General features: G+C 36.1%; 2 protein-coding genes across 3 annotated transcripts; one reads left to right on the forward strand and one right to left on the reverse strand.

Moving 5' to 3' along the window:
• Window positions 1-3,721: 3,721 nt before the first annotated feature.
• Window positions 3,722-95,137, reverse strand: LOC121423581 (phospholipid-transporting ATPase ABCA1-like). Of its 2 annotated transcripts, XM_041618944.1 has the most exons (53): window positions 95,023-95,137; window positions 90,090-90,318; window positions 78,873-78,966; window positions 75,044-75,185; window positions 73,147-73,328; window positions 68,175-68,299; window positions 57,072-57,266; window positions 55,487-55,517; window positions 54,374-54,498; window positions 51,116-51,313; window positions 50,652-50,714; window positions 49,332-49,617; window positions 48,372-48,538; window positions 47,604-47,681; window positions 46,730-47,002; window positions 45,337-45,430; window positions 42,287-42,404; window positions 40,429-40,605; window positions 39,404-39,626; window positions 38,794-39,015; window positions 38,273-38,480; window positions 37,566-37,688; window positions 35,709-35,889; window positions 35,065-35,196; window positions 34,121-34,260; window positions 33,606-33,743; window positions 32,641-32,846; window positions 32,004-32,082; window positions 31,387-31,604; window positions 30,415-30,613; window positions 29,816-29,968; window positions 29,002-29,124; window positions 28,026-28,139; window positions 25,262-25,416; window positions 24,588-24,814; window positions 23,767-24,024; window positions 23,112-23,241; window positions 22,447-22,524; window positions 21,659-21,828; window positions 18,148-18,325; window positions 17,144-17,259; window positions 16,590-16,740; window positions 15,788-15,914; window positions 14,956-15,082; window positions 14,144-14,264; window positions 13,448-13,516; window positions 12,596-12,844; window positions 12,309-12,443; window positions 11,856-11,959; window positions 10,757-10,849; window positions 9,876-10,119; window positions 9,373-9,490; window positions 3,722-8,638 (listed from the first exon to the last, which is right to left on the reverse strand). In XM_041618944.1, exons 2-53 carry the CDS (start codon window positions 90,153-90,155, stop codon window positions 8,265-8,267), a joined length of 8,097 nt encoding a protein of 2,698 aa, XP_041474878.1. In that variant the 5' UTR covers window positions 90,156-90,318; window positions 95,023-95,137; the 3' UTR covers window positions 3,722-8,264. The 2 variants fall into 2 exon arrangements, with proteins under 2 accessions (XP_041474878.1, XP_041474879.1); XM_041618945.1 differs by lacking the exon at window positions 28,026-28,139.
• A 4,658-nt stretch (window positions 95,138-99,795) lies between these two features.
• On the forward strand, window positions 99,796-101,110 carry LOC121424522. Its single transcript, XM_041620236.1, has one exon. It carries the CDS (start codon window positions 99,829-99,831, stop codon window positions 100,654-100,656), a length of 828 nt encoding a protein of 275 aa, XP_041476170.1. The 5' UTR covers window positions 99,796-99,828; the 3' UTR covers window positions 100,657-101,110.
• Window positions 101,111-112,132: the final 11,022 nt, after the last annotated feature.

A 112,132-nucleotide genomic window follows, 5' to 3' on the forward strand; every position in this document is an offset into this window, starting at 1 on the left:
ACACATGATCGTAAAGGGGAATAATCATACTTTCCAATGATACCACTTTTACATATGATGATGGCACACTAAGAAATTTATTTGCACTCAAACTTGAGTTGCAGAACTTTTTTTGAGGGGTTTATTTAAAGTAAAACAGGGCCTGACACAATCATTTACACACTTCCTTGAGGCTAGTTAAATTTTATGTCGGGGAAAGTGAAAAAATTAAAATGAAGAAACTCACCCATATATGCAAGTACAATGTTAATAAATTGAAACTCTTTTGGCTGTTTAAATGCCTAATTCATAATCTTTTTTGAAAACTGCAGAATCACTTGTAACAATATTCCAACACTCTGAAAGGCCAAGCTTAAGATTACTAAAGAGGGAATTATTATTACATGTATGTTTAATGTTTGAACTTTCTTGGAGCAAGTCAATTCTTCTTTTGGGCAAGTAAAAAAAAAAACTTAAATGTCTAAAGCATAAATTACAGAAATGTTAGTGGGAAAACCCTGTGTAAAACAACCGGAGGGGGGGGGGCACTTACATTGACGAGTGGATACCATGCGCGACCAAAAAAAACACGTAAAAAGGATGTCCTTTTCACGATTGGGCACGTTACGTACGTAACGTGATAAGGGTGTCAAAAACACAAAAATAATGAAAAAAGGGTATCTATTTCGCTAGGAAAATTACGTGTTTAGGGTCGAATTTGCGGGGATGATAAAACAAAATTAAGATGTTTTATAAAGAATGTCCTTTTTTGCCCCAACACTTCGTGTTTAGAGTCCGATTTGCGCGAGGTGTAGAAGGTGGGGTCTTAATAAACCAAATAAGGTAAAGCCGACGACCGAAGGACCCGTAACAATAAAACATTCCTGTACTTGTTTAGGGGTTCATTTCAGGGAATATTTGCCAAGAGTATCGTTTTGTTTTCAATACTTGTTAAGGGTAGGTTTTTACACGCCAATACTTGTTAAGGGGTGCATTTTCAGAATATGGAAATTACGTGTTTAGGGTGCTTTTCGAGACCCCATGGTCGCGCATGGTATCCACTCGTGAATGGAAGTGGCCCCCCCCCGGGGAAGAGAAAGAATAGGAAGAAGACGGAAAAGGAACAAACAGAAAGTATATGATTAAAGAATCTCAATTGAGGAATGACAGAGAGGAAAATTGAATAAAATAAGGTATGGGAAAAATGACAAATAACAAAACCTGCAGGTATCACACTAGCATTATTTATCAGGTCATATGCATACATATCACTTCCATTAAGACTGGGCAACAAAGCTCCTCGTTCAATTTCTTCCCTTGAAAATATTGACATTATTGATAATGCTTTCTTTCTTTCTGTCTCTTTCTTTCCTTCATTCCCTCCTTCCCTTCTTCTTCTCCTCCCCCTCCTCTCTCTCATATGATTCATCATAACATTGGAATTCTTTACCCCTCAGTCATCAACTTCTTAAACTTCGGTTTCCTACAGTAGGCCTGTAATGTAGATGAATCTATCAACCCTATGATCCCTCTCTGTCCTACCTATCTGCCCATTTCTCTTCCCTTCCCCACCTCCCTCCTGTGCTTCCTCTCTCCATCTTTTTCTTTTGTCTCCCTTTCTACCAATCATCTTCCTTTTCAACCTGTATCTCGTTCTCCTCTGCCCACTGATCCATTCTCCTTCAAAACAAATCTCCATTCCCCCTCCACCCACATCAAACGATGTGTAATTACATTCCTCCATACATTTAACACTTTGCAAACCACAGTAGCTCAATAGAGGTATAAGGTATAAGGATAAAGCTAAATTATATTCAATAATAAATAACAAATTAGAAGAAAATTCATTCTTCAGTTTGACAAGGCAACATCTGTTGTTTTTAATTATGCTCACATTTTACGTATCCATTCACCATGAACAGCAATGAAAGATAAAGATAACTGCACAGATCCACGATGGCATAAATGGTAAGATTTACAAAAAGTACACTTTAGGTATGAAGAGAATACACAAACGATGAGTCATAGCATTCACTTTGCTTTAGAAACGTTGAAAAGGAATCAATCCAAGCAATAAATGAAGACCAACATACATATTTCCTACATGGCACACGATACATTGTCACCCAAGCTAAAATCTCAAATTCACTCCAGATGTGAGGGGCATGACATCTACTAACTAAATATATTACGCAACAGTGCTAGAAACGAAAGTGTTAAGATTTGTGCCTACGCATACTGATATGGAAGCTTAAATGCGTACATAGAAAGTTCAGTTCACCATAATGTATATATTTTTTTACTAAAACTCCTCAGATAGAGGTTGTAATGTTGCAATATATAAAGTAATTATAATGATAACAGTTTGGTATTTTGTAAGTTGTGTAATGAGCTATATTACAGCATTACACTGTGTATAAAACACAAAACATTTCCTTGTAAAAGGTAATTTGATATACTTCACTACACCATTATGGTATAATATCTGCCAAAAAGAAAGTACATAATACAACCATCTTAATACAATTCCTATTCTAAAGACACTGTTAGAAGATGTACACACTGTAGAGCAGATGTTAAAGGCCTGGTCCCACTGGCCGACGGACACAAAACTTATTCATAACGGATACAGCGGACAAGCAAAATTCCGGGGTGGCTCCATCCGTTTTCATCCACTCCATACAATGGGACAAAATGGGCGAACAATGAAATCACAGTGGACGGATGCTTGACGGAGATAGATCGTATGAAACACGTATTCAAATTGTACACAACGAATACATAACGTTTTCCAAAGGATGGCTAGATTCTTTCCGTTTTTACATCCTCTCTGCATCCGTGCAGTGGGACCGGGCCTTTATTATAATGTTGAATAAGAAGCCCAGATAATACTGACTATCTATGACTCTCAATTTTCGAAGACTCAAATTCAAATCTGATATAACACAGTGAACTCACTTTTCACAAGATTGTGCAATACCTTTATAAATCGTCGCATGCACCACGAACCGTCCTCTCTGCGTACTTCGATGCAAAAGTTACTTTGGCAGAAAACGCATTTAAAGAAAAGTTTTTTTTTAAACCAGCAATAAGTGCACCTACAAGGAGAGCAAATTATTTACCAGTGTCTTCGTTAAAAAGTTCAGGTTCCAAAGTTTCATCCCTTATCTTTATATTTTCTTGAAGTTAATTATTTACGCCACAGTGGGCAACTGAACAGAGAGGACGGTTCGTGGAATAGATACAGTGCGCTTAACATTCGCATCGAAGTGCGCAGAGAGGACAGTTCGTGGTGCGTGCGACGAAATGAGTATTGGAAAGCTTGATTGAACTTGATCAAGTTTCAGAATACAGTATGCTTATGTATCACTTTCTGGATTCAGCAGTAGTTAACCATGAAAGCAGTTTACCTCAAAAACTTTTCAATAATTTGGCGTGATCAACTGCACATGATCGTACATTATAAGCGATATGAATCTATAATTATGACACTACTCTGCAAACAGGCGAAAACCTCCATCACTTTAACATAATCCATAAAAATCCATACTATAATAAGCGTGAATGGCTTATGTGCGATATAATAACATTCTGCGTTGCCTGCAGGCCATAAGGCCAACCATTCTGTAAATAATATTTTTGTCATGAAGTTTTTGATCTACATGTACTTGTATGATGGTATAACATGAACACACAAAGAAAATCCTTGAAAATCACAACACTGCTAAGCCTTTTAACATCAGAAAGTATTACATGTTTATGTAATGTTATCATGCACTTAATTTATCTCTAATATATTACAAAGATTTATACATCTATGGCAATTTAGATATTAGAATCAAAGATAATTCTCGAGCAAGTACTTTATATATATCCATGAAAAAAATCATAATGTTCCTTTTTACTTCAATTATGAAAAGTGTACCTGAGATAATTTCCACTCCCACTTCAAAGTATATTGGATAAACATAATTGAGTCATTTAAAGGCATTACTAGTAATTAAACATCATAAATTTCCATGGTAAAGTTACACATTTCTTATAGTCATCCCCACTGTTTATAATTCCATTCTCTGTCCAGCAGACTTTTCTACTATTTTAGATAATTTATCAAAAATATCACTATTTTAGATCTAATATTATACACATGATATACATTGAACTAGATTTTCACTCCGAGGAAAAACCCACACTGATCACTACTTTAAACAAAACACATTAGCCATGAAAATTGCACAGAAGCTGCTCTCGATCCATGTCACGCAATGTTCATTGAGATAAATAAATATTTAAATAACACATAAAAACTTCAAAAAACATAACAATGAAAAAACAACACATGTTTGTGAAATATGTGTGTCAGATTCCATAACTAAATTACAAAAAAAAATCAATGGAATTTATCATTATAACTTATGATGACACAGGTCAATCTTTGACCAGAGTATGGAAAGCTAGCCAACTTTGCTTGCCATACACAGTACTACACCATATTGATGAAGCATTGGAAACAAATAAAAGTTTCCTATTTGAAAACAAATTAAAGTTGCCAATTTGTCTTTGCACATGTGGCAGCTGCTTGTGATGCAATCGCAACACTTAAAATTACACAGCGCTTGCTCAAATACGAGAATATATGCAACAGTTAAAAATGGCATATATCTACCGGACTATAACTTCTCACAGCAATCAAGGTACACAAGATTTGATAATCATACATAATAATAATATTCAATCTATCAATAAATACAAGAGCTCACCTAAAGAGTACTGATACAATACTAGCTTAAGTAATAGATGTTAATTAAATACCACTGTGAATGGTCACACAGAATAAGACACACAAATAATCATTTAATTACCTGATCTCCTGATACTACTATTCATTTTGAAACATATTTTCAAACATTTTCTGCTCTGGGGCCAGTTTCACAAATAATACCAACCAAAGTAACTTTGCTGTTGTAACAACTACCATGGAAACGGGGCTCAGCAGCCAATCACCATCAAAGTTTCCATAGAAGTTGCCGTAGCAGAGATTCCATATTAGTTGTAGCTCTTTGTGAAATGGGGCCTCTAAAGTGGCGATCAAAGATGAGCTCCTAGTAAATGGTTTTGTATCAAAATCATATTTTTCATCCTTATGAACATGGCATTGTTCTATGAGATATTACCATATTCGTGCCAATATCTTCATATACAAGTTGTTGGCTATTATTTATATGATATGCTGTTTATATCATTGCAATATGAAAGTTGGTATTAAAAAGCAAGCTCTGTAGCAGAAGGCTAATATTGTGACATACAATGAAGACATATAGTTCCACTAATTGTGCAAACAAATTTTGTTATTTTCTTATAACATCGATATGTGAAATATTACCATTAGAAAGAGCAGTATATAATGTCAAAGGCATGATATCATATTGCCATGAAAAACAGAATTAACATAAAAGAAATAAAATGATTCAAGGAAATCTAACAATCGTTAATTTCGCTCAAGAGAAAGGAAAACCATGACGAGAAAACCATGCCATTGGTTCAGATCAAAACCTCTTAGTTCCATCATACATTAGATGACATTTAATGCTATACATGATTTCAGATTGGTTATATACAGAGTAAAAGCATCTATATACAATGTCAAATCAGCATTTTGTAAAAACAAAGAAGTTAAAATAAATTGGTCAGAAACCAGTAACTCAACTACATGTAGGTGACGTTCATGAAAGAGTTTAAAAAATACAACAGCAAATACATGTAGGTTTTATTTCCCATAGAATACTATATAGCATTATTGAGAAATAATGACAATTGTTCCTTCTGCAAGGATGTTATTCTGCTTCCAATTCTACATACTCTACATGTAACAGTTTGCACTTAAAACATAAGTGCGTTTGCCCACTTTCAAAAGGATTAGTTTGTTGAAAAATGAAAATTTACTGATTTCTAATTGATAAATCCACCACTACAAGTTTTTAAAATGAACTTCCTCATCAAGCATCCGGCAAACTAAATGATTAATGATTAAAACTTGCATGAATTCGCTATACCATAATCAACAATCTACTAGTTAACAAATGCCAATGGACTGTGACGATAACACTACTGTATTAAAGTAATTAGAATACTATTGTAACTTAGCATTAATTAATGAATTAAAATCAATTGCAATTTCCTGAGACAATGAATGATTCAAGTCAAGGATTGGTCAAAATGATAAACCAAGAGGATAACTTCAGGGGCCTGTCTTACAAAGACTTGTGATTGATCCAATCAATCGCAACTATGGAAAGCCAGCAAAGTCAACATATAAAATGCATGTTTGCTCAAAAGATTTCTCTACATATGAATGTATATCCATAAATTCATTGATTTCTTGACAATTTGGTGTGTTCTCCTTTGTTTACAAAGGACATTTTGCAAATTTCCTGTAGAAAAAATTATGACACTGATGGATTTTCATAGTTACGATTGATTGGATCAATCATAACTCTATGTAAGACTGGGCCCAGGCCAGCAAACTTAGCCACATTTATGGAATGCTTGAAGAATCTACAGAGGTATGAAATCTTTATCGATAAATGCCACAGCCACATATTTGCATATGACCTGTGGAATAGCCAGATCACAATGACAGACGGCCACATCCAATACAGAGCAATGAGTGTTCTCACTACATGTATGTACTCAACACACTGACAATCGCATGTACATGTAGGACTGTGCTACATTTAGCAAGTATTAGAAATAGAAACTGTGACAAGTAAACACAAATTGAAATAACGATCTTTAGGCGTTTTTGTTCAAACTCATTTACCTCTTCTTGCTTGTGCTGTTACTCGCATAATTACAAATGTTATGCTGTAGCATGCACTCTCATTGCAGCAGCAACAAGAACGGTAAAGAATCCTGTTTGCTTTGATGTGACAGTAGCTCACCAGCTGGCCACTTGAAAAGATATCAATACGTAAAAGCATCTTCCTTTGAGCTTTATATTGTAGTGTATATGTTGTGTATATTGCAGAATATTTCTCTCTAACGCAGCATTCATCGTTATGTTAAAATTTACATATACATATATGCAAAGATGTGACTGTGGCGTAGTATTTGGAGAAAAAATGTCAATTCGCTTGAGGCTTCAAGTACATGTAGGTTATAACAGTTGCTAAAACAAGACACTTTATAAAACAGGGGTTTGTAATTCATTACACTCCTAATTTCTGTGACAATGCTTTGTACTTTTCTATAAAGGATCATAAATTGAACAGGATATCTTACCTGTACTATTGAAAATGAAACAAGGGTGTTCATTCTGGAATGGGAAATAATAAATCAATTTGGTCCAGAAAACTAATTTACATCCTCCACTGATTATGAGCTATGGAAATGGATAAATAATATCCTACCAAGAAATTGTTATGAATTGCACAGATATTTCCTCTGCATGCAGCAGTTCCAGGCTCTCATGAAGGCAGCATACAGCAATGTTAGCTCTGACTTCTTATTCCACCTGTAAGAATCTAAATCGAATCATACATACATCTAATCATAAATGAATACAGCTGAATATTGTCATCAGAATGCAGAAAGAAGTATACAGTAAATGATGTTAACGCTGGCTTCAAGGGACAATACAAAAACCATTGGTTAAATTTCAAAGGTTTGGTGATCAACATACATTTCACCCAGTACTTCATTTGTCACATTATCTATGCTATATTCCTCTGCTGCACATACAAACATAGAATGATTTAGATAGGATATAATAATGTTGTGGATTTGCGCATTACGATTAAGTATTTTCAGGAAAAAGAATGTTTGTAGTAAAGACGGTAAAATAGCAGTCCTACATGTAGGTCCTGTAACACAAAAGTTAGCGATTGATCGTATACTCAATTTCCACGATGATTGTACATTGTAGTCAATGGAATCAATCGTAGAAAAATGTTCTACGATTATTGCTAAGCTTTGGGTTATGTGCCCCTAGTGATATAAAAATAAAAAGTACAAGGTTCCTAAAGAAGAATGATGTATATAAAAATCATATAACTGGCTACATGTCTCATTTCTGTGTACCGGAAGTAGAAAGCATAAACCATTTTCAAAGCAGAAAGTCAATATTGCATCATCTCTGTGACGCAGTTGAATAAAATCAAATTCTTTCTGAAAGGGCACACTCAGTGCCATGAAAGTCAACATGAATTCAATAGTAGTACAGGGTCACACACTGTCGAGTGTTCAGAATGTCAAGGCGAGAAAGCTTTAAATAAAGTCAATATATTTCAACACTGAGATGATAGATCAATTTCGTCCATCTGGAGACCGCCCTCTGGAGTCACACCGGGGTCAGTGGACGTGAACCTGACGACCGGTTCCGTTGGTGGGCCATTGCCGTCGTAAATGGGATTGCTGTAGCCCGCGTATTGCGTCATGATCTTATTAGTGTTCTGCGGATGTGCCGTTGCTATGGGCGACGAGGCAGCCATAGGCTGAGGGGGCGGGGCAGCGAAGAGGGAATTGACCGTAACCTTATCGAGCTGGCCACTACGTTGTCTTTGATGTCTCATATTAGTGTTCTTTGGCTGTAGAGGGACATCGTTGCTGTTGATACTGGTCAGTTCGTGGGGTGTAGGAATGTAACGGGCCGATGCTCCGTCTATTTATTAAAAAAAGAATTGAAATTAAATGAAATCACTGCTTGCTCTGATATGGCTTTGCATCATTTTATGTACAAAGTTAATGGGAAATGAGGTGCTAGAAAAGATATTGCAAAAGCCAGAGCCAGAAAAGCAGAACAATCAAATTTGTGAGAAAAATGAATAGTGAAAAAAAAAAATTGTCAAGGTTACGGACAAATTTGATATTTGAGCCCCCACACCCCAATCCCTCTTTATGTTAATCTGCAAACAGAGTTTCAAAATTGAGATAAAAAGACACCAGGAATATGAAATCTTTTGTTTATCCCAAATTTAGTGCATGCATTATGTCTAGCAGAATAATAATGTGAGAAAATTAATAAGTTAATCAAGGCAGTAAAAGCTTTTCCTCTTTGGTGAAATCAATCATTTGGGCAATTCCAAGAAGTATGTTCGCCCAACCCCCACACGAGAGGCCTTCCGGAAATGGATTTTCTCTGTTTTCAAGTTAATATGAAAGGCTGGATTGCTATCAAATCATCGTAAGTTGATAAGTTCAGCAAGAATGGAGAAGAATATCAATTAAATTTCACTTTATTAGTCTTTGACATAATTATACTATTTAATAGAAACACTTCCTCCAATGATTTTTACATAAGAAGTTAACATACATGTAAGAATGGTACACAGGTCTGACGTGCAAAAGTTTTTTTTATGGAATAAAGATATAGCTTTGCAAAAGAAAGTTTCTTACCTGTAGAGAGGGCGACTCTGTTGTTGGCCTGGACGTTATTAGCCGACGGTGGGAACAGAGTCAACTCAACAGTAGTCTCATCTCCAGTCCTCTGTTGACTGGCAAAGTTAATGAATACCTGTAACAAAAGGAAAAATTCAATATTTTTTGTTGTTGTCTGTAGTGACACTGGAAACAACCTACACACATTGGAGCATTGTGGCCAAGTGGATTTAGTCTCCGGACTAAACCAGAGGGTGCTGGGTTCAAATAGTAGCCATGACCCAATTTCCTTTGGCAAGAAATTGAACCATATTGTGCTGCAAGATACAAATTATTTTTAAGCACTGGATACATGAACAAAATATTCGTTAACAAATTTAATCTAACAATAGGACAGCAGAGAAAGCTGGTTATACAAATTTAAGATCAAATATATGTAACAAGAAAGCTACAGCAGCCCACATAGGTGTGGGCTGCTGCGATTGGGCCTAAAATACAAAGTACAAATAACATAAACTAACCTGATCTAGCGTGGTCTGGCTGACCGAGTAGTCTTCAATATTAAACCTCGATCTCTTATCCTCAAGGTATTGGAAGACTTTGGAGAGGATGGTGTCTGCGGACGACAGCTGGAACTCTAGCATGTTGAAGTGCTGCTCTCGTAGGGAAGCGCTCGGAAACTCCACATCCATGAAGTCAACGAGGGCAGCAGTCTGCGGGACGTCACCTCCAAGCCGTATAGTCAGGGTGTAACCATCACCAAATCTTGGTAAAGAGAGAAGGGAAATGATTGACTTCAAAATGATTCCAGTGGCTGAGTAGCCTGAATTTCATCTTTGATGCATATTAATCAAGTATGAATCCCCTTTGGTGACACCGTTTTTCTTTCTAACTTGAGTTACTAACTTTTTCCCTTGACTTATAACTATAAGGCGAGGTAACACATTATTCAGACAAGGTAATGACTTATAAGATGAGGGAATGAGGTAATAGTAACTCGGGGGACGAGTTAGAAAAAAATGTCATGTCATCTTTATAGGGGCTATGTAATTAAAGGAGTCTCATTTACAATTTCAATATGCTTTATTGTCTTTGTATGCTTTCATTTCCGTATGTATAAAATGTTTAAATATAAAATATACATAAATAATCCAAAAAATAAACAGTAATACAAAACCATGTGCAGTAAATTTTTTTCTTAAAATATATAATAACTGAACACAGGAGACTGCCATTTTATAGACACACTGAAGAGCATTATCAGAAATATCCTTATCAAGCCTCCTCAATATTCAAAATTTTGAATTCAATATCATTTGATCATTGACCATAAAAGAATTACTGATTGAGTAATTAACCCAATAACCACTAACAGCATAATGTGGAAGAACTCAGTACTCACTTATTTTTGAGATGTTGTGTGCTCCCCAGGCATTTGAATTTGCCATTGACCATAATGGCTAGCCGGGTACATAGGGCTTCACATTCCTCCATACTGCAAATAACAGAAATTCAATTATTATCATTATCTTTAGAATTTCTTAATAGAAACATACATGTTTCAAAGTACAAAATGGTCCATATCATTCGAAAATCCAGAAAAACAGGCTGGTTTCAACTCTTTTCAATCTCTTGCCCCCCCCGTCTTTGGAACAAACTCCATCCATCTCTCCAAAACCTCTCTTCTCTTAACCCTAAAAAGACTGGGGGGGGGGGGGCTGATTCAGCCCCCCCTTAACATTTTTAGCAATAAATCCGCTGCACGAAATTTTTTGACCGCGTCGCTCACTGACTTTTTACTTTCAAGTCTCGCGCAACTTTTGAGACCAAAATTGTGATCCCCGGGTACGCGGTTCCAAAATTACGCAACATTTCGTAAGTGCATGCAGACCCAAAATTACTCAAAAACATGAATCGTACAAATCAGTCCTACAATCAATCGTTTAGGTCTGTATTACTAGGCCCAGGAAGGATTCATTCCTTGAAATGCTTGCTAACTGTAAAATGCTATGAAGCAAAGCCACTAGGCCAGGGTAGTAATATCCAAGTCCTTTGAAAGCCAATAGAGACATTATATAATAATAATAATTAGCATTTATGTAGTGCTTTATCAATCTACAACTGCTCAAAGCACTTCACAATTATCATTATCTGGTCACTGGATTCATAGCATTTCAAGCAGCCTGTTAGGCGCACACTTGCTAAGCAAACCACAATGACGGTTGTTTCCTAATGGTCCCCAATTAGCACCTGGGTCAGAATGGCAAAGTGTGGATTGACGCCTTGCTTAATGACGCTAGGCCATGGTGGGATTCGAAAACGCGACCCTCTGATTACAAGACGAGAGTCAGAACCGCTACACAACGGCGCTTCCACATATCGTAATGAGCTAGATACACCAAGAACGGTGCATTATCATTAATACCTGTGTGAAGTAAGGACCACTATCTTATATCATAATGAGCTCGATACAATCAAGAACGGTGTATCATTGTTTATACCTGTGTGAAGTAAGGACCACTGATCTTCCTTCCTTGACGATGCTTGTGATACAGTTCCAGAGGAATCTCCTTGACTTGGGGTCCATCCCTGTGGTTGGCTCATCCTGAAACAGAGATAAAAACGGTCAATAAAAATCAGATTTAGAAAAGGAATTTAGCAGGAATGGAAAGGGGTATACTGCATATTTGCAGTACCTTCTTGATACCAAGAAAAAGGATTTGTTAGATGTGTTGTGGTGACCAATGGGTAGCTGAGCCTGTCGGCCGAATATAAGGTAGCAAAAATTTATCTGAGGTGTAATGACTTCAAATTAAAAATACAATTTACACTCTAGTAATCTTATCCAGGCATCTGAAGAAAATATACATATACACTAAAGTATGCAATTCCTTTGGAAAAGATCCTGAACACAGCCTGCAATAGGGTATTCCAAACACTGTAACTTGACTTACCAAGAATACAACTGGTGGGTTCCCAATGAGGGCGATAGCAGTAGAGAGCTTTCTCTTGTTGCCTCCGCTGTACGTCCCTGCCGACCGATCTCTGTACTCTGTCAGACCAAGCTTGCGGATACCCCAATCAGCAACCTAGGGGTTTCAGGATAAAAGATTGTGAACAGAACTGAGGATTCAGCATGTTTATAGCATAGTTAATAAAATAGTTATAGAATTCATGGATTTGTGAGAACTAGATCTACATGTATACCAAAACTTTGGGAAACAGGACTGTCTCAACCTACCTTTGGTATCTCTTCCTCAACGACTCCCCTCACCCTGGCGTAGAACTCCAGATGCTCTTGGCCAGTCAGCAGGTCATCCAGAGCATCAAACTGAGGACAATAGCCCATGGACCTGTTCACATCCTGCATAGAATCCAGGATACTGAAGGTATTGATGTGAGCGGTCCCGCTGGTCACACTGGTGTCCCCTGTAAGCATCTTGAAAGTGGTGGTCTTGCCAGCTCCGTTTACGCCAAGCAGACCAAAGCACTGCAAAACCAATGACATAGAGTTTCAGTTTACAGGTTTTTAAAAATGATGATGGTGATGGTGGTGATGATGATATGATGATGATGGTGATGATGATGATAATGATGATAATAGATAGTTTACAATAATACATATTTCAATGGGGGAAATTTCCACAGCAAACCAAATTTGTGGTCTTTAAAGAAAGGGGGTCCTCCTATACAGGTTGACACTAAAGCAGGTTCGATTGATGGTTTAGTGACTAACGCCGATATGTTAGGCATTTTTTAGATGTCACCCATGGCAGTGATGCAAGAACGTTCTCATTAGAAAAAGGTTTGGAGCGATGAGGTTTTGTGTGTGAACAATGGTCTGACCCTCTAAATTTTTATCTGCTCAGAACATCCCGAGCCTTTGATCTGAGTGGCATATATTGAAAATAGTGTTGTGTATATTAATAACTTATGCCTTGAGGTGCATGCAGTAGAGAAGTAATGCACAGATATATTTGACATTGGACATTGAAGATCTAAAAATAATGTGACATTTTTACATTATCAACAACCAGCAATTGAAATATACATTTTAGAACATCATCATGCAGGAAATTAAAACAAAACCTACCTCTCCTTTTGGAATGCCTACACACATCTTATCAACTGCTGTCATAGGGCCTCTGTTAGTCCTGTAAACCTATACAAGTAGAACGGATTGTGATTAAGAGAGAAAAGAGAAAAAAAGAGAGATAGAGATATTAGATACAATATCTTGATAAAGTTGAATCCAACCATATATCTCCTAGAGCTAAAGCTGTTTTAAAACTTTTTATTATTCTAGCTACTGTACATGTATACCACATAATTTGCCATTTTTCACTGGCATTTTTGTAAAAAAAAATAAATGAAATGAAACTGTATAAAAAATACTGAAAATTAAATGGTGATTTTTTTTTAACCTGGTTGCTAAGAAAGCATGTTTGTTTGTAAAACAAGCAACCAGATGACCAAAGGCTCAAGTTCCTCTTTGAGGGACCTAGTTGTGGGGATAACTGCCTTTTCAAAGGGTACTAACAAGCACATCAAGTGGAAAACAAACATAAGTCACCAGATTGTGAAACCACCACTCTACCGACTGAGCTGCGGCTGGTCAGACAATTTCTAAGGCAAACAATTTTATTTCATTCCTTTAATGTGCAGATTTGCAAACAAAGTGATATACAGTAAATACGAGCTGTGATTGGCTAAATTGGTACCATGTGACCTCCTTTCAAAAAGATATATTGTACATATACATTGCGCTTACAAGTGGAAGGAATCTTACTTTGGTAAGGTTTTCAATGCGGATGACATCGTTCATGGCCCTTCCAGTCAGTACCCTCTGCCTCTCTCTTTGAACATCGTCATCTTCTTGCTCAGACAAGCTGGGTGGAGGATTAACTTGCCTGGCATAGAAACAAATAAATGTTTAATGGTTAGATATATTGCATTAGAAGCATCAGACCAGATTTAATTGTAAAATCACGGTATAATCGAAAAGATTTAGGAGCGATTGCCACATTTGTTTAATTATTGCATTATTATTGCAATCATAATGTTTTCTAGAATGGTGCATTCAACCTATAGGCCCAAGTTCACAAATATGAACACTATCTCCAACAGATGAATCTATGTTGCTATTCAATTTCCCCATTATAAATATGCTTTTCCAGGGTCATGTTTCACAAAACCTTGATATCAATAACAAATGCTGACTTTGAATACAAAATTAACACTCGGCCAATGAAATGACATAATTTCAGTAGCCTTTAACAACTACATGTACATGTATCAGCTTCTTACTAGAAAGAAGTTTTGTGAAACAGGGATTAATAGTTCACCTGGGTGTAATGAAGAATCTACAATGTACATGTATATTCAATGAGGAGAATGAAAATAAGGAAAACAAAGCCCTCAATAAAGAGAGCAAAGAGACTCTTCACAATTAAACCCACTTCAGTATCAATAACAAATGATGACTTTGAATGAAAATCCACTTTCTCAGCCAATCTAATGACACAATTCAGGTAGCTTATAATGGCATTTAACAACTTCTTATAAGAAACAAGTTTTGTGAAACAGGGATTAATAATTTACCTGGGTGTAATGAAGAATCTATATTCAATGAGGAGAGTCAGGATGAAGAAAACGAAGCCCTCAATAAAGAGAGCAAAGAGACTCTTTCCAAGTTGATCCCACTGGAATGGATCGGGAGCTGTGTAATCTACACAATAAAAGGGGAAAAAAGACTTGTCAAGACTTATGAAACAATCAATTTGATATCAAACTTCATATTACATCTCATTATTGTCACATAAATACACTGTGTGTAATGCGAATTTTTAAAAATTGAAAATGAGGACAATCCAGAAAGGAAAGTATGTGCATCCAACTCCCTACATGTGGGCTCTTCCCAAAATGTTTTGTTTCCGTTTTCTTGTTCATAGGAAAATTTTTAATGGCCTTGAATTATCATGGATTTAGCACTATGCAAAATAAAGAAAGAATTGAGGAAAATGAAATACTACAAGTTGTTTGTTTCATGGCATTGCCCCACTTTATATATTGTTCTTTCAATTCAGATAATCAATATTTGTAATATACCATTGTGCAGCTGACAGAAGGGCGTTAACACCCTGGAAAGGAGTTTTTTAGTAAATCGTCTCACAGCAAGTGATTGTACCGTTTTACGTCATTATTCGTCATTGTAGGCAATTATACCACATGAAAGAGCTATCAAAACTCTATCATACAGCATTGAACAACCCCCCCCCAATTTTTTTTGTAGAAAATCGAGCTAAAGCCCTTCTGCCGGCCGTGCGACGATATATGCTCTTTTGATTTATAGAATACAGAAATAAAATAAATTAAAAACTCAGTGTATTGTTTTATCCTGTCCATCCCATCCCCTAATCTCCTTATTATTTACCTGTGTATTCACTGAGAACCTGAGCCTTCAGTTCATTGGACGCCATGTCCATCAGGCCACGCCCAAGACAGTACGGAGGGAAGAGCAGGAATACCCTTTTCAGAACCTCATTAACATTATGTAGATACTGAAATTAACCAATAGGAAAAATAAAGTAAAACAACTGAGATTATAGAAAAAGAATATACAAATACAGGCAAACCTATCGTTATTACCCCATTAAACACCATTACAATGATGTACAGAACAAGATCTAACATACCTCTTCGCATTAATATTTTAGATACAGACCTCAAATGAAAAGGTCTTTAAATAATAAGTAATAAACACTTAATAATACAATAGTACATAGGAATTTTACAATTACCAGGAAAAAAGAACTGAGCTGTACACAGATTATCTCTTTCAAAGTTTAATTTGCATAAATACACTTATCAAAAAGCTGAGAGCAACACAATCATTCACAAGATGAAAATGATACATCCATGCAGAAAAGTAAGAATGGCACAGATCCTACAAAAAATATTGGTACACTGTATGAATAATTTTTTTTGTAGAAAAGATAAGTGTTCAAAGTATTAAGAGCATGAATCATGGATTCAGAAAATCAAATAAAGAATAATTAATAACACAATAATAGACAGAGCCAAGGTGTATAACTATCCTTGGTTTTGATTAGCTGATAAGCCCATGTATCAGACTGTTTCTACATGTATGGTAACTGTCAGATGACAACTTTCATGAAACAGTCGTCTGAGTGAGCAAACAAATACCAAGAAGTAAAAAGATCTTGTACACTTACCTGATCGTCTGTGCCAAGGTAATCTAAAATGTACGTGGAAGTCACAGTGGTGATGCCTACTAACATGTTACCACATGCCATGGAAAGATATGCAGTACTGGGTACCTTGAATACAAATGCTGCAGGGTATGTCATGGGAGTGATGGCCCATCTGGATAAAGACAATTAAACTCAAGTTAATTATAACAATAACATGTAACATTATCATATTGCTTCATAGAATGTTTCCAAGTGCTGCATACCATTACAGAGGCTTTGATACAGCTATCCAAATTGGGCGCTCTAGGATTCAAGGAATTCTTCCAACCGGGTACCCATTTACTAAACCTGGGTGGAGACAGGCAAATATAGAAACACACACCATCTTGCATATTCTATCTACAAGAATACCTATTATTTTCAATATTTTGTAAAACATATCATCTTGGAGACTTCACACCATTATGACAGTCATGTGGGGCCATCAAATGATTACTTAAAGAGTTTCCTTATGGTTCAATAAATACATTCTATACAGCAAAAAAAAGGGAACAAACAACAAGAGAGCACCTTACCCATAAAGCAACAAGAGAAGTATGATGGTTGGTAAGCTATCACCGCCGGTGAAAGCCGTCATCCTGAATGCAAGGAAGATGACAATGGTCAGGATGGCTGGTATCATGTAGTTAACCTGGATACAGGGATGACAAGATTTGAAAGAGGAAGATAAGTTTCGAAGAAGTACGTGTACACATTGATCAGTTTCAAAGAGGTAAACAAGTTAGAAAGAGGGGTACACATTAAAGGTATCATTAGTATTTTCTCATAAAGGAAATTTCTTTTCTTCAGACATACATATTGATCAGTTTCAAAGGTAAAAAAGTTTGAAAGAGGGGTACACAATAGAGGTATCATTAGTATTTTCTCATAAAGGAAATTTCTTTTCTTCAGACATAAATAAAACATTACAAAATTACTCTGATCTCTTTCTTAAATATGAATACAGGATGAATAAGGGAAGAGTCAGAATAGTTCAAATAAATCACGAAATGTTGTGACAAAAGATGTACATTTATTTGGAGGGAAAGAAAATATTAATGGGAGAAAGGGACAGAGGTAGATTGTAAAAGAGATACAAGAATATACTGTAGGAGGACGTACTTAAAGTCAAAGACATAGATTAAAAGAAGAGGGCACATAGATTTGAACCTAACAGATATTGAGAACCGTAAGAACAAAGACATTGTATTTACAAGGTCTGTCTTCTCATACATACCAAGAGTAAGGTTATATATAACTTCACATGTAAAAACAATTATAATTATTTGCCCAGTTTTTGTGTTTTTTCCACAAAAGCCTTATTCAGCAAGGCACTATCAACCCAATTTGAGGGCAGTTTGTAGTCTAAAGATTACATATTTCTACACAATTCAATCCATTTTAGGCATTTTGGGCCAAAAGGGAAAAGTACAGTAAACATGACAGTGATCATACTATAAATACAAAGAATAGTAATAATGAATGTATTTTGACTAATGTGACGCAGAAATAATGACAAAATGTTATTAAAAACACTTACCATATCCCAGCAGAGATTGCTGACCCAGTAGATGGTGGGATTGATGCCGCTCACCATCTGAAGGTGTTTGGCCTTGGAAGTGCGCTCACTGATCAAGAATACAACAAAGCTGGCTGGAACAAAGGCTAGAGCAAACATGACAAACATGGCCACTGCCAAGTTGACTGATGATTTGGACCTGGATATTTGGATATAAAGAGAGGAGAATGTTGGTTGACACATGGGCCTTGTTGTATAAATCTTCAACTTTGCCATGAAAACATTGATTTTGATTGGCTGAAGATACCTTATAATGGTAGTTTCCATCCATAGCAGTTTTGCAAGTTCTAGATCGTGTCATATTTGTATGGTTTCCATTTATTCATAATCATGGTAATACTATTGATACTTCCATATTTCAAAGTCTGTTTATTCAAGTAAAACAACATTTGTACAATGTATTACAGGATGTCACCATCAAATTGACTAGCTTCAGCTTGTGAAGTTCTATTCTGACAAGTAGTTAGAAGGACGATTCAATGCTTTCGTTGTTTTTCTTTTTCTATGTTTTTCCTGTCATTCTTGTGTCATGTGCAACACAGTACTATTTTACATTACAATTGTGAAGTACTTTTAATCGAGTCAAGTTAAGTCATGGTTCTCGATACCCTTCTGATATTTCTTAAGGATCACCACCAATCAAGAAAATACACAGTAAAGCTCTAGGCCTGTACTCTGAAGTCGAGTTTAACTTAAACTCAGGTTTAAAGTTGTGGTGTAAGTATGGGAAGCCAAAAGTATAGAATTTTTTATTAAGTTGTGTGTTTCCTATGTTTACTGTGCTTTTTCTTGATTCATCGATGGTAAAGACAATCATCTAGTTATACTTCCTAGACAATTATGAATGATTAGAGAGTCAAATGAGCTGAAATATGACATCTCTACCGTTAGTACTTTATTGGCTGGCCATAATTAAACCACATTACGCAAATCCTGTGTTTAAAAAATACCCCACCAGCTTATAACACAGGAACTCCATTGCCTTGCGTGTTGTGTCAATGGGAGCTCAGGTGGGGTATTTGAAACCCCAATTTCAGATTTTTGGGAGAGCTTCATTTCTCTCGTTTAAACTGGGGTGGGGTTCATCTGACAGCTGATAATGCCTTGCGTGTTAGTCAATGGGAGCTCAAGTGGGGTATTGACACCCCACTTTCAGTTTTGGGGAAAGTTTCATTTCTCTCGTTTAAACTGGGGTGGGGTCGATTTAGTGACTGCAGCTGCTGATAAGAGCTGATAAAACACTGCATGCCACTGCATCAGGCTGATGAACAGCATGGAGTGGGATTGCAGCTGTCCTTGTTACGCAATAGTGTAAACAAACTCTTCAGAGCTTCCTGGCTGACAGTAATCTTGAAAGAATAAATTTGTATTCTATTTGTTTTAGGACATTAGCATGTCTAAAAACGATTCGTAATTTAGATGGAGATCAAACTGAAATTTTGAACGATGCAAAATGACCCACAATTGCCGAAATAACAATAAGTTTTTAAAAAATCACCCCCAGTTTAACTCCCTCTCTCTCTCTCTCTCTTGCTCTCTCTCTCTGCCAGGCCTTATGAAGGTCACTTCTCCTTGGGGGAAGGTGGATTATCTGGGAGAGTGCGTGGTTGTTTACTTAAGGATAACCATTCCTTGTTGATATCGGGGGATGGGCAGTCAGACTGCAGGTCCCAATAAAGTGGCTTCTTTCATCCAAGTGATATTCATGACTTGAGATGTTTTGCATATTTAATGAGCTTGATGCGAACCAAAACACCTCTTTTCATTCGGTCATTGCTGCTCTAATTGTGCATCGAATTTCATGAATTTGGTACCATTGTAAAGAAGAAGAATCATTCTTTCAGGTCATGTGTTTAGATTTATTCAAAGATTTTGTAATATAGGTTAAATTTTTGATCTAAAATATGCTACAAAATAAATATTTTCACCTGACAAAAGCTGCTTTTTTCACACTTTATTTATGTTTGAGCCTAAATGATTTTTATATCATGATAAAGCTGAATATGTATGCTTTGAAATGATATAGGTTTCAAAATAAGAATTGGTTTAATCGGGTCAAGATCACACTTTTCATTTGCCAAGTACAAAAAGCAGTTTGAAAACAAGAATACTGCACTCTGATTGGTCAAAGAGACCACCCAGTGGCAAATTCCAACGGTTCCAGTGCCTGGGTTCGTGGGAAGGCCACACTTCCCATGTGGTAATCTCCTCAAATACCCCGCGTCTGTTGTTCTGTGAACCTTATCCAGCCAATCAGGACTCTGGATTTCATGCAAGTACAAAATTTCAGAAATCTCGTCTTGTACCTTGGTGGGAAAAGTGTGATCTTGACCCGATTAAAAGGTGCCGCATATCAAGAGTGGCATTGTGAGAAAGTACAGAAGTTCAGCTTTATGGTGATATAGATATCATTGAGGCTCAAAATAAAAAGTTTTGCACAATTTGCAAAAGAAAACAGAGGAAGAAAATTCAGTTTTGAGGCACATTTTCAGGCCAGAAATTTACTTATTTAACAAAATATTGTATACAAAATAAATGACCAATATGCAAGAGTAACTTTTACTCTTTCCGATGGTGCAATAATATTTCATTTAACTTGAGGTTAAAACAGGTAAATTCTTAGAGAAAAAAAATCTCATGAATCACGAGATTTTGCCAAGGGGAGGATTCAGCCACGAGATGATTTGGATGAATCTGGCCTTTTTGCTCATTAGCACAGGGACCTGCGGTCTGACTGATGGGGGGGGAGTGAAAGTAGCTTGGAATTTGAAATTGGGGTGTCAGATAAGATCCTTTTTTAAACACAAATTTTCGTAATGACAACTTTAAACCCGAGTTTAAGTTAAACCCGAATTCAGAATACGGCCCTACAGTTTGTGAACACTACCAGAAAATGAGCATATTCAGTGTTCAGTTCTGCCATGTTTTAGATACTTTATTGTGAAGTCAGGTACGTGTAGTAAAAATATAACATTCAATAAATTTTGTTAATCTGGGCTCGCTTAACATTGTAGCGCCGTTCTCTACATTCAACACTCGACATGAAGGGGGGCATTTTGTGGTTGGGTTCACTAACTTGGAGCGTTGTGGCCCAGTGGATTAGTCTCCGGACTTTGAAACAGGGGGTTGTGGGTTCGAATCCCAGCCATGGCGTAATTTCCTTCAGCAAGAAATTAATCCACATTGTGCTGCACTCAACCCAGGTGAGGTGAATGGGTACCTGGCAGGAATTTATTCCTTGAAATGCGTGTGCGCTGTAATCATAGTAATTACGGTAGCCAAGCTACAGCTGGGGTAATAATATCCAAGTCCTTTGGAAGCGCATAGAGACATTATTCATAGTTGTGATATGCGCTATACAAGAACTGTTTATTATTATTATTATTATTAACTTCTGAGCACAACTGTACTTTTATTTTCATATAAAAAAGAATGTTGTCAAAATGTTAAGTAACCGTAATGGTAGAAATACCTGATCTCTTCATCTATCTGGCTGCTGGTGAAATTGATAGGATGGTTAGTAACCGTCATCCCGTGGTATAGGCTGCTGTTAGCTGAATCGACGTGGGCTCGTAGGAGTAGGTTATTCATCACGTTCATGAAGATAGGCAGAGCATGCCATCCATTGTTATCCCACCAAACCTAGAAATTGGAAAATAAACAAGTGAATGTTTGGAGAGCGATAATATATTATAATAATAATAATAATTGGCATTTATATAGCGCTTTATCGATCTATGACTGCACAAAGCGCTTCAAAATTATTATAACCCGGTCACTGGATTCATAGCATTTCAAGCAGCCTGTAAGGCACAGACTTGCTAAACCAACCACAATGACGGTCGTTTCCTTCTGGTACCCAATTAGCACCTGGGTGAGAGTGGCAAAGAGAGGATTGACGCCTTGCCAAAGGACGCTAGGCCATGGTGGCCTTTTTATTTAAATGGCTTTGCCATATTTAGGATTCTATTCTTGTCTTCATATTATTTGGACAAGAATGGAAGAATTCTTTGCCTTTAATCAGATTAATACACGTGGATGGTTGTGTTACTTGACTGCCAAGATATCAAATTCAATAATTTATATATTGTGCTATTCCCTAGATGATTAAACATGCTTACAACAAGAAAAATTATACAAACATTTAAATTGACAACTAACAATCCTAAATATCTGGATTAGAAGAAAAATAATGTTTGAAATCCCTTTAAAAATGATGAAACAGCAATATACATGTAGATATATAGGTGATGATCTTACCTTGACATTTGAAGGAGTAGTAAGAGAAGAGAGGACCTCATAAATTTCCCTGATGGTATCCCCTGAAGGCAAGAACTCCTGAAAATAATACAAACAATGAAACTGAATGAAATTACAACCTGCGAAGTGCGAAGGATAGATTCCTTTTGGAAATACCCTACTTTAAAAACCAAGGCTACTCTTGGAGACTGTGCATTTAGCTACGCAGCTCCGAAATTATGGAACCAACATCCCCTTAGCGTTAGAATGACCCAGTCTGTTCCTTCTTTCAAAGCATTATTGAAGATGCATCTGTTTAAGGAAGCTTTTAAGTAATAATAAGATCATCATTTTTAGTTAGTATAAGCAGTAGGAGTAACCAAAGCGCAGTAGAGTATATTTATATAGTGGCTGCGCTATACAAATCTATCATTTATATATATTATATTATAAATTGATCGAGTACTATATCTGTATATTTTTGGCAGATAAAATACAATCTTATTCAAACAGACAATGATCTAAATGGCAGTGCATCATCACTCCATAGGGGAGAGTTTCAAGGACTTGTCGGGCATTTTATCCAACACGTCTTGTTTTATCTTATAGTTTCTATGGTAGCAATGCTTCTCGGCAAATAAAAATCAAGAAAGTTGTCAGATCCGACAAATTGTCAAACAACTCACCCTGTTTGGACTGCCCTCGCCTGGTCTAGAAGAAACATTTCCTCTCATCCATTCTCCGATCAACTGACGGCTCTGATTGATGGATAGGAGCGCATCCTCATTGTCCTCGATAAAACTCATCCCTCCAAACCTAGAAATATAACAATAATAACAAAAAAAAATGACGACACTGAAATAACAATAATAATATACATCATCCCAAAATTCTTGTCCTCAATGAAACTCACCCCACCAAATTTAGAAATACACAGATCATTTAGACATCATCTATAGACTCTTCTGCATTAGGTGTGAGACACCCACATTAGGTTCTACGGCTCATTCCCCAAAATTTCACTTTCACTCCCACTAACCAATCCCCATAAACAGTACCCACAGATAAACATATACATGTATATTTCAATTTTGGGAAAAATATAATGGAACACATATCGGACTTCCTTCATGGGTCCCTAAAATCCTGAATGTGTTGTTGCATGTAATGAGTGCTTAAAATTCATTGTTAACAATAAATAATAAGTTTATAAAAATTAAATATTAACCGTAAAATTGCATTTTTTTGGAATTTGTCCGAATGTGCACTCAAGGTCACGCTAAAACCCGACCGACAACCCTTTTCTTGAAGGCCCACTAAATCGAGAATAAAATAACTCACCTATTCAGAATGAAATCTTCCATGGTCTTGACCAGATAGTGGCTGACATTCACACTGGTCATGTTCTGGAGGAAGTCGGTGGAAGCTTCCATTCTGGTCGGCGGGGGTGGTCCCTCGGCTCCTACATCACATGACTGGAAACCTCTATCACAGTCACAGGTCAGATTCCTCGACTCATAGTCATCATACAGGTAGTCTGGGAAGGCTGGCTTGTGGGGCTTCCCCCATTCTGTGGCTCTGTGAGGCTCACAGGGATAGCTTTGAAGACAAAAATTGAAATTAATTTGAAATTATTGAAATACAAAACATGACACTACAAAGAACATTGTGCAAATTTCCTGTAGAAAACAAAAATATGATATTGATGGATTTCCATAGAATTGAGGTTGATTTGATAATAATAATAATAATAAGTATTTCTAATGCGCACTTTCTAATGGATCATTACACACTACATATTAAATAAACAATTGTAACTCTTTAAGACGGGGCCCACATCAGATTTGATACATGGATTCCAACGAGAACCCTAACAGCCATATGAGTCAATCTATATTACATGTAACTGATAAATGCTACTTGGAAAATGACTACATTTACTTAAAAATTATCGTGGAAAATGTCCCACAATTGAACATTTCTTCTTCCCTGTATTTCCAAAAATCTCTTCAAGACTTCATATTTAAGAATGGAAAAGAATTAATCCCAAGCAATCCTTTAACCTTACTTCCCTGTTCTTGTAATCCCCTTCATATTTCACTGTAGAAAATCATGGGGTGGTGCCCCTCCCCCCTGGTCTAAATGAAACTCTGTAAACTCACCCAATATCTGAGTTCGGCATGCACCTCACTCCGATCCCCGGTCCATCGACCAAGGCTTCTTCTATCCTGGCAGAGACTGGGTTATTGGAATTATCCTGGCTGTAGAAGACGTAATTGTTGGAGCCGTAGAGCCAGGGAACAAGACGGAGGGCTGATGGTTGCTGGATGGGAGGGATCAAGGTCGCAAACAACATGGAGAAGCAGACAAAGACAACTGGAAGAATGACCTGAATGAAGAGAGAAAGAAGATACATGCAGGTGGGTGTTGGTTTGAAAAAATCCATATCAAATCTTGAAGTGTCTAGATTTGTTACATGCAAAACATCACGACAAAAAAACTTGGATTCAGAAACTTCTGTCGAAGGATGTAGCTGGGAATTTCAGTGGTGATGATACAGGATGGTACTTGTAGTGATTTAATATTTCTATTTATATCTGTATTTGTGGTTGTTCATAATATATACATGTATAAAATATTTCTATAAATCCACATTGGTGTTACAGCTTGCTTCAATAATCACAATATTAACTCGCGACACTAATAAGAGATAGATCATATCCATCTACATACATTACAGAGTTCTCTCCAAATAGTTACTAAAGAAAACCAGCATCTATCTGAAGGCTTAATTGATATACGCCCTTCTGATTCTAAGCAAATAGAGAAAAAATACCTGAGCAATGAAACCCTTCTTGCTGCGTCGGGCATGGTGAAATCGCTTGAAAAAGAGGGCTGAAAACTGTCGCTGGACCAGCTTTAGTCCTGTCACCCTCTTGTCGCTAAGGTCCAGGACTTCATGAGCATGGACTGGTGGTGCTAGAACCGTAGCTGCAAAATGAAATATTCCATACACAAATAGTTACAGATGATGTAACAGGTGCAAGTTTCAAGACATATTCTTGATGGCATGGCTATATGCATCAACTACTGAAGGATTTCATGGGATATGTATTGGCATTGCAACATCATTTTCATATATATTCATGCATTATTTCTACAAATATATACAGCTGATACAGACAGATCAATTTAGATTTATTTTTCCTATGCACTTATGATAAATGTTACAGGAGACTGCTGTTTTGTCTCTCTTCTAAGATCGGTTTCAAACAAATAACGATACTTTTAATATTCTCAAGTAGAATTTGTAGAATTAGCAATTTGTAAAATACATGGTGTATCCAGCAAATTATCGATAAAATCAAGCAAAGGGGAAAGCACTAACATTTTATTTTGTAATATTCACAAATATTTCTACCAATAATTTTTTTTTAAATGTTCATTCAACAATTATAATAAAAAACAATGCTTTTCTTTCTAAAAATGGAAATGCAAGGCCTTGCATATTACAATTTAAAAATTTGATAGTAGATTCAGAACATCTAGTTGAAATGAATTAATGTTGGTTATCAACAAGCAAACAATGATCATACATATATGTACATGTATATTGAAAAAAAAATAAAAGAATGACACATATACAGTAATGCACAAACAAAAGACAGAATATGGTTTTGTTGCTAGGTTGCGCAAAGCAAGATTAAGGAGACAAGTAAGAGGGTAAATGCCTGGATTAAATGAAGATAAGCAGAAACAACAAACATCAATAAAATAAAACAAATAATGCACATGAATCAAATTAATTTCATTCACATGGTGGGAAGAAGCAAGTCATAAGTGCACTGAAAGTATCAGTATGCAATAGTGCTAAAGCATGGACATCATACTGCATGGTGTAGAGTTTTACATGTAGCATTAAAAAGCAACTTAAAAAAAAATTAAGTATAACAACAAACTCAGCAAACATTATCTTGTACATGTAGCTTCATCCCCACCAAATACTGACAATTTACAATATACAATGAATATCTGATATAATTCAACCCAAAGAAGTTTAAAAGTGATTTTGTTTTGGGAAAGCAAAAATAAAAGAGCCATTGATTTTAATAACATTGATAATAGTCTAATTTTTTTATAAGAAGATGAATTGATTTAATTACAGCCAAAATATACTCTAATTGGAAATCTCTTTGAGTGCTGATGATATACATGTATGCAGAGGTATCATGATCCAGTGGATATGTCTCAGGCCTATAGATGTCAAGGTCCCACCTCGGCACTAAAGTCCCTTGGAAAAGTATAATCTAAACTTGCCACACTTGATGCAGGTGAGGTAAATGGGTACCCAGCAGAAATTAATTCCTTGATATGCTAAAGTATCTCATTGGCAGCTATATGCTAAAGTTGGGGAAATTTAATATGCAGCACTTAGAAATCTTGGCATACAGCACTAAATACTTGTTGCATATTATTATCATTATTTCATAAATTGAACATGATCTGCACAAGTGGACACTGTCCAATAACACAATATTTTCATTAATTAATTTGTCTACTGGCTGGCACAACTTAGTCTAAGTTTTAACTTGTATCTAGCTTCATGTAACCTTTTTTGAATATTATATTTTTGCTGGAAAAGCAGTGCTAGTTAGGGTTAGAAGAAATCAGTTGTTTGTTATGCCTAGTGGTATGAGTCAGGATATATACCTGTAGCAAGAAATGGGTCCTTATAAATATTGCAATTGCTTAAAATTCAACAACCATTTATGAACAATTACATCTTTTCTGAAAAGATATACAGAATATGAATGCATTTTCTCTTTATTCCACGGACTTATATCAAACCAAGACTACATGTAGTACTATGTAGTCTAAGTAAATTCATTGTTGCAGTTATATACTGTAATTTATCAACGACATCGCATCTCATTCATCACATGTACATACATGTACAGCATGCCAGTTAGTTACAGTTTTTTTCCAATAAATAACAACTGTTTTTTCTTTATTAAAACACATTTTCTGTATAGGCCCAAATTCATTAATGGGTTTTTGAAACCAAGGTTTATGCAAATTTATGCACCTCATTCAGGTTTCTTTCTATTTTTAGCATTCATCAGCCCAGTATTGAATCAATAAATCCACCACTTATTCAAATACATAAAAACTTTGACTCGATCCACAGCAGCTAAAATGAATTTAATGCCCTGTGATAGAAGCATAAATGTAATATTGCATCCTTTCCCATTATTATGTGCTAAACTAAGCATCTTAAGTTAAAAAATTAAATTTGCATAAAACCTAATTACAAGCCACAGGTTGAAAACCATCTACGGGAATTTGGGCCTGAAGGACATACATTTACATACTTAGTCAGGGGTCTGTTGCAGAAAGAGTTGCGTTTAAACGCAAGTAAAAAAATCAATCGCAAGTCCAAAATGCGCGCTGTTGATTGGTTGAAAATCAAGATGCGCATGATTTTTAGAGTTGCGTTTAATTGCAACTCTTTCTGCAACGGGCCCCAGGTTAGTCAGCATGCAATGTTGATAAGTTTGTGCAGATACAGTATCTTGTTGGGATACTCCATCCCTGCCTACCCTCTTGTTGACTGAAGCTCACTTGCCGGGCATGACCTTTGCCCTTTGTTTGACCTTTCACACTTGACTTGCTTGAGCTATCTGGGGTCTGAGAGCTGTTCACACTTGCTTGTACTACAGCAAACAAAATCAAGTTCAGCATTTAAAAATAATGGATAGCTACCACTTCACAAGAAAATTTTGCCTTCACCATAATAGCATTGTTTCATTTTTTAGTGTTCAGGCAAGAATATATTCACATGTACCAGTATCCACTGAATGATATCCCTCCCCTTCCCTCATAGAATGGCACATACAAACAAAGACAAGAAGGTAAATATTCTTAAAAATAAGAGCATGGCTTCCACAAATCAAAATTCAAAGATAACACAACTATCCAGCTTGATAAGAAAACAGAAAATACATATACAATGTACCTAATTCGTATCAAAATATAAGAAACATACAAGCATAGATGTGAAGCATTATAGTTGCATTCAAACGTAAACTTGTCATAAATTCCAGTGTGTTTTGAAATAGCGAAATAGGTTGTAGTCCGACTGCGCGAAACAGAGAACGCAAGAACAGTTCATGCAATGAAACAAAAATATGTCCAAAATTCAAGTGTTTTGAAATAGCGAAAGAGGCTGTAGTCCGACTGCACGAAACAGAAAACGCAAGAAGAGTTTAGTGGAAAATTATACGTAAATTTGAAAATGTTTCACTCGCATAGAAATGCATAAAAAAATCTTGGACCTATGCTTCACTTCAGGATCCTGTTGCTTCATTGGCTTACTTTGTCATAGCTGGCTTTGTCAACCATGCTGCTTTTTAGAGAACTGACAGTTACTGTATTCAATATTGATAACAAAGTTAAAATCAATGCTACATAGGTTCTGTGCAACAGAGCCCTGGATCTGCATCAAATACATGTAACATAGCAAATAACGACCATTTGCGACTTGATCAAAATAAAGCAAACACAATTCAGACCTACCATCGATTTGACTGAAGCTGACCTGACGAGCGTGGCCTTTGTTCCTGCTGTGACCTTTGACCCTTGGGGGTACACTGCTGGCCACGGCTCCCTGAGGCTCTGAGTCAATGGCATCGGTCGGCGCTGTAGTGAGCAATGTTGTGATTGCAACAAAAAATGAAATAACCACAATGAACAGATGATATGAAATATTTTTTGAACAAGAAATGGAATGACACCACTGTACAAGTATGTCCAATTCATAAACCTGACTTTATGAACATGTGGTCTTTATAGACAGGTTCTTGAATACATGTTTCGTATTCAGGTGGTCACAATATTTGACCCGCAGATAATCATTTCTCTGGTCACAGAATTCAACCAGTCTTGAGTATCTCCACCAGCCACAGAGTGAAAAAAAAATGAATTTCATACTCAGTTGAAAATGATTGATGAATGCTTCGAACACATACAGTACGAAGACACATACATGTTTAATACTGAATTACATGAATGTTGCGCATGTACCTTAATTTGATCTGTATGATTTCAAGATGAAATGTTATTGGACCTGAATTCTGTAGCATGTCCCATAACATAGACAAAATTATTACTGACTTTATTAGTCTTCAATATCTGTTTGAGTTTGCATAGTTTCATTTTCTTTCAAGCTGAAAACATGCAGAAAAATTGATGCTTGAATGTTTTGAACATATTTGAGTATGAAGATACAGACATGCTTACTTCGAAATTCCATGAATGCTGTAACTTGATTTGATTGCACGGTTTCATGGTGAAACATATAATGTACAACATTGGCTATTGACTTTATTACCTTTTTGAGTTTGCATGGTTTCACGCTGGAATGGCGTCATGGGAGTTGAATTCTGATCATCCTCTCCAGCATCCCCACCGTCTTGAGTAACGTCCCGGACTGGCTCCGTCTGGGCAGGGTGAGCCATGGCCTCCTGGTGGACAGCATCAGTAACTAGATATATGAAAGAATAGTAGATATTGGATGGAATATGCGACTATGAATTAATAGGTATGTTGCTACATATGCCAAATAATATGGATGGTTGAAGATATTTGAAAATTATGATGGTATAAACCGATCATATGATAATATGAATGATTGTTATCATGATTATCTATTATGATCAAAATAAACAATTGCATTTTTTTAATACAGATCTTCATAATAATAATTTTGACCATGTATTTTATCTTCATCATCATCATCGTCATAATAATCATTCTTGTCCTTATGATCAACAATTCACCATACTCATCATCAAAATTATCAAAACCACCACCATCACCATCATCATCATCATCATCTTCATCATCATCATCATCACCATCATTAAAAATTTCCTCCTCTTTCTCCTCCTCCTCCTGACCATCACGACCGAACCCACACCATCAACTCACCATCATTAGCCAGCAGCCCTTGGTTCTCATCAGTGATGCTAAGATTGATAGAAGATGCCGATGGCATTCTATAATGCCTCCTCCTGATGCTACCCCTCCCCATGAATGGGCGTGGCAACCTGCCTCCATCTGTTGCTATGTCGGTACAGCCTGGCTCCATGTCTACCATCTCATTCTCTTCTGTCACGGCCAAGAACACCTAATCGGAAGATTACAAGAAGCCCTCTTTATATTACTTCAAATAAATAACAATGTACACTACAATGGGTTTACATGTATAGGCGCTTCGTCTACAAGCAGTTGGTGTACAGTATGACACGACACTTGCTCCTCCCACATTTGCACCGGTCTTAACACCTTAGTGGGCATAGGGTTAGAATTAGGATTGTAATAGAGGTTTCTATTCAGAATAATATAAAGGATTTCAGGTTTATTTAGTTTTGAAGGTTGGGTCTTGGGTCTATGTTTGTCCTATCTTGCAGATCTTCCATTAGAGCAATTGTCACCGGAGCAAATGTCATGGAACCTCTCAAATAGTCTAATATCACATGGGCTTATTCTATTTGGCCTGCTATCAATTGGTCTAAATACTGTTTGGTCTAGCTACACTTGATCTAATGCCCTCTTGGTCTAGTCCTCATCAAGTCTAATGCCCAGCTGGTCTAACTTCAAATTCACATACTTATTCTTTAAGAGCTTCCAATCAATTTCAACATATTGTAAGGTCTGAAAATTAATTGTAAGTCTTGCTTGCCATAGATACACGTATTGTGGATTGATTTGCTACGATGTGATGCACATTTAACTTTGCGAACAATTGCAAAGGAAGTTTCTTGCTTGACGTAAGTAAAATATATAATTCAGTCATTATGAACCATTACAAAATTGGAATTTATAGAATCTATATTACATGCCCTATCTTTCATAGATTAAACTGATCAAACCACTGTTTGAACTCTCTTAGAAACCAACCTCTTCTAATGACGTATCAGAGAGGCCGTAGCTGCTGATGTACAGTTTATCCATGTTCATCTCTAGTTCTCTGAATAACTTTGAGAGCATCTGATTGCGTGCCGATGAGAGAGGGAGCTGGAAGGAGATCTCGGTCCCGATGTTCTCAGCCACCGTTGCCTTGGGAACAAACTTCTTGATGAAGGCTGTGATGACGGCCACGCTGCAATACCCAAGATCTGGTAATCAAGAAAATAGATATTGAAGCACATACATGTATTGCAACTCAAAAATTGTAACTAAGGGGTGACTATTTATCAATAAAGTTAAAGGATTCCCAATGTCCCCGGTATGATGAAAACAAAAATAAATTAACATCTGGCATTAAGGACAATGTTATTGCAGCATTAGCAATAAACCTGAATGATAAATGTAATTTAAAAATAGATTTACATCAAGAGGGCATGTACATGTAGTCAACTAAATCATGAAACCGCATGCAACTACCTATGATTTGAATTTCCCCAGACCCTAGACATAATAACTTATTCCATCAAAGGAATACATGCATTGATAGGCTCCTGACTTTTTATTATATTTCTTCTTTTTTTTAAATTTCTAATATTTGAATTCCTTACCTGGTACATCTCCAGCTTCGCTTGCTTTCTCAGCATGGATCACATCACCATCGGTCTTATCATCAGGGTTTAGATTAAGCTGCATGGAACAATATATACCAATAAATTACTCATCTAGAATTACATGTAGAAATGAATATTTCAGAAGCTGTATTACAAATGGTTTCAATTCAAACTATTCAAACTAATTTCAAGTATAACACAGCACGGATATCGAAATTTACTAGGTAACTTTCATATAAATACATTATTATTTATAATTCAAGTTTTGGGGTTCATTTTAAAAAAGTCTAATGTTCGATGATTTATTAGGTGGGGGAGATAGACAAGTAGGATGAGGATAAAGAAGGGCAATTCCTTAAAGTAGGTACGTCCGACCCCCTATATGTGGGACTTTCATGAAATTATCGGTCTATAATTTCTTGTTTTTTTGATAGTCTGTAATGCTCTCAAATGACCATGACTTGGTCAGTCTATGATGTGAAGTAAAACTTGAGAAAAATGGGGGTCGGACGTACAAAAAAGTTGATTATTTTATGAGATTGCCCAGAAGAGAAGAAGGATGGGAAGAAAGAGGAGGAGGCAGAGCAAGAGGAAGAGGTGGGAAATGGGAGAGAGGGTAACATAGAAAACCTACCGGTGCAACATCATCATCCGCATTCCTATTGAGCCCATATTCTCCAGTCTTCTTTGTCAGCACCAGGTAATACCCAGAGCCAAAATGACTCTTGAGAAACAGAGACGTTCCGCAACATCTCAGTTTGCCCTTAGCAATGATAGCGATGCGATCTCCCAAGATGTCGGCCTCGTCCATGTGATGCGTGGACATGATGATTGTTCGGCCTGAGAGGATAAAAGTTAATAAAATTAATAATTTCATGACAACAGTTTGTATATTTATTGATACACTTTTCACGCTTTGCTTCAATGCAATGACCATACAGATCATTTTAAACTTATGCAGTATGCCCAAGTCACAAAATAAAATGACCACTATACATACATGTACATGTATCCACTCACACTACATGTAATTGTAAAGAATGAACAAATTGTGCATTGAATATATTGTCCTCTTCAAATAAAAACAAATTAACCAAAATATAATCATTATCCTAAATGAAGGTAAACTAATTATTGCTAATCCTTCTATATTTCCTAACCTTAAAAAGTCAAGACCCTATGAGTAGGCTCTTATTTTCTTTATCATCAACATCGTCACTGGTATAAATATTATCTTTGAATTCTGAGTATGTTAATTTATTCAGTAAAAGTTTTAATTTGTTGAACCAAATATTCAGAATACTGGAGGTAGAGGAAGGATAGTAATTTGAAAGCTAAATTCACTGTACTATTAGTGAACAGTGTCTCCCAGGTAGTGGCATAATACTGCAATGCAATAATGATGACAACTGAGTAATACAAGCGGCCCGTTGCATAAAACTTTTTACCTGAGAAAACTCAGGTGGTTTTTACCAGAGTTTTTGCCCTGTGTTAAAGTCAATGGCAGAACTTAGACTAACCTTAATTTTCAGTTTTTACCAGAGTTTTCTCAGGTAAAAAGTTTTATCCGACAGGCCCAAGATATGTCCTTTTTCCTACCTGTCTTGTATTTGCTGAGAAGGTCCCAGATCTCTCTCCTAGCGTAAGGATCTACTCCAGCAGTAGGTTCATCTAAGATGACAGTCTTAGAGCCAGCCATGAAGGCAATGGCTATGGACAGCTTTCTCTTCATGCCACCTACATGTATAATGGAGAAAGACCATTAATGATATCGATGCACTTATAAAACACAATGCACTGCTGGCTAATACAAATGAAGGTTTACACTCTTTATAAAAAAAAATGTTATTCCACAAACTGAAATTATTTCAGATGCAGAGATTATCCAGAGTTGCTAATCTTATTTGTGAGAAATCCTTTTTTTCTCTTTAACCCCTTTTCAAGCCTAAAATCATGTTTTTTCTTTGAAATTCTGAAAAAACATACCCCAATATTTTACAAGTTTAAAAAATCCTATTAGGTGCCATTTTCCCCTGAAACATCCTACTACATGTAATTTGCAGCATCTAGATTATCATTTTCAAAATATTGCAAAGTATTGCAATCCAAAGTACCTGAAAGATTGGCAGAGTATTCATCTCTCTTATGAGGCAGGTTCAAGTCCTGTAACATCTGTTCCATCTCTATGGCAACATCATTAGGAGTAGCACCCTTGAGACGGGCGTAGAACCAAAGATGTTCCGCAACAGTCAACCTTGGGTTCAAACATATGGTATACATTTAATTAGTGTTCAAATTCAATTCAATTCAAAATTTATTTCAATCAATCAATCATAAAAATACAGGTGTATACAAATCAGATAAAAACATGGGATGGGGAGCCCCTGGAAGGTTTCATTTAAAAAAATTGTGGGTGGAGCACCACCATGATACAATTAAATACAAATTAATATAAGATATACATAAAGAGTGAACAACAAATAAAATTGAAAAACAATTAAAAGAGAGAGAGAAATAAGAAGCACTGGGCTTTCAAATCATTAGTCAAGCATGAAATTAAAAGTATAATCAACTTACGAAAAAGATCTAATATTCGAGAATAAAATCAAACACTAAAGTAAAGATAAATTAAGAGAACAGGACGTTGAAATAATAATAGTGTGACTAGAATGAATAATAAAACAAGTACAGGTACATGACATAAGAATGCTTATCTTGCACTTGTAAATAATAGTAATAATAATAGTTATTATATAGGTATATTTACCCAGGGAAGCCACTTTAGTTCTGATAACAGTTCTCCCAGCGGGCCCTGCTATTATTATTACCCAGCTTTATTAAATAGCATTTACATGTAATAATAATGAGGAATTGATGGGACATTCTGCAAAAGAAGATCATGTTTTTAATATTGATGATGGGATTTATAAACATACATGTACTGTACATGTACATGTAGTATTACTGGATAAAGGAAAACATTGGCATCTCAAGTTCTCAACAGAAGTCGAGAACAAAAAGCCAAGCTCAAATTTGACCATAGCATCGGCAGTCTTACTTGTCAAACAAGACGTTATGCTGGGGACACATTCCTAGACTCTGTCTGATCTCATCTATACTGGTACGGATGTCCCTCCCATAGATGTAAGCCGTGCCTTCCGTTGGCGGGAACAGACCAGTCAATATGGACCTACGAGGTACACAGATGGAAAAAATTGTTATCCAATCTTAGGAATGCATATCAAAAGTCGGTTGGTACAACCTTACTACTACTGTACATTTATTTGGTGGAAATCATATGTTTTTGTAGGTTTTGTAGCTTTAATAGGGTTAAAAAGACCCGGTCACAAAACTGTGTGGATGTTGCAAATAAAAAACAATCATTTTCATCTTGTACTCACATTAGCTAGAAGTAGAAGCAATGTACAATTTAGAGGTCTTGGCTTCATTTCATAAAGACATCATTACAGACAATTTTCATGGATGCCTTCAAGTTCAGTTTAGAACAGATAACCAACTTGAAGGTAGTGTTGTCACGTCTGAAGCAGGAGTCTTCGGTCCAGTGATCGCAAAACAGCGTTGGCACTACAAACCAAGTAAATGATAATTTTACTTCAAAATGTCCACAGGAGTGGAAGGAAGGTTTCCAGCAAACCTCAAGGTTTGTAGAAGCTTTGGAGTACTCTGCAGGAGAAGACTTACATGGTTGTGGTCTTGCCGGCTCCATTGTGGCCCAAGAACGAGGTGATCTGTCCTTCGTAGAAATTCACACTGAGGTTGTCTACAGCAAGCTTCTTACCGGTAGAGTAGATCTTGAGCAGATGACGGATCGCCACACCAAGGGGTAGGTGGGCAGGATCTGCCTCAAAGTCAGAGTTAGGTGCTATAGGATACAACAACGATACACAGATCATTCCATAACTTCAATAATCATGGAGGTGCTGTGGCTGAGTGGTCTAAGGCGCCTGGCTATACATGGAAAGCCTGGGGTGTGTTCCCCAACCGCGGTACCTATGCCCATGAGCAAGGCATTTAATATACAGTGCTGTTTTATCCTGCTTTCAAATAAATGGAAATGCTATATGCATTATTGGTAACTAGGTGTGCACTTGTTTCAAAAAAAATAATGAAAAATAAGTACAAAGCACAACCAAAAGGGTAATTAAATGATTGCATGCAGCACTAACAAAGAATAATTAAAGACCTTAGATAAGAAGTTTTAATTCTACTTTAGAAGACTTGAATGATTGGTCCTGAAAAGCATGCGCTTACTCTCCCCAGGAAGTGGAGAAACTGCGCATACTGTGTGCAGGCATGCCAGAATCTGATAACCAGGGTCATAATAATTACAATGCAAAACACTTAGAAAAGCATTAAGTACTATATAAATGTAACTACATGTATTATAATTGCCATTACATATCATTCTTCCGAGGAAAGTAAAAACATCCTTATTGAAACATCATGAGTGAGCAGATCTTTTCAGAACCAATCTTGTTCAAAGAGAGAATTTGGTCATCACTCTCGTCATCCTTTCCTTTAATCTGCCAAGTTACCCAAAGTGTTTGTCTTTTTATTTGCAAATAACATATTATAATGTTTGATTGCTATATCATGTTATCATTTTATTGTTATATTTTGTAAATCCAATACAATCCAATCCAATTCAGCCTAAATGGCTGCAATATGTGGATATTCTAATAAAACCCTAACCCTATAAAGACAGGGGGGGGGGGCTGAATCAGCCCCCCCTCGACATTTTTTGCGATAAATCCGCCGCGCAAAATTTTTTGACCGCGTCGCTCGCTGACTTTTTACATTCAAGTCTCGCGCAACTTTTGAGACAAAAATTGTGACTCTCTGGTACGTGGTTCCAAAATTACGCAACATTTTGTAAGTGCATGCAGACACAAAATTACTCAAAAACTTGAATTTGTGTACAAATCCAATGCAAATAGTGTTCTTTGCCAAAATTCATAAATGTATCATTATTTTTCCTTTTACTGCTTAAAATCAATTAATTTTATTTTTTTACGGTCAAAATAGTGTCCACGACAATTTCCATTGAAAAAACAATAAAAGACAAAAAGTCAAAAAACGAGAAATACATAAATTTAGAAAACAATAGAATACATAAGAAAATAAATGTGATTTTGAAATGTTTTTAAATTCAATTTGATCAGATGCCTATCTAGAGAATGTGAAACAAAAATTAGCATTTCAAGGGCATTATTTTATTAATTAGAGCAAACTTATGATTTTATGCATAAATTAGCATAATTAATGAGACAAGCGATTTTTTTGCAGAATTTGATGTTATAGTTTCATAGATAATGCCATGGGTAACGCGTGTGCCAATTTTCGTCGCGATCGCGCGATCGACAGCCGAGATCATAGGGGGGGGGCTGAATCAGCCCCCCCCAGTCTTCTTAGGCGTCGAAATAGCCCAGCCTATTTAGGGTTAAACCTTAAATGATGTGTACCATGCCATGAAGCCTCTATTGCGATACTTCTCCCGATATGAAAACTCAAGATGATTGCATCATTGTATAAACTCACCACCTCTAAACCTTGCATGACTCATATCAATACGCTCTCCATCAATATCCTTAGATTTACCATGCCCAAACCAGTAACTGTATATGAACGGGAAGTAAAGCGGTCTGGGCATTCCATATTGGCCTGAAACACAAAGAGAAAAGAATTGTGCTGTATAAAAGAAAAACTACTGTTGTATAGATTAAAAAAAATAAATTTACATTGAATTCTAATTTGAAATGGTTGCTATACCGGTATTCACTATAATTCAATTCAAGTCCATTTACTAAATGTTCATTAGCCAAAGGCCTAGTTAATTTCTTGGTTTCTAAATTCAAAGTAGAATAAAAATTGTCTGACATTTCAATAGCTCAAGGAAAACCTTTTTGAGCTTTTATATTCATGAGATCTTTGATAAAATAATAAAAGGACAAAATATATAATTCTATTTGAAGATGGATGAAGAATCTGTATGAATAAATTCCCCTATACCAGTAAAATCATAATTAAACAATAAACTTTATTACAATTTTGGACTATTCTATGCTTGAATATTAAGCTTCGATGTTAAAGTGTATTATTTCAAATAACATACATTGTACATGTGAATGAAAATATCTAAATAAATTTAATACCAGGCAAGCTTAATGCATCATGGATGGGACTTGCCAGAAGAAAAAAAAAGGCCAGTAACTTAGCATCTTAATATTTTGCAGAAAAAAAATTACCTGGTTTGACAGCTTCAATATACCACGTCAAAAGTCCATAGATGAACGCATCCAACCACATCATGGCCAAGACCTGCATGAACGTAAAGCCGTGCTCCCCATTCAAGGGACTGGTGTTGATGTTGTTCCATTGGACACCTGTTCCTTGAACCTCGTAGAGGGAGAGGTAGACGGAGCCGTAGCCAAAGGCAATGGTGTTCAGCAGAGACTGAAAGAGATAGGTCAGGCAAGGTCATGGTTGAAGACTAGTACAAAATAATTTAAAAGTCAAATTACAACTTTTCCTATTTTGATTGTTTAGTATTACATGTACCATCTCATATAGTACTGAATAATGACATCTACATGTAAACAAAATTAATGAACTACATGTATTAGTTGAATAGGGAAAACTATAAAGATGAGGAACATACAATGTAAATATGTAACATTTTTAGCTGCTCATAATTTTAGCACAGAGTTAATTTATGGTCCAAATTTAAGTAAGACTTCAGAATACGGGTAAATGAATCCAAACTCACCACACCAAACTTGGCTCCTCTGGTCAAGTAGGAATCCCAGGTGATGACCAGGGTGAAAGGGACGTAGGTGAGGAAGAAAATGACCGCTCCGCAGGCAGCCGAGAGATTGGCCTTGGAGAAGAACACGCTGATGAGGAAACACAGCATGATGGTAGATATGCAGAAGGAGACCAGGAAGAGGAGGACGATCCCTCCATCAGAGTAGGTGATGATTGCTCCATACTGGAACAAGAAAGGAAATGGGAAATAGTTTCTTGGTCATTAGGCAAGATTTTTGAATGCAGAAACTGATCTCATTATTTTGATAAAGTTACTACAAGAACCATATCAGCCGTCATCATCATTGACATGAAATCAGCAGCATTATCATCATCCTAATCATCATCTTCATCATCATCATCATCATCATCAACACCATCACCCTGGTTAATATCAAAATCATCATCACTGCCACCTCAACCATCATTATTCTAATCATCATCATCCATTGCCTCATCATAACCTGCATCATGATCATCATCATCATCAACCCCGTTATGATCATTATCACCCATAACATTATCGCAGCCTTCATCATCATCTTCTTCATCACAATCAACCCCATCCTCACCTTCAAGACCAGCACCAGGAGCACGCAGCTGGTGAACATGACAAGGAAGCTATCGATGAACCAAGCCAGCCAGTGAACCCCATTGCTAAGCCCCATCACCTTCATCACCTCCTTGAGACGTCTCTCCTTCTCGTAGACGACACCCTTGATGATCATCGCCACCGAGAAGATCCAGGAGATGATCATGAAGAGAGGCAGAACTCCAGATAAAGATTGGACAAACCTGGATAGAGAAAACACAGGGTTAGCGAAAGGAAGACAATCACAGTTTTTATGTGATAATTATCATTCTTGTCATTATCATCATCAATCATCATCGACATCATCATCATCACCACCACCCAGCTAGCCATGAAGCTCTATCATCCCCATCATCAACATAAATTTATATTGAGTGATATCCATAATGTTGCACATCTGTTTAGCAAACTTTATCATCTATCTTTACATGTATACATGTATCTTTCATTAAAGGTCATTCCACTGTTCTAATGGAAGTCCAGTTAATCTGATAGACAAGTCTTTCATTTCATCTTATTTTCAGCAAGGCTATATCAATTTCCTTTACAACTAACTTGGTATGATGTTAGTTTATCTGATTGGGCCATTTAATGAAATGAGGAAAAGTAAATAGATACACTGGCTATTAGTTTGTTCAAACATTAAAACAATGACTGAATATAGCCCACGTATGATTTAACATAGAGTAGACAAAATGGCATCAACTGAAAGAAGTATCAAACCATCAGGGCCCAAATGCATAAAATTTGCTACATGATAACTGTGCCATTCTTCAGTAACTATCATAGTAACAATGCTCAACAACCAATTAAACTGAAAGATTTCATAAAAGCTACCATTTGATGGCGAAGTTATCATAAATTTTTTTCATGCAAGAAAGCCCTAAAAATTGGAACACAAGGATATAAATCATTGTCATATACATGTACTTCTGATACTAGTTCTATGATAATGTGGAAATTGAGTTGAAATTGTCTTGATTCTCAAACCAGATTTATACTTACAGATCACTGATATAGCATGGATATGGGAACTGCTTGATATACATTCCTGCTCCGAGGTCTTCTTTCCCAGTCTTCACTTTGATGATTGCTTGCTCCAGGATATCTTGGATGAAGATGAATCCGCTCTCAAAGTATTTCCTATCTCTGATGCCCTTCCTTGGGCCTGGTGTCCAGTACCTGAGATGGAAAATAATAGATGTACTGTAATTAAGCATTCAGCTAAACAAAAGATATTGAAACAAGCAAGGATTTCATGCCTTGAAAATCAAGGTTAAATGTCATCATACCATTCATTCATACATTTGTTAGAAAGTTCATTTGTTCATTTATCCATTAATTCATTCCTACATTAATTAATTCATTTGTTCGTTCATTCGTTCATTCGTTCATTCGTTAAGTCATCCATCCATCCATTCATTAATTTATTTTATTCAATGGTATATTGGAAATATTGACCAGTGGCAATGGCTAAAGGGGTCAATTTACAAATAATTAAAATGTATGATTACCAATCGATAGAACATTAAATACATTATACAGAATTATAATGATTTAATTGTAACAAGAATAAAAATCTACTTCCATGATATACATAGTAGATCTTAATGCGGTACTTTTACAACCTCTTTGCGATATCATGAAATCTAAGCCAAAAAGTGATCACAATGAAGATTGCCAGCTCATGCACAGTATCAACCAATGAGGAGTTGACCAGATGAGAATGAAGGTAGAATCCTTGAAAAGGCCAGAGATCCTGACCAATGAGAACCATGCCCCCCATAAATATTATAATTTGATGAGGTCAGGCAAACGTCTGAGATCCCTTCCCGGCAGAACCTCACGCTTTGTAAATTCTTTCGTTCCAGTTTCAATCCGTGCATTTAAAAGCCTTATTGGAAATTATATTACCCCCTCTCCCTTCCTGCCTTTAACTTATTTTCTCTTATCTTTGCTTGTTAATTTGTATAATGTTTACTAAATGTATCGTGTAATCCTTTGGGTGCATCATGTCATATTCTAAATTATTTTGTACGAGCAAATTGAATTTCCATTTGTACTTGATTGCAATTGGACAATAAAAAATCTGAATCTGACCAGAGCAAGTTTAATTACATTTATCTAAATGTATCAAAATCATCAGTAACAATGGTTGTTGGGTCGTGTGGTCCAGTGGTTAGAGCATTTGACTCATAATCGCAAGGTTGTGAGTTCAAATCCCAACTCTGCCATTGCCTCTAAGGCCTGAGAGTGATATCTGTTGTCTATAACGTCAGCCACTATGACTGATTAACCTAGACGTAAACTGTTTCATAGGTAATTGGTTATATACATGTACCAGCTTGGCGTTTACCAGCAAAATGCTGTCCTGTCGAGTTCCTACGGGAGTTGGCACGAACAGAAAGAGAATGGTTTCACCACCATCTGAGTACCTGCGTATCTGCGCGATTCTAGTAAAAGAAGATACGCAACGAGCACGAACTTTACACATGCAATGCATACACAGGTATTCTTAAACAAATCCGACTCAAAATGGTGGAAAAATAATGAATTCAGGGCATTTCATGTGACGGCCTCAAAATGCAGCCTTTGTCATCAAAATCCCCGAATCGTGTGCAAAGTGAATGAGTGCGCAGACATGGGGTGCCATTTTTTTTTCAATCTGAAAATGACTGCCCGAGGTTTTTTCCAAGAAAATCATATATTTCTTTCAAATTTTTATGAGATATTTGGCACACTAACTCATTATGATGTAAGGAACATTATCAACTGAAAGATTTTGTGAAATAAGAATAAATTCATGTTAAATCTTAACTCAAATTGTTAGGTGCGCAGACTTGGGGCCCACCATCATACTTACCCATCCATGAGCCTTGTGGTACTTTCACTGAAAGCAGAGTCCATGCGGATCTTGTAGTCTAGAAGAGGAGGAATGTAACTGCTATCTGGATCATCATCAATGTTAGTAAACACAATCCCTGACAACATAAAAATAAGAGATCAAAGAGTACTTTAATCACCATCATCCAACATATCATGTGCTAAGGAATCGAAGAAATATATTACATAGAGCACAATGACACTCAATGACATCATAGAGTGGATCGTTGTGGCCCAGTGGATTAGTCTTCTGACTTTGCAACAGAGGGTCGTGGGTTCGAATCCGAGCCATGGCGTAATTTCCTTCAGCAAGAAATTTATCCACATTGTGCTGCACTCAACCCAGGTGAGGTGAGTGGGTACCAGGTAGGATTAATTCCTAGAATGCATGAGCACTGAAAGGCAGCTCAAGCTAAATCCGGGGTAATAATAGTAATAATAATAATATCTCGCCTCTGAATCGAATATTTCTAGATACATGTAGATAGCGCTATATAAATGCCTATAATTATTATAATGAACTACATATAAGTCGCATGTCAATTGCCAAATTTGATCTTACAAACTGATAATGCCATAATATGGCAAGTGATAATGACTTGTCCAATCAAATTCCCCCCTTTTTTTTGGGGGGGGGGGTGGATAGATGATAATAATTATATTGGATGGCTTTATAATTTCACAGACAACCAGAAATATTCCACTCTTGAGGGCAAATATTCCACTCATCTGCGATTTGTGAATATTTCTGGTAATCCATTCTGAGTCATCCAATATAATATAAATATCATCTACTGAAAGTTTGATGAATAAACAGAAAATTTCAAATAAATTTTGTGGAGAAAATTATTTGAATATGATTGTGATAAGAGATACAAAATTGCATACTTGCAAGAGTTTGTAGTTAAGCAAAAATAATATTTAGGCCAATTTGTAGTTTTTGTTTATATTGTAGTTTGTTTATATTTAATAGACCTGTTGCTGGCCTTGTATCATGAGTGCATTTGAATTTTATGTGCTCTCTATGAATTTACACTATTATTGATGTAATGTCATACACGAAACCCTTAGTTCTCTATCTTGAAAAATAAAATTAACTACACCATCTATGGCTATGGAAGACTATTTCATTTTTTAAATAAAATGTTATGACAAGCTGGCAGCCATATTCAGTGTCTGTTTTGTTGGAATTTTCATTGCTGTTATTGCTTGCCTGAATACCTTTGATACATTACTGTACTTGTATATAATTACACAGAGTATACACAAACAAATGTACACAAAGGCATGTACATGTGCATTTTTTGTAACTGCAATATCACTGGCAAGTAAATGAACTTCAAAGCTATTGTAAACACATTATTGGCTCTTCAACATGGGGCTGCTATTGTTATCATTAACAAATACCGTGTTTACACAGTGACACGGCTCGGGGGTTCGACACGCGAGCCGTGCTCAACACGGCAATTTTATGCTGTGCAAACGCGATCAGTGTGATCCGCGAGCCGTGTCGAACACGGCTTTTTTGATCCGCCAAAATCGTAGGTTTCAACCCGCGAGCCGAGTCAGACTCGGCAATTTTTTCGTGTGTAAACAGAAAGGCGTGTCGAACTCTCTTGACCAGGTCACTGCGCGCGCTTTCACTTTTGGCATTGTTGTTGTTCGCACGGACAAGATTCGATTCCAGCGGTGAATTTCCCGCGTTTAATTTGCGACGTCATAATTCTTCTTCCGTTCGAGATCCGCGAGCCGTGTTGAACTCGCCTTTTTATATGTACGTATAAACGCGATCTCTGATCCCTTCTTCGCAGTGTTCAACCCGGCTCACGGATTCAACACCCGAGCCGAGTCAATGTGTAAACACGGTATAAGAAGAGATCTGCTGGGGTCAGGTTACACAACCCACACAATAGCTGCAATCAATAGACCCACTGGGATTAACTCAGGTGTAAATTGGTTCCCTCCATGGGATCAAAGGAAGCCCAACTCCATTCTTTGGGAACCTGACTTCCTTTGTTTAGCGGAAAACAAGTTCTCCAAAATCATTTTCAGTGGTGTGTTATTGTCAGAGGAAACTACCCATTATCACCATAATGTCTGTTTTTGAGAACATTATGGTGCTTTGGAGATGTGTATATGCACGCAAAATGTACAATGCATAAATTAGAGATTGTGCAACCTAGAGATGAGTTACTAACACTACTCTATTATAAGTACACATAGGCATGTTTGAATTGAATTGAACTGAATTTACTTTCATTCTTCACAAGATAGCAACATAATAATAAGAAGAAATACATTTGATTACATACAAACTACAAAAGATAATGGCAGTGAAAGGAACCTGCATAAAAAGCAGAGCTTGTAATGTCTGCAGGTTCCTTGTTTGGGGGAGCTGGCTATAAATCCATTCACTTTTGTTAGGCGGAGATGAAAAAAAAACCTATACAATAAAATGAACTCGATAATTTCTCACTCAAGTTCTTGACTTTATGAACTTCATACCACTCACATACACACAGATAACAGAACGATATAAAACGTGTAAATATAACTTTATCTAACTTTTGAAAAACTTATTTCATAGGGCAAATTTTATCTACTGTTATGTTATGAGCTACTGGAATGGTCTCAGTTAATGTGCCAGTAAATGGCATTACACTTTTAGAGAAATATAACTGACAAGTTTGATTTTTATGATGAAAGTATATGTGACAAATGTACAGTAGTAAAGTTTACTGTACATAATGCTCTTTTGCTCCTGAAAATTTTCATCCACTTAAAAGAGCTAATATTTCTTAATTCATCTTTGATTAACTTGATTTTACAACTTTTTTTATTCATCACAGTGCCATTTTCAGAAGGTAATTTTTAAGTAATCCTGAATTTTAAAAGATTTTCCACAAAGCACTAGTCTAACGATTGATATTTAGAGTACATGTCCGAGGTAAAACACATGAAATTGTTTACATCTAATAAGAATAGATCAAGAAGAAGAACTGAACAGGATATTGTAGAAGGAATACTTACCGGCCCAGAATGTGAAATTTTCAATATGAATCTTGGCATCCTCAACAAGATCCATTTCACTCTTGTATGGACGGAATCTGTCTAGTTCAAAGCACTGTTAAAACAAAGAAAGAAAGATTGAGTCAACGTTAATTCACAGGAAAAATCTGGGGCCCGTCTTACAAAGAGTTGCGATTGATCTGATCAATCACAACTATGGACTGCCAGCAACATCAACATCTATTATGCATGTTTGTTCAAAATATTTTCTAGCTATGATGTATATTCATGCATTCATTGTGTCCTTGAAAATTCACTGTGCTTCTCTTGTTTACAAAGGACATTGTGCAAATTTCCTGTAGAAAAAATTATGACACTGATGGATTTCCATAGAGTTACGATTGATTGGATCAATCGTAACTCTTTGTAAGGCGGGGGGACATGGGGGGTGTTTCACAAAGACTTAAGCATGACTTAGGTCGCACTTAAATGCCGACGCGTACAAGATATGCAATGCGCGATCTTAATGATAGATACGCATTAGTGCACGTCCTCTTGGGACGATCTGATCAATGTGGTCAAGCCTTTCATACCGTTCGCAACCCGGTATTTAAGTGCGACTCTAAGTCATACTTAAATCTTTGTGAAACACCCCCCTGGTCTCTTAAGTTTGAATAATTGCTTCTAATTATTTAAATTCAATTATCATTTGTAGAAACCTGTTTTATTCTCTATTTATTTCTATTTTATTTCTATTATGATTAAGGTAAGATAAGATTTATAAGATTAATCTAAAGACAGCCAAACAGGATTATAGGCATCTCAGTAAGAAAATAGATGCATTTACAATAAGCAATACAAGAACATACATTCTGTGTATATAAACATTCAGAATAATGCATACAATTTTGACAAAGATAAAGTAATGATTCACTCCAGGGTCCCCTAACACAAAGCTTAGCGATGAATAGCAAATATGAAAGAACACTTCTGATTGGTTCTTGTTCAGCATTTTGAACCAAATGTGAGTGTAACATTGATCTTTATTGGTCAGTCCATTTGGCGATTGATCACCCATCTTTGTGTTACAAAGCACAGAAATGATCTGGGCTTTGTTTAGAATTTCAGCCAGCTGTAAACATGAAAGCCCGCCAATTGTTGCTAAGCCAACCCGACAACCTGGCAAAATTGTCAACCAAACCGTTACATACATGTATTTAATCATTATAATGTATAACTAGAACAGGTGAAAATTTCATGACACAATGGTAATGATTTTCACTGGCTATTGTTACAAGCTCCTGCAAATCCTTGCATCTGATTGGCTGAGAGTGAATCAGTCAGCAAAAATCACTTGACTTATGTTTACATGAAATGCTACCCAGGAGCTTGCAGCAGCTCTAGGAACACTCACCTTCAGAATCGCAAGAGTGGTGTTGGCCAAGCTGTCCATGGCATCCAGGAGGTTCAGAATATCCTCCGTGTTGTTCCCAAACAGGTCTGGTAGGAAAGAGTTATTCCGGAGGGTGGGAGGCACCACCGTGGAGAAGTTAGAGGGTAGAGGGATGCCCCCTGGAAGCGCCGTGACTGGTAGATCGGGTGGATTGTCAGGGAAAGGGGGTAGGCCCTCGCTGGATCGGTTCAAACAGGTGGCCATGGTACGGAGGTCCTGGTTTTCAACGAAAGCCTGGATAGAAGGTAAAACAGACGGATACACAAAAATATATTTGGGGAGTCTTCATCCGAAGTCATAAAGTGCCTCTTCTTCTTGTAAAGAAGTAACTTATTTAGCTTTATAGCTATTTAGACCTCATGATCTCCGTATAAATTCTGGAGATCAGTAGTCAAAAGTGTAAAAGACCATCATCGTTTTTGAGAGATAACTTTAACAATTTCATCTCGAATTCTGTAAATATTCTTCAAGATACATTTACATTGAAACTCATAATTTCACCATATGTGGGGTAATAATAATAACAATGCACCTTGGAATAGATTGTTCTAGATAGATAGCGCTACACAAATGCCTATCATTATCAGTCAATACATAAATCTGTTCACACAGACAGTAAAAAGTGTGTCTAACTAAATGATCCAAAAAATCAAAGCTGCAATATTTTGTTCATTATTTGTTATGTCCATGCTTGGATTTTTTACTTTAATTCCTAATATGCAAGGATGAAATGTTTATATCATACATTAATAAAATGAAATTGAGTACTATTCTATTGGAATAAAAGCCTATGACTGATTTTACTGCCCAACAGCTAAATTGTAACAATACTTACTCTGATGCAAGGTGATACTTCTGTCCATTTCTCAGCTAAGTCTTTCATATCTCTCAAACTGTTGAACATCTCATCAGCCTATATCAAACAGATGAATAATATTCATAATACATTAAACAGTATTAAAATCTTTATGCTTCATACAGAATGCAACTTATTGAAGTCATTTATGATGCTACGTAGCACTGGACTCCAATACCTAAGATTCTATATGGAAGCTCCATGACAGTTGATGAAAAAAAAGCAAACTGATCCAAAAATATATCTCAAAATTTCTTTTATGAAATGATTTGTATATTCTCTTTGATGTACTAATTTCAATCTAAACTTTGAAATCAATGTGCAAATGCAATGGGATATCCCGTACTAAATGGGCCTTTAGCAAGCATTTTTGTGCAATACAATTACCTATCATGAACGAGCCAACTCGAAATGAAACTCATACTGATATTGTCTAATAAAAAGTTCTGACTGTGCCAAGTGAAGTTTTGTAAGAATTGCATATAGAGGTATCTTCGCATAAAGCCAATCAGCATCAAATTCAGACTACAGTCAAGCCTGCCACCCAAGGAAAAGGTAACCGGCGAGGTAACCAATGTGGCCACTTGAGAGAGTTGGCCTTTATCTATAACACATATCCTATTCCAAATGGGAGATAAATTTGATGGCCACTGAATACAGGTTTTTACAATAGACTTCTGGCTGCTAAAACATGTGTGACTGTACACTTTACATACGTAAGCCAATTAATTCCTTGTTCTTCATTACCTTTTCCATGATCTGCCTGGTTGCAGTGGTGTTGGGTGTGTAGAAGATGTACCCTTGGATGAGAGGTAGGAAGAGTGATAGGATGTACTGAGTCTGTTTGGTGTTCCCTGAGCCTGTTTGTAGGAGATCGACAAGCCAAGGACATCGCTCTGTACCTGGAATGGTATCTGAAGATAAGACGTAAAGAAGGCTTTGTCAGAGTTTGCTTTGTTGTGGTGGTGCTACATGTACAGTAGGTCACCACAGAATATTAATTTTTGTATGAGAGGAACAGTAGTGTACCACATCTTTTATATAATTCTTGAGACTGTTTGGGACCTGCTTGTAAAAGATCAACAAGCCAAGGGCATAGCTCTGCATCGGGGTTAGTATCTGAATATAATACATAAAAATATTGCGTTAGACAATGCCTCGTAGTGGTAGATGTATGATCTAGAGATCATAGGCTGTAGTGGTGGCATTAGCCGTACAGCCGATTGGATACATGTATGATCTGTTTTTGTTTGGTAAATGTGTGTGTTCTCTGTTAGAAGGCTGGCGACAAGCTGATGGCATCGCTCTGTATGAAGAACAGTATTAATATTCATGTAAATGCTCAGATCAAGGGAAATAATCACAGAAAAGCACAATATCAAAATGAAACAAAATATATTTTGATGGAGAGTCCTTTGTTGTGTGGTAAATGTACATGTATTTTATACAGCATGGTTTATCATTCTGCTTCATACTTAGTGAGCCTGAAAGCATGTTGAACTGATACAACAAGGTTCCTATGTCATGAAGCTTAACACTTGATCATACATGTACATGTAGGTCTATTTTTACACTTGATTGCATTGATCATTATGTACAATCATGAATTTTTTATTGTATTATCTGTGTGATCAATCAAAAAGCTTTTTGCTAGCAGCCCCATGCATATCTACATGTATGCCAAAACCTTCTCCTTTGCATACATACTATTGTCATCTCTGTCCCCCAGATCATCTGATATGGGAGGGAACGTTGGGGGATCTACTGGATCTACTGACTCCTCCGGATCCACCGGCTCCAGGGCATCCACAGGCTCCAGGGCTTCTCCTGGTCCTGCTGGGGGCGGTGGGGGCTTCTGGGCATCCTGTTCAAAACTCGGCACACTGAAGCCCAGGAAGGGCAGGTCTCCGCAGATGAGCTTGCCCGTGTCGTTGCTCTTGAGGATATCCTCAATCTCTGTGGTCAGGTTCTTGAAACTCTCCAGCTCTCGAATCTAAAGTGGAAAGTGAAGGTTTGCAAGAAAGAAGACCACATGAATATATTTCATATTTATTACAAGTTGTACCCTTATTATGAAGTCACTCACTGTGTATTGGCCCTTATTGTGATATCACTTACTACCAATACTCAGGGAGCGTTTCATCAACATGTTTGTCTGACAAGTTGTCGCATTTCACAACTTTCCTTGATTTTGATGGGTGGAGAGGCACTGTTACCATGGCAACTGTCGGATGAAACAAGACTTGTCCAATAAAACGTCCGACGAATCCTTTCATGAAATGCTCCACTGAGAGACTGATCAGCTCCAGTTTATTCAACACCATGCATTAATCACAGAGTTTCTCTTTTGAAATGATAGAAAACAAAACATGATTTAAAGACTACAGTTTTCTGGGGGATCCCTCTTAAAGTTTTACTGATTAACCCCTATTCTTCCATACGCTTAGGATTCATTGGTCACTTGAACAGTACCATAATTTTTTCAATTCTTTACTCATGAACTGTGCCATCTTGCATGCCTTAGGAAAGAGTGATCAAGCCCGCAAGACCCTCATGATAATGAAAGTTGGTGCTGCATGCATTATGACAGGCATATGAATTTTTTACCAAATAAGAGGAATGCTACATGTATCATGTCAGGCTCCAACACAATTTGAAAGTACACTGAGTTTTGCAAACAAATTATATATTTGATTGTATATTGCAAGCTGACATCTGTCACTTGCAACCTATTTCCTTCCTTTCACTCCTTGTAATGACATGCTTTGCCTATCATCACAATACAGCGATCTCTGACTGTATAAAAATTATGAATCGTCAGGGAAGAAAAGAGGCACTTAAAAATGAAAGAGCACAACAAAACAAATTCAAATGTAATCTCTAAAAGTGGTGTATATTCAATTGAAACATGTCATCTACCACATTTCCTGTGTAAAGCTTAAAACGATACAAAGAGTAATATGCAGCAAGTTATTAAATCAAATTAATTCAAGTCCATGGCAACAGTAAAATTGAAGCATATCTCACCTCTTGCATTATTTGTCTGATGTCATCGTAAACATTAGATGGTACATCTGAATTATTCCTGGCCTGAAAGTAACAAAAGAAAGAAAAATGATGAATACAGTGCTTTACACAGAAGACATTTATATATTCTACTAGATATCAGAGTAGACAGGCATACATGTACATATTGCAATGTATTTACATTAATTAATTTCAAATTACACTGTGTTTTCACAATATGCTTACACCCGCTTCACTTTACTTCAAATTTTCATTGATTAAACTAACACACAATTATTACAAAATCAAAATAAATCAATCAAACTACATGTATTCAAAATATGATTTACCAAGCAGCAAGGAATTTAAACAATTCATTTACATGTAATATTAAAACATGCTAACTCAGGACTGTAATATAATTTCTCAGGATGTACAGACATTGACGGCAATACAAAATACTAAAAGACAATCAATGTACTCACCCAATCAATAAATTTCTGTTTGTCTAATGACTGCCAGAGATCCTTCGAGAACTCATCCAGTTGGCTACTGGTCAGGTTACAGAGGACCCTGCTGATATCATCCAGATCCTCCGGGTTCTGAGGCTGGATGATCTCACCCAGAGCAGTCTCGTTGCATACAGTATCATGCATTCCACTGCCTTGAAGCAACAGTTGAAGCTGAAATGAGAGATAACAAAAGATATTCATGATTTAAACTTGATTTCTAAATTCATCTTGTTGGCTAATAGTCAGGGTACAGATGACTTTTCTTATATCGTAAAGATGTTCAGGGTTACGAGGTTGAATGATCTCACCCTGAGCATTCTCATTGCATAGAGTATCATGCATTTGACTACCTTGAAGTTACAGTTGAAGCTACCATGAAAAATGTAATAAAACATACTTAAAGGTAAAAGAAAGTATTTGCAGCAAATAATCCTTTCATGAGAAAGTCTTTAAAAACAAAATCAAAGTTAATTGCCACCATATTATCAAAGATCTAGATCTGGAACATTGAAATGAACTTATCTTTGTGAAATCATGAAATCTTAGCTCAAAACCGACAATTCTGATAATCACTTACACAAAAAGGCATACGTGGGACAGTGTATTAATATAGCTTGAAAAAATACCCAACATTTCATGGAATTCTGCATTTATTTCGCCCATTTCTCAGCAATTGCACATTTTTTCTCGAGTCACGAATTTGGCACACATACAAACACTTGGGTGGTTATTTCATTGTCTTCTGTTCGAAATCATTTTGGGATCATGACCCCAACTGACATTTATCTACATGTATAAAAGTGATGGCACACCTTACGTTTGGTCTGCGACTCAATTTTGGAATAAAACATAGTAAAATTTGATGCTAATATTGAGACTAGGAATATCTTACTGTGTGATGTTCGAAATCATCGTACAAATACATGTACGTATGTTCAAATCTGTGACTACTATCATCCTTCTTAGAATAAAAGCAAATGTAATATCGAGTCGTAATGACGTCATAGAAGTAGTACGATTGGCTACGATTTGAAACTAATTTGGCCTTTACTCTAAAATAAAGGCTTGCAATCTTTCAAAATGTTTATATTAGTATTCTTTCAATTAATTTAAACTCAAATAAAATGATATGTTCCATTCACATTTTCAGAAAATGAGCAAAATGCGACTTTTTCCAAAATCGGATCGTGAACGTAAGGTGTTTGGTGACCTTAGTTGATTGATTTTGGTTGATTGATTACTTGACATGTATATGTATGGGAACCCATATGTATGGAATCTTTAGAAGGCAACTGTCCATAAGGACACATTTCTTATTTCCATTGGGTGGTCACTATAAAGACAGATTTCACTGCATCTTATTATCCCCTATCCCTAAAAATACTAGCCCATATTATATCATCATGTGACAGGCATATCTGAAAGTCACTTTATGTCCCTTTGTCATTAATACATGCAGATATGTCAAGCATATATATATTCATGTTTTTAGTCAGTGTCAAAGTCTGATTTGAGGGCTTGATGTAGACTCAAACCAAAAATAACATTACACAGCATGTACATGTAAGCATGAAATTGAGCAATGTTTGTCTGCAAACAATCATGGTTAACACCCCTGCCAAATCAGCTGAACTTTACCTAACATAAATTATTAAATAAACATGAATAAACTTAGGGGTTTTGCTTTCCTGACACAGTACAAAAAGCATAGGGGAAAAGAACATGAAATCTACACAGGGCTACATAAACTACAAAAGTACCATTTCAAACATTCCTTTAATAATATTTAGTACAATCACAAGCAATTCATCATCTCCTTTTTTGCTAATATTTTCATGATCATTGCATTTTTACTGTTGAACCATGGAAAAAAAGAAATACATGAATAAAAAAAGATAAACAAAAAGATTACAAAACAAATCGGTAAATCATTTGTGTTTAAAGGCACTTTTACAGTGTAGTAAAATTATTTTAAAACATCTCAACATTATCTCTATTTAGATTTTGAAGAGATATGTGCAGAAACAAAGAATTCTGGGATTGGAACGAAGACAACTGACTGAGGAAAAACTGAACTAAAAAAGAGGGGATCGGGAGAGAATATATGAAATTTACTCAGAAACAGAGCGCCCATTATTGAAGACAAGATTGGGCAAGAGCGAAGGGAAGTTGGTGAGAATGCTAATGACAAGAGAGGAATAGAATGGAAAGAGAAGAGGAACGAAATAATGAAATAAAACCAGAGAAAAACAAAACCATCGAGACGGAGGCGGAAAAAAAAACGATGCATCATAAGATCCAATGCCACCTCTTAAAACGGCGCATTAAGAGGATTCCTTGCTTTTATATCCCCATAAAGCTCCTGCTTAGATTTGCATGCCAGAGTCTCAGTATTGACATACATAGATTACTGTCTACACAATCATCCTAGATTAGATTGACTTTGTCTATGGGATTACCATTATCAAGTTTCACACCAATAAGTGATCATCAGGACAAACAGTGTATGGTGTTGTCCAAGTTCAAACAGGGTTCGAAAACATGAAACAAATATTATTGATAATCTAATATGAAGTTGGCTTGACATCAAGATCTCTTTGTAAAAGCAGTGTTCGATAAATATGAAAATAAAACATTAATGAATTCAACTTGAAATTGGCTTCAAATGGTGTTGTCCAAGTTCAACGTTCGTAACATGAAACTAAAACAATAAATTAACACAAAATTAGCTGGATGTGATGATGTCCTCGTTCAAGCAGAGTTTAATAAAATGAAAGCAAAACATCTTATAATACAATTAACATGAAGATGGCTGAAAATCATGGCTTTTAATCTGCTTGAAGCAGACTTTGATAAACATGAAACAGGAGCACTTATAGCTTAAATAAATAAATTTACCCCGCAACTGGCAGGACGTCAGTGTATCAGCAGCCAAGGAAAATGATAATTACTGGAAAAGTCCGATCAGATGTTTCTCTTTAATAGAATTTATATAAACCTTCCCCCGTGACAAAATTCTTATTCTTGAGCTCATTTTCAAATATTCCTCTTTTATAGACATTTTAATGTTTTTGAATTCATTGCAGTCTTTGTGTACTCCTTGATAGTACATTCCATCAAGTTATTATCAACCCCCCCCAAAAAAAAAAAAGAATACATGATAAATTAAATATATAATAATTAAATATATATAAAAAATAAATAATGATAAAGAGACATCATTGATCTTACCTCTCGAGGATTAATAGGGGTGTTTATCAGCTCCTCAGTCACATTAGGATTAATCCCTAGGTCACTGCTTAAAAGTTCCTCAAAAGCTGCAGGGTCCGTCAAAATATCAGACAATGTGACTGAACCTACATGTACAAGGAAATATGAAAATAAAAAAACATTAGATTCTATTTTTTTACATAAAATAATAGCATAATATTTTTATTCTGCAAATGAATGGCAACACTATGACAGGCCTATTAAAGCTGGTTTTCAGCATTATTAAATTACATGTATCGCTGATCAGTCAACATGCAGTCTAAATGTCAATTCTTCAAACATACACTGGGTAGATTACTTGCATTTGGTTGATGAGGACCCTGTAACCATAAAAATACAATCATTTCTAAAATTAACTGCAACTGTTAGAGCATTACAAACCATGAAAAGGTTACAATCAATTGAATTAAATTACTACTGGTATGTCTTTTAGCTATAGAAGCAATAGAGGCGATAAAACAAATTTAAAGCCTATGGCCAACCATACACAAGTAGTTGCCATCCTCTGTACAGAATGATTGTATATATGTATACACATCAATCCTAATAGGGAAAAAGAAAAGTAACTGACAATATTTAATAAGCTGAATATAGATATTCTTGACTGCACGTATCCTCAGGCATTTTTTCTGTGAAGGTGTGCATGTATGTACATGTATATATACAGCCGGCGTAATCATACATGTATATAGTGCGCTATCGAATAGGCAATTAGATAATTGGAGCCTCATAAATGCTATGAATTATATACATGCATGTAATGATATTTTATCACATGCATGAAAACATTTTACTTTGACAAGGTTAACAAAGTGTAGGCCTAATGAGGATCAGGTTTCATAGCTACATATGATTTCCATTTTGAAACTCCTTTTCTCTGGATTCTACTTATACTTATTTCATTAATTAAGATGAAATGGGTTATCTCATCACGCAATCACTGTAATACAAATTAGCAAAAGTTTATTTGTAAAAAAAACCATCTCAACTTGAAAAGTCAATATCTGTGTGTCATGGTATGCTCATACATGTATAAATGTTCAAGGGATAAGGAGATAAGTACGACTTTCTTACCTGTAGATGTACTATTTGATGAAGTACCCGTCTATATAAAAAAGAAGAGAAAAGTGATTAAAAGGAGAAGGCCCAACTGCAGCCTGACAATAATCATGTGTGATTGAATGAATAGAGTAAGATAAAATAAAAACACTGTAAACAATTTCATCACAATCGGGAGAACAATAGCAAAGTTATGTTATTTTGTGTTTTTTTTTTTTTCCGTGAAACAGTTCTACATAAATTCATGTAATCATGAATAGGCACAGAGCGAGCTGAGGCTGTCATCTCTTAAAATTTTCACACACATTTTACTTATTATATAAAAATACATTTACATGTATTCCATTCTCCTGCTTCAAGAATGTAAAATATGATGGAGCACTTTTATTTTCTCACATACATGTCATTTATGCCCAGTCTTTAAAGTGCTGAAAACAACATCAAAGTCCAAGCTCAAAAGTGTAATATTCAGAAATAATAATGATTATGATAACAGTAACAATACTAATGTTGGAATTTCAGTCTCTCTAGAGACCATACCTCTTTGGGAAGTTTATATTGGGTTACTTGCACCTGTATTTAGAACAAATAGCCATCTTTGAACCTGTATTCTAGGAATAGACTTTGTTAAAAGGAAGTGTCCATGATAGTAAAACGGACACGGTCAATTACCATGGGATGTTCCGGGTTCGTAACCAGGATATACAAACAATAATCTGAATTCAATCAAGATTTCCTGGGTCAAGCTAGTTAAATATACTGTACAGTAAAGGTAGCTTTATGAATGAAGTGTCCAGCCCATCGTCTGACACAGGATTACCAAGACAATTTCCTGAACCCCCCCCCTTCCTCCAAATGTGTGTTCTATTCATGTATAAAATGGGGCCAAGAAAGAGAAAAACATTCAAAAGTGGTCTGGAATTTTGGTATAGGGCAGATATTCAAATGCAATTTTTGTCATTACTTTTCTTGGTATACAGACAAGGTATTACAAAACAGGGCAAAAACATTTCACCTTTCAAGCACATACTTAATTCCATGAGAAATCCATTTTGAGTTTTGATTACTTTTTATATTAGGGCTCTTCTTGATTTTACATGTATTGATTTGAATAGTTGGTTGGTTTAATTCAAATTGATTGATTGACTGCATGATTTGTTGGCTGATTGCTTACTTGCTTGCTTGATTGATCGATGGATGCATGAATTAATTGATTGCTTCATTGATTGATTGTTTCATGTATTGACCAACTGATTACCGGTAATTGGTTGATTGATTGACTGATTGATTGGTTGGCTGCTTGATTGCTTGCTTGATTGATGGATAGATGGATGAATTAATTGATTGCTTCATTGATCGGTAGGTTGATTGATAGATGGATGGATAGATTAATTAATAAATTGATTGAATGATTGATAGATGGATTAATTGATTGATTGGTTGATTAATTGACTGATTGATTGACTGATTGGTTGATTGATTGACTGACTGATTGACTAATTGGTTGATTGTCTGATTGGTTGATTGATTGTTTGATTAATTGACTCACGGATAGTTTGAATCTGTGAGTAGACTGATCCCTGACGTGGCAAAGTCTTACCAGTGCGGCAACTGCCGAGGGGTCTATGTGCGTGAGGAGTTCTTGAGCAATTTCTGTATACTGCTCCCTGTTCAAGGCACACAGTTCTTCAGTGGTCTTCGCTCGTAGCTCTGGATCCTCAATACCAAAAAGGTCTCCAAGCGTTCCAAATTCACATGCCAGTGAGAGGGTGGTTGGATCAGTCAATGCAAAGAGCTATAGAAAGTTGCATGGAAAAAAAAGATTGTTGTGTTAAAATAAAGAGAAACTCTTGATATGGAATAGGTTCAAACAATTGGGAGTTAACATTTTTTCATTTAATTCATGCTGCAGGGTTGGCCTGTTCAGTTTTGAAAAAAAAACTGCTTCACCAAGGCGCCTTGCAGTTTTAAACAAACAAATTTAAGAAGAATATTTCGGTCAGAAGTCCACTGACTTAAAGTAAAAACTAGCAAGTAAACAAATAAAATGAAAAAAAAAATCATTCACACATGAAAATAGATATAACTAGGAACAAACAAATAATTTGATACAGATCAGAATAATGTATGGACCTACTAATGCACTTGCAAGTATTAATAATCATTACAATTTCTTTAAAAATAATCTGAATATATCAATTCACAACTAGGTTATTAGAGCGAACAAATTTATTAGCTTAAGTGAGGAGCTTTCTCTAGCAGTACATTAACATCAGCTATAAATTTATTCTGTGATAAAGTACAACTTCACAATGTAATGTCTGCCAGTCCCGATCAGAATGAGATGTATTTGTACCATGTACATTTCAATAAAACAGGAGTCAATTGGCATCATAAAATTGATTAATGTTTTATCATGTCCTTGAAGCTGGTCTCATTAGATGAAGCCTGGTAGAAATGTTATCATATCGATCCAGAGCGATGAAAATGTGCTCTAGTTATAAAAATGCAGGCAATAATAAATTGTCTTCACATGCTGGGTTTTATTGTAATAAGGAGAACATGAAAATTTGATGACAATTTATTCTGATATATGTAGTTATTATGAAGTTTATTGTTTAATTAATAAACCAAACAACATTATGTAGTTTTTACACAAAACCTGTGCAGAATTTTAAGCAGTGAATTCTTTGTATGAATCCTCTGCACCCACATGAAAGAAAAATCTTAGAAAGAAAAAAAAGTGAAAGGGTTCATGGCATGTGCAAACATCTTAGACATGTGGCAGGAAGAGGGGAAAGAAATAAAGAATACAGATATTAGACTAACGTGCAAGTGCTCCGCATGCATAGAATCTGTTTCCACAAAAAATTGTGGGAAAAGCGGGAGAAAATGGGGAAAAACCAAAATAGAAAAAGAGATGGAAAAAAAAGAGATGGAATTGGAGAAGGAAATGGGTATGGTAATAAACATAAAGTAAATCTAAATAAATTTATCAAATACAGTAGTTTCCTTTATATTTAAGCTTCATTCAACTAGTTGATTTATGTTGCCCCATTTCTGCTGAGCACTTATTGATAATGTCATGCTATATATAGCCATGATGAATATTGTAAGGCTAATCTAAAATGAATAAACAAAAAATATCCATACTGTGGTAGTATTTGCAGGTGCGAAAATTCCATGAGTGCTGAAAAGTTCATGGATATGTACAGTGAACATGTATGTTATAATAAATAATGTGAGCGATAGAAAATGTTAATATCATCTTCTGAGAGAGGCTGAACTTTGTACATGCATGCTTGACTACAGATTATTATCATTTGTCTGAACTACTCCTCGTGTGAACAAACTTCATGTCATGTGACACCAAAAATCTGAACAGGATAAGAATTTAATGAGAGTACTTGACTATGATCAAGGACCAATAAAAAGTCTGCAATAATATTGTAAATTTGCTTGTTTATTGGCTTGTTGTAATAGGATTTCACACCATTAATCAAAAAGGAAGATAAATTCATATGAGATTTATAATCTAATTTGTGACTGACACATAATTTTTGTTGTTTATCATGGACATATTTTGCTGCCAAGAAAAAAATTGAATGAGGGCATAGTATAGCCTCAAAGAATACATTGAAATTTATAATACAAAAAAGGCCAATGGATAATTTCACCCCCAAATGGCTCCTAAAAATTTCCCCAATAACATGCATTAGGGTGACCATCTTATCTAGAGTTGCCCCAAGATCTAAAAAAAAAAATTAGAAAATCACCAGATCTTTAAATGCAGACTGATGGCATACTGTACTGTACTGCATAAATTGCTAGATGAAAAAAAAGTAGCCCTTTATTTAAAATTTAAAAAATGGCCCCCCGCATTTCAGCAATCACCCCACATGTGAAGACAAAAGAGCCAATAAAAATTAAAATTAATCACTACACTGATCGATGGGAATATACTGTAAGCCAACTAGAAAATTAACAGAGAAGGTACTAAGATTTAAAATAAATATAAAATACATGAAAGAGTACGAAATAAAGATAGAACGACAAGAAGAAGAGAGAGGAGCCAAGGAAAGCAAAGAGAAAAGAAAGGAGTGGCAGAGAAAGGGGGGAAGGAAGGAAAGAAGGGGAAGGAGAACATACGTACAATGTAACCAAGCAATCTGCAATTAATAATTTTACGAATTATATACTTTATACGGAAATAAGCCTTTCAGCTTTCATGGGTTATCCTATCAAGGTAATAGATCCATTGTATCTCATATAACCTGTGATTTTCTTCACGAATACTGTCAATCAATCAATCAAAAGAAAGAAAGAGAGCAAGGGGGGGGGGAGAAGGGCAGGTTGAGAGGGAGGGGGTGGACAACATGACAAAGCAATCTGCAGTAAAAATCACTTTAGCCATTCTATGCTTCAAAACCACATTCCCAGTCACGAAGAATAGAATTTTCTTATTAAAAGCCAGAGGAACGATAACAAATTTGATCTTGGATCCACAGGGATGAAATATATCATTTTCATCAATGTGTCTGTTCATCCTGTTTTTCAGAGCTCCAATCATCAATATTTCACGGCAATATGTGAGGGATGTAAATCCATAAACGAGACTGAATTTCCTTTCCTGGTATCCCAGGGATAATTGTGCGCATATCGAGTTCCCCCACTAAGCCTCCAAATCCCCAATACGGATTGAGAGAAACTGCACAAAATGCATGATCAGTCGTACAAGTGTTGGAAAGGATATTTTTCTAAAAGCATATTGGTTGTAGAATAAAATATTCATTTACCAAGAGGAATATTTTTTTTGTAATAAGTGAAATTACCTTAAAACAATGTTAATTACAGACATTGGAAATGTTAGACAAGTAGAATTGCACTGGTATTAAATCAGCATGATCATACATGTAGTTCATGTATTTATTTACACCCAACTTTTGATTATCTGCATATATTCCATCTAAAAAAATCTATTTGTTCAAGTCAGTCTCTAAATGATGCATGTCCATTTGTATGTTTGTCTGTTTGTTCATTGTACTGTACCTCTGTCTGTCTGTCTATTTGCATGCAAACATGGACTTTAGGAGGATGATGCATGCATGTATGTGTCTTTTTTCTCTCTCTTTTTCCATTTACAGACCTAAAGCCCTTCTTTCATTTTAGGACGTGATCTTTAATCTCCCACATACACACATTTATTTTCACATTGAAAAGGTGTGAAAAGGAATAATTGCTGTATACACGTATATGGGCAAATGCAATTTGCCTGATTACAAACAAATAAGCTGGCTCAACATGACAGTTTTTTCCCTTTTATTCCTGGAAATCACATTCTGTAGACATTACCAACTTTGTTTTGGAATGGAAAAAATGTGTGAAAAAGGATCATTTTTGCATACACGGGCAAATGCAATTTGACTATCATCTTGATCATCTTGATCAAAACATAATTTTTCCTTTCATTCCTGGAAATACCTCCATTCAGATATCAAACTATCACAGATCAATATCTATACAGGGACCGACGCTGACAAAAAAGCTTATGAAAGTAGATCAAGTTCATTGTCTGAGGGAAGTTGAGGGAGACACCTGTGCCTTTACCTGCATTTTACCTATATCTTACACACTCCATTTGGCATTGTGTCAAGAATTTGTTCCAGGGATACATGAACGTCAAAATTTGACGTCACTCACACAATTTTCTCTAGTGTCGGTTGACAGCCTTATTAAAGTATCAATATTGCAGCGATACTCGGTAAATTGAAAAATATGCAGATGCACGTATTATACATGTAGGTCAGGATGAAAAGATAACGGTGATTGATGCATGTATCCATGCTCCTCATGTTCAAAGACCAGGGAATAATTTTCCTGGTATCGCATCGCAGTTTGCTCCACATTTTTCAAAGACTGCTACTGTACATAAAAAGTCTTTTGTGTTGCAGATCTATATACATGTACATACATGTATTTTAATACACAGGACTGAACAAAATCATGAGAGCTTTTCTCTTTGACCAAAAATGGGAATCAAATTGAAAGCAAAATTATTCCCTGAAGACTATGAATGTAGTGTCCTTGAATTAATTTTATCAGAGCAATTTATGAAATTAATTATTATTTTTTAATGCAACTTCCTTCTTTTTTGGTCCCTTTCATTTGATGCAGGGAGAGAATTTTACATGATGAAAGTGACTGTAAACTCTACTGATCAATATCCAATTGAACGCATATGGATGCATTTGGCAGTGGTGTGCTAAAGCATATTATTGGTATCAATTTTTGCATGATACACTTTGAAATGGACACGCAAAACATTTCATTGATATGTATGTAATATTAAGAAATATTCATGAATACCATTTCATATAATTCCTTTGAATTGATGGACGATAATTTGGCAATTACACAATACTTGCGAAACCTTTGAAAAGACAACAAACATCCTGTTTTAAACACTTACAATCATCATCATTCTATGAAACATGATAAGTACTCATCAAATTATCCAGCAATTTCAAAACCTAGAGAAAGTAGGCAATCAGAGAAATTCATCACACCAATTTCCTTCCTATTGTTCAACCAGTGTTATTCTTTCTATTCTTGGATCTATTTCCAAATGCATATCCTGATTAATCAGGAAGGAAAGTTACCCGTAATACATGCATAAAAGATTGGTCAACATTAATAGATTAAAAGAAGATCATTTTGAAATGAAAGAAGTTTTAAAATAAAAATCTGAAAATCTCATATTTTGAAATCTTTGTAAGAATTTTTTTTAAAGTACAAAAATCAAAGCCAATATTTAAATAAAATATCCTGTTTTTACTTCTATTTCTCTGTTTCATAAAAATTCATGTTTAGATTTGAAAACAAATTATCTTTGCTATTTGAATTTGGTATGTACTCTCCCTGCCATCAGAATGATGCAGCCCCCTGTTGGATCCTACATGTATATGATTTAAAGTCTTAAGCTTGGTTTTTACTAGCACTCAGCATAGCATGTTTTATGCCATGGTCACATTTGTTCTACGGCGGCCGTACGGCGAGTCAAAAACAGCCGTTTTAACATTTTTTGTCCAACTACAATAGGTGGTTTGAATCAAAATTGATAAAACGGCTGTTTTCAACTCGCCGTACGGCCGCCATAGAACAAATGTGACCATGGTATTACTGTACATACAAAATTGCTATGTCTATTCATCACCATTTCTGCACTTCATGATGCTCCTTCCAGTGGCTCACTTTATTCATCATCCCAGTATAGCTTCTGTATGAGCTGCCATAGGGATTACTACATCAAGTACTACTACATCAAGTACATGTAGATATATCATGGTGTATTATAAAATCTTAATGTTGAAAACATATACAGTGCGTCCCCCCAAAAAACTATACACTTTTGAAATGGCTGCCAGTTAAAAACTGTAGTACTTTGGAGGAAAAGACTTTTTATATATATATATGGAAAGCCAATAAAGTCAACTTTCAAATGACACCAAACGGTTGGAAAACTATTCAGGCTTGAGCGAGCACTGCCCACTGAAACAAAGGGTATGAAAAATAGGGTGGGCCGGAATTAGCCTTCCAATTTCTTTCAGGTTTTTTTTTTGTACTTGCAAAGTTCGTTTTTTTTTTGGTAAATTAAAGATCAGATGTGATCAGTTTGTTGTTTGTGAAAATTTAACTCGTTATTAAATTGAAATTTAATGCATGGGTGATCATGAATTGCAATTTTTAGTGCAGCATCTTGTCTTTATTATGTGGATCTCAACAATGCGTTCATGACAGTCAGGAGAAGAGGGGGGTAATATGACTTATGTAGGTGAAGTATGTTGATTGGAAAAAAGGTCAACAGAACATTTAGCAACCCCTCCTCCATCTCTACCCCCTCCCCCCCCACTTCTCTCCTCCTGAGAGACTAAGCTTGGATAGGCTTGACAGGAATTAGCTTTACAGTTTTTTTGAGAGGTTAGACCATTGGAACTTACAAAGCTAAGGGTGTTATGCTATTTATGAGTGAGATAAGTAATGGTTTCTTCAGGCAATTTTCACGAGTTACTAAATTGAATTTTAATGCATGAGTGAACAGAAATTGTAATTTTAGTGTAGCATATTCATCTTGTGGACCTCAGAAGTGTGTTTGTGAGATTCAGAGTAATTTGATGGTCCCTGTTACAAGCAAGAGGGTGAGATATGCTAAGACTTGGTTAAAAGGCCAGTCCTCTTCTTTTTGTCCTTTTACAAATTAAAAGTCATATGCACCCTCCCCTCTCAATCTCCACCTCCAGTTCCAAGCCCCCCTCTCTGTCTCACTTCCTGGATTGTAGCCTATTAAAAACTTAACTACCAAGTGACCGGTGGCTGATGGTCAGTTTTCTTTTATTGAATGATTACCAAGAAATTTAATGATTTTGATGATTAATGAGGTAATTTATTGAAAAAAAAATGAATGTTTGATTGATCACATTGCCCATTGAATGAGTTGATTAACTGATAAATTGTTGATTAAATGATTGATAGGAAAAAGTTGATGCCCCAATTTAGAATTAATCATTAAATCAACATTGTGCTCTGGACTACACGCGTACATAACAATCGCCATCAGTCTCTCAACAGGAGGGGAGGACCGTGGCTGATGGTCAGGTTTTTTTTTAATTGAATGATTACCAAGAAATTTAATGATTATGATGATTAATGAGGTAATTTATTGAAAAAAAATGAATGTTTGATTGATCACATTGCCCATTGAATGAGTTGATTTACTGATAAATTGTTGATTAAATGATTGATAGGAAAAAGTTGATGCCCCAATTTAGAATTAATCATTAAATCAACATTGTGCTCCACGCGTACATAACAATCGCCATCAGTCTCTCAACAGGAGAGGGCGGGAAAGAGGGAGGGGGCGGGGGTTGAATGTTCTGTTGACCCTTATTCCATCAACCTCCTTATCCCACCTAAGTCCTATCTCACCCCCTATTCTCCCGACTCCCATGAACACATTGCTGAGATCCACATGATAAAGGTGAAATGCTGCCCTAAAAGAGATCCAAATGATAAAGTAGAAATGCTGCCCCCAAAGTGTCATTTATGTTCACTCATGCATTAAAGTTCAATTTAATAATTTAAAAGAATTGCTTAAGCAACCAAAACTGGTCACGGTTGATCATTAATTTATCACAACGCCCTTAACTTTGCAAGTCGGAAAGGATTTGGCTCTCAAAAACTGACATAAATTGGAAGGCTAATTCCAGCCCACCCTAGTTTTCATACCCTTTGTTTCAATGGGCAGTGCTCGCTCAAGCATTGATAGTTTTCCAACTTTTTGGTGTCATTTGGTTTTCCATATATGTAAGTCTTTTTCCCCGAAATGCTACATTTTTTATTTGGCAGCCATTTCAAAAGTGTATAGTTTTTTTTGGGACGCACTGTATATGTGGGAAGTATTTTCAAAAAGTGAAAATTTGACAAAATATTGGAAAATGGTTTCTAAAAATCAATCCTTCAAACGGGTGTAACAAATATATTTAGGTCAATACAGATTTGCATGACATTTGCTTTGGCGAAAATCGCTCCGTTATGAATTCCACACACTAATGGAATTGCCAACTTGAACCCTGGATTTAACACTACACGTACCCTATCCTTAAACCTAACCACAAACCTACATCTAAAATAAAACTCTATTGCAACCCTAACCCTATCTTAGACAAAAAAAGCCAAGAACAATTATCGCAGAAGCAAATGCTGTGTCACCACATGTACTCAGCATGATTAGCATTCATAGATCGGGTGTATGTAATCGATAAAAAAATGTGCATGATCACTGGCCGAGTCTCATTCATGTGTACTTCCCAGTCAATTTCATTCAGTTGCCTCACTGCTAAAAATAGCTCCTTGGAATGATATCTCCCACATGAGTTCATGCTGGTCTAACAGGAAATTAAGCATTGCAACGCAATTATAGGATAATTGTTATGTTATATAAGTATCCATAATAAATTAGAAGTGTAGTTACAGTATTTCAATGGTACATGATCTGCTCATTAATTGCAATTCCTATTTGATTATTTCCTCTGGATTATCAAAATGTTGAAACTGCTAGGATCAAAGTTTTTAATAGAGAAAATTGAGAAAAGGCAGAACATTATGAAATACATAATGGATTACACTGTTAATTTATCAAATGAATGTTAAAGAATTGACTAAGACCCCGTTCTCATTACCGTCCTAATACTGGAAACTAGTGGCAACTTAACGTGTAATGAGAATGGTTGTAGCAGTCTTGGAAGCGATCTTCCAAACAGGTTTGGAAAACCACCCCGTGATGTAGTTTTCAAGATCGCTTTGCCTCGTTAAAGTGTTTTTAGCGTAAGAGAGGACATAACCGTTCTCCGGGAAAGCAATCTTCGCACATGTTGTGTGTAGAATGCCTACGCCGCGGTTTCAAATTTTGCGTGAAATTGAGACCATACCTAATTAACCATACCCACAGCAACAAGATCACTTTCCATGAAGCGGCTGTGAAGTAGTTTTGTAAACCACTTTCGGATGATCAAATGGGAACGCTAGCAAAGCGATCTTCCAAATTTCTTTCCTGAAGCGGTTTCCAGTAAACTGTTTTAGGGAACAGTCTCTAGGCCTACTCTGAGCATTTCAATAAACAAAATAAAATGACAAGTGTACACTAGAAAGGACTTGAAGACTTCAGATTTGAAGCAAGAATCAAAGATGAAGAATGGTTCAATTTTAAGCTTTGAATATAAAATTTATAGTATTGCAAGGTGAAATGCATTTGATTTGCAAATGAGAATGAAACCACTTTCGGATGATCAAATGGGAACGCTAGCAAAGCGATCTTCCAAATTGGTTTCCTGAAGCAGTTTCCATTAAACTGCTTTGCAAATGAGAATGAAACCACTTTCGGATGATCAAATGGGAACGCTAGCAAATCGATCTTCCAAATTGCTTTCCTGAAGCGGTTTCCAGTAAACTGCTTTTAGGGAACAGTCTCTAGGTCTACTCTGAGCATTAAGATCATTAAACAAAATAAAATGACAAGTGTACACTAGAAAGAACTTGAAGATTTCAGATTTGAAGCAAGAATCAAAGATGAAGAATGGTTCAATTTTAAGCTTCAAATATAAAATTTACATATTTATGGCAAGGTGAAATGCATTTGATTTGAAAATGAGAATGATAGACCCTGTTCTCATTACACTTTCTAAAACTAGTTTACTGGAAACCGGTTCAGGAAACCAGTTTGGAAGATCGCTTTGCTATAGCATTCCCATTTGATCACTCGAAAGTAGTTTTCAAAATAACTTCACAAATCAAAGCGATTTGTTGCTACGGGAACACTCACAGTGGGGTGACATGTTTCGCACAAAATTTGATACCCCAGCGTAGGCATTCTACACACAGTGTGTGGAGTAGCGTGCTCAAATTGAGCGAAGATTGCTTCCCAAAGAATGCTTGTGTTCTCACTTATGATAAAACCAGTTTAACGAGGCAAAGTGATCTTGAAAACTACACCGCGAGGTGGTTTTATGAACCGGTTCGGTAGATCGCTTCGACCATTCTCATTATGCATTAAAATAGTTTCCACTAAACTAGTTTTAAGGTGGTGAGAACGGTGTCTTATTTACCCTGGTGCAACCTACAACCAAAATATCCTGTACGTAAACGGTAACTTCAATTCTGATAATCACAGATGGAAGTAAACTACAGGTGAAAGGGTAATCTTTGAGCTACTACATCGCAATTTATTCTTTTTTTAGGGAATGAGTAGTATGTGTTGAATGAGAATACTTGTCTTTTTTAAATTGTGTGCACAGTTTGTATGTTAATGGATCATCTTCTCTAGCAACATTTCAATACATGTAGTTAACGGCAAAGTTGAGTGCTATCATTTCTTCCACAAAAACAGAAACCCTCTTTAGCATTTAAAAAAAAAATCAGACCCTAAACAGTTAAAAAATGTCGCCTGAGGAGCCACTTAGTCTGCTATGCAGACTCTGAATGGCTTGTGAGGTGGGATCTGCTACTGGTTTGCAGCAAACCAGCCTGAAAGGGCGAGCGAAGCGAGCCATTTAGACCTAGACTGCTATGCAGACTCGTTGAATCAGCTGAGGTACACACACTGCAGATGTGGGTCTACATTTGTAGACTAGGAGCCGCTTGGCCAGGTGAAAAATGCTGAAAAGGCCTAATGTGGGGCCAAAGGCAACACATTTGGCCAAATTTTCAAGGTAAATGTACTTATTCCCCAGCTGCTTCAGCTGATACTACTGTGTCTCAGCTCAGCCTTTTCTCACTGTAACCACAGGTGGGGCCAAGCCGTGACTCAGCCACGCTTTCGTGTAAAATAGTTTAACATGGCGTTCCGTAGGACCGCACACCCCCAAAATACTGATTGTAAAGTGTATACATGCAAGGCATATTCCAACAAAATATTGAAAGTTCAAATTAAGGCTGAGCTGAGCACTCTACATGTACTATTAATGAACACAGAAAAATTGAGCCCGAGCTGAGCCCCCCCCCCCCCCCCCACAGTAAACACGCACAAAAAAATAGCTGAGCTGGGCCCCTTACTATTAACATGCAAAATTTAGCCTGCAACTTCGTCCGGGCTTGGCCCGGCCCTATGCACACTGTTAATGCGGCATTATATCGCCCCTTTACTTTTGCTTACCTCAGCAGGGTTTGGTTGTGAGTTGAGGATGGCATCGACAACATCAGGTGACAGACCCACTTGGCTCTTGAGGTATCTACGCACCGCCTCTGGGTCGTCTATTAAACCACTCAAAGATGAAGCATCTGAAAGTAAAATTAATGGGCATCAATGGCATTTGTTTTTAGATGGAGTGTATGAAAGTGTGAAGTGGCTGTAACCAATCATCACAGTACAATAGTTTTACTTTTGATACTGTATACTCTGCTTTTGAAAGTGTAATAGAACAAGTACAAGGCTACTGTTTGATACTGTTATGAGCTACTGAATCAAGGCACTGATGAGCCGAGACCAAATTTGTTGAAATTGTTGTACTGTCATTCAAACAGGTTGCATGACAAAGGATCCTGGTGCGTGATATGATTTGAATAAGGATACTAAATTTGGTGAGAATTTATATTCAAGGGGAGGGAGAAATTAACAAAATAGAATCAAATATGGATGGAAATGAAAAAGCAAGCAAAGAAGGTGATAAGGGAAAAGAAGAAAATATTGGGATGGGCAAAAATTAAAACATACATATAATATGTTGCATTAAGGACAAAAAGTTGATTTGAATAAAAAGAGAAAAATCTAACTAGCAAAACACTGAAAATTTGACTCAAAATCGGATGTAAAATAAGAAAGTTATGGCGTTTTAAAATTTCGCATAATTTTACAAAACAGTTACTGTATATATGCACATCCTGGTTGGTATGCAAATGAGGAGACTGATAACATCATCCATCCACTATTTCTTTTGTATTTTATTATATGAAAACGATATGAAATATTACAATTTTTGTCCTCATTGTCAAGTGAAATAACGATTAATTCCCCCTGAACATGTGGAATTAGCATTGTTTAATTCTTTATGGTTCAGCCAAGTTGGTCCTACTTGTCAAATATGTAAAAAATAAGGGTTCAAATAATTAAAACGATAAAAAACAAAAGAAATAGTGAGTGAAGGACATCATTGACTGTCTCATTTGCATGCCACTGAATTGTGCATATACATGTACATTTTGTGAAAAATAAGCAAAACTTCAAAATGTCATAACTTTCTTATTTTACATCTGATTTTGATGAAGTTTTCAGCCTTATTCTAGTTTGACTTATTCTCTCTAATCTCTCTAATCTCTATTTATTCAAATCAACAATTTTTTTTTTCGGGTTGGCTTAACCTTAAATGAGAGTTTAAAAAGATGCATAATAAGGGTTATCAATAGTCTATTTGAAAATGGTAAAAGCCCCAAAATGATCTCAAAGTCAAACGTCTGTCTCCTGTCTGTCTGTGAACATTGAAGTCATTCCTTGTAACTGTCATTCGACATTTACAAGGAGGCGACAAGAATAACATCCCTCAGTTATCATAGGAAGACTCTTATTTAGTCTGGATTGAGATGCATCATATCATTTTTATCCTTCTGGAATCGATGTGTCCCTAGGATATGTTCATACACAAGCAACTTCATGTTTTAAAGACGTAACATTCATGGGAAGTGAAGGTGCAGCTTGACTTGTTGCTGCCTTGAGACTTTGGAGTACTCAATAAAATCTTGCTTGGTTTTATTTTCAAACAATAAAGAAACATTTGCAAATGAGTTCAGAAATAACAACTTTATTTTAATCTCATGTTCCAGAGAAACGTCAGGGATTGCTGTCTAAGACTAATGAAATGCCCAAATAAAACTACTGGTACTCGACATGCACCTGTGCTTATTTTCCAATATATGTTGTACATGTATTTGTGTGAATTTTGCAATTTCTATTTCAATGTAATTCAATTTTGCCTAACTAGGGCCTACATAAATAAAAACTATGTAAGAATCACAAAAGCCAACAACTGGAAAACGCTTGCTTGAGATATTAGGATAACATCACACAGCATATCCATGTATAGTACCGCCTGCCTCCCAGCCCCATAGTGGAATGCAATAAACAAAAACTGAAGCCATGTTTACATTTCACATTAGAATACCAACTGACAAAAGGTCTACCATACAGTATGGCACAATTTCATGATGGATTTCAAGATCTATATTTGTACTAGCTTCTCCATAAATCCATACAGTTATGTAGGAAAAAGCACTGGAACATTTTAAACCACTCCCGCACACACGCTCATGAACACGCCTCTCCGTCTTCGGCAAACATTTCGCGCATGAAATAAATCCATCTTGAATACATTTTCTGACTTGCAGTATGATTAGTTTGCATCACCTTTCTTCATATGAAAATGAAGCTAGTTTTGTACTCAATAATGCCATCAGACTTCTTTGGTTACTGATTACGAATGTTCAGGTCATGATGTATGAAATATTAATATTCCATGCACTAAACATCAAAAGATGAAAGCAGAGAACTTACAACCTACAGTAATGAAATATTATTGATAAAAGTGTCAAAAACAGTATCAAATTTTTTATTATGTACATGTAGGCCTACGTGTAATTATACAAAGAGACTTCATTTCTTTATTATAACCTTATTCATTTTCCAACATTAATAATGATAGCAAATTGAAGTGTTTATACTTTTGTACAAGGTAAAAAAAATCAAGCCAATGAAAAGAAGCAGTTTCAATGTTTGAGGGGAAATTTAAGTAAAACAAAATAATAATGAGGAAAGTATCAAGTATCGGGTCTGCCACTTCTTTTTCTTTAAAAAAATATTCCGCACCAAACTAGGGCTGGGCCATTACACTTTTTTGCAAAACAATAATAATTCAAAATGGTCTATTAAATCCAAAACAATTTCTTTTTACAGTGATACGCATCATGTATGGAATATGGGAATCAATATTACATTTAATTTTTTATTTCCTAAAAGTAAGAACTTCTGTGCAAGATCTCCAAAATATAACTTGAAATATTTCATGAAAAAAAATTAGCATTTCACCTGTGTTACAAATAAACTGAAATAATAAATTTAAGTGAAACTCTTAAATGCCTACCCATTTCTCATTTACATGTAAATCCAATGTCTAACAATACAAATGTGTTGTGTCTAGCATTAAAATTAACATCATGCTGGAATTGTCTTGACCTTTAAAAGATTAAAAGATGATGAAAAACAAATCTCAAATTATTTTTCTTATCAGCTATCTTGATACAGTATCTCAAACACATTTGATGTATAAATCTCCGCTTTACAATGGCCCAATATCAAATATTAACTCAAAGCAAAACAACTATTAATGGAGGAGATATAATTTCAAGCTAACAAAATTCACCTTGACAAGTTGGATGAACAGACAAACAGGATATGAACAGTTCACTTTGTTCTTCGACTTTGTGCCGGCTCCGTTAGATGATAAAGAACCAGATAGCCGGTCTACTAAAGATTTAGAAACAGTTTTCTCCAAAGACATACATTGGAATTCCCAGGCTCTTTAAAGACTTTATAAAGGTTCTCCTTCATTTCCATATCTCAAAGGATGTCTTAACATTTTGTAAATCAAATAATGAAGCATCACCAAACATTTTCAAGCTTTAAAATAAGTGCAGTGACTCTTTTCTCATCCATTGATTCTCTGGGAAATTTGAATAACTTTTTAAAAGCATTCTCTCTCATGAATGTTTTCATTTTTTAAATGTTAAAAAGGGCTCTTAAAACACCTATAGAGATTGTCTATGAAAAAGCTACAAAAAGCATGATGATATCATGAAATTTTTAGGCCATTCTATGCTTGAGAAATGGCTTTTTACAGCCCCCCCCCTGGTAGAAATAAATGCAGTATTACATGTATTTCATTTTGTATGGGATCTTGACCAAAATACAATTTGCAATAATATACATGTATAGATTATTAAGAAAATATAATTTTTTCCCCCATATCATTCACATCTTACCGCTAAGGACAGTCACATTCTCATATACCGACACTTTTTTTTTGGGGGGGGTAAATTTATTTTAATTGCAGTTCATCATTATGGCCCTTATGGGCCACTTTTTATCATTTAATGAAAACATCAGGCCAAAAGAAATATCTATACAAAAAAATCAAAGAGATTAAAAAAAAAAAACATCTGGTTCAGAAGATACTGTATAATGGAAGAATGGGATGGAAACTGTTGCAACTCATTAGAACAAGACGGGGGAAACGTGAAGTGATTGGTTTCACTCCAGAAAATATAGAATTTTAATATGGGTTGTCAATCCACTCACTTCTGGGATTCACAAAGGAAGGAAGGGGTAAGGGAAGGCAGTGATTACACCATGCAAGGTTTGCTCCTAGAGGATACAAGAGTGTATCAGCATAGTATTAAAACTCGGTGTTACTGTTTATGGTGAAATATGTGCAGGAGGAAGCGAAAGGGGGTGATTTGGATAGAGAGAAATGGAGAGAGGGAGGAAAGTTTTGTGATAAATGACAGGACCAGAATAAACAAAACTGAAAATAAAGAAAATAACAAATACAAAAGAAATCAGTCATCAATTAGATTTAACCATGGTTAAATCTAATTGATGACTGATTTTTTTAAATCAAATTGAATTGTCTATATTATGTACCGATGCTCACATACAATCAGTTCAACACATTGTACATGTACATGTATATTAATTTCTCTCTTTCATACCTTCTTTACCTGCATCTCTGTTTCGGTGACACAACATTTGCACCAGCGACAATCGCTTCGGGCTTTATTTTGTCTAAGACAGAGTTAGGTTAGGGTTGCAATACGGTTTCATGTTAGGTTTAGGTTTATGACAGGGAATAGCGTTAAATCCAGGGTTGAAGTTGGCCATTCCTTTGTATGTGGAAATTACAGCGTAGCAATTATTGCTGGAGCAAATGTCATGGTACACTGTTTCTGCTAACAGTTGGGGAAAATGACAGTTTGCCTATTAAAGTATTAAGCTAAACTTGACAAGTAAAATAAAAACAGTTTAAACAACAAATACACAAAAGGAAATGCCCCAACTTTTGCAGTGGAATTTCCATAATTACCTGGTAACGAAGGGCCACCGGTGTTTATTTGCCCCTGTGCCTGATCCCACCAGTTATTGCCCCTATTCCACCAGTCTCCCTGGCGCTCCAGATCCCCTAGCTGGATCAAAATCTTCTCTACATCATCTACAAACGTCTTGTTTCCTAGAATTTTCTCAATGTCTTCTATAAGAATTGATAACCTGTGAAATAAGAAAGAAGAGAGACATGACCCGACCAATCAAAGTCAAGATTCTTGGAAGTCCATCCAGGCATCAAATTAATTAAGTTACAAAAATCAAAGAATAGAAAAGTTATAAAGTCTTGAAGTTTTTATTTTGTGACGTCATTGGTGAACAAATGCCCCATTTGTCAAGCAATATAAATGACCACATTTTTAATGGTTCATGACCGAAAATAATTTATGTACACAAGAGTTGTTTATCAAAAATGTGCCTTGTGATATATCAAATACATGGGTGAAATCATTTTAATTTCTGAGAAAATTAAATCATATGTACACTGTATGCACATTGCTATGGAATTTCATGGGCATGAAATACGGTTGAGCAGCTCCCATATGAAGCTACAAATTAGAAATTTAAAAGCCCTAAAACTATTAAAAGGTAAAATAATTATGTAGAAATGGATTATTGCCATCTTTGCTATAATACATTTTATTTTGCATTGATTCAATATAAGTTGACGTCAGGGTCGACTGGGTGTAATTCTCCTTTTATAATCTAATTGACTTATGGCTCTTTTTCTTGGTACCAACAGTATTTAATGGATAATTCAATATTGAACATTACTGAATTCTCCTAATCCATCGATTAAAACCGTAACCATGAAATACATCTACTCTGTACATGTAGTATCTGATCCTAAAATGAAATCAAAATCCAGGAAGTTGTGGGGAAGTTTATTGGATGAATGGATATCAGTAATCAAACAGTCAGCCCATTGAAATCAAATAAAGTATACATTTCCCTTCCTCCTTACGCACACAATCAGGATCATGCTGCATGTTTGATCTTTCCGTTGGGGGTCGTAAACTTTTGGATGAGTAAATAAATACATGTACATATCTCAGGACCTTGATTACTTTGATGAAAGAATGATAAAGCTATTGTCCTGGTACAGATTGGTCACAGTGACCAGTTTTCATAAGTGATGAAATTAAATGCACACAAATGCCTTCCTAAAAACATACAGACTAACATGCAGGCATTTCTTTTTTTCTTTCGGGGGCTACTTTTCACGGCTTATTACTTACATGTATATACATGTATCTGAAAAATTGGATAAGCTTTTAATATTGCAATAAAATGGGGATTTTCCAGGGCTTTATTGAGCATTTCAGAGGCTAAATCCCCCCTCCCCCCCTCCATGGTCCACCCCTGTGTATCTTTCCCTGCAAAGGTGATACACAGGACCTTGCGGCTCACATTTTCTAAAAGTCAAACCAATGTTAAAGATAAATTTTAGTATTGGTAACGATCTCAAAATGACTTTTTACAGAATCTAATATAATGACCACCCAAGTGTCTGTTTGTATGAATAAAAAATATGTTCCAAACAGAATCCAAAGGATTCTGGAAGAAATGGTGTAATTGCTGAGAAATAAGCAAAATAAGCGCGGATTCGGTCACTTCCGTCGGGTCTTTATTTCAGCAATAATAATACACTGTCCCACATGTGCCTATCTGTGTTGGTGATCTTCAGTGTGAACATTTTTTAGCGTAGATTTCAAGATTTCACAAAGTTCAGTTTATGTAACTGTACCAGATCTAGATCCTCAATGATATACTGACAATTAAGCCTGGTTTTACAGACTTTCTCATGGAATCAGTGTTTACTGCAACTACTGGCATTTCTCTTTAACCAACACCATCAAAGTGGGGGGAATTTGTCTTACTTTGCTTGTGAGAAGTCATTGACCTTCCCTGGGACATCGCTCTCCAACTCCTCTTTTCGGCATGAGTTTAGAGTATCACACATGAGAGACTGAAGGAAAGGAACCATGCCGGCTGATGGCATCGCTTTGGCGGAAAAATGACCTGTATTGAAAAAAATGAAAGAAAAAAGGGGGTAATAAACATGAATAATAGTAATAAAATTTAGATCTAGCATACATCACGTACATGTGAACTTTCAATGGGAATTGGATGTACTGAGCTCATATAGCCCATCAGCAAGCAGTGTACTTTACAAGCCAACAAGCATTCCAGGAAATTTCTGCAAGGTACCCCTAGTACATGTACCACCCATATACCTGTACGTGTACCTCACCTGGGTTAAGAGCAGCAGAGTGTGGATCAATTAATGCACGGACAAGCACATAAAAAAAATAGAATTTTGACAAGACGTAATTGAAAGTAGCATTATCTTTATATTTAGTTTTGAAAGTGAAAAGATATCACCTACTAAAGGGAATTGAAGAAAAGTATGCATGCTTAAAAACATAAGAGTATTGAAGGGGATTAAATGATTTTTTTAAATCTAAATGTTATGAGGCATACAGCACACTGCCCCTCCACCCCCCCCCCCTCCTGAAATGAAAATAACCACAATCAAAAAGAATATCACCTTTTACATGTACAGATGTAGTACTGAAGGAGAATAACAAATTTTATGGGGCATAATACAGCACGCTGCCCCCCCCCCCTTTTTTAAAATCAAAATTACCCAAAGCAGAAATAGAATATGACAAAATTAAATGTGCTGATAGTACTACAAGTATTGCTTTGATAGAAACTATTACAATGCCTGCACAAATGAGCCTTCAATTATGAAAAAAAGACCAGAAAAAGTAAAAGACAGAAAAGCTCATAAGACAGAGAATGGTATTAATAAAGCCTACAGTATATAATTTGTTTGGCCTAAGTCATACTTCATTGAGACATTCATTTTTAAGGAGAATGAAACATTTGGAAAAAGACAGCTTGTGTGAAAACAGAAAAATCAAAGAAACAGATCAACAAAAGTTTGAGAAAACTCAGACAAATGAGAAAGTTATGAGCATTTGAATATTGTGATCACTAATGCTACACAGATCCTCAAATTGGCAATGTGACAAAGATGTGTGATGTCACTTGTGAGCAACTCTCCCCATAACTTTAGTATGTATTTCACTTAAATTGCATCCTTTATCACATCTATTAGAAGATCATGTGTTCTTTCTATAGTAGGGCATGTAATACAGATTTTTAAATACATGTACATCATGTTGTATCACCATAAAAAAAGCAAAAAGAGACATTTTGAGGTATTTCATAGTCCATCAAAGGGAAAGTTGTTCACATGTGATATCACACATCCTTGTCGCATTGCCAATGGGAGGATCTCTATAGTAATAATGATTGCAATACATGTATTCAAATGGTCATAACTTTCTCATTATTTGTCCGATTTTTCTCAAACTTTCTTTGTTCTTATTCTTTGATTTTTCGGTTTTGACACAAGCATACTTGTTCCAAAGGTTTTGTTCCCCTTTAACTGTTATCAGGTCAACTTGTGGGATTTGGTAAATTTCCTACATGTTATATGACCCAGGTTCAATAACAGCTACATTGGGACTGTATGTGCAACTGTAGGGCTGCATGTACATGTACATCAAATAACCCAGTTAAAGTACACCCGCACTGGACAAAAAAAAGATTTACACTTTTGTGTCTGTCATTGCATGGCCTCGGCAATCAATAAAAATCAATGTTGCGTGACACAGATTGTGTCCTTGTTCATAGTAAACAAAATAATGTACAGTAGTATGTATGTTGACATTTTGCAAGCGACTTTGAAAAATTTGCTTGTAATTGTCCCTTTTTTTAATGAAGACCACTATAATAGAACATGTACAATGCCTGGAGGACAATTTAGCAGCTGGGCAATTCACTACCATTTTTATGATTAACATCATGATCACCATCATCATCATCATCAGTATCATCAGCATAATCAGCATCATCATCATCATCAGTAGCATCATCATTATTCATTATCATCATCATCAGCATCATCATTATCATCATCATCAGCAGCATCATCATCAGCATCATCATTATCAGCATCAGCATGATCATCACCTTCATCATAGTGTAATCATCAATATCAACATAATAAAAAAATTGATTGTGTTGAACCCAGCTGGATGAGAGAAATTGAAATAGCATTGAGTATATTATCAATTCTATGGACAGAATACCCATACACGTGTACACATATTTGAGTACCGGTACTACTGGTGCAAACACCAGTTTTCTGACTAGTCTATCATTTTCCTGACATCCGGGTGAACATGTACATGTACTTGAAGGGATTTATAATGATGATAGTTATTCAAGGCGTCATTGACAAGGTGATTCAACCTCAGATGGATTGAAAGCTTCCGTAATATAGTTATGAAGTGCACACTCATTGTACTGTCCTGTAATAGAGGTACATGTAGGCCTCATTATAGTGCACAGTTTACTGATTGTATTTACATGTACATGTAGGCCTACATACATACTTTATCCTGCTGGAAGATGTATATAAATGAATGAATGAATGATTAAATATTAATAAAACAAACAAACAAACAAATAAATAAATAAATGAATAAATAAATACATAAATAAATAAATAAATAAAAAAAAAAAAAATGAATGAATGAATAAATAAATAAATCAATAAATAAATACATAAATAAATAAATAAATAAGTAAATAATAAATAAATCAATCAATCAATAAATAAAAATCAATCAATCCATCAATCAATCATTACTAGACCACAGAAACTCTCCAATATGTACCTGACATGATCAAGCGTTCGCTGTATCACCTACAGTAGTGTTGTACTTTTTTTTTGAAAGATGGGAAATAATTTTAAGCAAAACTTTCTTGTGCTTTGTTCTGTAGGGTGGTACTGGTAGGGGTGGGGGAACACGTCCCAATCCATTCATATACAATGTATAACAAAAACAATACATATACAGTCGAGGCCAGAATTTTATTAACACCAGAAGATTCAAAGAAAAGTTGACATTGACACTTGCCAAACATCACAAAATTTATTGTATCTTATATGTGCTATCATGACGAATATGATGTCGAACAAATGAGTACATTTGTATGTCATGCCCCTTCATCACATTGCTTTATCATCAGGAGCTGAAAAATATTGAGGTGTCATTTTCCCCCAAAATATTCATATTTTAGACAAACTAAAAATAAAACTTGACAAAAACATTTCATATTTGTGTGAGTTACTTCTCAACACAAACATTTCACTATTTCAGATTACACTTTTTTGTTCAGTGGTGACATACTGTATCATGATAGAAAATGGAATACAGTACAGGGAAAATCATAGATTTGACATTTGTATATTTCTATGAAACAATGTTTGAAAACATAATAACAAAAAATAGAATACATTTGACATGAATATTACTTTTTTTTCAAAGAAAATTCCACCTAAAATATACTTAGATCCCAATGGCATCCCAATCATGTGAAAGAGCTTTAATAATATGCTTTTTTAATTGAATACCAAATTCGTCATATTATATTCCTGAAGATAAAGTAAATTTTAAGATGTTTGGCAAGCGAATAAATTTCACTGAATTCCATAGGGGCATGTAAACTTTTGGCCTCAATTGTACATGTATGTATGCATAATCAATTTAGCCCTTTTCAAAGGTACTTTTTTAATTATCTAGGTTTCCATACTACTGAGAATGATCTATAAAAATAGAGACTTACATTCATGTCTGAACTCGGGAGGCTCGTCCCGTCTGACTGCTGCAAGAATGATGAAGATTACCAACGGCCAGAGTAACTCTATCAGTATCCGAATCTGAGGGAAGAACAATTAGAAAGTAGAGTGAAAACATTCTGATCAATAAAACAATTTATACCACTTTCATTGGATCCTCCAATTGGCCGCCTAAGAGTAATGCGAATAATTCAATAAATATTGCATTCATAAACTCCAAAAATAATCCGCACTATTTTTACGAGCGCCCGTCCTGAAAAAGGAGGATAATCATCATGGCAACCGCATATACCCCCCTCTGATGCAGTTGCGTTGGAAAAGGGTGACCTTGTGACTGCTCCATGGCAATTATCCGTATTACTTTCGAAATGCGTTCATAAAGTCAAAATCTGGTCCCGATGCTGCTATTATGCGGATAATTGCAGCATCAAAATAATGCGGATAACTCTGGTCCTCCTCCGATTTTACGACCAAATTATGCAGCTATTAGCCGCATAATTGGGTTTATGAAAGGGGTATAAGACTATACTAGTACTGTAAATGTATATACTCACAGTATTTTGATACACAGCAACAAAATCTACTTCTGCACCCCTCTTTTGCCAACCAACCCAGATTTGGGGGAAAAGTGATTTTATATCTTGTTACGAGCCAGAACCTTTTTTTTGGGGGGGGCTGAAAAATTTTGAGCACCCTTTTGTAAATGATAATCAGTGATTAACTCTCACCGATTTTGATGAAATTTTAAGCTTTATGCTAGTTTGATATTTATTCAAATCAATATTTTTCTGGGGTGGACTTGACCTTTAATGGACAAGTCCACCCCAACAAAGAGTTGATTAGAAAAAAAGGAGAAAAATCCAACGAACAAAACGCTGAAAGTTTCATCAAAATCGGGTGTAAAATAAGAAAGTTATGACATTTTAAAGTTTCGCTTAATTTCACAAAACAGTTATAATATGCACATCCTGGTTGGTGTGCAAATTGGCAGACTGATGATGTCACCCACTCACTATTTCTTTTGTATTTTATTATATGAAATATTCTAATTTTCTCCTCCATGTCAAGTGAAACAAAGTTTATTTTCTCCCTAAACATATATGCAATTACCATTATTTAAACAGTTTGTGGCTAAGTTAAGTTGGTCCTTATTGACAAATCTGTAAAATTTGAGATATTGTACATGTATTATTCAAACAATAAATAACAAAAGAAATAGTGAGTGATGGACATCATTGACTCTCTCACTTGCATATCGCTGAGTTAGTGCATTGAACTGTTTTGTGAAAAAATATAAAGCGAAACTTAAAAGTGTCATAACTTTCTTATTTTACATGTACATCTGATTTTGATGAAATTTGCATCATTTTATGCTTGTTTGATTTTTCACTATCGATTCAAATCAACAATTTTCTGGGGTGGACTTGACCTTTAGATACAATGTCAGAGATGCCAAGTTCAAAGACAAGCTATGCGTGAGATTTTCTGTGAATCTGAGTGAGATCACAGACATTGTGTACAATGTACAATGTATATGGGGATAGGCTGTGATAGTTGCGTGAGACAGAGATTTGAGGGGATAAACAAGAGTCCAAAATGCTTGAGTCTCACGCATAATGCGTGAGACTTGGTAGCTCTGCAATGTACATTGTACTAGGGACAGGACTAGGGATAGTGTTCCATAAAATGGTCGGCCTATGTTGTATAAAAAAATGCAGACATACATGTAGGTGTACATACTTGCTCTGTGAACATGTAATTCTGATTTTACTTTTATGGTACACTGTGTATTGATTGTTTGAAAAATCTAAATCACAGATTTTGAAGGAGAAAAATAGGAAGAGAAAAGAAGAAACATGGGATTGCTGTTCTATTTCAAAGCATGATTAGAAATATGTTTGTTGCATTGATGTACTGTATGATATTTTCCTTATTCTTGAAAGCATTCCAAAATGAGGAACTTGGGCAAAAAAAGCCACAAGTCACGTATTGGTTTTAACAGGTTAATAGTAGGTACATGTAGTACAGAACAAACATCTGCATGATGTGTTCATAGCCAAGAGCAGGGATGGTCGAAATCACAATAAGGGAGAAAATCAGCTTCATACAAATCATTCAATTCAAGTATAAAAAATTTCAGGCATTCTAGTCCTTTATTCCGTGAATCAAAGTCCATCTTCAATTCACACATTGTACCAGGTACCGCTCATTTTACAAAACCTATTCAATTCCCCATCAAAAATGATAGAAATGAAATGTATTGGGTGATTGCCAGAGAATAAAATGCTGTTTTGAAAAAGCAGAATATGTTTGAATGCATAGAGAGTACACAATAAATAATGAAGATGACTGCACAACCGGAATAATTGCCTACAAAAACATGTAATTCTCTGCTTGAATGAAATATTTGTACACTGTAATTGTATCCATTGAAATTGGCCGTATTTTATTCAAGAATATGTTAATTACATATTACGATTTTTAACTGAAAATCTAAAAACAAAGGCCTGATCGTGGGGGTTCAGGGGGGGGGGGGTACTCACAGAATGGCGTGGTACTCATACATGTACAGAGTATGTGAAGAAAACAAAATGTTGAATGAAGGCCACATTTCCAAATTCCAACCCAAGTTGGTGATAAATTACAAAAATTCATATTCATAGGGTCATTCTATATTGATGGGGCCATTTTTTAAATAAATATCTGCTCAATTATTGAAGGGAATTGGGCCTCCTTTGCGAATTAAAAATAACAGGCCTTTGGGATATTTTGAAGACAAATCACCTTCCATGTGTTTCAAATTTGGGAGTGGGGTCCGGGGGGGGGGGGGGTTCAGTCAAATATATTGCTGTACACACGCGTGACCCCCCAAAAATTGTGTTATGCTTTTTGCAGGTTTTGGCGCGGGCCGCGCGTGCACTCGTTAAGGGTATCAAAAACACTGATTTTCACAAATAAGGGTAGTTTTGAAAGACTGGTCAATGGTCAAGCACGGGGTCAAACATATTTAGGGTACATTTCTTTTTCCAAAGCTTTTTTTTCTATAAAGACAAGCCAAACATGTTTAGGGTATGGTTTTTTCCGTGGGGCTTTTTCCACCTTGTTTCTGAAAAGTGTTCAGGTTCTTCCTGGTTGTGGGTATTTTAACCCTAACTGCGCTGGGGGTATGCAATACCATGCATATAGTTTTGTCGATATTTAGATATTCATGTATTGTTAGCAAAAAGACAAAATTTGTTTACATGTAGGGGTCGTATTCTGGCGATAACTTGTTTAGGGGCAAAAAAGTGAATAATGAAGCTCGCGAAAAGCTTGTAGGGGGTCATATTGCACACAGAGAAAAACTCGTTATAAGGGGTTTGGAAATAATTTGGCCACACGCGTGTACAGTAATACATTTGACGGCCCCCCCCCCCCCCCCCCGGGAGTGGGATGGTCTGGTTTGTGAATTCTGTTTACTGGAGGAAATCAATTGTTGGAAATGAAGAATGAAAGATTCAACAGATCTGTATCAGCTACAGGACATACATGTATGCCTACATGTACAGGAGGTCCCTACTCCCTACCAACGATGCTTTTCATAATGCCGTTGTCTGGCACCCCAGCCAGATGCTAGTCTTCTATACAAACCCTTTACTCGAGTTTAAAGGGATGGCTGGAAGTATTTATACTGTAGCTTAATAAATGGAGTAAAATTTACTGAGCAAAATGCTGAGAATTTCATCAAGATCGGATAAAAATAACAAAGTTATTGAATTTTAAAGTTTAGCAATATTTTGTGAAAACAGTCGTCATGAATATTCATTAGATGGGCTGATGATGTCACATCCCACACTTGTTCTTTTGTACTTTATTGTATGAAATTAGGTTTATTTAAAAAAAAATTCTCCAAGAACTAGAAAATTGGATTGACAACTGATTTAGTGCATTAGATATTTATTGCTGCAACTTATTTCATTATAAGGGAGACATTTATACTCACACAAGTATGAAAGAATGAAAAAATATGATTTTATGTAACAACATAAGAAAACGGAAAGTGAAGATGTGACATCATCAGCCCATCTAACGAATATTCATGATGACTGCTTTCACAAAATATCCGATTTTGATGAAATTTTTTTTGCATTTTGTTCAGTGAATTCTACTCTATGTATTAAAATATAATTATTTTCAGCCCGGGACCATCTCTTTAAGGGTCTGAATATGTGCAGCCTACTCATGTCTTAAGCAGCAAGTTTTGTATGTGCTAGTCTTGGCATGGAGACACACTTGCTGATCAAGGTTTCAATCAGGGTCTGTGCCTGCAGACTAGCCTGGGGCTTGTTGCATAAAACTTTTTACCTGAGAAAACTCGGGTTGTTTTTACCAGAGTTTTTGCCCTGTGTTAATGTCAATGGCAGAAATCAGACTAACCTTAGTTTTCAGTTTTTACCAGTTTTCTCAGGTAAAAAGTTTTATTCAACAGGCCCCAGGTGTACAGGTATCCAATGATTCAAGATATTTTGTGAATAATGAAATTTTTAGTAGTACATGTCATGTATCAACATTAATGTACGTACATGTACTTGATAGCGTTAGCAGAGCTGCCTATAGCCCCTACGATAGTATGTCGCTTCACAAATCAGGAATCAAGTACACGTATTTTTATCAGCCACAAGGAGAAAGATCACCATGGACATATAATTGCACTAGGCGGTTTCAAACCGCCTCGATCACAAGAATCCCCGTTAAATTACGAGAACTTTTTAAGGCTAAAAAATACCCTTAATTATTCCTGCATTCACACCGCCCCGAAACACATCCTTCGGGATAAGTTCCCCAAGTTACGAGCATGCGCAGTGTGGTCTGATAAGCAGGCAAGGCGGGAGATTCAAAATCTCTAGCCCAGCAGCCACCCACGCCGCCGCGCCCAACGACACGCTGGGATAAAAGTTCCCGTCATTTGCTTTCACATCGCCAAAATACCTGCGACCTGGAAAAATCCCCACGAAAGTTCTCGTAATTTCGCCAAGTACCTACTATTTAGCGGTATTTTCTTTCGGGGAGATTACGCGTAGTTTGCTTTCACATTACCAAAATACCTGGTATTTTCTGATCGGGGTAAATTTCCCGATCAGAGAATACCTGGAACTGGCGAACTTCGAGGCGGTCTGAAACCACCTAGTGATACCTATAACATATGGTTGCTAAATTATGACGAGACAAGCAATCCGTGCATATGCCTTTCATTATACAGTGCATTGTTTACCTGATACAGATGCCCAGGTACGTTGCAGTCTGGGTAGCGTTTAAAATTTAAAGCCTACATATTCTTGGCATTGATAACAGCACGGTACACATCAATTAAAGTGATTTGTGTCCATGGACAGCTAGAGATTTTAACATGGAAGCCTCAAAATGTGCACAGTAGATAATGTACTGTACATGTAGATCGCATGCAGGGATTATGTAATGTGTGCAATGGCACAATGTCTCATGTTTGTGCTGTGAACAAATACACAAACATAAAGATGGGGGGGGGGGTTGTGGTTGTGTCTGGACCACAGAAAAGGAATGATTTTTGTTGAGTCATCAGAACAAATTAAAATCAATAACAAAATTGACAAATGATGTAGGCCTACATGTATATGCTATTGTAAATTGTTGATCTGCAAAAGAAAAAACTATATTGGCAAAAACGTCTACATAATATATATTTTGTAGGTACATGTATTTTTGGATTCATTTTTATGGTGAAAGTCTGCTGAATTTGAAGAGAATATTGTGTTTGATATGATTGAATTCATGACAAGACTGGAGTTCGGGAATGTAGATCCATTCATATCATATATGTGTAAATGCCTACATGTACATTGAGGAAAATCATTTTCAAGTACAGATACTTTGTCCTTCTAATTATGGTATCATTTGAAATCTAGAAAGTAAGCTAAAACCTTCCTGAACAAAGGGCACTACTATGGCTTCATAGAAACCATACCAAATTTCAGTAGGATAACAGATGATTGACAGGATATACACTACAGATTTGCTCTTCTGGGTCGGTTCAAGGAGCTTCTGTTTGAAGCTCCTTGGTTGATTCATGGAATTCAGGTTACGTATATGTAGGACTTGATTTGCATGTTCCAAATTATTTTGTGTACTATTCTTCCACAAAATAATTTTTTTCTAGTTTCACACTTACAATAAAAGGAAATACTTCTGTTTGAACTTTATCTTTTTTAACCATAAAGTGTACATGTAGGTCTACGACGCCAAGCCGCCAAGTACATTTGTATTTCCAAGTATTAGACAGAAACAGAAGCAAATGTAAAGTCCCACAAAGAATAAATTGCTGCTTGGATGCTATTTTTAAGTATTTGGCTCAAAATTTCATTCAAGGTTTGAAAATACTCCCAGTAGTTAGTCTACAATGTTGATATAATAATCATTTGGAAAGTGAAATTTTCATATTGGTTTCCCAAATATTCCAGTATTAAAATTAACTTCTTGAAATCAAAACATTTTAACCAATACCACTGTGGAATCTGGATTCAAAAATCCTAGGCATACATGACATTGCAACACAACGGGAAACTATAAACAGTACATCGACTTATATTCCATACTAGGAAAGATAAATTTGATCTCTTTCTTGGGAAGCATTCAATTCCTTTTCTTGAGCTAGAAAGAATATAATCATGAACTAGAATTTTAATTCGTCATGAGGACGAATTAGGTGATCTGTCTCTGATTTTATGAACACGAAGACAATCAGCATGTTTATTGAGATAAATATGATCATCATGATGAAAACTGAACTTTTCTTACGAAAAGAATATGTTGAATACTCTTGAAAAAGAGGGAAATGAGAATATGTGAAATACATGTAGGTGTAGGCGATACACATTGTACATGTTATAGGCTTATTAAAAACGATTTTAATCTACTTAATTGTGCGATATTTGAACTTATATACCTTGTAATGGTGATTAAGGAACATTTGCGAAATGTTGAAAAGAAAAAAAGAAAAAAAATTTATGTCCACTTTTGGGTTCGAACCGGGGACCCTAAGGACGCAAGTCTGATGCCTTACCCATTGAGCTACACGCTTCCCATAGACTTTACACATAAGCAAAACAAGAAGATCTGAAATCCAATTTTGCAAGTGAAATACGGGCATGATCCCGGCATCTGATCGGAAAACGAAGACCACACTTGCGATAGCTTACAATCTCAGCTACAACATACTCAAAGCTCAGAGAAAACCAACAAACAGAAATGGAGATATGGCTCGCGAAATAGAGGAATGTAAAATCCAGTTTTGAGAAAAGTCATTTCCCATAGAGATTGCACACAAAATGAGCGAAAATGACATGCCTCTATAACTTGCCATTTTTCAGGATGATCCATTCCTTTAAAAGTGAAATAAGCCATCAAATTAAAAAGAGCATGTTCTCAGCTACAACATATTGAAAACTGAGCGAAAATTGACAAATATTCACAGAGTTAGAGACTTAGAGTCAAATTTGCATAATTATGATGACGTAATAAGTAGCAAAATGGGAATTTTGAGTTCCGACGCCATTTTGATAACGTCATGATAAAATTTCGGGTCAAATGTGACATGAAATCACATCTCCCATCCATACTCTATTCGAATATGAAAAAAAGAATGGGGGTCAACGGACTACTTTAAGAGCTATAATGAATTTTGTATAGGCATCTTTTTGCACATATATTGTCTATGGTTAGTGCGCGCGCGTGCTGTAAACTTTGATGGAGGCTAATTCCTTTATTACTTGTCGTAGAAGGTTGATCAAGGTATCAAATTGTTCAGAATTATATTATCGGTGCATTGATATGAAAAAAATGGCGATCCTATGTTTTATAATGCCGTTACGCGCGGGAACGCGCGCGTAACCGTGCGCGCGCGCAAATTTTTGAAATGCTTAAAATCACCTGAAACATACTCTACTTTGGTCAAAAAGCGATTTTGAGCATTTTAAAATTTTGACGCGCGCGTACGCGCACGTCGTGACCTTTACATGACCTTTGATGACATGGACAGTTGACCCTTGACCTGAAGTTAATGTGATGTAAATATGGTTAATTTTCGATCATTGATAATGATTGATAATGTGATTTTACAAAATGGCGTCTAGATGACGTCATGATGACCTTTTGACCTTGAACTTTTTTCGTTCACATCACATGATAAGTCCCCATATCTGATGATATTTTGAAGATAATTGATGGTGTAGATTTGGAGATTTTAATGGTAACAAGAAAAGGGTGGAAAAATAAAAATTAAGAAATAAAAAAATAAAAAAGAAAATTCTTTCGAAATTAATTAGTTGATCTGTCGATTGACAGATCACCTAATAACAAATGAATATATACAGTGTAGGCCTACTTGTAATAAGCAAACATGAGACTGTCACTTTGGGGATTGAATTCAATATTCTACTCCCCCCCCCCCCCCCCCCCCCTCTATCAAAGTTGGTTTTCCCCTACTTTCAAGCCCATCCACTGCAGTTTGACCCAGGAAGTCATTCCAGCTGCCTACAGATATGGTCAACTTGGATTACACAATGAAATCGTGAGAAGGCCCATCCGTTGGTTTCAATCGAAATTTTGTATATTCTGCAGGATCGCCTTTAAAATGCATCTGAAGCTCTTTCCTTTTATGTTTTATTTCTATGACTGACAAAAGATCAGTTGAACACAACCATGATTCTATAACATTTTGATACATAATGAATACCTTGATACAAGTTTCTATTACATGTACATGTAGCAATGCTGCATATTATCTACAATACATGTATATTGATCAGTCACTCAAGCATTTAAAGAGAGTATGTGGACAAATACCTTGCCAAAACGACACTGCTGCGGTGGGAGTGAACCCGGACCTTGTGGTTCAAAGTCTAGAGACTTATCCACTGAGCCACAACACCTTTAAAAACCATGTTTCTTGTGTTACTAAAAACAGAGTGGATTGAACTCATCCTAGAAAAAAGTGAAATTTCTTTGTTCTTGGAGTCAACCGAATGGCTAACCCATGCTGAGCATATATTGAATGGTTTCGTTGCTCTCACTGGTCATCAGACACTAACAACAAACAGATGAAAATGATTTACAGTGGAACCAGAATACGCAGGCTCCTAATTTATGATTCATAAGGGGGACTCCTGAGTGTTCAACCATTCTGTCTGGAAAGAGTTGTGCTCATCCTATCATCAATTCTGAGTATAACGACAGTGCATGAAGAAATATGAACATATATAGGCCATCCATGATGTACAAAAGGAGATACTGTACATGTTCAGGAATTGATATTCAGTTCTTGTACAGCCAGTGTGCCATTTAACATCTCTAAATTATGCTAAGGAATTTATGAATAATTATTAATTTCCATGGCTGGCTTTAGCCAGCAAGAATTATTCCTGCCAGGTACCCAGGCCTATGTATGTACTACATGTACTGTTTATACCTCACCTGAGTTTACTACCAGTAATGCTGAAAGACCTTGTTGTGAGCCCTCATATACAAGAACAAGAATGACAAAAGACACAATACATAAAAACAAAGAATCCGGGTCAGGGCATGCCTGTATTTTGCAGTCAGTAAAACAAAGACTAAAGGCCTAGTATACGAAAGGGGGAGGGTACTACAGACGGCTACACAAACATAGTACAACAAAAGAAATGTTGTACATGTGTGGAAATATTGGGAAATACATGTAAAACCCTTGTTTGGCAGTTGGCCTCAAGTGATAAATGGACAATATTTCATAGGCTGAAAACACAAAGAAAGGGCACTTCCTGTTTAACACAGCAAGGTATGTTTCTAAAGCTTGAATCATGTTTCTTCATGCCTATACCCTCTCCCGGATTAAAGTGAATTGTCTTTGTTGAACCATGGAAATAAAAAAGAGAAAAGATAAGTATCCTATCAGCTGATATTGGCCCGCTCAGCTGGTCATAAAATGAGTCATAAACCTGTCTCAGCCTGAGGTCTATCTGTAATTTGCAGGCACAAACATCCCACTGAGAATGAACTAACCAGTCAACCACAGATCTTCTTATACTGTAAATTTACACTACTAGAAGTACACTGGAGACAACAACAGATGGTCATGTACAAAATCAAAACATTATGGCCCGTATTCTGAATTCAGGTTTTACTTTATAGATGGTCTAAAATGTGCTAAAATAATGGGGAGCCAAAAATTTAAAACATCTGTTTATAAAATTATATTGTATATCTCTTATGTTTACTATTTACTTTTTGCTTTCATAATGAAGATTTCAAGAACAATACTTTAGAAGGTTTATCATTTCCAGACAATTACAAACAATTGGGTGTAATATCAAAATAAATTGAATGTGGGGACAAGGGATTTGTGCTCCAATTGGCTCTCCATAGTTAAACCACAACTTTCAAACCAGGGTTGAATTCAAACCCTCAATATGGGCCTATGAGTGTCAATACCGGTGACTGATGAGACCAAATTGTTCAAAGATTTACCACATGTACAGTACTGTATGTATGGATAAAAATAAACAAGGTTTTCTCCTGTTTTCAACAATTGCACAATATGCCACACTTTTTTGGTCTTCTATTCAAACTTTAATATGAATATACTGTTTCGGGAATGAAGCGTGCATACATTTATACATGTACATATTTTAGGAAGATTCACAATACATGAAGAATCACTGCCGTCAATAGACATTATAAATATCATCAAAGAAACAATATGGACTGTATACCGGTAATTATCTTCAGTATAAAGTCACTGCTACAGCATATAACACTTTACAGGACTTATTAAGCAACTGAAGGTCAACTTAGGAATAATTTGAAAATCAAAGTTTTTTTTATTTATTGATGAAATAATCAGAGTATTCATGAAAATCTGAATCACTGCATTCAAATGAATTACAAAAGAAGACATGTATGTTCATTCACTTTAAATTTCAATTAATTCAACTTGTATTCACTTTTATGTGTAATCATGGTGAAGGCCTACTGTGAAACCTACTACACTAGGGTTCATTTGATTTTTAATCAAGCTTTCAAAAAAATTGCTGAAACAGAAATTGCTGTTTTATTGCATTTTCACTGCATAGCTTGACATTTACACAGTACGTGTAGCATAGACAGAGTCATGAAAATATTCATAATTCAGAAATTGGCAATATATCCAGCCTTACCTTCTGTCTTTTTCTTGAAGTGAAGTTTTTCCAGACCAAGAGATAGAGCTGCCTGAGAAACCCCATGTTGTATCCTTCCTTCCTGAGTAACACAGCTCGATCACTCACTCTCAGCACAAGACTGTATGTGTGTGTCTTGGCATCTATTTAAACTTGTTTATACCGTACTCAGTCTTTACAATTCCTCTGTTACATTTACCACAAGAGCCTCTTGTCTCCAATGGAAGTACTGTATGGGCATAAAAAAGTAATCAATTAATAGAATATATATACATAATATTGTACGAGGTTTAAAACACTACATCAAAATTGAACAGATTTGATCTACAATGTGATTGCGACATTTGTTTTAAAAAAAAATGGTTTGCCTATGAACAGCCTCATATAAATTCAAAGTTCTGAATTTAAGGCCAATCTAAAGCTTTGTGAAAGGGTTAATAACATGCTTCATTCATTGAACGTTCCAATTGTACACAAGTGTAGTGGCTGTTGAATAGACAGTAATTATTCATATCCTTATTCTTTTCACCCATCCTTGGCCTTGGGAATGTGTCAAGGCTGTGAATTTTTCAAAATTCTGATCAGGAAGACAGGAACCAGATCAATATACATACACACTTCTCAATGCCAAATCTCAAATTTCTTAAATAAAAATGAAAATTATATCAATTCAAAATAATTGTAATACTATAGACATAGGCCCAGATCTAAGTCACTTTTTAAGTATAATCTGGTAATGATAATTAAAATAAATTTATATCAACTCTTAGAACCTTTGGTTAATGGTTATTGCTATATTGGCAACACCAATTGCCACTGGGTGAGATCAAGTCAACAGAAAAACTTGACTTTAGAGCCTTGTCCTTGACAGTTTTACAGACTGTCAATTTAAATCTTGTTTGAAACAAAGTACCGTATCTATATTCTATTCATTCATGTCATACATGTACAATTATCTTTATTTAACATTGCATTGTCACCATTGTCACTTCTCCTCCATTCTTGTGAAGGGAGACTAATAAGAGTTTATGAAACAAGCTCTCTGCCCGCTAGATGCCAGACATGACAATCGTCTCGGCCTAAGTTCATGAAGTTCGTAGCAATACCAGGGGCCGATTGCACGAAAGGGTCTTTGCAAGGACCGTCTTTCGTGTCGCCCATCTTTTATGTTGCGCCATGTGAAACGCATTTTAAATAAATCATCTGCAAACATATTTCATTCGTCCATTAAATTAAACAAAATATTTGTTTATAAAATGTGATATATCATGAAATTGTATAAAATTTGATTTAAAAGCAAACTAACGAATCTCATTCTTTATCATAAATTTCAGAAACACCCCGCCTATAGCGTATCATAAAAGATGGGCGACATGAAAGACGGTCCTTGGAAAGACCCTTTTGTGCAATCGGCCCCATACCTCTACACCGGCACGTATGTGCACGAGATGGGAGAAGCGCTCGGGTAATGTATCTACAATGGCGCACAAGAGGGCGCGCATCCTAGTGAAGATCAAAAATTACTCACGCTCATTTTACGACCAAGACTTCCGAGATTGCCCAAAGATTAATTCATATATAAAATCCCGAAATGGATTTCAACACCGTATAGCAATATAATATTTTCATTACAGACATATTTTACCACCGTTAGAAGTAACAACATTCAATTCCACAAAACTATCTCTTGGGAAGCATTTTACCTCAGCCGTCCAAACTTCCGGTTTCGTGCGACTTATTTTAAGTAAGCGAAATTTACCCCGAAAGTTATGGTTTATCCTTTTAAACCATAGTTTTTCCAGATTAAAAAATTAGATCAACGAATAAGAGATTATTAGCTGATACAAATCAGATCTTAAATCCCATCCATCACTTTTTTCTTAAAAGGAATTTGTGTTCTTGCGTGACCCTGTAAGGCCTTGCTGCGCACAGTTGCAAGGGGTAATACACGCGGCTCTATGGAAGCACGTCGTCTGCTCTGGGCGTCCCATACGTCATTTTCTGTGTATGGTTTTAAGGGCGTAAATGGGCTGTGCGGCTGAGCTCGGGGGCTGAGCTCAAGTTGAAGAATGAATCTGAGTCTGTATGCATGGTTATGGAATTAAAATAGCTAAAAGATATATTTAGAGCGTTGCATGAATCAATAATTCATTAGATTTAAGGTTTATTAAGATGTAATATTGTACATTTAATCAGATATCCACCATTCATCCCTCTAAATCCATCCACCAAAACAGTCAATGTCTACTCCACTTACTACTGTCTGTACCGCATTGACTGCACTCACCTCATAACATGTGAACCAATGTCTTTGTCTTAATTTTTTTTTTACTTACTAATCTATTTATTTATTCACTTTAATTTGTCTCATTACAATGAATAAATTTTATCTTCATCTGTACCAAATAATTTATTCATAAATTTATTACGTACCTTTCCCTTAATATTTGATGACAAATGTGTTAGTTTTATTCTGTTCATTCATTGAATATTCAATTAATTAACCTGATCTTAATTAATCATCTTTTGGCTTATACATTGAAATAACTGAGGCGTTACGAGGGAGTAGGCAGGGGGCAAACGCACGCTATGACTTTCCAATAGTGGGGCAGGGGGGGATGGAGAAGAACAGGGGAAATATAGGATGAAGGGGATAAAAATAGATGTTTGGGTAATGTACATGTAAATATATAACTAAGGTAATTGATTAAGGTTAATAATTTATATTTATTTGATAAAAATTGAAATTTAAATCATCTTGCTCATGGTCAGAAATAAAGGTGTACGTGATATACCCTCTCAAGGCCAAGGGTTGAATTTTCGCTGATGAAAAAAAAAACTCTGAGATTTCATTGTCTGCATCTGTAAAGGGCCACACGTAAAAATATTTCCAACGTATTTTAATCCAACTTCATAGAACTGTCAACACTCTTACCAAACTGATCCTCATAAAATATCAGTATCATAAGCTACGTTGGCTCAATCTAGAGGCTACACCCACATAAAAAAAATTAAAAAGAAGACAAGATCACCATCTTGAGCAAAAAGCTGTAAGTAGTTACACAACATGGTCTCAATGAACTGTTCACCAGTTCTTGAATTGCAAAAATCTTAAGATTAAAAACCATGACTCTAAGCAGAAGTAATATTTTTCTGGAGCCGGGGATACAGGACACACGCAATTGTCAAAGAAACTCTTAAGGAGATGATACTGGGTCAGTTTTGCATTTTGTTTTATTGAAGATTTTGTGAACATGTTTCGTGAATTTTGTGGTAATAACCCCCCCCCCCCCACCCCTGTTGCGTACAGCCATGATAAAAACAATTTATTTTTATCTTTAATTATTGTAAAAATTCTGTACCACTATGTGAATAGATAAACAGCGTCTTTATACATCAATGAAGTAAAATGTAAAATAATTATATTTTGATAATAAATAAGGGCACTATCCTGGTTTCACCACTCCATTCACTGGGCGTTTCGTCAGCGGCGGTGACTTCTTTCCTCTCCCATTGACTTTGTACACAACGAGCACACACAAGAGAAGAAAGGTGACTTATTTCAGGATAATGTACCTATTTTCAATTTTCATAATAATGAATGCCCCTGGGCCTACTGATAATATAGAACCCCCCCAAAAAATATTCTCTTAATTTTTAAAGCCAAGGATTTTAAAATACATGTTTAAAAAGAACCCTAAATCAAGTTGAATAAACATTAGGTGCCTACTTGTCTGTATTTTTACAAGAAACGATTTTAAAAAAAATTAATGACACCCCGGACCCCCCCCCCCTCGAAATAAAAAATAGAAATCAGAATTACTTAGTATAAGCCTACCACCAAATAAAAAATCGATCTGGCTATTAAGTGGACTTCAGTAACTCCAGTCATATGAAAGTCATTTGGAACAAATACTACTAAACGTTTAAAATAGCCAAGAAACATTGCATCACATTGAAGATAATGTCAAATGCAGCAAAAGCAGCGAACACCATTCCACGTACTTCGATGCGGGACTGGGTTCGCATTGCCGACGACACCGGCAGTGCATTGGATGGCGTACCGCTGGAATTTGAATTTCGCTGCTCGGAACACTGGATACGAACTAAATTCCAAAATCCATTTTGAAGTTAAAATACAGTGCAGACACGTATCAAATCAAATAAATATTGATGATTTTTAATGTGAACTTATGATTACCGTCGATCAGCATGTGTCACGTAAATTTCACATTCTCACTCTATCGTCGTTTTCCGAGATGAAATGAGAATTTTGCCCTAAATTCCTCCAAATCAGAATATCACTGGCTATCAAAGAAAAAGTAGTGGAGAAGGTTTTTTGTTATGGTATGGTAATGAGATCCTCGTTCGTATATAATAAAATACAGTTTTCAACCAAAATCTATGGTTAAAAAGTTGTGATAATTTTCCCAAACCCTGTATTTTTTTTCTAAAAATACGCTATTTTATTGCAAAAATACGTCTCAAATTCGCCCTGTGATTTGAGATATTTTCTCCTGAAAAAGCCGGCCTAAATAGGTTTATCGGAAAATATATGAATATTCATAAGGTTTGCGGAGGTACTTTTCTCGCGATTGCTTTCTTTTGATGTGATTGGTTGAAAGGGAAGAAGAGGTAAATTTTATCTGAATATTTATTTTGAGAACGGACCGTTTGCTCCATTTTCGATGACGTCACTATGGAAAATGGACGCACGCGTTAAATGAGCGCATATTCACATACGTGCCGGAGAGTTCCGGGCCGAATGACTTCTTCATTACACGTGAATTCTGCTCACTGGTGCGTGGAAAGAGCCATGACGATGCACAAAAATAATTATTACGAAACAGAATGAGAAATGAACAAATCTCTCTCACCAAACGGTGAAAAATATATTTGAACAAGATTAAACTACGCTATAGGTATAGCTTACCTGAGGATAAGGTGAACAAGGAGCCTTAAACAGTCATTATCACATAAGAACTTTCGTTTATCATCTTTCACTTTGGTAACAGCACTGCGTCGAATGTGCCCCTAGCCGCCGCGTTCTTCTCATTTGGCCATACAAGCAAATTCCCCGAAAGCACCGGTACGGCACGCAACGTGTATTGTCTCGATCTCGCGAGATGCGCTGCCTTCAGCTGATTGATGTCAACATTACAAGTCAAAGAGCAAAAGATGGCGACATACCGAAAAGATTCGGTAGTTTCTTCCCGGTGAATTCATACTAAACTAGAAATATATCAGGTGTTTCTTCTCGGTATATATTCGTGGAACGTTGGGGATAAAAAAAATTATGGTGATGGATTTTTTACTTGCACTACGGTATAGTTTGGTTTCGTTCAACTGCACCAAATATCATGTGTTTTTGTGATTGTGGCCTCAGTCAAGTACGACTATACAGTACTGTACTCCATAGGCGGCGGAAGCGCGGGGGGGGCAGTCCCCCTAAAGTTTTTATTGATAACCTTTTTTTCTTTTGCTTGTCAATTTTGTTTCCTGCGCCCCCCTAAATTCACGCAGCCCCCCCCCCCCCCTGAGTGGTCCCCCCTAAAATTTAGGTTCATGACCTCTTTTTTTCTTTTTGCTTGTCGAAAAATTTGTTGATCCACTCCTAAAATTTAAGTTCATAACCTTTCGAGGGGGGGGGCTTGTCAAATTGTTACCATTTCAGGCGGACCCCTCATAATTTGTTTGGCTTCCGCCGCCAAAGGCTGTACTCACCGGAAGAAGAAGAAGAAGGAGAAGAAGAAGACGGAGAAGGAGAAGAAGAAGAAAGAAGAAGAAGAAGAAAGAAGAAGAAGAAGGGCAGCAAAATCAGAACTGTCAAAGAGACCAAGAATTGAAAGAGAGAGAAGAAAAGTTCAAGGGGGGGGGGGCATATTATTCCAAGAAAAATTTGACAAGCAAAAAAAGTTTTAAAAAATGAAAAAAAGGTTGTCATTCAAACTGAAGGGGTCAGCCCCGCGTGAAGAGTTATTGGGCTGACTCAGGGAAAGGCGAATAGAATTTGCAAATCTATTCGTGAAAAACAATATTCCAAATTTACTATCCAATTTCACTTCAATTATTCATTTTTTTTTTACAAATGTCATCTTTCTACTTTTATTCAAAGGTTTCCAAAATGAAAAATTGCGAAAGCCAAAATTATCCTTATGTATTTCTTTCTTTTGAAATTTCTTATCTTTGCTATCCATCTTTTGTTTTTAATTATTTTTTCAATAGGAAATTATCAATGATCATTTAGCACCTAAAACCCTGAATTAATTGAGTAGATCAATTAGAAAGAAAAAAGTCGCACTTTTATGAATTTCAACTCCCATACACAAAATATAAAAATGATCCATCTTTTGGGATGACATCGGGCATGACATATTAATGTCAGGTATACGGTGGTGCCGCGATTTCGCCGAGATCCGGGGAAAATCCCTGTAACTCGCATTGCATTATTGGATAGCTTTTCTTTTTCCCATTTCCCCCTGTATTCTCCTTTTTCCTGCTCCAAATATGATTATTTACATTTTCAAGTGCATCCCTTGTCAAACATTGAGATATAAGAAGTCTAACTCGCCATGTACTTGACTCGATCCACGCCATGACAGTGATTAATGCCCGGATTAATGCCCCTTACCCCAACTGTCATTATTTGACCGCAGTCACGTTAGTGAAGTCAGACCAGGGGGATATAGCAAGAATATAATCATTTGTGATCAATTGCACATATACTGTTGCAATTTTACAACTGATAGATTAACGTTAGCTGACGATAAATTGCAACAGAATATATGCAATGGATCGCAAATATGCACCATCCTCCTTTTTTTTCAATTGCAAATATTCTGTTGCAATTTTACAACTGATAGATTAAAGTTGACTGTAGCAAATCAGATTAAACTTCTTGCTTCAAGGAGCAGATTAGCAATCACTTATTTGTAATCAACTACAGGACATATTATTGATTTAGGGACCAAAATAGACTTGCAATTGACCGCACGTCTCTTGCAACGCCCCCACAAGTATGATAATGCAGGTGCATCCCAAAACATAATCAAAGAAAAAAATACGTAGTGCCGCCTGAATCAAGTTTAGAATGAAGGAAGGAAACTTCAGCACATTCTTTCAAACAAATTGAAAATTATTGGTATATTTCTTTCTATTAAAGCCTCTTTATTTACAATACAGAATTGGTATAGTTGGACATGCAATAATTGCTTCAGAATTGAAGTTAAATAAACAAATAAAGAAAACAATAACTTCGTTATTGAGTAGAATAATGATTAGATAAATGAAATGATAAATTAACAAGAAATTAATGAATGGACGAATAAATAAATGAAGGAAGAAATAGACGAATGAAGTAATATGGGTAAAACTAAAACAGACAATACACAGGCCTAGTTGGCCTACGATGAAAAGGTTGTCCTCGCCTCTGTCGAAAAGTGTGTGTGTGTGGGTGTGGGGGGGGGGGCTATTTGCTTGTGTATTATATTATTACCATCCAAATAAAAAACCACAAAATATACATACAGTAAATCTGTATCATTCATTTGAAGAAATATTCTTGAGCATTGTTGTAGAAACGAGAAAGAGAAACGATATGCCTTTGATTCTCTTGTTGACACGCACGAAAATTCAGAACACGCAGTATACCTTTATCCTTTAAATAAACCCGAAAGAAATCTTACTTTTTCGAATTGCTAAGTGCTTACTTATATCCTTGCCGCGTCCAAACATTTACCGGACCAATTTCAACAAACCACAGTGAATAAAGAAATAATCTGCAGGTGCAGATGGCTTCGTAAATGGATGACGAAAAGTTACCTTCTCTGGTGAGAGCAAAATTCGATGTTGCATATTTTTGTTCACTGTCATTATTTGATTAATCTGCCTCGAACATACCCATTAGCATGATCAGAGTTAGGGTGTGTGTAGAGTTTACTGATAACATCAGTTTCTCCAGGAGAACAATATTGGAAGTGCATTAATTCAATATGAAAACATTGTTAATTTTCCAAACTAGGTGATAATACAAGGAAAGCAGTAATGTGATAAAATGAAGGATTTTGAATCTCCTGAGAGGGGAGGGAAGGGGATGGGGAGCAGCAACCAAAGTAAGACCCCCCCTTTTTTTTGGGGGGGGGGGTAGATCTTCGCAACTGCTATATGGCTATGGGCGCACATTTCAGCTTGTAAAAAGTATGTGAAACCTGGTCCTCGCAGACGGTCCCATCTTCTTCGCCAACCTCTAGCTTGTTTTCGCGCTTTTCAGATGCTCATTACCCAAAGAAACTTAATCGTCATGCTCGATCAGTTGCTCTTGAAACCGCGTATCAAAGAAGACACCCAATCGGTGAATGGAATCCCCTGGATTGCTATGAGTTTGTGGACGACCCTCGTTCATGGGAACCTAAACATTTGTTTCGACAACAAGAGATCAGTTAACATAATGTGATTGCCTGAGCGCAATTTGTGTAAAATAAATCTCCGTCGATTTCCATGAAAAAAAAATTGATCCGTTGTCATTTTGCTGTTTGCAAGTGAAACAAGTCGGTGATTTCATAGTTGTTGAACTGGACGAGGAACAATAACGACGACACAGTCAGTTAACAGCAAAGACTATAATGAGATCAGTTAACATAATTATATGATTGCTTGAGCGTAATTTGTGTAAAGTAGATCTTCGTCGACTTCCACGAAAATGATCATTCATTGTCATTTCGCTGTATGCAAGTGTAACGCGTCAGTGCTTTATTTTTCTGGTGATCTTACAAATAGATGTTGAGCTGGACAAGGAACAATGTAATTTCATAATGAGGACACGGTCAATGAACCTAATTTATACCCGACGTCAAGAGATCAGTTAACATAATGTGATTGCCTGAGGGAAATTTATGTAAAATAGATCTAGGTCGATTTCCATGAAAATGATCATTGATTGTCATTTCGCTGTTATGCAAGCATGGACCTCTGTCATGTCTGTACGATGCAAGTGAAACGCGTCAGTGATTCTGATGATATCGATAGATGATGAACTGGACAAGGAACAATGTCATTTCATAATGAGGACACGGTTGGTGATCTTCAACCCGATGACAAGATATCAGTTAACATAACGTGATTGCCCTGAGGGAATTTTTTTGCATAATGAATCTGCGTTGAAAAGTTTAATTCATTTTCATTTTCCTATAACAATATGCAAGTGAAGCGCATCAGTGATCTATGGAGATTTTTTTATGTTGAACTGGACGATGTTATTTACGAAGACACAGTAAATGAGCATCTACTATTAAAGATGGCATTGTTCATTTTTCTTATGACGTTATGATGAGCTAAGTGATTTAACTGGATAATCATGAGGCCATCAGCATGATCAGGGGAGCGAACATTGCCGATATTATTCGAAACAAGTTACGGATCAGGAGAAGGAATAATCGTCGCTATCAATTCGGGTTGATCCTGTCCATAATTACATACGAAAGCGGGATCAGCGAGTAGATATTACATTGTTATGGCGAAGAGAACATATACTGTGAATGAAAAAAAGTAATATCACAGAGGATTTAGGATTCGTATTTATGATATCATAAAACTAAGGCTGCTAAATTAATCAATACATTGTATTTTGTCTCAACTTAATTATGGATGCATTCTGAAGTGATCCAGACTAGTCTGTTCAAAGTACTTTCGACTCCATACATGTTCTTTGAGAATTCTAGTTTCGTTGTAAGGAAAATCTAAAATGAGTTCACGAATGAGAAAGTCAAAGAGGGTGTCGTCCACCTCGTCAAGAATGATGTCGGACGGGAGAAAGGCAAAGGCTCCGCCATCGACCACCAAGTCGTCCACCCTCTCTACTAAAGGAGGTTTGCCAGAACGCAGGTTGTCACGAAGCAGCGACACACCCGTCACTGCTAGGAGGATGAGCGTAGCGTCCAGTGCGTCATCGCACACGAGGAAGATGTCGGTGGCTGCATCCGCCAACCAGGGAACAGCGACGTCAGTGACATCTAAAAATAAGTCCGGCGACGACAACGAAGGAGAGACAAACTTGAAACAAAGATTCGAGAGTTTAATGATCACCAAGCGCATGGCGAGATCGCTTCGCCAGCGAACCTCTCAACGACTCGCTGATCGACGAGGGGAAAGCTTCGTATCCTACATGGATCGCCCTCGGGGTCGGTCACCGAGCATGCAGTACCAGGTCCCTCAGATCGAAAGCACTTACCGACTCGAACCCGCGGAGCTATTCTCGAATTATAGCACCATCATCCACGACATCATCGAAAGCGCAGTCGAGCGTCGACTCAGGGGGATGAAGTACGATCCGAAGCTGTGTTCGAGGGAAGCCAAGGAGCTGTCGGAGATCATCAAAGAAGGCGTGAAGACACTCGACATCGGTCGTTATAAGCTGATCACCCTGGTGAACATCGGACAGATGCATGGACAGGGGACGCAGATAGGCAGCAGGAATTCTTGGGATCCGGTCAGAGATTCGTTCGTCAGTTACAGCTTCCAGAATGGATCCGTCTTCTGCGTGGCAACCATTTACGGAGTTTACTTCGAATGAGATTCATGCGTAAAAACGCCGTTTGCAGGCCTATTTCTATGTAAATTGTGTACATAACGCCGTGGTAATCACTTATAAAAATGGGTTCTTAGGGGGTTCTATGCTATGCTTGTCCGGTATTAGGAACATTTAAAGGTTCCCTATCCCCTTAAACCGCCACATTGGAACCTTTTAAGTTCTTTATGAACCCAATTAAGGTACATCAGCACGTAAGGAAGCCTTTTTTCTGGGAACTTTTTCTCGTTGGTTCTAAATAAGGAACAAACTGGGTTCAAATTCTTACCTCTTTTTACTAAGAGTGTAGCCTGATTAGAGACCGAGGCAGTAGACGGAAAGACTTTAGCTTTGTCGTGTATATATTTCATTTATTATGCTATAAATGAAAAAAAAAATGTTTTTTTTACTACTGCCAAAATGGGGTGTTATTGGTTCCGAGTAAGTTGAAAGCAACAACAAAAAAGGGTTTTTACTACAAAATGGAGGTCAAACTGGTTTCGAAATATTTGGAAAGCCCACCCCCCAAAAAAAAACACGTTTCACTCCAAAATAAAGGTAATTTTGGTTCCATTTTTCTTTTACCCACCTTCCATAATCATGAGAATACCTGGGGTGCTGCCTGTGTCGAATAATACACGCAACACTTCAAGGAATTTTTGTGGGGTACCCCGCTTTCCAGTGCCATTATGGTGTACAATTTTAATCCGATTTAATCCTTGACAAAACTAAATATCGACCTTCCATTTACTGCCACCATTCCCTATGGTTCCATGACATTTGCCCCTGTATAAATTCAACACACTATCTTCTGTTTCTGGTAACTCTCGTAGGAATTCGACAGGACAGCTTTTAAATGCCAAGCTGGCATGTAACAAGCAAATTACAACTTAAATCCTGAGTTTACACTTTACCCTACCTTAAACCTAACACGATACATGCACCCCTCTATAATAATGCAAGTAAATATAGTAATGGAATGATTGTTAATGCATGTTTGTAATTGATTTCTGATAAACCTCTGCAGCTATTTATTTTATTGATCATTTTCGTGTGAAAACTATCAATGACCCTGGGAAGCGGGGGTGCTGAAACAACCCCCCAAAATTACATTGAGGGTGCTGTGTGTATTATTCTCCATGGGCGGCACCCCCGTGGTACTCTGGAAAGTGTGTAAAAATGTAAAAAAAAACAAAACAAAACGACCTTTAATTCGCAGTGAAACCCCTTTTTTTCAAATTTCTCGAGACCAATTTGATTTCCATTTAGTGATAACCATTGTTTTTTTCGCTTTTCAAGTTTACTTCAAGCACCCCAACTCAAAAACCGTTCCCATTCAGTGATAAACGGTAATAATCAACTTGATTTTTCTTTAACTTCATATGAATTGATAGTTGTCAACAATTCTGGGTAAAGGCCAAGAACAACTTTGATACTAGAAAAATTGAAACTGCAGGGGATAAGAAAAGTTTTTTGTCCTGAAAATTATCAATCTAACCCCCCCAAGATCAACTTAGATTAACCAAAATGCCGTCATGTTTTCTGTGCAAAAGTGCATCTGACCCCGGCATCTGACCAACACCGTATGTTCACCCATTGACCGTGTAGTGTGTTATGTACAGTATAGATTTTTAGTCTTTTACTTTTGAGTGAACAAATAGCTTTTTAATAGAGAAACGAAATGTTTGAGAGAAATGTACTTGTTTTGATACTTTTGTAGTGTTTAATTTTTTTAGTTTTGTTTGTGTGTGTTATGCACTTATGGTTTTATCTTTCGAAATAGCATTCAGGATAGCCTCTATTGCGAGATTTCACTGATCAGAATGTTGCATTGTGGGTATAGATCCTGGCTAGAACTGAGTAGGTCTATAGTTGAAGATTATAGGTTGCTCTCAAGGCTCTTGGTTGTAATCTGCTTTTAATTTCACCTTGATGAAATAAAGTTTATTGTAAAAATAGCAAAAGAATGATTAAAAAATATAGACGAAGGTTTGAAAAAAATCCATCAAAGAATAAAAAGGTTATTAGAATTTTAATCATTTGATTCGTGATCACTCACGACTTAAAAGTCTAATAAATTTTTCTGATCTTTAATGTATTTTCTTCAAACCTTCACCAACATAATTATTTTTTTCTGCCATTTATTACTTTTAATCAAACCTTTCTTCAGGGTGAATTTCCATTATGAAGCGTATATCACCAACAGGGAAATACAGAGTTATCTCCTGGATGCAGATGCCGATTGGCAAAAAAAAATTGAATGTAAACAATTAATGCCAATACATACGGTTAAATTGTTCCAAATTATCGAATTAATTTGAAAACGATTACACCCCTATCTAAAATACTGCCATATTTGTGTTTCAAAAGTATTCTCATGTTTTTATTTTGGGTTTCGTTAAAACTTGCCTTGGAGGAGAAAATTATCACTTATCTGTGAATGCATAGGCAGGATATATACGTTCTTTTATTTTGTTTGACAGTGTTTGTAGCCTATGTATATATATTTTTTCTTTCCATCATGTCCATTGTATCAGCGCTTGGATCGTTATCATATAAAACCACAAGATGGGAACCATTTGTTTTCTTTTAAACTAACAGTTAGCATTCCGGGGGAACATGCGAACGAAATTTAAATTCGAGCAAAGATATCGAATGCAGGATTGCGTTTTTCCCAATTGTAGTCTGGGTAACTGTTTTCCTAAAGGGATACTCCGTGTTGATATTTACATGATTGCATCTTAATAAACAGAGTAAAATTCACAAAGCAAAATGCTGAAAATTTCATTAGAATCGGATAACAAATAACAAAGTTATTGAATTTTAAAGATTTGCATTATTCCGGTGAAACAAATCTAGACATGTCTTCATGAATATTCATTAGGTGGGCTGATGATGCCACATCCCTAATTTCCTTTATCTTATGTTATTACATGAAATCATAATTGTTGATTTTTTTCTTCAGATGTGTGAATGATGTGTCTCCATTATGATGAAATATGTTGCAGCAAGAAATAACTAATGCACTCAATCCAATTGTTTTAGGTCTTGGTAAAAAATTGAATTAACCTAATTTCATATGATAAGATACAAAAGAACAACTGGATAATCATATGACAACATCAGCCCACCTAATGAAAATTCATGAAGACGTGCCTAGAACTGTTTCACCGGAATAATGCAAATCTTTAAGATTCAATAAATTTGTTGTTTGTTATTCGATTTTGATGACATTTTCAGCATTTTGCTCAATGAATTTTACTCTATTTATTTAGATATAAATATCTTCAGCCCGGAGCAGGCCTTTAATCGGTCGACTGATTGAAGTAGATATATTTCAAGCAACCTTGTACATGGTATATCATTATAACCCACTCCAGTGAGTGGCCGTACACGTTTTACTGAATAACTATAACCGCTTGGCGTTGCTTGGTTACCATTCCCAGGTCTGACAAGAATTCTCCTTCGCAATACACTAATCACTGATGGTTATCAAGCTTTCGTGTCACTGTATGACATAATGACATTGTGCAAATATTAATATGTCTACAAATCAAAGGGAGAGGTGGATCTTAGGGACGAGAGCAAAAATATCACAGCATTCCCCCTGCAGGCTTCCCCTAAAGCACGCTCCAATTAAGAAGCCCATGCCCCCTGCAGGCGGTCATCACTTCCTCTTAAAAATAATCCGCCATGCCCCCTGCGTGCTGCCGCGTCTAATCTCTATAAATTAATCCACCATTCCCCCTGCAACCTAACACCGATGTTCTAAATGATAATCCGCCATGCCCCCTGCGTGCCGCCGTGCAAAATCTTTCCAATTTAATCCACCATTCCACCTGCAGCCTACCACCAGTTGCTCTTGAAAATAATCCACCATGCCCCCTGCGTGCTGCCGTGATAAATTTTAATCATTTGGGTGCGACGGGCTACGACGGGCTTCTACAGAAGCCGATATTTGTGTGGTTTGATTCAATGGATTTTTTTAAATTTTTTTGAAATCTTTATGTACTAAAACCTGTGACACGTACTATTTCCTTTATAAACTTATTTCAATAACAAAAATCCCGAAAATAGGAAATCATTTCGACTTTACCCGATTTTTTCGTTGGAGTCAGACGGGAAAAATAAGTTTTATGACGAGCACGTACGCGCGCGCACTAGGCCAGGGGCCCGTTGCAGAAAGAGTTACGTTTAAACGCAAGCAAAAAAATCAATCACAAGTCCCAAATGCGTGCTGTTGATTGGTTGAAAATCGAGTTGCGCATGCTTTTTACAGTTGCGATGGATTGCAACTCTTTCTGCAATAGGCACCTGATCACGTAATTTGATCCATATCGTTGTTCTGAGAGTATACGCTAACATCTTTTCTGCAAGATCGTCACGTAATAAGCTATGCGTTTATTCACCACTTTTGTCTTATTATTTGTTTCATCAAGGAGATATATCTCTAGAATGATATCTATTTGTAATTGTATTTTCAGAAAAACAAAAATCTTGTAGTGACGAGAGTAATGTCTTAGTACTTTGAGCTGATCTCGGTGCACTTTTGACCCCATCATCCCTCTTCTTCTCATTATTTTGAAGAAAAAAAAGAGAGAAAAGAAAGCAGTTTAGCACGCCATTCATATGCTCTTTTCAAAAGGTAAACGTCCATGTAGTGCATGATATATCGGCATTACCCGAACAAAAGAATGTCTGGGCGGCCACTCAAACAAATTCCTTCCGAAAAGAGCAGGATACAGATGGTCAACGCCCCGAACAAAAGGAAGATTAGTGTTTATCAGCAGGACGATCTGTTGAATGCTTTTTGAACTTAGCAATACAAAAAGCTTTTATGAATACTCTTTTTTATTTCGACCAACAACCAGTATCTAAAAAAAAACACCTTGTTTCATTCACCAACAACACAGGTGCTTATGACAGTGAGTCATATTGCGTAAAAGCGCTTCCCCTGGGTGATAACAAGTATAAGGATGAAAGAAGAATCATTTAGGGCAATTCTAGAATAAAAAATGCTCAGATGTAACGGAGAACGAGAGAGAATGAGAGACAGAGATAAAAAGGGGGAATAGACAAGTGCGCTTTTGCTAAAATTCCATGAATATCTACTTAAACGAATAACAACATGACTTTATTTGTTTCGTTATATCACTTAAAAAAAACACGTTTTGTTTGTCACAACTCTGTCCTCAGACCCTTGTCGGACTGATGACTTTTTATTATTACTCTTGTTTAACTCAGCCCCCCCCCCCCCCGATGGTAATGTTCAAATGTTCTGACCTACACTCTAATGTTGCTTGTTTGTCTCCTCTCTCCGATGTTCTGTTTGTAAAGCGGTATAAAAAATAAGAATAACAATCATCCTGGCCATTTTTTCCCCGTTACGACCCCCCCCAAAAAATCGCATTTGGGCGCTTACCATGGTTAGTGTCCAAACGAAAATATTTTGGAAAAGAATTGTGTTATACAGGGACAGCCATGTTTTTTTTTGTGCAGGGGTTAAGCTGTGGGACGGGGGTGAATCGGTTAAAAAAAATCACAATATTTCTAATTCATGTCATTTTACAGAATAAATTCATAACATGTTAGGTTTTAGAAGCTTGTCATCTCATTCTCCTTTTCTTTCCCAGATGAAAACTTGTGCATTGAAAAGTTGACAAAAACATAATCACTTCAAATAAAACCAATAATGAACTAAACGTTTCCTCTCCCGAAATGGAGGAAATAAAATAATATAGGAGGAGAAATTACGTTAAGGCATCCCCTGAAGAAAACATGTTTGTCTGGCGTGTCCCGACAGAACCCTCTCAATCCTACAATCTTTTACTCATTTGTGACCTACCACCCCCCACCCCCCCCCCCCCCAAAAAAAAAAATATGTTGATACCGATCTAAATTTTATTGATGTTCCTACCTTTTCGCCGATTTCTTTCCTTTTTTAACCGACGAATAACGTGGTAGAAAAGAATCATATGAAGAGCTCACTCGCAAAAGGGGTTAGGTCCATTTTTCATCAAATTTGATTTTTGGGCCTCAATGTATAGATTTTTAGTAGTTCTATATTAAGATGATACCAAAGAAAAGTTGAAATTCCTATTCAAAAGTGATCCAAAATGGCAAAGAAAAATCACTTTTTTCAAAAGGAGCTAGGTCCATTGTTCATAAATTTTATTGTTCTCTGTCTCAAAACCTCTAAATTTTTAGTCGCTCTGATGAAAACAAAGAAAATTTGAAACTGACATGCAAACATGAATAAAAGTGGCAAGGAAAAATCACTTTTTTAATCAAAATCGTTTGGAGTCATTTCAGTTTAGTTGCAAATGGGGTTAGGTCCACGATAATGATTTTAAAAGAATATATAGAAAAAATGAAGACTGGTAGATTTCTTTTATACCCAATTTTATGTTCGCATGATAGGGTAGTACATCATGACAATTTAGTTTCTCATAAGAATATTGCAGTAAGTGAGAATAAAAAACATGTTTTTTTCTCGGAATGGTCAAAAGTGGACCTAACCCCTTTTGCAACTAAACTCGTTATATAGAAAAAAACACCCACGCATTTTTTTTCCATTACTGCAAACAAACATTTGGGGCGCTTACCCTGGTTAGCATCAAAACCAAAATATCTGATTTTTTAAATAAACAAAAAACATGGACCGCTTAGCATTTTTTTTATAATAGAGGGGTTGAGTTTAATGTGAGATCGAGGGAGTAGACCGGCCAACAAAAATCACAAATTTATACAGACTTCGGCTTTTTCTTGTACGTGTTTGCTGAAGGGGGTGAGGACTGAAACTTCCTACCAACTCCGCCGTCTCTGTACTTTTAGAATGAACGATTAAAACGATAGAGACAAAAATGCATTCTAACTATTTTGATTGTTGTTTTAATGATTTATTTATTATTTTAATTTGTCGAATGAAAATGCCGCTCACAAGAGTTCATATGGTGCAAAGCATACGGGAATGGTATAGCCTGAGTGGTAATTTATTCCAGAACCAATTAGAGCTTGGAGTGGACGAGAATATTATTACGTGTCTGTAGTATGTTCATGATATTATTTATTTGATTATTATACAGTGTAGAAATAGAGAAATATATACTCTTTTCATTAATTCAGTGTTTTCTGATTCAGTGTTTTTTGCGCATGGTATCCAGTCGTCAATTAAAGTCCCCCATCCCCCCCCCCCCGAACAATGATCTGACTTGTACACAACACTAACATATAACAAAACAAAATAAAGCGAAAATACCTTAGCACTTATGAGCAATTATATACAACATCACATGATTGCCAGATGCGAGAATATAATGGGGGAAAAATTGAGTCACTTCATCCCCCCCCCCACCTCTCTCTCTCTCTTAAGGAGGCCCGAAATACCATGCGTCTTTTTGTGGAAGAAATGCGTCCGGGATTGGGGATTAGCTTTGAATGCATTTTACTTTGACACCATGCCGACTGCGCACTGAACGGGGTAATTACCTATTAGTGGGCGTCCAAGCTGGCTGCGTCCGGCATAGGGGATTATCTTGAAAATGTGCCATGATCTGACCCCATGCCGCCTGCGTGCTGAATGGGGTTGTAGAGAGGCCCATGCTGGCTGCATCCGGCATGGGGGATTAAATTGAATTTCGCATGGCTTTGACCCCATGCTGCCTGCGTGCTGAACGGGGCAATTAATTAGTAACAACCGTTCATGCTGGCTGCATCCGGCATGGGGGATTAATTCTTATTACCCCATGCCTCTAGCGTTCACCCCATGCCCCCTGCTTCACGCTATAATATTTTTGCTCTGTTCCCTTAGTTTAGTTATGACAAGGGACAAATATTGATTCACATTCGTTATTGGAATGGCGTGGAGAATCTGCTTTGAGCATGTTGAGACTAATCGCCAAGGAGACATTCCCTCATAGAGGTCGTTAACATAATTTGTAAAAAAAAATGTATAAATGCAACCATTCCACTAGCGTACCTACGGGCGGGGGGGGGGGTATAGAGGGGGCAGTCTGCCCCCCCGACGAGTCACAACCCATGCAAATGACATATTCCTGTCCCCCCCCCTGACGAGCTTGAAAACCTATTTTGCCCCCCCCCCCTGACGAGCTTAAATACCTATTTTGCCACCCCCTGACGAGCTTGAAGACCTTTTTTTTGCTTGTAAATTTTAAATTTTTCGACCGATTTTGCCCCCCCCTGTGGAAAAATCCTAGGTACGCCACTGAACCATTTCTGTCCCATTTATCTCTATTTCTATTGTCCCGGTCTATTGTCCCTCTCGTTTCTTTCACTCTCTTGCTACAGTGTCAGTTTTTTCATCAACCTCCCCCTCTCTCTAATCGTTCGCCATGAATATTTTATTTTATGATATCGTGACTCTCAAACTGCATCAACTCCCTTTTATCGCCGTCATTTCTCTTTCTCGCCCCCTCTCTCTCTCATTTAGACAAGACCCATACGAGTATAATGTGACTTCGAGAGGCATTTTGGGATAAAAGTTGGGAACCAGGCTATTTTACACACTTTCAATGTGCTGAATCTGTTCCCAAGCCGATTTCTCATGTTGACCACGTAATTTGCATGAGCAAAATAGCTGCCAAATTGATCATTAAGAATCTTATTTCCTACAATATCATTTCATGAAATTCGCCTCTACTGACATGGATAATGCAAAATGTTTACATAAATAACGTACCATTCTGAAAAAAATGTTCTTATTGGGGCTTATTGATTATGCAAATTCAATCAGATTCAGCATTGAATTGTGTAAAATAGGCCGGCTCCCAGCTTTGAGTTCAAAATGCCTTTGAGAGTTTATGTAGGCCTCTTTTCTGAGAATGGCTCAAGTCTATTTTCCCCTTTTTACAGCCCTTCTCTCCCCCAGCTTTCATATACCCCATTGTCTGTCCAGTTACCCCCTGATTGTATAATTACTATTCTCTAAAAGTACACTTTTAGCTCTTTCTTTCTCCCTCTTTCTGGTGTTGGAGCATTCCATTCCCTTCTCCCATCTACATCTCCCTCACACTACCTTGTATTTGGAGGACTTGAAAAAAAATTCATTAATGTTAAAAAAGAAAGAATCATCTCCTACATCAGTCCTGTAGGCCTAGCGCCACCACAATGGGTGATAAAAAAGAGAATATCAATGAAGACAAGTTTGTAAAATTGAGTTTATTGTATCACTCCACGCAATGGTCAGATATATCATTAGATATATGTTGCAACATACAATATTCAAGATATCGGGATGAGGACATTTCATCACATTTTTTGTTCTTAATTATTTCAATTGAATTGAATATATGTTAAAAAAGTGCACAAAAATCGCCATTATCTCTATCTAACCCACTGCTAGTAGCATAATATCACACTGCTTGACGATCACTGTAACGGTTTTGATATACGCGGAATAACATTAACATTAACTTATTATTCTGTTTTGATGGTTGCTTTTCCCTTTGTATATCAATGACCTAGAAAATATTTCTCAATCCTTAATTTCATACTTTTTGCTGACGATACAAGTATTACTGTTTCTCACAGAAATATTAGTTCTCTCATTGATATCATATATTTTAAACCTCATAAAGTCGTAATTCATGGCTTCAATGCAATAAACTGTCACCGAACCTTGAAAAAATGGTACAGTTTAAAAGAAAAAAATGGTACTGACATTCCTCCAGTTTATTATGGATAGCAAGATTATTTTCCAGGTTATCAAATATCATTTTTTAGGTATCTATATAAATTAATTTCTACCCTGATGGAAACCTCATATTGATGATTTACGTATACTCGCTCATCAAAATAAAGTACTGGTGTCCTACGCAAACTGATTTTTTTTTACCCAGACACGTTTTATTTTCACTATATGATAATTTCGTTCACTTCATCTCACTTATCGCTGTATGCTATGGGGAATGGATTTTAAAACACATTTATATAAGTTATTTCTCATATAAAAAACGATCAATGAGAACAATAATATTCGTAATGCAAATTTTAATAGTCACGAGTTATCTCTCGATTGTAAAATATTGAAAACCTGTGACTTGTTTCTTATGTATACTTATATATATTTATGTACAACTATAATTTAAATCTCTTGTCAAATATCTTTAATAATATTTTCAGCACAAACACCTCTTACCTTTCACACTTCACGCGTCATTCAGCAGACCTTCACCAATATCTTCCAAAAACTAAAATTACCTGCAAATTCTCTACGTTGTAGAGGAATCAAGCTATGGAATGATTTGAATAATGATATTAAACAAAGTAAAACTCTCAATTTGAAAACCTCTAAAAGATGATTTTTTTTCAGTATAAAACTCCTGCCAATAGCACATTGTTGGTTACTATGATTTATAACTATGATTTGCTTATTTGTTTGTTTATTTCCCCTGTACTAGCCCAGTGTTTTGTATTATATTTCAGTATTGTTTGTTGTTAATTTTTTTCTGCATGTTTCATATTGATTTGTTTTTGATTTAAGTTTTTTTCTAACTTCTCGGGGCTCCCAATCCTATGTTTTTTTGAGTAAATTTGTATATATCTGTATTTTGTGATTGATTGATGGATTAATTTTTAATTGAACTGAATGGTTATGATGATTAAGAGTTTATATACCCCCAGCAAAAAGGGTGACCTAAACGAAGAGAATAATATCAATAACTAATGGAGCCACCCTACTAAAAAAAGACTTATAAATAAAATAAATAAATAAATAAACCAACAAAGTCTTGAAACTCATTTTTTAATCAGATAAGTTAAGAAATAAGAAAATTATCTCATTTAATGTTTCGCTTCGTCTCCTGGTCAATGTAGAGATGTGAAAAAGAAATTTCCCACTCACAAATTTCTTTTATATTTTTCTTTTGATTATAATGTCAATCATTCTTCATTAAACATGTTGAATCAACATTGTTGTAACATTTTGTGATTTGATAAATTTGACAAATCTGCAAACGAAGAATTTTACACAATTCATATAATACAAATATAATATAATGTAATATGATATAATATAACATATTATAATATGACATAATAATAAAAACGAGTGACCATCTTATTTACATGAAATGTATATTATATCGGTTTTGTGAAAAAGAGATTATATACACATGCACATACATGTTTATCGTAAAATACTTTTAAGGTGATTTTGTGTGTAACAGTGTGTGAGTTTACGTGACAGATAGACATATCGTGTGAGTAAAAAAAATCCTGACACCTCCCAAATCCCCAGTTTAAGGAAAAAATATGTCATGACCACTTAATTGTTAAATATGGCCGGAAAGCGTGTGTTCCCCAAATAATTTGATACCATATTTATGTGGTATATTTATTTGGTAATTTCATTAAAAAGGAATTTGCATATGTAGATTATGGCATCATTGACATCTGGATTCATTAATTGCAGTCATGCCTTACTTTGGCGCAAATCAAAATTTACATCACTGCAAAGAATATC

The sequence above is a fragment of the Lytechinus variegatus genome, chromosome 11 (genome assembly GCF_018143015.1).
Source record: "Lytechinus variegatus isolate NC3 chromosome 11, Lvar_3.0, whole genome shotgun sequence".
NCBI lineage: Eukaryota > Metazoa > Echinodermata > Echinoidea > Temnopleuroida > Toxopneustidae > Lytechinus > Lytechinus variegatus.

Excerpts from the sequence above, each read along its gene's own strand:
- LOC121423581 (XM_041618944.1), bottom strand. The coding sequence starts at position 90,155 with ATGGGGTTTCTCAGGCAGCTCTATCTCTTGGTCTGGAAAAACTTCACT. Across the intron at positions 68,300-73,146 it reads CGGTGGCCCTTCGTTACCAG|ATGCTTCATCTTTGAGTGGT; the intron begins GTAATTATGGAA and ends TTTTACTTTCAG. Across the intron at positions 12,444-12,595 it reads TTGAGGAAGAGATACCAAAG|GTTGCTGATTGGGGTATCCG; the intron begins GTAGGTTGAGAC and ends TGAAACCCCTAG.
- LOC121424522 (XM_041620236.1), top strand. The coding sequence starts at position 99,829 with ATGAGTTCACGAATGAGAAAGTCAAAGAGGGTGTCGTCCACCTCGTCA.